General features: G+C 36.4%; 4 protein-coding genes across 8 annotated transcripts in view; 2 read left to right on the forward strand and 2 right to left on the reverse strand.

Moving 5' to 3' along the window:
• Positions 1-11,753: 11,753 nt before the first annotated feature.
• Positions 11,754-58,321, reverse strand: LOC306849204 (GRIP1-associated protein 1-like). Of its 4 annotated transcripts, XM_079384072.1 has the most exons (29): positions 58,069-58,321; positions 57,214-57,280; positions 55,946-56,007; positions 54,870-54,896; positions 54,624-54,731; positions 54,067-54,223; positions 53,822-53,958; positions 52,661-52,709; positions 52,393-52,463; positions 51,893-51,940; positions 51,784-51,815; positions 49,968-50,015; positions 48,675-48,774; positions 48,321-48,398; positions 45,629-45,721; positions 44,287-44,421; positions 43,902-43,997; positions 42,873-43,085; positions 42,679-42,792; positions 42,149-42,226; positions 41,129-41,224; positions 39,805-39,861; positions 37,120-37,219; positions 34,784-34,804; positions 33,951-34,084; positions 32,914-33,030; positions 31,635-31,728; positions 18,942-19,111; positions 11,764-13,584 (listed from the first exon to the last, which is right to left on the reverse strand). In XM_079384072.1, exons 1-29 carry the CDS (start codon positions 58,108-58,110, stop codon positions 13,504-13,506), a joined length of 2,625 nt encoding a protein of 874 aa, XP_079240198.1. In that variant the 5' UTR covers positions 58,111-58,321; the 3' UTR covers positions 11,764-13,503. The 4 variants fall into 4 exon arrangements, with proteins under 4 accessions (XP_079240201.1, XP_079240198.1, XP_079240199.1 ...); XM_079384073.1 differs by lacking the exon at positions 34,784-34,804; XM_079384074.1 differs by lacking the exon at positions 45,629-45,721 and having other exon boundaries at positions 58,069-58,315.
• Positions 58,322-58,738: 417 nt separating this feature from the next.
• Positions 58,739-64,352, reverse strand: LOC306849699 (vacuolar fusion protein MON1 homolog B-like). Its single transcript, XM_079384942.1, has 4 exons — positions 63,882-64,352; positions 62,682-62,877; positions 61,304-61,451; positions 58,739-59,848 (listed from the first exon to the last, which is right to left on the reverse strand). Exons 1-4 carry the CDS (start codon positions 63,997-63,999, stop codon positions 59,822-59,824), a joined length of 489 nt encoding a protein of 162 aa, XP_079241068.1. The 5' UTR covers positions 64,000-64,352; the 3' UTR covers positions 58,739-59,821.
• Positions 64,353-65,385: 1,033 nt separating this feature from the next.
• On the forward strand, positions 65,386-87,413 carry LOC306849226 (tyrosine-protein phosphatase non-receptor type 18-like). Of its 2 annotated transcripts, XM_079384112.1 has the most exons (17): positions 65,386-66,019; positions 68,859-68,967; positions 69,999-70,075; positions 70,234-70,329; positions 70,454-70,492; positions 70,570-70,641; positions 70,846-70,908; positions 74,584-74,726; positions 75,119-75,185; positions 75,340-75,417; positions 75,621-75,698; positions 77,103-77,194; positions 82,628-82,944; positions 84,371-84,402; positions 84,829-84,862; positions 85,749-85,838; positions 86,634-87,413. In XM_079384112.1, the coding sequence occupies exons 1-17, from the start codon at positions 65,921-65,923 to the stop codon at positions 86,705-86,707; spliced, it is 1,560 nt and encodes a 519-aa protein (XP_079240238.1). In that variant the 5' UTR covers positions 65,386-65,920; the 3' UTR covers positions 86,708-87,413. The 2 variants fall into 2 exon arrangements, with proteins under 2 accessions (XP_079240238.1, XP_079240239.1); XM_079384113.1 differs by lacking the exon at positions 68,859-68,967 and having other exon boundaries at positions 65,741-66,019.
• Positions 87,414-110,149: 22,736 nt separating this feature from the next.
• The window catches only part of LOC306848996 (plexin A3-like), a 172,712-nt gene continuing 138,682 nt past the window's right edge, over positions 110,150-144,179 (forward strand). The window contains exons 1-3 of the mRNA XM_079383806.1: positions 110,150-110,288; positions 122,193-123,476; positions 128,846-129,028. Of these exons, the coding sequence (XP_079239932.1) occupies positions 122,292-123,476; positions 128,846-129,028 (1,368 nt within the window). The 5' untranslated portion in view covers positions 110,150-110,288; positions 122,193-122,291. The remainder of the gene's footprint in view (positions 110,289-122,192; positions 123,477-128,845; positions 129,029-144,179) is intronic.

Here is a 144,179-nt window from a genome sequence, read left to right on the forward strand (position 1 = left end):
AAAGTATAAAAAAATATTTGTTTTATTAAATTAAAATGAAAGACATGAAAAAATGAATTCAAATCATATGAACTACTGCTCTCTATAGGAAAAATATTATATACACTGAAAAATGACAAAAAATTCATTATTAATAAATATATTAAACATATATAAATACAATTAATTTTAAATCTTTATTATATACACTAATATTCAAAAGTTTGGGGTTAGTAAAACATTTTGGGAAGAATTTAAATTGATCAGAAGGGACAGCAAAGACATTTACATTATTATTATTAAAATTATATTTCAAATAAATGCTGCTTAACTCTTACACTGATTAAAAAATAATAAGAAATGTTTCTTGAGCAGCAAATCATCATATTAGAGTGATTTCAGAATGATCAACATTGCTTTGCATCACAGGAATAAATTACATTGTTTAACATTTTCAAATAGAGGAAAGGTATTTTAACTTCTAATAATATTCCACAATATTATTTGTTTTTATTGTATTGCCAGTCAAATAAATGCAGCCTTGATGGGCATAATTAATAATAATAAAAAAAAAACATTTAAAACTTGTACAAACCCCAGTTTATTGAAATGAAATGCCGTTCGGAATGACATGATTTGTATTCAAGGTGAACTGTTCCTTTAAGGAAATCAAGCCCTGTTCAAGCTCAGTATTAGGTGGAGGATATTAGATCACAACTGACATTACACTCTTCATGTTACAGTGTATCTACATACAAGAACTCTAATTAACTACAAGTGCTTAATGTGTAGGAGATACCGGGGCTAGTATATTTCCACCAAATATATTTCAATCAGAAATCATATAAAATTACATAGCGCGTAATGAAAGACAACCATCATGAGGAAGATGTCAAAAACTAATGTTGAATCAAGTGACATTTTGTCACATTGGGACGTCCCGCTGTGACACGCTCTCCAGCAACAGCTTGTGACAGATCTCCACACATTTCAGCCTAACGCACACACCAGCAGATCTTAGCTGGCACAAACATGCATTCTTATTTTTTGCGCATTCAGTGTGAAAGTCAGGCTCCGTTCCACTCTGAAGTCACGTTCAACATTTCTCATCTGTTGACAAGAAATAATTGAGTTATATTTCGTTGTGACAGGCCGAGGACAAGCGAATGATTGCCTCCATTTTTCTTCATCAATCCTTTGATACCTTCTGTTTGCGTTGTATTACACATCTGCTCATGGCCAACAAGTGCTGAAGACATCAGACAAGACCTCTGTGACCTTAGGCCGGCGCCTTGAAGATGAAGTGTGTCATTTTGACCCACTATAGCAACATATTGCAAAAATAATTATTGTTGTCAGTAAATTTTTCTGAACACTTCCCTCTCTGGTTAGAAAAATAAATAAAATAAAATAAAATAATCAACATGCAATTAAAGTAAACATTTTAACTGAATCCATTTGCATTTATTAATGTAGTCCTAATGCAAATGGATTCAGTAAACTCATTTTGAAAGTGTAAATTCACTGCATGTGATGCAATATTGCACTGTAATAGATAAAAATGAAAAAAGCAACACAAATGCATTTTTTGTGACTACACTGACAATATAGCACAGACTGAACACTGTGCAATCAGAATCTCAGTTTTATATTATATAATATGTAGTTGGTCAAAGTGGTAATCAATGTAGCTAATATGCTGAAATGTCCTACTCGCAGCAGAAATCTAAAAATAATCTCTCAGTCATGAAATATTAACCCTAGAGAGGCCACATGGGTAGTGGAACAGCGCAGCATGTGTGAGGGCGAGATGGTCAGGGACATTTGAGCTCATGCAGCACAATCGTGAAAGAAGCACATCAGTCCTGCTCCACACCAGGGGAATCACATACGCTGCAGGACATTTCATTCATTCTCTGAGTTTCCTTTATGGAAACTGTTTCCAAACGGCCAGCACTACAGTACAGTTCTCTGCTGCTGCTGTTTCTCATCAAATATGGATGAAAAGGCTTTTGTGTGAAGCTCCTGTTGATCAGACAGTCGCTCCATATGTCAGTCTGCGCTTTTTAAGGCAGGTACACAGCCAGGGGTTATTTTGAAGGGCCATATCATGAAAGGTTTTGTTTCTTGTTTTTGAAATTCAAATTCACAACACAAAGCTAACCCTCCAAGAAAAGAGGGTGAAATTAAAGTTCATTTATCAACAGAGAAGTAATAATTTAAGTAGCTTAATTTTAAAAGGCAACATTAAATCAAAATAACCATATTTACTAAATAGAAATTCTTTAATGCAGAAAAAAATGAATTAAAATATGACAAACGAACGTGAATCAAAACACACACATATACATACATATATATATATATATATATATATATATATATATATATATATACACATATATACATATATATATATATATATATATATATACACACACACACACACGTGGTCAGAAATGTTGGTACCCTTAGTAAATATGATCAAAGAGGGCAGTGAAAATAAACCTGCATTATTAATCCTTCATGAAAATCTAAAATAAAATTAACAAAAATCTAACCTTTCATCGAACTAAAACAATTGAAAATGGGGGGAAATCTCATTATGAAATAAATGTTTTTCAAAATTAAATTTCTTAGAAACACATTGGACACAATTATTGGTACCCCTAGAAATTTTTATGAGTAAAATATCTCTGAAGTATATTCTCATTCATATTTACAATTTTGAGCACTCCAGGGTGATTATGAACATGAAATTATCCAGCCATGGCTTCCTGTTTCACAGAAATATAAATAGGAGGGAAAACAAAGCCCAAATTCCCTTAATCATCCATCACAGTGAGAAAAGCCAAAGAATATATTTCTGATGTGCAGCAAAAGATAATTGAGCTTCACAAATTAGTGAAGTGGCTTTAAGAAAAGAGCTATAGCAGTGAAAATTCCCATTTCCACCATCAGGGCAATAATTAAGAATTTCCAATCAACAGAAAATGTTACGAAACTGCCTGGAAGGGAACGTGTGTCTATATCGTCCTAATGCACGCTGAGAAGGAGAGTTTGAGTGGCTAAAGACTCTCCAAGGACCACAGCTGGAGAACTGCAGAAAATAGTTGAGTCTCGGGGTCAGAAAAAAAAGAAAAAAGCACCTACACCACATGTTATTTGGGAGGGTTTCAAGAAGGCCTATATTTCTGCTGGAGGTCCTGGACATCTTGTTTAGACACATGGCATTTTTGATTCTATCAAATAACAACAGATAAAAAAAATATCTAAAAGTGACTGAGGCTGTGTTCGAAATACCATACTATCATACTACTCTTACTATTTCTGCAGCATCCGGTATGTATGCTGCTCATAGTATGCACATTTGCTGTATGCATGAAATACCTGGATGACCTACTATATTTGCCAGAATCTGCTAAATATAACTCAAGTATACTGAAATCAGTACAGAAGCTGTGTTCTGAATGGCATACTATCATACAACTCCTACTATACTGCAGTATGCTGTGTGAATACTGTGAATAGTATGTGAATTTTCTGTATGCATGGAATGCCCGGATTACCTGCTACATTTGCTGAAATATGATGTATGCATCTGAAGACGCTGCGTGGGGGACTGTTTCCCAGAATGCCACGCACTCCATGTGACCTTTCATCTCCAAACGCGTGAGTGAGCTGGAGGCGGGGAATAATAATTATAAATGTTACACTTGTATATGCACGTTTATACATATACATGTAATCTACAAACTATCGCTGTGCATTTAAAAACAATATCATTTGTAGGACATAAATTGTACTTTAATCTCTACGGCACTTTTCCGATCAAGTCAAATGACGTCACCTTTATCTCTATAGCGCTTTATACATTGTTTCAAAAGATATTACATAATAATATTAATATTGCAGTAATATAATATATAAATAAATTATATATATAACTAGAATTAATATTTCAATTAAGCAAACAGCTTAATTTACATTACACTATTTACATTAACTCCGCCCACCAATGCCTGCCTGTGATAAACAGCTCTGCAGAAGACACGTGTATTTCTGTAGAATCAGTGGCGGAGAGAGTAACAGATACGAGCTGCTGTTGATACGAGTTCGATTTCGGCTTTTGTCAAACTCGTGCAACTCCTTTTCCCATCACATACCAGATCAGAAAGGCATTTATTTTCAATAAAAAATTAAGTAAATATTTGAAAAGTGGAGATTAAACACCTCATTAATAATACAGTGCGCTTAGCTGTTAGTAGGTTTTTGTCCCAATAAAGTGCCGTTCATCAAATAAAATTTATGATAATTTACACTAAAATGTTGTTGTCTAATATGTTATTGCATACTGTTTTATAATGTACTACAGTATAAATATCTGCCACCTAACTACTATTTACACACCTGTTGCTAAAGAAAATGCTGCTATTTTATTGTAAACATAATTTATCATTATTTGCACTTAGTGTAATTAGATTATATCACTTTTTCCACTTCAGATCAAAATGATTAACAATGCAGATTAATTTTCACATCCTTCTTTGATCATATTTACACTCATAATTTGAAATAAAATATTACCATTGGCATACATGAAGCTCTCCAAATCCTCTCAAAAATGTGTGAAATTGCGTCATCATCATATCAATTCCAGGTGGATAAAATCAAGTCACATCCTACATTTGTGCTTCATTGAATATCCTTTCCAGAAATACATCACATTATGGAAGTAAAACATAGTTGTGAAAGCTGACTTGAAGGGTCAGAGTGGGTGGGAAACAGTCATGTAAAACAAAATTAGGACTGTTTTTGGTGAAAAAAAAAACCTTGACTGAGATTATAAGTGGCCTTCAGGAAAAAAATAAAAAGCTACAAATGTGTAAAACGTTCTTGGCAAGCGTTATCAAAACCAGTAATATCAAGAATTACTCACAAGCTCTGAATGAGTGAAGCAGCAGTGAAGGACTGGGCTGCAATGAGAAATGAGATGCAGTTAGTTGATGGTGCATTGAAGGCCGCTATCTAAATCTTACATGGAGACGGTGTCTGCAGCAGTTTAATTATGAAAGTTTAACACCAGGCACCTCAGCATGCTTCCTTTAATTAAAAACAGATTTCAAAGGTTGTTGGAGTGTCAGTTCAATTAGCCTTAACATCTGAATTTGTCGATTTCTTTCACCAGCTGAACTCTGTTGAAACTTGAGTTCACCTTAAGACACTTTCATTCCCAGTGGAGAAAAAGGAATAATACACACCAAAAGGATGTGAGAACTTCTCTTTAGAAAAGTCCATTTTTCATTAACAGAACACACTCATTAGGTTTACTTCATATTCATAACCTTATGTTTAGGCAAAGTAATTTAATGAGTCCACAAGGGGTGTTTCGAAGACTGGGGACAACAGATGCAGTATTCCTATCACAACGCAACATCGACAAAAAACTGATGAAAAACACAATGAGTGTTTGCTTAAGGGACACTAATTTATAAATAATGTTCTTTATTTACAATACAGCACAAAAACAGACTGCGGCACTTTCCATAAACAGTGCATAAAATAGGGTCTGAAACTTTAAAAAAATATATTTTGAACAATTGGTTGAAAGAATGTGCTTAAACATTGATCATCAACTCTGGAAGGTAAAATAAAATTTAGCATGAGGTTTTATTTCCCATTCATATGATATTAGGTTTGCAACACTGTTAGCAAAAACAATCAAAATCAGTGTTAGTTTTTATTTTTATATTTGTATTTTTTTTATTCCGTTTTCATATTAGATTTTAACATTTTAGTCATTTTCTGTCAGTTTTAGATTAGATAGATAGAGAGATAGAGAGATAGAGAGATAGAGAGAGAGATAGATAGATAGATAGATAGATAGATAGATAGATAGATAGATAGATAGATAGATAGATAGATAGATAGATAGATAGATAGATAGATAGATAGATAGATAGATAGATAGATAGATAGATAGATAGATAGATAGATAGATAGATAGATAGATAGATAGATAGATAGATAGATAGATAGATAGATAGATAGATAATATGAAATAAATATGAATGAACATTAATCTGCTCTCCTGTCCGGTTTGTTTGTCGGACAAAATGGCAGATTCGCCATTATAATTGGTCAGATCGCCTGTCAATCAAACTCCAGGCAAAGGGTCAATTCTTGAAGAAGAAAAAAATGTACTGGGGCAGTGAAGTGTGCATGTCCTTTTCTTGTATTTTGGTGCAGTGCCAGCCAACTGTTCTCTTACAAGACACAAAGAAAACTGGGATCCACAGCATTTTGCAATATTTACATAACCCGTTTAACTAGCCCCCGGTTTGGCGCTCATATTCAATATTTCATGTGCCTCACCTCGAGTTAATTGGGCTGTCTTACTTCAGCCCGAGTACATTTTTTTGTGTATCTGTCAAGGATATCAACACTGAGTCCCAATGCAGGGTCACAATCCAGGGTCAGATCATCTGGGTTGTAAATACAAAAGAGCGATACGACACCTAGAACCTTTCTAGAGGACGGAGGCAATGAGATCTGTTTGCTTTCGAACTATGGCAAAATATTTTGAGAACACTGGAGTACAGTACAACTCTTTCTGGACAGATTGAATGCTCTGATCAATATCCTCAAATGCAAATATAGACACAGAAACTTGCAAGGAACGCAAAATGATTTCTGAGAGCCTCATTGTCCTTTGTTCTTTTCAATTTAGATGCTCGAAACTAAGATATTTTTGATGAATTCTGAGAGCTCTCTGACCCTCCCATAGACAGCAATGTAATTACCACGATCAAGGTCCAGAAACTTAAGTTACTTTAAAAAAGTAATTAATGACAAGTTAATAATTACATCTTCAACAGTGTTATTAGATTACTGTACAAATTACTCTCTCCAAAAAGTATTTAATTACTTTATAAATCCTATATCAACCTCGACAAGTTAATGATACAAGGATAGACATGAAACGGTTCTTTTAATTCTTTCAAATAAATAATAGATAACTACAGAAATTATTCTGGTCACACTTTAAATTAAAGTCCAATTCTCACTATTAGCTATTAACTATTAACCATGACTTTTGCCTCAATATACTCCTAATGACTGCTTATTAATACTTAGTAAAGTAGTTGTTAAGTTTAAGTATTGGGTAGGATTAAGGATTTAGAATAAGGTCTTGCAGAATAAGACATTAATATGTGGTTTTTTAAGTAATAATAAACAACCAATATCCCAGTAATATTCATGCTAATTACCAACTAGTTAAAAAAGAGAAAATTGGGCACTAATGTGTCACCAATATTCTTATTAACTCACCAAAGTATTTAAAGTGAGAAGGGTACATAAAAGCATGCATTTTAAAGGGGTCATCGGATGCAAAATTCACTTTACAAGTTGTTTGAACATACATGTATGTTGGAAGTGTGAGTACACATCCATCCTGTAATTATAAAAATCCTATTTTAAAATCCCCTTTCTCATATCAGACTGTTCTGAGAGCCCTGTCAGAATGACGTAGTTCTGCACAGGCCCCTGCCATGATAGTTGATTGACAAGACCGTCTTACCTTAGACCCGCCCTGAGTGAGCTGAGAGCTGTCTGCCTCCGATGCAGGGGAAGACAAGGTGTCTCAGATTAAGCGATCGAAGTGTTTAGTTGTTGGATGTAATAATGAATATAGCAGTCGTCATTTACTCCTGACATCTGAGCCGCTGAAGACACAGAGGATTAACGTTACTTTCATTTTGAAGGGAATGCACCGATCCCTGATCTACATAAATGCATCTATGTTTGCGTGAATCATTCGTGACCCAGCTTTATCTACAGAAGTGAGTATAAGGGTTTTTATGCATCTATGCAAATCGCCTTTCCTAATAATGTGCTAGTTAGCCAGTTTCACAGTTGAAGTTTAGTATCCTCCATAGATGTATACATACCTACATTCCTCATTATCGACTGTTTCTATGGGACGCGATACGAAAGCCATCCACCATTTTTGAAACAGTCTGCAAATCTTTGAGCGCATTGACTGTGTGCGTCTGCAACAGCAAGTTATACGCTTGTATATCTTTGAATATTCATTGATTATTAAGGTGAATGTGAGATGGCTGCCGCGTCAACGTATCTGGAGCGGTCGAATAAGAAATCTACACACATCTATGGTCTGCTCGTCACTCCACGGAAGAGAGGGGTGGAGTCAGCAGAGCTCACTAGCATTTGGACTAGATCAGCGTGCTGAAAACAGAGCTGATTTTGACAGGATAAAGAAGGTTTTTACACTACCATTCAGAAATTTTAATCAAAGTATGCTATAGACTTTTCATTAAGACCCTAAAGAATCATATCAACTTGTGTAAAATGGGCATCCGATGACCCCTTTAAGGTTAGCATCACCCTGGGGCCATTTTGGAGAGTATCCACTGAATGCTGTTCTGTGTCAGCTACAACACGCATGGCGCATTATTACATATGTGATACTCTCCAAAATGGCGCCAGAGTGACGTGGAGGAGACGAATTGTTGAATAAAGTCATTATTTTTGTTTTCTTTGCGCACAAAAAGTAATCTTGTAGATTTGTAAAATTACGGTTGAACCACTGATGTCACATGGATTATTTTACCGATGTCCTCGCTACGTTTCTGGACCTTGATCGTGGTAATTATATTGCGGTCTACGGAGGGTATATCTTAATTTGTGTTCTGAAGATGAACGGAGGTCTTGTGGGGTTTGGAAAGACATGAGGGTGAGTAATTAATAACAGAATTTTTAGTTTTGAGTGAACTATCCCTTTAAAAATCGAACTGACCCTCAGTAGAAAGAGAGATTAGGAAGAGACAAAAAGTGTTTCTTGACTGTTGGAAAACCACTTACCAAAGGCATCATGGGAGCATCGGAATGGGTGTTTTCTCCAACACCCTTGGGAGCAATTCTCTAACCTTTTCCATTTGACAACCCTTGCGTTCAATTTGTACAACTCTGATGTCAATACAAGGCTTCATGGCTAAATTACTGCAGCAATAGACACAAAAGCAGACAGCAGTGATTTCGATCTTTCTAAGGCTTTGAATTTACAGCTGCCTGACCTGCCACAGTCACAAACAATAACCAGAAGCAAAGACAGGTCAAATCTGAAAGTAGCTCCAATCAATGCAGAGTATCCCCTGTAATGGGAAAACAGTCAAAATGTAGACCGACACAAGAAGCCGGAGCTCACAGCAGTGTTTTAACGGTGACGTAGTGCTATGTTCTGAGGTGTAGGTGTGTTGACTACAAATCGATGCTTTAATCATTTCACTTCAGATGCTGAACAGCCCCTCAGCCACATTAATTCTGCAACTTTAACTAATGAACAACCATTGAAATGATTCAGTCGTACTGTTTTTTTCGTCCTGAATAATTCCTTTCTTTATTATGTATTGATTCGATATCAGTCAATCCACTAATTCCTTGTTTAGTACCCATGAGTGTTTGTTTCAGTGACCTGACTTTTATCACATTTTATGCTATTAAATAAAATAAACACTTCATAATTGAGCTGAAGAGTACCGTTTTTGGCAGAGGAAGAGCTGTACCAAATTTGCATTGATTTCGTAAGGGATTATCCAATGATAGCTGTACATTAAATTATTTTAATGCACCACATGGAAGCAAAATAACCACCCAATGTGAAGTCATTTATTTAAACAACCCAGTTAGAAAATGACTCACAGATTCACTGAAACTTATTACATCTACATTTTAGCCACATATCAAATAATATTTATATAATGCATTATAAAAGTATTCTTAATACATCAGTTTAGCACCTAATAATGTACAGCATGATAAATAACTGTAACCATAGATATAGTACATTACAGTACTAACCCTAACAAACAAATCATCAAATATTCCAATGCATTATTACTAACTATTTATTGAGAGATTTAATACATTACAATGTACATTATGAATACCTTCGTAATGCTTTATATGTAAAGGCTTTAAGTAAAGTGTTACCAAAGATGAAAAAAATTATAATAATAATCTTTTCAAATTCTGCTGTTCATTTTATTATAATAATTTGTTCTCCAGTTTAATTGCTGGTTAGTCTAAATTGATCTGTTCAAATGTAGTTTAATGCTGTCATTGACATTCAAGTCAAGTCACCTTTATTTATATAGCGCTTTTAACAATACAGATTGTGTCAAAGCATTTAACAGTATCTTATTGGAGGATAGAGTGTCAGTAATGTATAAAAATAAGATTAAACACTCAATTTTCAGTTAAGGCATTTCATTATTGAGTTCAGAGATGTCATTGTGTAGCTCAGTTTAGTTTAAATAGCATCTGTGAAATCAAATTGACGATAATCACTAGAAATTAAGTGTCCCCAACTGAGCAAGCCAGAGGCGACAGCAGCATTCAATTTACTTATTTATTTTGTGCATCAGAAAAATACTGCTTTGAAAATTATAATTTTCAATATAGGAAAAAAAAATATTTGAAAATGTTTTATATAGTGGAAGCCTGTTTACAAAAAATAAATAAAGGTAATTTTTATAGATGATAGATTTTATAGATTATACTTTTTTATCTTTAAAATTCCTATAAAAATCTATCAAATTTATAAGCGTCCATTAAATACAGTTTCATGGCAAGTGATGAATATTTATGGTCAATGCATTTACTCCATTTACTCACCATTGGCTGGTGTGGCAATGTTGTGACCCCCACGTCTGTAAATGAGAATATAATAAACTGAAACCCAATTTTAAACCCTTTCAAGTCTTCCTGGATTGTCTATTTAATGAGGCCTTTGGTCATTGTAAGGATGAAACCCAATGCAGAGCAGTGGAGCCCTTCAGCATGTAGTGTTGATTAGGGATCACACTCAATGAACTGTGACGAAGACAAAGATGACAGCAGTATTTGAACGGCTCCAATTAAATGCTGCTCAATGATTCGTGTCATTTGATTACACGGTTCTCACAGGCATCATTGATAGTGCGGTAAACACAGCTTGTGCTCAGAGGAGAGATTAACCAATCTATTAGACAAACACTCAGTGAAAAAGAGGTACTTGTGAGTATAGCCCACTCACCTGTGGAGGAACCAGCATTTATCGTTCCAAACCTATACGACTTCTGTGGAAAACAAAACTGGAAAATGTTTTCTTTGTCCATACAATGAAAGTCAATGGAGTCCAAAGTTGTTTTTGGATGCTGTTGACTGTCATTGAATAAAAGCATTGTTCTTTATATGTTTGTCTGTGTTCCACAGAAGGAAATGAGTCATATCGGTTTGGAATATGACAGCGAGTAAATAATAACAGAACTTGAACTATTCACTACATTCGTAAAAATAAAGGTTCTTTATTGGCATAGATGATTCCATTAAGATCATTTAACATCCAATGAATCTTTTGACTGCAAAAGTGGTTCTTTACATGATTATAAAAAAATGGTTCTTTTAAGAATTGCTCACTGAAATGTTCTTCTTTAGCATCACTGTGAAAACCCCCTCTTGGAACCTTTATTTTTAATCAAATGTAATGCACTACTTTTAAATAAAATCAGTAATTTCAAGAAAGGAAAAACCTTTGTGATGTATGATTTGTGGTTGCTCTAGCTCAGCAGGTACAGCATGTCATTGCAACGCCAAGGTCGTCGTTTTGATTCCCAGGGCACACCTGTGCTGATACAATAAAAAATTATACAATAAAAAAGCATCTGTCAAATACACAATTTCTAAATAAAGCATAGAAACTGACACTCAGACCCTGTTTTTCCAGACATTCTTTATTATCACTGCAAGTTATTGATGTCTGAACATGACATGAAATGCACATAAATAAATATTAGCCATAGAGATGACATTAATAATAGTATCTGCTTACATGTAGTTAGTGATTATTAAAAGATGATCTTAATTAAAGAAGAGCTTGTTGGCAGATATTACATTAGAAGACTAAAAGGCAAAAAAACAAAACAACTGAGCTTCAAGGCAAACATCCTTCATTCGTTTGAGTGCAATCATCTAAATGAATAGATATGTCAGTTTCCTCAATTGTGGAAATGAAAGAATATCGTTTTCCTACTTCTGTATGGTATAAACGAAAGGAATATGGAAAAGCATTTGATAAGGATTTCCTTAAGAAGCAAGAGGCAGGGATTTGACAGGCATTTAACGCACCATGCACGAACGTCACGCTCATAGGCCAAGAACATGGAAACGAACCATTGTCGTAATAAAGCTGAAAGCATTGCAAAGATCTGCTAATCATTATTATACATATCTAAATGAACACAGAACCGTTGAGGAATAAGGTGGACGCTGAATCCATAATCTCACCTGAAATGTTCAATCTACTAAATTCTGTCGAGCAATCGGAACGAACTAACCAAATAATTTGTCAATATTCATTGCATCTAAAATGATCAATGGAGCATCTGCCATATTTAATTTGACTTGAATGAAAAAGAGGCTAATATTTCACCAACTTGATGAGCTTTCATTTGCGTTAAATGAAATATGGCGTCTTCTCTAAGAGCTGTAGTTCGTTGGTAAACGATTGGAAAAATCAAGACACAATGGATCCAAAACATCGAGTCTGAGGACCAACGATTAAATTAACGTTGCACTCTCCAAATAAAATATTTCTGTGCATCAGAATTTAAAATATTCGCAAAAACTGAATGCATAAAAGCAGAATCATGTCACAAAACGACAGGGCGTTGACGCGCATGAAACAAACTGGTGTTACACACTAAAACAGGCGGCTAGCTTCTCAAGGGAGTCAAGCGCACGCTGTGAGAAATTGGTTCATTCCCCAACAGCGCCGTCAGTTCTGAGACAGATAGAGAGGTGTCAAATTGAGTCGTTAAGCTGCGGAGAGATTGCTGCTTAACGAGGGGAGTCCAGGGAGCTGTTTTCCTTCATGGGAACATTTTGAGAGCCCCACAAAAATGCTCCGATAATTATTTATTTATTTAATTAAAGTTTCTCGAGCAGCATACTGTAGAGATGTAGACATGATGATATTTGGATTTTCTGGCACGAATAAATATGCCCCATATACACACATTCACACACAGAGTAAGTGTCTTTAGCGAATCAAATATACAAAACAGGCAATACAACAGTGAGAGCAGTTTGAGGACGCCAACATTAGACACGCTTTCCTGAACGGGGGAATTAGTGGTAGGTAGAACGGTCCGGTTTGGACCACCGAGGCCATGCCACTGTCCCGAGCACTCAGTTCAGATGTCAAGCAGCCAGGGTTTGCTCGACGGACCCTTTTCTAACAGTACTTTCCCGTCACAGACAAACAAACATATAAAGTGTTACATTACATTCAGTAGTATGTAAATCACAGATGGACCTGATCTGTTTTGACCCTCTGTGCTCCTGGTACATCTGAGATTGCTGGAGGTCTTTGCACAAGATGGATGTAGTTTCCTCCTGGTAGCCGTGAAGAGATGAGAGAAAGCGAAGGCTACTGAATCATCGGGTGGACGGCGTCCAGTTTTATCCCGTGGCTTTGGAGTTTTCCGCAGGGGTGGCGTCTTTACTCAAACGCACGATCTCCTGAGACAAAACTTCCAGATCCTGCAAGACAAACCAAGAATTTCAACATTTTAATGAAGAGTACACTACTGAAAATATGTGGTAGGTGTTTATTTACAGTTTCTCCCTCCTGATAAGCTTTGCACATTAGTTTGAAAGCAACCCAGAATATCCCGCAGAATATGTGGGTTTTTTTTTTTTTTAAAGAAGAAAGGTACAAAGGACCCATTAGGCAGTCAGGCCTGAGTTCAGCTGCAATCTCACATGGTATTATACTCTCATTCTCTCACAAACAAACACACGCTCACACACACAACAGCAGGGGCAGCGTGTGCTCACTCTAAAGCAAAAAAGCCATCAAATATTAAGTGGGCTGTTTGTTTCTGGGCTGGTGGCCCCCAACTGCCAGTAAATATTCATGAGGTGGTTGCTCGCTGGATTAGAAAAAGACGTCCAAGTCCACAACAGTAGACGGTGACCATTTCGGTCTGTATATGGCTTCCCCATTGATAGTTTGCGCTACAAAAGTGTGTCAATATTCCCCCCAAAATGAACAGACAGACTACATAAAAAAAATTATATTAGAAATATATTAAAATATCATTATTAAAAATATATCTCAATTATATAAAGTAATATACATCTAAAATTATAGTGTATTTTGTTTAACATAAAACTTTTATTTTTAACTGAAATTATGCACACCCTTCCCAATTCTCATTACAATATTGAAAAAAATATAAAATGACCAATTTAAATGAAAAATATTTATGCATCATGGTATCATGTTGCACTGCTTTATGCAAACATAACTACTTAAATTGTACAATTTTTAAACTTTTATTGCTGTAAAAATACTGTATTTTGGCAATGACAATCTAATGATAATTAAAACTGAGAATATATTAATGGCAATTGGCGAAAAAGTTGTCAAGCAAATGTTACAACAGATTTTGTAACTGCAAAAATACTGTATTACGTATTGAGATTATTGAAATTTGTTTTTAAAAGTCTAATAAAATGAAAACTGTGGGCTGTGGTTGGGTGAATAATTGTCATGAAAATGTTACATTACAAAAAATGATTTTCTTTAGTTATTATTTATATTATATTAATATTTTTTTATACAAAATGTATTTCATATTTTATTTTAACATTATATTTTATATTTTTGGGGTGTAATGTCACTTAGATATCATGACTTTCAGCCTTTTAAAATGATCAGGCTGGTTGCATAAACTACTTAGACTAGTCTTAAAAGTCATCTAATTTGTTTTCCTTAACCTTTTAAAGTCATTTACAAAAAGGTAGATTAGCCCAATTTGAATCCGAAAAATAAGACTGATTACCTCTTGGCTAACTGCTAATTTATCAAACTAGCTCATAAGACACAGTCTTAACACAGTGGCTATGTTTATGCAACTGAACCCTGGGAACAAATGTATTTTTGTTCATTTGTTTTTGACTTGTAAAGTGGTAAACTTCAAAAAGCACTTTACAAGGTTTTGACGGTGTGATGAGCACCATGAGAGACAGAGAGACGGACATACAGAAAGAAAAACAGGAAGCTTTGTAGCATGTCTTGGACTGCTGTAGATCGAACTCGTTGGATTTTAAGCATCTCCAGATTTTTCTCATATTGTCTGCAGGAAAAACGAACGCTTAAATGCCTGTTAACGAGCTAGATGAATCACGGGCGCTCACAGCTGTAGCAGCCTGCAGGATCGCTTTCCACCACGTTTCTGTATCGGACACCATCCACAACAACACAAGCTGCAGCATTCAACACGTTTACTGTAAGTGCATGTACTCCAAAGCATGAAGATGACTAAAAATTCAATTATCATCATGATATATATATTACTAAGGCTTTTAGCTATGAAGCACCACTACAAAATAACTACATTTAGTAATGATGATAATCTAATAAAACTATTACTCTGCCAAAGTTTATAGGTGTGTGAATATTACAGCTTCAACCAAACATTAAGTTGGAACCATCCATTTTTAAGCATCAAACTGCAAACATGACCAGTGCAAAGGCTGACCAGACTAGATCCTTCATAAGCTTCTCCAAATGTTTGTGAATCGATTTAGAAAGGTTTGTGTTGCAGGAAACTTTCTGTTCTTAGTTATGGCCAAGCATTGCAGAGGGATCGTCGCTCCATCTTGGTCTTAGTTTGCATCGTTTGTCTCTGCCAAGGTTAAGGCAGGGTGTTTTTGTAACCTACAACTCCCCCTGGGCACCAACACACACACACACACACACAAGATGTACTCCGCCAACATCCAGACTGTCTCCGGACCTCACATTGGCTCAAACGCCCCCTCAGTAAGGATTTTATTCGCATTCACAAAACAGAGCACCATGCATTGGTGCATTAATAAAGAATGTAACGAATGTGAAGTGGCAGGTGTGCATATAACGTCTCTGAATGTGGCTCATCAAATCAACTGTATAATGTATTACTGTTGCGAGTCTTTTGTTTTTAACTCAAGACTTGCATAACGTGAAGCTGCTGTTTTTGCACCGATTCCAGACTTCTGGTTTGCATCCACCCAGTTCAATTTAAACAGAGAGAAATAAAATGAAGAACCTTTCATTTGTTATTTATTTAAATCACTGGATTACACAAAAATAGACTTTACTATGTGGTTATATAACCTTTAAGACATTTTTGGGTTTAGTTTCCAGCCAAAAATAAGCACATTGTGATATATACCATAAATGTATGCATTTTAGCAGATGCTTTTATCCAAAGATGGCAAAGCTGAATTTTCAGCAGATATTTCTTTAGTTTTTATTCTAACATGCTGATTATAATTATTTCTTATCATCAATGTTAATGCAAAAAATTGGTCAAAAGTGACAGTAAAGACATTTAATGTTATAAAAGATGTCTATTTCAAATAAATGCTGTTTTTTTATTTTTTATTCAAAGAATTCAGAAAAAAAGGATCTGTTTCTACAAAAATATTAAGCAGTAAAAATTCAAATGTTTCAATATTGATCATAATAAGAAGCATTATTAATGAGCAGCAATAATAAATTAGAATAATTGATCACAATGATTTCTGATGTATCGTGACACTGAAGACTGAAGTAATGATGCTGAAAATTCAGCTTTGCCACCACAGGAAAAATTTAAAATGTATTCAAAATATTTCACAATGTGACAGTTTTTACTGTATTTTTGAAATCAAATAAATGCAGCTTGGAGAGCATAAGAGACTATGGCCATGTACACACTGCAGGTTTCAGGAGTGATAACCGCATTTAAATGTGGGAGTCCCGTAAATTATCGTTCCATGTGTGTACAGAACACTCCCGCATTTAGAACCATAGCAACATTTTGGCGTCTTGTTGGAGTGAATAAAAATAAATAGAAATTTGCCATTTTTTGGATAAAGACTCTTTTTAATAGACGACGTGCTGTGTTTTGTTTATGCTCGGGAGGCTGCTTTAAAGCGTTGTCTTGCAGTGTTGCCATATCCTCATATTTACAACCGATTTTAGGCATGTTATTTGGTCTTAGCTCATAAAGCTGTGCATTTATGGAGTTAATAAAGTGGTCTGTAGTGGATATGAGATGTATGATTTTTTTGGTGTTATAAAACAAAGCATTTGGGTGTTTTTTGTGCTTGTCCTTGTTTGTTGTTGTTTTTTCCTATGAAGATCTGGCAACACTGACACTACCGCAGGGCTAATGAGCGCAACTAGCCCCATGTCAAAAATGTGTTAAGACTTCTTTCACTGTTATTTTTTTGCATCTCATATACAAACGAAGATGTTTAAATACGTCATTAACAACTAGTTGTTCAGTTCGGTTCCATACACACTGTACAGAATTGGTTGTCACTACCTGTATTTTTCGGGAGTTAATGCGGTTGTCGAATGCGGTTGTCACTCCCGTATTTTAGTCAATTATGTATGTACAGAACACGATTAAGGAGTAAAAGGTGAACTGACAACCGAATTTAGCTGCAGTGTGTACGTGGGCCTTTAATATTACAGCACATATTATAGTTTTTAATATAACTCAAACAAACCAACACATGGCTTCAATACAGGAACAAACCAGCCATTCACGATGTGCGGCTCTGGAAATATCAAGAGGGGTGTGAGAGGTTAATTGTCATTAGTCAGTCTGTGTGATGGTGTAATCCCATCAAACGCATCACCCTGCTGGCTGCCTGACGTGCACTTTCTATTTCTGCTCCTAGAAACGGTTTAGCATTAACAACCTAAAACGCCCACCCTCTGCTTGCTGATGAATAAGACCGCTCAGTGGAGTCTCAGGACCGCATGACAGCAAACCACCTACACACACACACAAACATGGGATCACACAGTCTGCCGATCACACTGTCAGAGCGACTGCAGTCACCTTTTTCTCTAGCAGGTGGAAAACTCATGGTCACTTCACCTCTGCTCACCTTGCTCTACACAGTTCAGCTCTTTATTCCCCATGAAGCATCAAATGCAAGTCTCTCTTTTTTTCCAGAATAAAACATATGCCAAGGAGCTTGGCCATTGCTTATACAAACCCACTTTAAATATGAGTATTGCAACAAAGTAATTTAAATGTGATATTTTGCTTAAACGGCATTGGCTTTTCAAAATTGCAGATACAAAGATAAAACTTTGTTCGTCTTCTTCAATAGGACAGTCACACGCCACCCGGTTTTCATCCAAAACATCTTAAATAGTGTTCCGAAGATGAACGAAGCTTTTACGGGTTTGGAACGACATGGGGGTAAGAGATTAATGACAAAATTATCATTTTGGGGTGGAGTAACCCTTTAAGTGGTTCAGGCTGACTTAATTGCAAAAAAATAAAAATTTATTTTAAAATATAAAAATGGAAAATAATTCCTAAATAATTTTATAATATTGCCATTTTTACTGTACATTTATTGATTAAATGCAGTCTTGGTGAGCATAAGAGACTATATTATTCTAGTCTTATTTTTATATATTTCAATTAAACTTTAACCTTACATTTCGAAAGAAATATAAAGGTCTATAAAACAAAAATTATTAAATAAAATAAGAAATAAAAACAAAACCAAATAACAAACAAATAATAAAATAAAATGTTTTATAACTTAATTGCAGAACATAAAGGATATAAAAAGGCGAGTGCTCTCTTGGAAGCCCTGCAATGATAAGGAAAACTTCAAAAATATATAGCGAGACAGGAGCAGATTTTTGTTTTTATTTTGTTGTAATGTTCAAATTCTGATATCTACTGAGCTTTCTTGTAGGTCTATATGCACAGATTCTATGTGGGCCTAAAATCGCCTTTCAAAAGAAGGTTTTATATCAAACCTAAACTGACCTTGATCATAAAAGCTTGTCTTTCCCACCCCAAACGGCTGGCCTTCCCTCTCTTTACCTTCTGTAGGTGCATATTCTTTGTCAGTTGCTCTTCCAGCATGTTCTGCAGCTTTTTGTTCATCTCACGCAGGTTTTCGTCTCCAGGTTTTACCAAGTCCCTCAGCACAGAACTGAAACTTCCACGTTCACCCACAGCACCATGGGCCACTGCACCTCCTCCGGATACATCTGAGAGAAAGAGAGAAGGAAAAGGTGTAATTTTAGAGACGGCAAACATTCTATCATTTCGGCCTGTGCTTTTTAACCATGTTTTCCCCAGTAATGCCTCAACATCCATGAATAAAGATGATCTCTATCAGAGGGCCATTAGTGTCTGCTGAGTGAATACAGAGTGCTTGCGTTTGGAGGAAAGCATTTCGAACGGCTCTTGCCTCGCACGCCACAACATTTACGAGCACCTCGAGTACAATCATCCGCAGGTTTGACGAAAAGCTGTGCACGTCTTAAAGCTGGCAAATAAACAACGCTGCACATTCACGAGAGCCGCCGAGAATGAATTCTAGCTTTCGGGAAATTCAAACCCCAAGTTAAAGTAGAGAGACTGACAGTAAAGGTGTAGTCAAGTTAAAGACAGCTCTGACAAGGTCTGTCGACAGGGTTCATGACAGTAACACGCAACCACGGAAGTGAACGTAAGCAGGGGACATCAGTGTGGGGTTGTAACTGGACAAGGTGGTGTGTTAAAAAAATGAAAGATGTTGCTTAATTGTTGATTAATGGAGGCGAGTGAGCGGAAGAGCTGAGGTACTGGGTTGCCTGCTTAAAGCCAGGCTACTAAGATGTTGTCAGGTTCCTGGTGAACTGTCAGATAGTTTAGTGGAGTTTTTCCTCTGAAGGAGGACAGGGATCGAGCTGGCCAGCCTCTGCGTGTCAAGGGCAAAAGCAATAAGTTCGATCGGGATGCTTCTCTCTCGACTTTCACTTCATCTGTGTGAGTGGAGACATTCAAGGTCAGCTCAGCAGCGAGTCCCTAAACGGTGCTGTCAAATAACCTCTTACACCTGTGGTCTGATGATGGAGCACATGGGAAATGTGCCACTTCCTGCGGGTGTTTAAATGCAGTTTCCAATAAAATCTCTGTGGAGGCAAATACATGTTTTATTACGTAAAAAGGACACTGGGATACAGTCAGTGTTACTAAATCTTTCTTGACTGAAATAAAAATAAAATACAAATAAAACACATTACTTCCAAAACTATCATAAAATAAAAATGTCCACATTTTTTTAATGTTTGTGGGATAGAATATTTTGTAAAGAAGTTTAACACAGCTATTTATATGATATCTGTAAACACTAACTTTCAAACAAATACTAAATGTAAATAAACTATACACATATTAAAAAACAAATATACTTTTAGAAAAAAATATTAAAAAATTGATCTTTTTCTTAAACAGCATTAACTTTTGCATTTAAATGCAATTTCCAATAAAATCTCTGTGAAGGCAAATACATGTTTTATTATGTAAAAAAATATACTGGGTCATAGTTAGTGTTAACTAATGAAAACATCTTTGTTTACTGAAATAAAAATAAAACGTATTTAACCTTAAAAAATAAATACATTACAAATTTAAAAACAAGGAAAATCGGAAAATAAAAAACAATTTATAACTCGAAAACTAACATAAAAATAAAAATGTTAAAAAATATTTTAATTTTGGGGGAATATATATTATGAAGAAATTTAACGCAGTTATTTGTATGATATCTGTTAACACAATAACTTACTAAAATTAAAACAAATGCTACAATTAAATAAACTAGAAATGTCTGAAGAAACAAATATACTTTTAGAATAAAATAATACAAATTATTTTTCTTAAACAGCATTTACTTTTCATAATAGTACAAATACCAAAATTACAAATACTAAGTAGGTACAAAAATAAATAAATAATTTTTTTAATTCTTTAATCTTAAATTTAAAATAAATAAAACAAAAATTATAAAATAAGAAAACTCAAATTTCTAAGAAAAAAGTTAAAATTGATTCTGTGTGATGTATAACAATTTTAAATGCATTTATGCTGCATAGTAAGTGGTTCGGCCAGCAATGATGCCCAAAAAAAAGGGGAACAGGAGCAGAATTTTGTTGAAGAAAAACTAAGCAAGAGTAAAAAAAAATAGCAAAAGCTAAGATAAAATCGAAAAACACTATTAAAAAAAATGTAAAAGTTTCCCTTGCTATAGCTGCCACTTTAGTAATGAAAAAGAACCAATTATATACGTTTCAGGAACAGTATTATGCATATCAAGTGGTGCACAGTAACCTGGATTTTTAAAACATTAAGTTGCTCAAGCGACTGTGACCTGTTCTCATGACAGGCCATGTCACAGTTAGCTGAGGAGCTTAATGCATTGCTACATCACAGTATATCAAGCTAAGCACTAGCAATCTCACGCCTCTTTAACCTTATTAGATTGGAGCAAGAATAGCGTATATGTGTGGCTAACAGAAGAGCCTCACACGTGTTCAATATTAGCGCAGCACACAAGCATCGCTGGTCGTGGTGAGCCGATGCCATAGCCCAGAGCCACGAAAATGAAGTAGAACATAATTGAGATGTTAACTTCTCCCCCCAGAGGCCTGTTCAACCTTCGAATGCATGGCTTTAAGCGTTGAAGTCCATGAATGACATTTGCCTCGCCCCTGAAGCCTGACAGTAAACACCACAAAGTGCAAAGCGCAGTCTTTGCTCTTTATCTGGACTATAAGATAATTAACCTCGTCAGCTTACCACACAAGCATTAGCTGAACACTATGGCCAGTGAATATTTGCAGCTTTAAAACGTCAAATGGATACAGTATTGCTGTGTTATGTAGGGTCCTATGATTTCCGTGATGTCATAAAAACAGAATTTACTGTATAACACGGAATGTCACGGAATTTGCCACACATACTAAGGCCCCATTTCCACTAGTGCGTTTACGTTTTAAAACAGCGTTTTAGAATGAAAATGATCCCCGTTTCCGCTGCGTTTCAGAAACGATCTCCGTTTACACTACACAACCAAAAACGTATGTCACGTGACCATTCATGCAGGTACAACCATAGAATTGTAAAGGTAGATCCCCTATTTTTTAGATGGCAGACGCATCTACGTGCTTGGAGCGGTCGAATGGGGAATCTATCTGTGGGTAAAACAATGTTATTGTTTACACGGTCGTCAAGGATACGCAGTGCGAATGTGGGCAGCCAAGCCATCGTTTTCAAGAGTCTCCGTTTTGGTCCGTTTACAATGAAACGCAACCCCGCTTTAGAAAACCCCAGCTTCTGATTATTCAAATTTAATGCAACCATAAAAATAGAATCCAGAAAATGAATGGAAACAGAGATTGAGAAAAATAAAACTGAATTTGAAAAAAAAAAATTATTTCATAGGGCCTTAAAAATGTAATGTAAAATGTTGTTTCAAATTTAAAGTTTGATGATTTAAATTAATTACCCGCTTTTTGATTTACATTTAATTTAACTATAAAAACAAAGTCTAGAAAAATGTCAACAGAAATGGAATTTGGAAAAAAATAAAAAGGAATTTGGGCAAAACTAAAACTGATTTAATTGGGCCCTAGTTATGGTTAATGAAAACTTATAGCTTAAACTAATTGAAAACATCTTTGAATAAAAATAATAAGTAACTAAATTTAAATAAAAATGATTATTTCTAAGAAAAACTGAAATTAACCAAGATACATATTTTCATGACTCAGAACCCAACTAATAATAATAATAATAATAATAATAATAATAATAATAAATAAAATATGGCCACAAATTAATTTTAGGGTTTAAAAATGGTAACTTATATAACTAGAGATTATTACAACTTGTGAGCATAATACAAGAAAATGCCACTGGATAGCAGCCAAATATTTTGGCATTAAATGCTTTAAATGATACCAGTTAACGCAACAACTTAACATAAACAAACTAGACAATTAGAAAACAAACAATGATAAAAAAAAATTACAAAAACTACACTACATTGAAAGACAAATTACTAAACTAAAATTAAAATTATAACTATAATATCTCTGATGCAACCATAATGTAACCATAATGGAAAGGAGATTGCATAAAGTTTGCAGTTCCATGTCACAGTACTGAACCTTTTTTTTTTGTGTCCTTTTCCAATATCTACTGCTTAGCATATCAGCCAAATAGCCCATTGCAACCAATGCATTGCTTCATTAGAATTCTATTAACATCTACAGTAGGGAAATCACAGGCTTCATCTTGTGATGTTGCAGTGTCTCTTTTCACCACGGCGTAATTCCCTCCCAGTACGAATAACTTGCGCTAAAGTTAATGCATCTGACTCTTTAGGGAACAAGACGAGTGAATCCTTCAATGGCTACATCAATGTTTGTGCTAATGACATTGCAATTTGGAAAAACGCACGCCTGTCTGTAACCAGTATTTCTTCTATATTGATCAGTGTCATCAATTCTAATTTGCTGGAGCGTAGGGGGCGAGCACTCTATGGCGACACTTTCATAAATCCACAAAGGAGATTTACAAAGAGGACTCCCTGCTCTAATGGCTGGAAAATGCAAGGCCGACGGCTTTCAAAGGTGTGGAATGGCGCCAGGCGCTCTTGCAGACGGACCAGCAGGGCATGTGAACCTAAGAAGCCAAGTCACGGAAGCAAACGAAGATGCTGGATGGAAAGTATACTAAGGGCATGCAGATGTTCCTGACTCACGACTTAGGGGATTCCTGATCACACGCTCGGCTGGACTACGTCAGAACAGTGCTGAGGTCACAGCCTGCAGAGAACGAAGTGGGACTTGACAGGGTTGTGTAACATTAGGAATTGAATCGAAAATGCCTTTTAAATTCCAATTCAGTTAATGACTATGGAATTTAATTTAGGTAGCAATCAATTTTGAATGTAGGAAAGTAGAATTAAAATGACCTGAAATTGAAAGGAAACTATGGTCAGAATTGAACAGAATTGGACGAGACAAATTTTAAATGTTACAACAATTTTAGAAAAAGCTTTAAAAGACTTGAAATGAAAGACTTGAAATTAAACCGAAGGATTAGAGATGTAACGATTCACTCAACTCACAATGCTATTGATAGTTTTCACGTGACGTCACACCCTTATAGGAACACCCACCTGGTGGGCAAAACGAAGCTTTGTTCCACTGACTGACAGTTATTTTTACGCAGTTTGCATTAAGTAGCAATGTAGTAAAATGCAGATATTAAAAGGCGAAATTCAGTAAACACCTTTTTGATGATGTATATTTTGTACAGGCAAGCAGATGAAGCCAGAATATAAACGCAATGTGCGAAGTTTCACGTTAAATGGTTTCCCTTCGAAAACCATTATAAGGAAAACACTGAACCATTAAGCAGATTAGATTAGATTTTAAAGGATAGTTCACCCAAAAATGCAAATTCTGTCATTAACTACTCACCTTCATGTTGTTCCAAACCCACAAAACTTTTTTTCATCTTCAGAACACAAATTAAGATATTTTGGATGAAATCCGAGAGCTTTCTGACACTCCATAGACAGCAACGCAACTACCACGCTCAAATTAATAGTAGTAAGCACATCATTGTAATAGTCCATGTGGCATCAGTGGTTCAACCGTAATTTTATGAAGCTACAAGAATACTTTCTGTGCACAAAGAAAACAAAAAAATGGCATTATTCAACAATTTCTTCTCTTCTGTGTCAGTCTTTGATACGTGTTCACAATTATGCAGGGTCAGAGGAAGCTCTTGGATTTCATCAAAAATATCTTAATTGGTGTTCCGAAGATGAACAACAAGGTTTGGAACAAAATGAGGGTGAGTAATTACTGACAGAATTCTACTTTTTGGGTGAACTAATTTAATTCAAATTCTAACTCACGAATTTGACAGTCAAATTTTGCACAACTCTGGTACTTAATAGTAGATGTAGAACGAAAATCACCAACGGCATGTGAGAAGAAAAAGATAACTAAACATAGTTACAGTGGATTATGACACCAACCAGAGCTTGGCCTTGAAGAACGTCCTCTTCAGGCTTTGAAGCACCAATGCAAGATAACAGCAAGCATACAATTACCATGTGAATCCGACAGAAATGCTGGCCACTACTTAGCAAGCCTCATTGGGAATCTCCTCAGGCCGGTGCAGGAGTCAGCAGTCTTGAATCAGTCAAACTGGCAGATCCTGCACAGCGGCTGCAACCTCTCAGCCATCTCTCACTGGAGACACAACGCTTAACTGAAACCTCTGCCAGGGGGAGAACAGGCAATTTAATCTCGACAACTTCCTGTTTGCAGCCATGTGTTATTTCCAGTTACAGATGTAACCCCTTCTTTCGAGGGATCTGTGTGGATATCGATGATCTGTTCTTCACATATTTGTTCTTGCAACCTCGGCAAGCAGAGTGCCCATTAGCACCCACTCCCGGTGGTGTAATTCGCTCTAAAGTGGACCAAATTTGCTTGTAGAGGGAAGAAAAATAATTCTGCTGTGACTCACATTCACTCCCATTATCTCAGTGGGTTTTGGAGCTATAGGGCACACGATAAGGATAGTTTCTTCCTTAAATGATGCAGCAGGAAGAAGCTGGAGTACACTGAGAGGTTAGCTTACTTCACGCTTCGGTAGAGGCCTAAAACAGGGTGCAAGTAGGCAGGCAGAGGGTTTCCAGACTGCAGTGGAGTCTCACCCCAGTTGACTTCTTCCAGCAGCACTTAGCCGGAGCAAAGGCTGTGCACACATGACTGCGGCATGTTGCTGAATGTCTGGTTAGTGGAGGCTGCGCAAATAAACCATCCTACAGCTGTCTTACATCACACATGTGCTGAGCGCTACAGAAAAACATTCATATTGCCTACCGCTACTTAACAGATGACATTTTCAGCATTTGTCCTAACGACTATGGGATGATCCTAGGCTTGTATTGCCAGGAGCATGTGCCCTGAAATACTGCAGAGTTGTGGGACTGATTTGTGTAATGTCACAGGCCAAACGTTTGGGAAAACTGTTGTGCCTTTTACAATCCGCAGAATCTTCTAGGCAATCCCCGCTTTGACTGAAAGAATGCTGCGGAAAGATCTGGCAAGTAAAGGGTCAACAATACCCCCAAGGTGGCATACATATGAGCCGCTTCCTGACTTGCCATTTCCTCAACAAACTGGTGATATCTGAAACGGGTACTGACTGAAACATTCGTATATATTTGCCCACTGCTGCTTAATGGTTGCAATTTTCAGGATTTGTCTTGACGAATACGGAATTATCCTGGGGTTCGTGGGACTGATGCAATGTTGCACGTCAGACATCTGGGATAACTCGTGTCTTTTACAATTCACAGCACCTTCTATACAATACCCACTTGGAAGGGAGGAATACTGCAGAAAGTTCTGGCAAGTGAAGGGTCAACAATACCCCCAAGGGGGAATATATCTGGCTTATCTGAGGTGCTTCCTGATTTGCCATTTCCTCACACTGGCGACAACAGAAACCGCTACTGACTCAAAAAGGCAACGTCTGAGATAAAATATCGCACTGTTTCATTTGTTATATCACTGGCATGAATTTACGGCGAGCCGCACTGGTGTAAGGATAAAATAAAGGGAGGGGAGAGAGGACGGAGGAGAGGAGACAAGAGGGGTGCTCAGTCTTTCTGCTGCATTATTGAGGATGAGTGTTGGGTTCGCTGAGGCATGTCAGCATTCTGAATCATTTACATCCTGCTAATGTCAGCTCTCATCTAGTGCTGCTACCCTCTGCATCCTTTCTTCATTTTTCTATGGAGTCTCCACCTCCCCATTTTTTACATCTCCCCGGGTCTATCCTCAATTATTGTAGGAGATGAAGGATCGTTTCCAATGCTATTCAGAAAGACTATCCTGGTTAGACTTGAACCAGATGGAAACGGTTAAACAGGAGAATAGCTGCCACATTAAAAATCACATTGGGCTGCGATGAATAGTATAAATGGAATATGGGCACATACATCAGATTCTTTCAGAGTTTATACTGATTTTAATACTAAAACACTGTTACCAAACAATCTTCTCAACCTTCACCTCTCTACGGATATCTGTAATGGGCAAAAAAGTGTCTTTACATGAACACGCTTGTTTTGTAAGCTCTCCCGACACCCCAAAGAAGCAGAGATCTTAAACTTTTATAGCACAATATTTACAATTAGACGGCACCAGCCTTAATGGAATCTAGTCTGCCATTAAATGTTAAATCAGTCAGGCATGAAATTAAAACAGGAAAACACACGGGGAGGGAAAGACAGGAAGACGCAACATCACCACCTCCACTCTGTTCATAGGGAAACACAAGAGGAGCCTTGCTTTAAATGAGGCAAAAAAAAAGTTTGAAATGATAATCACAGACTCTTTATGTTGTTGCAGCTTCCAGGATACAGATAAGCTGCAAGCAAATATGTATATTATGTATTTGCCATTTAGAAACAGATAGACCAGTAGCTTAATTAAGATTCTGCCCGTCTAGCTCAGAAATCTTCAAGGCTATGATGTCACAACCTCAAGCTCATTAACATACAACCCACCTTAGTATTCAGCTACTTTACTCGGGCTGCAGAAAAATGGTATGAACTACTCAGGTTATTCAATCAGATTTAATTTACATATACAAAGTCTTAAAAGGTGCAACAACAGCCCATTCAATTCAAAAGGGTCATAGAGAAGGTGGAAATCGGTCATGTGACACTGCAATACTTGACAAACATCATAATGGACTGCAGATGGATAGTCTCTCGTAGACTAATGGATAGTCTCGTGTAACCAGCATCACGTTTCGGGGTGTGGAAATGTCGCCACAATAACAGATCAGTGTGTAAAACTCTCGGACGTATTTGAAAGATTCTATGCCGCAAACTTAAAATATTTCACATACTTTTGAAAATCCAGCGTTTAGTTGATCCTGATAAACTTTCGTCATGAAAGTTGTAAACACGACGGCTTTCTTCTTTCGTGAGGGGGTTTGACGTCACGGCATCTTTGTTTCCAGGCGGAACATTAAAGAATGCGACACACACGTCTCCTGAAAATCCTGTATAATCTAACCAATCCGATGACGACTTCGAAACTCCTGAAGTGTTTCCACTTTTGTGTGCCGTATGCATCAGACGTTTAGCCAACGGTCCATGGGCGTGACGTCTGAGGCTGAGACTAGGTGGATGGTAACACTTTACATTAAGATCAGGAAATACACAATGTTCATTTATAAACTTTTTTTTTTTTTTTGGCAAATTCATGTTTGTTTATAATATGCTGGCTAATGGCAATTTATACTGAACAAACCTTTCTACAGATAAACATGCATCCCAGGACATTGTGTGTATGATTTTAACTATCTTGTATAGTGTCTCTTGCATTGTATTTTGTTTTATGCATGCTTTATGAGTGAAGTACTAGTTAATGTAACCCCACCTCCTACCAAATTAATGCTCATTTGATGACGCACACTTTGGTGTACACCACCTCCTCATAGAATGCCAGGTGTGTGTAATTTAATCAAAGTATAGACTACCAGAGCCTTTCGAACCATGCTCTCAGACAAAGGGTCATAAACCCCCCCAATATGTGTGTGTGTGTGTGTGTGTGTGTGTGTATATATATATATATTAGGGCTGCACAATTAATCGAATTTCAAATCGCGATTACGATTATGGATGCCACGATTACATAATCATTCAAAGCCGCAATTACAAAAATAAATAAACAATTAAAAATGCCCACTTGCATTATTCTGTGTGCTTAAGAGGTGTTTGCAGCGCGGGGTTTAACAAACTCAAACACACTGGATAAAAGACATTTTATCTAACTGATAGTCGTTGTCATTCTGCTGTGCATGATAGATATGTTAAACGCCAAACGTGTCAAAAGTGGAACAAAATAGCGGTACTCGTATGAACTGCGCGTCATACTGACCTTTAATCCGCTTCGCCTCAAAAGAAAACAGCACAGCGCGAGCTTAGAGCATATGCGTTTATTACAGTGACCAGTCGCGATCACGCGCTAAACAATGCTGTGAAAGTACAAATTACATCTTTAATTTAAACTAGTTTAAAGCCAATAAATCGGAGCTGTATTCCAATCAACGCTGACGCAGAAAGCAGCAACAACGATCCAGTTAGAAGACGTTTCAATCCACAAATCACCCACATTTACCATAGTTTTACTGTAGTAACACTAACGGTCACAATGGTACGGTGGCAGAAAAGTAAGATATTCATATTGAGTATTATTATATTATTAATATACTAATTATGTTATAAGAGTAATGGAATATTATAACATTATTGTGTTATCAGTTGATGTGGATTTGTAATTGACAATGTCTTTAGGCTACTGTTTTTCAATGCAAACTCCATAGAAACCATATAGTTAGGCTACTTTTTTACCATGGTAATGAGGTGCTGTACTTTTGGTTATGTATAAAAGATGAGGCTGTTACAGTTTTCACCATGGTACTGTCAAATGTACATCTGCATCCCAAATCAAGCTCCTGTTCTAATGTGCATTTCTAAGAGACAAAACTTGTAATATTACATGTTCAGTGCTGGTGCCACTGCTCTCAAATGTTAGTCTGGAGCCCTGATAATATAAATTGTACTGTAAAATGTTACTGTAATTTGAAATTTCGTCTGTTTAATTGTAAATGAAATATATAGCTTTAGTAAACATTTTTTCTTTTAGTTTTAGTATAACATTATTATACCACGCATAATTTTACCCTTTTTTTGTATAAAGAAAAAAACAAACAATGTATAGTTGGCATTTGAGGCTCAATGCTATAGCAAAGCAATAAAAGTTGAGGAAGAGTGTTTTCAGCCTTTTTTAAATATATATTTTATATAAAAATATGGCATGCAGCTTCAAACAATGGCATAAATTCCCTGCTAGCAACAAAGTCAATTTAACGATTTCGATCTTGTTACATGCTCTGAGTAGTACTGAACCTTAAAAAAAAGGGTATTTCTCTTACTCTGGAAATTAAGATTTCTTTGAATTCATAAATAATCAATACTAAGCGTTCACCAGACGACCTGGTCAATTGATTATACTTTAAATTCTGCTTTATCAAGCTAATTCTTTTAACTTATCCAAATATTATAATTAATTATAAAGAGTTATTATTAATTTATTCCCACTTAAGCTAATTTGCAACAATACAGTACAACTTGAAATGTTAAAATGTATTAGTATTAAGATGGATTAATAAAAGTATTATTCATTGTTAGCTCATGATGCATTAAGCAATATTAACTAATTGAAACGTAAGTGTCACAAATATACAAATATAAAACTTTATACAAGTCTAACTTTTACATAAATCTAAAACTTCTGTTGGTGAACTAAGGATGGGCTTCCAGTTTAAGGCTCTATGGCAGTTGAAAAGTACCAGTGCTATTTTCTCAGGAGACTGAAATGTTTTTTTACAAGATCTTTGAGAGTTTGAGTGCAGAAATCCAGTACTTTAGACCAAGCTTCTATGAGAGAATCCCTGCCAATATTATTGAGTTTGACTGTTTTCATGCACACAAGCAAACCAAGCTGTCAAAAGTTGCTCCGGGTGGTTCCAAATAAAAAAAAACGGTCATGATGTGTCAGAACAGTTTATATTCTGTTCTGAGTTTATATCAAAGTTAAGCTACTGACCAGTCCGTCACTACAGAAAATTGTACAACCATCCGTTTCAGAAAGACATGTGGCACTCAATGTTCTTGTTAAGTAACTAAAATAAAAGAATATGAAATATAATATTCGTTAACTGAAATAAAATAAAATATAAATATTACATGAAAACTGTAAACTTAAATGAGAAATGCCTTGGCAGCCAAATGAAACAAAATATGTTTGTTGAAATTAGTGTCTGTAGCAAACAAACTTTTGCTCTGCCTCGAGGGATCTTGTACTAAGATCCCTCGAAATGTACCCCAAGACTATTTATAAGATGCTTCCTCATATCTTGCCATTACATTTAGCACTGTCACATTCTACTGCCAGAACACAAATAACTATTGATTAATCATGAATACAAATGAACCCCAGTAATGATATTCTCACCAAATTATTTTATTAATCACCAAAGCAAAAACTACTGCAACTAGATAGAAAGAGACCCAATCTGTTCTTGAGGTCAGTTTATGTTCACTTAAAGTATAAACAGACAGATAACAAGGGATTGTTTCATTCCAATCCATTAAAAAGCAACATAAGAATAAAACACAGTAGTCTGCACTCATATCTCCCTTGCATTACAAAAAAAAAGTGTAATATTATTTTCAGCTGCAAAGTGCTTTTTCAAAGAATACCTAAGAACTGTAGTTGCACCAAAATAGTAGCATTATAAATAGGACCAATAAAACATTTAGCTGTGCTTTATGCAAGTATGAGAGCAGATATAAAAATAGAACAAAAAGCACTGTACAATAAAAGAGGAAAATTGGATCTCTGTATCATTCTAAAGAACCCTTCATTTTTAACAAACCTGTACTATTGAATAGTGTAGGGTCTTTATCCGTGCTGACAACCACATGCTTGATATTCCTTAGAATAAAAGCACAATCTGTATCACCTATCACCTGACCTCATCTGTAAACCTAAACATCAGGTGCTTTCAGCAAACAAGCACGCCTGAGGCTGTGAACAATGACAAAGAAGGTGAGAGAAAGCCTCTTACCTCTTCGGCTGTCCATGACGTACATCTCAATAATGGCACTCTTTTTACAGATGTCATCGGCCATTGAGGCGCAGCTGACCTCCAAGTGTTTCACCTGAACAGAGAGCACAAAGATAAGATCTGCAATAAACTGCCACACACACTTAAGTGTGATAAACCTGATACGAAAGCACACAGGTGTGGACACTGCCACTGGCAAAGTTTAGTCAATATCATGCAATATTCATTCATTTTAGTCAATTTTGCTATAAATTAATCTCACAACGATGTTAGTCTATTTAATTTGACTGAAAAGACATTATTTCAGCAACATAAATAAATTATCTTTATGATAATGTGAAAAAAAATTAAGAGTGTGTATTGAGTCTGTAAGATTTTTTAATGTTTTTGAAAGAAGTCTTTTCTGCTCATCAAGGCTGCATTTATTTGATCAAAAGTACAGTAAAGATAATATTGTGAAATATTATTTTGACTTAAAATAACAGTATTTGTATTGGAATATATTTTAAAATGTATTTTGAAACTGAATTTTCAGCACCATTACTCCAGTCTTCAATGTCACATGATGCTTCAGAAATCATTCTAATATGATAATTTGCTTCAAGAAACATTTCATATTTTGATCAAAGGTGAAAATAGCGTTGCTTAATTCGAAATTTCAAAAGAATTGCATTCACTTGAAAATTTTCTAAAAGTTCATCCTTGATTCATCCTTGATGAGTAAAAGTATTAGTTTCTTTGAAAATGTTATTTTTTGACTATTCCCAAACTTCAATGGTAGTGCATCTGACTGAAAAAAATTATTATTTACTATATAAATAGATTACATTAATAATTGAAATTTATTTAATATTATTTTAAACACACATCAAACATCAATTTAAACAAATGCATCAACTATTTAATATTTAATCTTAAGGTTACAAATTTAAACAACATTCATATGACGACATTCTGTGAGTTATGAAATAACATGTTTGAGCTTACGGTATTACGTCTCTTTGAAGCAGAAAGGGTGATGAAACTTGTCAAAGCCCTAACTACATATTTCCATTCCAATAGTTACTAACCAAGACCGATCGATTAAAATGTGAAACATCAATACCTGCATGCATATTTCATGACCAGAGACACAATTCAGCACTTACAGCCCCCTATGGAACACACAGCAGAACTGCCCGGATGAGGGTTTGGTGCAGTACTGCAAACCTGGGCTGTTCCACAAGAGTTCAACTCTTCCTAGTAACATGAGACTATAATAATGGTTAAAACGTCATACCTTCTCCTCTAGCATCCACTTCTCCTGCTGGACCTCGGCAAGTCTCTGGAAGAGCTCACTGACCTCGTCATCCGAAAGGTCAGCAGGACGCTGGGACTGAGGGCTGCTGGTGTTGGACTGTGGAAAGAGTAACAAAACGTCACTGAAACATCTCTTTTATTTATTTTTTTTTACTTAGATATGCCGAAAAAAACAGCTAATACCAACATGAATGTTTTAGCAATGGGGTTAAAAACAGCATTCACTGTACTGACAAAAACACTGTATTTACTAAACTTGTTATATGTTTCACAGAAGCCAAAAAGTCATCGGGTTGTTATTATTAACTAAAGCTATTAAAAATAATTTTGGATAATTGAAATGAAGCTGAAATAAAATAAAATACTAAGGGCCAGATTTACTATCAGCTATTCTGTCCCTCAGTGTGTTTCAGGGCATTTCAAGGAGCTTGAGACGATCCAATCAAATGAAAGTCGACTTGTCCCAGAGACGCTCACCGTCCCGTGTGTACTATTTTCGTCCCATGAGTCTCATTTTCCCCTCTGGCTTAAAGACAATGAACTTCCCTTACTGAAGGTTGATGACAATTCTCCTTAAACATATCTCAAACATGCCTGATATGCATTATGTTTCAAATCGATGGCATAAAATGGGAGTCTGTGCTTTGATAAATACTTTTGAAAGTCAACTAGAGGATTCATGACTGAAGCATCATTCATGTCTGTAGCACAAACGTTGAGGTACGAGTTGCATGATGAAGTTTAAAACTTCATAGCTTTAGCAAACGCACCTCAAAGTTTCTCTTTTTCTACACCAAACCACACTCATGTCCCTCAAGATAGTCCAGCATGTCACGACAACCATTATTTTCTCCCCCGTTTCTTCACAGGAACAGTGTATTTATGGAATTTACACTCTACAGGAGTTTATTAATAGCTTCTAGGAGGAGGAAATGCTCCTGGGAGCCGGAGAAAAAGAAGCGTCAACTGTGGCGACAGTATTTGCAAGGGTCATTGGTCCCCAGTGGGCAGCTCTACCTTATTGGTGCTGGGAGCCGAAGCCCCTTCTTTCATGATTTCTCTGTAGCTGAAGGAGGAGATGCTACTGCTGTCACCAGTTTGCTGCGTACGGCTCGGTGAACTGATCTCAGACAACACCAGCTCCTCCAGACCTGTAAATACATACATGACGCAAAAAAGAGGAATATTTTAAGAGCATAAATCACCAAGCGCTGCAGGTGCGCTAGAAAACAGCAACTTCACTCAGTAAGTTTAAGCATACTAGCTTGCTGTCAGGACGAGCCTTCATGCAAAACAGAAATACCAGCATCAATTTCTAACATGCTGGTAAGTATAAAACCATAAGAAATAAACATGCACTGAGAAGAACTGGTCACAAATGCACTAAACAGCACACACACATGAAAGGCTGGCAAGTTGCTTTTAACTATATGTTAATGAGTTATTTTGTAGCACCTAATATTAAGCATGTCTCATGTTTAGGGCAACTTGGATTGTGCTTATTTACTGCAGCATCTCACTCTACATCATGTTTCAGAAGCTTTTAAAGCATCAATGCATGTTGACATGAATGGTATTGTCTCATTTCATATCTTGTTTGAAAATACAATCAATATATCATCCAGTCCTAGTAACTAAAAAACAGCAGTTTCCAGAAACAGGTAACCGTTAATATGATCAACAACTAGTTACTGCAAGGCAATTATTAGTAGGCAGCAATATCAGTACACTGCAGTCTACAGAGAGTAAGTACATAGGTCAACAAACATGGAAACACTACTGGAGTAATCTATACTAGCACTAGGCATGCTAATATACAGGCTATTTAGCAGAACTTCATCCATTAATACCTGCACTCACGGACAGAGAATCTACAAGGTAAACAATTCACAGAAGTTAAAAGCCATCCATTTTATGTAACTTTTCATTGTATGCAATACACTAATGTTCAAAAGTTTGTGTCAGTATTGAGCAAGGACAAATTAAATTGATCAAAAGCGACAAAGACATTTATAATCTTACAAAACATTACATTTCAAATAAATGCTGATTATTTTGACTATTAAAAAAAACCCTGAAAAAAATTACAGTGAACATAAAAATATAAAGCAGCAGTTTTCAACGAGAAGAAACGTTTCTTAAGCAGCACATCAGTATACTAGAATCATATTTCATTTACAGTACAAAAGACTTTTCTTTATTTCAAATAAATGCTGTTCTTTTCTTGAAAAAAAATGCATCATGGTTTCCACAGAAAAGTGAAGTGTGAAGTGACATACTGCCAAGTATGGTGACCCATACTCGGAATTCGTGCTCTGCATTTAACCCATCCAACGTGCACACACACAGCAGTGAACACACACACACACCGTGAACACACACCCGGAGCAGTGGGCAGCCATTTATGCTGCGGCGCCCGGGGAGCAGTTGGGGGTTCTGTGCCTTGCTCAAGGGCACCTCAGTCGTGGTATTGAGGGTGGAGAGAGCGCTGGACATTCACTCCCCCCACCTACAATCCCTGCCGGCCCGAGACTCGAACCCGCAACCTTTGGATTACGAGTCCGACTCTCTAACCATTCCTTGATTTACAGATTGCATAAAACTTGAGGAAAAAAAACAATAATATGTAATAAATAACTATAATGTTATATTATTCAAAAGCAAAAAGTATGCATAAATAGTATAATTAAAAGCTGTCGATTTTACCCATTATTTGTGTGCTATATGTTTTCAGCTTAGCAGCATGCTAAATCATCCTCCATTGGAATCAACTTGTGAGTTGAGTCACTTTTGGAGTTTCCATTTCATTTAGGATGCTCCCTTTGAAGGTAGTTTATTCAGATAGTAGCATGCTCACTAGGTATTTGAACAGAGCTTTAAATGCTGCTTTTAAAAAAAGAAAATTATAAATAGAACACAAAGAACTCTAAATTGATTGGGCCAGTAAACCAAAACACATGCTGAAATCTCTTTGAGAAAGTGTGTGTGGACTTTCAGACCCTTCTGGACATTTGACAAAGATAAAGCTCCCTACTTTAAAATGTCTGATTCTAAACTTTCTGTAGAGCAACCATTAAACATTTAGTATACTTTAAATTATAAATGGCTCAAAAGAGGAGTGCCCTGGCACTGCCAACAATCTACAGAGAGCAAATGCACGTATGCATGGATCTGTAGCACATTTTTAGAGGGGCTCCATCAAATATTTACAGCACCCGCCTCTCCCTCCTTGTTGTGTGTGAGGTCCGTCCCCACAGGAGTTAAAGTTAAGGAACAAACGAATGAATACACCTAAAAAGTTTCTATTAAGTTGAGACACTGTGTATTGATTTTGAGCCAGTATTCGACCACTGGATGTTTGAGTCGCTTATGTGGTCCAAACACTAAAATGTGATTATAAACACCATGGGGCAAAGGTATTATGTCTTGGGTTCTTGTCTTGTCAAAATCACAAAGTTTCCAAGCAGTAAAACCCTTAAGTTTTTTTTAAATTCACACTTAGTAAAAAAGTTCTCAAATAAGACGTGCATTGTGAAAAGCACTATACAAATAAAACTGACTTGATATCATATAAACAGAAAAAGTCCATGAAAAATGTGTTCACAACCCATTTTACTGTATTTCAAATGTTATGTTCAATGAAGAAAAGAAATAGGACGAGTGAAAGCAATTTATCGGATTGTGAAAAGTGAGCCAAAAATCTCAATGATATGAAATAACACCACAGTAATGTGAAAGAAAAACTACATTAATGTAATCTGCCTTCTTGGAAAAACTATTTATAGCCAATGAGCCGATGCAGGAAAGTGAACTGCTCAACATCCCACAGGAACCTGATGCAAGAACAAAGCCGATGGGCTCTTTAGAATTCACTTCAGGTGGTAAGAACACGCTTTGGGTTTGTCTCATTTGTAGCGATTTGCAGTAGGGGCGGAGCCGTCTTCATCTGTTGCCTTATTAATGCACTGCGCCACATATTTACTTACCTGCTTTAAATTTTTCATTCATGCCGCCCATTTGTGATGAAACGGCGACTGCAGAGCCTATCGCAGTTTAAATCACCTGACAGGGTGGTTGACAGCTCTAAAAAGCCCTATTCCATGTACTAACAAATGCTTTATATGATGACAGAGGGGTAGGTCTCAAAATCTTAAGTGTAACATGTAAGGACGGAGAAAGTGTTCACCTGTGCGGGTCTTAGTGTTGGTTAGGATTTCCTGTAGCCGCTCCTGGAGTTTATCGGCTCTTTTTCTCTCTAGATGGAGCTGTCTCTTCAAGTCTTTCAGCTGCAGACATAACATGACAGGCATTATTTTGACGTCTGATGGACATTTAGCAGACTAGACCAGTCTATACAGCTGCCCCAAATGTTTTTGGACACTTTTAAAGGGATAGTTCACCAAAAAATTTAAATTCTGTTCCAATCTTGTATGAATTTTTCTTTATTCTGCTGAACACAAAAAACATTTTGAAGAATGCGTGTAAAAAAACAGTTGAAACCCCCAAAAAATTCTATACCATGGAAGTCAATTTGGATTGTTTGGTAACCCATATTTTTCCAAAATATCTTTTTAATGATTAACAGAAGAAAGAAACCAATACAGGTTTGGAACTGAAACTGGATGGTGAGTAAATGATGACAAATTTTAATTTTTGCATGAACTTTTTTGCATCACTGCATTTTTGCATCACTGCATTACATAGTAAAATAACAAACCAAAAAAAATAAAAAATAAAATAATAATAATAATAATAATAGGGTACGGAAAGTATTTAGACCCCCTTAAATTTTTCACTCTGTTATATTGCAGCCATTTGCTAAAATCATTTAAGTTCTTTTTTTTTTTCCTCGTTAATGTACACACAGCACCCCATATTGACAGAAAAACACAGAATTGTTGACATTTTTGCAGATTTATTAAAAAGAAAAACTGAAATATCACATGGTCCTAAGTATTCAGACCCTTTGCTGTGACACTCATATATTTAACTCAGGTGCTGTCCATTTCTTCGGATCATCCTTGAGATGGTTCTACACCTTCATTTGAGTCCAGCTGTGTTTGATTATACTGACTGGACTTGATTAGGAAAGCCACACACCTGTCTATATAAGACCTTACAGCTCACAGTGCATGTCAGAGCTAATGAGAATCATGAGGTCAAAAAAACTGCCTGAAGAGCTCAGAGACAGAATTGTGGCAAGGCACAGATCTGGCCAAGGTTACAAAAACAATTCTGCTGCACTTAAGGTTCCTAAGAGCACAGTGGCCTCCATAATCCTTAAATGGAAGACGTTTGGGACGACCAGATCCCTTCCTAGAGCTGGCCGTCCGGCCAAACTGAGCTATCTGGGGAGAAGAGCCTTGGTGAGAGAGGTAAAGAAGAACCCAAATATCACTGTGGCTGAGCTCCAGAGATGCAGTCGGGAGATGGGAGAAAGTTGTAGAATGTCAACCATCACTGCAGCCCTCCACCAGTCGGGGCTTTATGGCAGAGTGGCCCGACGGAAGCCTCTCCTCAGTGCAAGACACATGAAAGCCCGCATGGAGTTTGCTAAAAAACACCTGAAGATTCTCTGGTCTGATGAGACCAAGATATAACTTTTTGGCCTTAATTCGAAGCGGTATGTGTGGAGAAAAGCAGGCACTGCTCATCACCTGTCCAATACAGTCCCAACAGTGAAGCATGGTGGTGGCAGCATCATGCTGTGGGGGTGTTTTTCAGCTGCAGGGACAGGACAGCTGGTTGCAATCGAGGGAAAGATGAATGCGGCCAAGTACAGGGATATCCTGGACGAAAACCTTCTCCAGAGTGCTCAGGACCTCAGACTGGGCCGAAGGTTTACCTTCCAACAAGACAATGACCCTAAGCACACAGCTAAAATAACGAAGGAGTGGCTTCACAACAACTCCGTGACTGTTCTTGAATGGCCCAGCCAGAGCCCTGACTTAAACCCAATTGAGCATCTCTGGAGAGACCTAAAAATGGCTGTCCACCAACGTTTACCATCCAACCTGACAGAACTGGAGAGGATCTGCAAGGAGGAATGGCAGAGGATCCCCAAATCCAGGTGTGAAAAACTTGTTGCATCTTTCCCAAAAAGACTCATGGCTGTATTAGATCAAAAGGGTGCTTCTACTAAATACTGAGCAAAGGGTCTGAATACTTAGGACCATGTGATATTTCAGGTTTTCTTTTTTAATAAATCTGCAAAAATGTCAACAATTCTGTGTTTTTCTGTCAATATGGGGTGCTGTGTGTACATTAATGAGGAAAAAAAATTAACTTAAATGATTTTAGCAAATGGGTGCAATATAACAGAGTGAAAAATATAAGGGGGTCTGAATACTTTCCGTACCCACTGTGTGTGTGTATATATATATATATATATATATATATATATAGTATACATAGAGACAACAATTTCACAACCATTTTCCCGCAGTAGCACTACAAAATCCTTTAGTTTTTGTCGGAAGGAAAAGAGATACATTTTGTGGCCAAAATCGCTTTGAGTAAGAAGGAACTTCCCAGAGGGCCTGCATTTGTAACCTAATAAGCAGTGTGACTAAAACAATACCATAGAAAAACTATAACCAAAACTTTATTGAGCTAAAAGTGTGGACAGCTTCTGGAGCTGGAAACACACACACACACAATCAATGAACTGTCAAATGAGATTCTATTGATGAAACGGCTACAGCGTTAATGAAAGCTGATCGACCCTCATCAATGGGAGGTCTGGTTTCAGGTCTGTAGGGCAGAGAGGTGTCCTGCCCATCGCCTGGGACTATTTTAATTCACTTTCTGGGAAATGGAGAGAGGGAAAGCCCTGACTCATCTCTTTCTCCTGGCTGGATTGCCTACTTACCACTGAACTACCTTTTTTCTCCAGGATTCTCTGTCCATCCACTGTATCTTTAATCTCCTGAAATACACACACAAAGGTCATTATAGTTCATCGAATACATCTTTATTTTGAAAAATATTGTCAAATTATTTTCAAATCACTTTTCAGTTTAGTTTGAAATGTTTCATTGACTTACAGTTCAGTCTCTTTCATTTTTATATATTTTAGATAATAAAAAGAACGTCTGAAGAACTTTTCGATATTTCCTCTTTATGCTATTATTATAGTTAATATTTATCATTTAAAAACATTTAAATTAGGACTGTCAAATCAATTAATCACATCCAAATAAAGTTTGTTTAAATAATATGTGTGTGTACACTGTGTATATTTATATGTATAAATATGCGCACACATACATGTATATATTTAAGAAATATTTCTATGTATATAAACACTAACTTTATTTTGGATGCGGTTAATCGCGATTAGTTGATTAGGTTCAGTAAGATTTTTAAAATGTTTTTAAATAGTCTTATATGCTCAAGGCTGCATTTATTTGATCAAAAATACATTAAAAACAGCAACATTGCAAAATGTTATTACAATTCAAAATAACTATTTTCCATTTTAATATATTAGAAATGTAATTTATTCCAGTGATGCAAAGCTGAATTTTGCAGCATTACTCCAGTCTTCAGAAATGTTTTTAATATGCTGATTTAATACTCAAGACGCATTTCTTTTTATTGAAAATAGATGTACTGCTTAATATTTCTGTGGAAACCCGGACACATTTTTTTCGAGATTATTTGATGAATACAAAGCTCAAATAAACAGTATTTATTAGAAATAGAAATCTTTTGTAACATAAGCAATCTTTTTTAATTAATCTTTCAAAAAAAAAAATCTTACTGACCCCCAAAGAGTTGTGCAGTGTACACACAACTTTCAATCTTAGTATTAGTATACAATTACAACCATAACACAAGTAACATCAGAACAAGAGAAGTCCAAATCAACTATCCTAAAAATATTCAGATCAGACGAGGAAACACCAATTTTGCAGCTCTGAAAACTGAACATCCCCCAGGAGCTGCTAGCACCAGATGCTCACACAAAGAACAATCTCATCCTACTGTTGAGTCATGCATCGTTCTTGAGTCACATTTGAAATTACTGGTGAGCTCCAGCAATCACACCCCCATAATATTCTCCATCTGAGTCGTGCCTTATTTAGCATCTTAAAAACACATGGTTCTCATCACGGTGAAGAACAAACGCTCCAGCAGAGCCACTAGGAGACTGACAGAGCGCTACAAAAGAATACATTCTGTTCTCACACCTGTTTGATTTTGCCGATTGTGTTGTTGAGTTCTTCTCTTTCTTTCTGCATCTCCGTCACTTGCTGTTTGACTGCCTCCACCTCTGCAGCTTTAGCCTGAGAAACGGCGGGAAGATACGTTCATTCAAATGCACAGTGGATGAGTTCTGGACAGAATGAGCTGTTTTTACTGTATTTACTTCTTTAATACACAGATTAGTCAGACTTGAAAAGTAGGATGTGATATTACTGGGTTATATAATTAATGCTTATTTGTTTTCAATGCCAGCTTCCATGGCTATTTATATATATATATATATATATATATATATATATATATATATATATATATATATATATATATATATATATATATAGATAGATAGTGGACCCTTTTTTCCAACCATTCTGTGTTTTCTACAACTAAAATATATATAAAAAGTTTCAGCCTAAATAAAATTATTTCCATTGGTTATGTCAGCACAAAAGAAAATTACAAAAGAAAATAAATTCTGTTCTCTAAATCTTTCATCAAAACAACTTCCTCTGCTTCTGAAAGAACTTTTGTTTTGTGCTGACATGGTAAAAAATTATATTAAACGGTAATATCACATCTAGGTGGATAAAATCCCGTCAGGCCAGAGATGGACTGGCCATAGGACTTTATTTGTGGGTCAGGTCAGCAGAATCATAAATTAAATGCAATCAAATGCACTCCATCTACTTCACTGAAAACCAAAATAAATCGTAACTTTTGAGCACCGACAGACGATAAACACATTTCATGCATTTTATATTGTCATTTAAGCTCATTAAGTAAAATTCTATGTCAAGCAATCATCCATCAACTCAATGAGACGTGACAGAATTCTGATGTGTTTCTGAGACTTGAATATGTATGAAGACAACAAACGTGTCATATAGACAAGATCTGCTAAATATAGCTTTACAGCTCATTACTTCATCTGCTTTAGCTGACTGTACTCTGTTAAGTGCAGTCAAACACCAAATGTGTTTTTATGATCACATCCAAAAGTTTACCTCCAGCTGGAGTGTGTGCTCTTTCTGTAAGCGTTGGATCTCTTCTGCATGGTCCAGTTTGTTCTTTTCCATGGTCTCCTGCTCAAACCACAAGCAAATAACACCAATATCAAGTATAAATCACCCATCAGAGAGTGACATTTTTAAGTATTTTTAGTTAAATCTACTAAAAAAATTTCCTTCTTTTTACTAATTGACAGTTTCAAAGTCTATAACTTTCAAATTTGAAATTTGTATTTTACTTTTATATTTCAGACTTTAAAGTTACAGACTATAAAACTGTGAAATGATGACAAGCAGTGCATTTGCGTCAATGGCTCAATTTATTTTATAAGAAACTGAATTCTAACAATAAATCCTCTATAAACGCTCTTCACCATTTGGCATTGTAAAGTCTTTAACACAGTAACGACAAAAACAACACTGACATCATGTGGTCAGAATGATACTGATGTAGCCAGATGTAAACAACAAAAGACAGTTTCCATCTCTGACAGTGTTTTGCAGCGAGAGATGTAAACACACAGCACCTCTGCTTCCTTGAGCCTGCGCTCAAACCAGCCCTTCGTCCCCTCCATGGACTGAACCTGAGCTTTCAACTCCTCCACATACGGCTGAAGACCCTCCAGCTCTTTGGTACGAGCCTGAAAAAAATAATAATAATAATAATTGTGAGGAGAAATTTAGCAGATCGTTTTTTTTTTTTTTCACAAAGGGTCCTCACTCTCTCATCTCGTAGCTGTGAGCGGATCTCCTCTTCTGTGCGGTTCTTCTCCTCGTGGAGGCCGCGGAGCTCCTTCTCATAGCGGCCCCTGATGCTCAGCACTTCCTTCTCATGCTGCAAGCGCACATCGCTGAGCTCCTCTTTGTGCCGTGACTTCTCTTGCGCCATCTCAATGGCCAGTTCATCCAGCATGACCTTACGCTTATCCGCAGTCTGAAAGAACAAGGATAACGTTGAATTACTTCTGATCAGTGTGATATTTATTTTTAAATAAAATGGGGTCATTTTAAAGCAGTCATTACCAAATTTTCTTGATTTTTTCTTAACTTCAACAACTAACAGGTATTTAGACAGACAGAAATCTCAAATCTTCAAAAGAACATTAGATACAAACATGTTGTCTTTCCTAAAGCTGTGTCTGTCAAGTTGCACCCCAAAATCTTTTTTAGCCCGTTTTAGGATATTAGAATTTTTATTGTGGTGTTATTTTCAATAATTAGCAAATTTACTCCAAACTGGCATTACTGTAAGACGAAAAAACAAAAATTTTTAAACTATAAAATATTTATATATCATGGTTCTATTTTTGTGTTGAATTTGATATGGATTTTAAAAAGTGTGTTATATCTAGATAATCTACATTGCTACAGCATGTTCAAGATGGTGGAAAATGATCACTGTAAAACTGTAAAAAAACTGGTTTTGGTGCAAAAACATCACGGTAGATTCTAGAGGGAAGAAAAAAAATAAAAACTGTACAAAAGAACTCCAAAGGTGAATCTTCTGGAGCTCGTTTGTGGCTAAATCCGATTGCAGGTTTTACATTAATAAAGTCATTATGATGGTCAAAAGATCAGAGCATTAACTGATGGAAGAACGAGCAGAGTGAACTGACTCACTAAAGAAGCTTAAATGAAGATAGAGATAGTGAGTGCAGCAAACGTCAAACTACTTTCACCTGCTGCAGTGGGAATTGACTGAATTGTAAAAGGATCAGAAGGTAAAAAGAAGGACTGTTTGTGTCGTCACCTTTCTGGCCTCCTCTAACTCCAGCTGTAGCTTGTCCTTCTCCAGACTCAGTTCAGTGAGCTGCTCCAGAAGTCGACTATTGGCTCGGTTTGACTCCTGATCAGCAAGAAGTAGTCAAATTATTTTTCTGAATGCTCTGAATACAAACGCTAAAACACATATCTTACTTAACTATATTAATGAAAGGCTTTTAAAAACATTTTAATAATTTTTCATCAGAACAGACTTTCTCAATATGCGAAACAATTGACTTTTCTGCAGTGGGTAAGGAAATGTCATATTAACTAATAATATGACAACACAATGATTCTGGACAAAATACAGCATTTTATTTAGAAAAAAAGCCTTTTAACTTGGTTTTTATAGTTAACAGGTGCCAAAACACCTGTAGCTGTGAGTTGAGATCATCTTTCTGCGCCAGGAAGCTCTCCTGCTCCGTGCGTCTCTGCTGAAGCTCTGCATTTAGTGCCAGATTTTGTTCTCTCAGCAAATTCAGTTCCTGAGTCTTTACTGTTTGGATCTGTAAAAAAACACACACACAGTTTCAGATATATACCCCAAAGAACCCAGGACAACTGAATTAAGTCTTATTCAGTCTGAATTCAGCGCATAAGCGAGAAAATGCCAACAGAAGACAAAAGAAGAATTATTTAGGAACAGAAAATACTAGAGAGCAGCTGAGAAATGCCATTCAGCACAGTGCTGAATACAATATAAATCTAAATGTAATCATGAGTGCTTTCAAGCTAAATATGAACCTTCATGCATGATGCAATACACATATTTATGTATGAATGTGTGAACATACATAAAAACACGCAAACAAATAATAAGGCTAAACAAAAACACACATAGACATAAATATATTAATAATAGAAACTTTTTAAAACTGCAGCCTTAGAGTGTTCTTTGGCTTTGATCACATATTTTATAAAGAGTGTCAAATAAATTATTTATACCTATTTAAATATATTTAAACATTAATATTTAAGTATTGCTAACAAAACGATAATGGCTTCGATTCCCAAGGAGTGCATGTACTAATGTAAATATATATACCTTAAATGCACTGTAAGTCATTCTGAAACAAATAAATAAGCATAATGATTTTGGCTGGTGAGCAATAAACTAAAACAGTATTTAAATATGCAGTTTTGAATTTCAGTTTTAAGTTATCACACAGATAACAAGATTTTAAAACAAAACAAGGCAACTCTTTATTTCAAAGTGTCCTTGTTACACATGCTGCATGTACATACTATTATAATAACAACAAATTATGCATAATTACATGCAAGCAACCCTAAGCCAAACCCTAAACCTAACGATATAGTAAGTACATGCTGTTCATTAATATTACTCAGTACTTAAGTGTATAATAACACTGTAACAAGGACACCTTAAAATAAAGTGCAACCCAAAACAATGTAACTTTATGAACCTTCATGAATTCCCTTTTAGATATTGACAATTTTTCAGAGAAGAAATTCTAAGAAAATATGGCATCAAACAAATTGGTGTGAATTGAGAGTGATTAGTCCATTTCTTCAGTTTTTAGTAGTAATATAGGCAGTGGCAATAAAGTTGATAAAAGTGACATTAGTGTGTGTGTATGAACAGTTAATGGTACAAAGAGCATGTGTGTTAGACCAGACACAGTCATTGAGTGAAGGTGATGCAGGAACTGGGGGTGATGAAGGTCGTGATGCTGTATCATGTTCAGGTACCTGTTCTAGGGCTGCTAGATTTGTCCTGAGAGCATCGTTCTCACTCAGCATGCCCTCCACCTGCTCCTGACTGACCGCGCTCTGACACGCTACCTGCAGCTCCGCCCAAACACAAAACCAGCCCACATGACCCAGACAGAGACAGGGACAGGGAGAAACGGACAGAAAGAAAGACAAAAAAAGAAGAAACCAAAATGAAGGATCAAAAGAATAAACAACAAATGAAAGATTGAAATAAAAGAACAAAAGAATAAAGTACAATGAGAAGAAGAGGATATTAATCAAAAAGAAAAAAGAAAATTAATGAAATAAAAAGAATAAAATATGAAAAGTTTAAAAAATAAAACATGAAAAATAACGAATGAAAACCAATAAGGGAATGAACCAAAATATTTATATTAAAAAATAATTAAATAAATCATTGAAAAGGGAAAATTATAAACATTGGGGGGGGGGGGGGGGGGGGGGGGGCAAACAAAAAAATACAGAAGAAAATAAAATAGAAACAAAAAAGCAAGAACAACAAAAACATGACAAAAAGAACGAAAGAAAATAAAAAAAAAATGAGGAAATGAAGCAAAAAAAATCAAATTATTAAAGAAAAAAATTATAATAAAATATTCAAAATATAAACATTTCGAAGAAATACAATATGAAACATGAAAGAAAAAATACAGATAACAGAAAAAAGAATATATGTAAGGGAACATGTACAGACAAAGAAGGAGATGTGATTGATGAAGGAAGACGTGTCCAGCAGCAGCGTGGGATTATAGGGGAAGTGTTGGAGAAGAAGAAGAAGAATAAAGCCCGAGGGGGTGAATGAGAGCAAGAGATGATAAAGAAAGAACGCCCAAAACAAGTGAAAAGAAGAGAGAAGAAAACATGCCGAGTTAGAAAATCCACATCAAACAGAAGCGACCCAGTCAAGCAGTTCTGAATGGAAAAACAGAACAGGGAGGTTCTTCATCCTTATCTGCTTACTGCTCATTAGAGGCAGCTGCTTAATTAAGATTTGTGACCTCACGGAGGAAGTGAAAGACATTTGTGGTTGCAGGGCCTGCAGTAGGGCCGACAGCAGTATAAGAGCGGCCCTTCCCTCGGGGGGCCCCAGTGGAGCGCGTGTGCCCCTAAGCCACCTGCACTGAGCCCCACTAATCCTTAATTACTCAGCTGATCCTGAGCACCATCATCCATAAACGCTCAATTAAACAGGCTGCTCTCTGGGTAATTATAAACTTCACCAACTTCTCCTTAAGCACAAAGAGTTTGCTATCAGCAGAAAGACTGGTGTGTCTTCTGGTTCATATTAAAGGGATAGTTAAACCAAAAATGCATATTCAGTCACTGTTTACTCACCCTTATGTTGCTCCAAACCCATTTGACTAAGTTTATCAAACTTTCTTAAAGTGAAAAAAGGAGACTTTGAAAAATGTTGATACTTGTCTTTTCAACATAAATCAAAAGTGAAGCTCCCCAAAACTAAAAATGATAATAATTTTAAGTCTTCGGAATTCATAATCTTTTTAATTCATATTTGTTGACAATTTTGGCAAATGATGTAATGTTAACTTATTGGCATTCACGAATATTCAAATACGGTGCACTGTAGGTTTAAAGTATTTTAAAATGTAGTTTGTCTTTAAAGCAACCAACATACTAAAATAATACATATACTTTACATAATTTTTCAATTTAATGATAAATATGATTAAAACCCTTCTTAAAAATGGCCATTAATATATTTTCTGAATAATAATGTGGTCTAAAACTATTTAAAAATAGACACTCTATTAAAATGTGTTAAAATTCTTACATAATCACAGATTGGTTTAGTTTGATATTACTCCAGAAGACTTGGAATATAGTACAGAAGTCCTGTGAAGCAGTTTTCTAGTGCTCTTTTGTTATTTTTGGAGCTTAAATACATCTGTCCCCATTCACTTTCATTGTATTCAGAAAAACACCCAGGACAAACTTCTCCTGTTGAGTTTCACAAAAGAAAGAAAGGCATACAGGTTTGGAATAAAATGATGGTGAGTAAACGAGAACGGAGTTGTCCTTTCTGATTGAACTGAATAACTAGCTTTAAGACTACAAAGAGCTTTCTAAGCAAAGCTAAACAGCATTTTACAACAACACTGAAAATACTGATAACAGCTTAAAAAAAAAAAGTGTCAAATTTTCATTATTTGATTTTTTAAGTGGAACAATAAAAACGTAATTGTGCTCCACGCTGATAACAACACCCACGTGAGCCTTTTACGGTTTATTTAATTGAATCTGTAGGACCTATTATCATTAAAATCGTATTCAATTTATTGCAGATTAACTGCTTGCTTTCTTTCATTTATAAACTTGTTAGTAAACAGCAAACCAGCAGATGTGGAAATTGCCGATTAATTCTCTGGAGATGCACTAACGACCATCTGTGATGGAATAAACATTAAAAGAAATGCTAAATGAACATTTTAACCAACTATTAATCTTCTGTATTCTTCCCATTAGTGCTTTTGGCAATGGTTGGAATGGAACATTATCTGCTGTATGTACTGTATAGCTACCACACTGTATACTGTGCAGTATGCAACATTTAAACATTTCAAATGTGGTTGTATGACAACACTTCACTAATTAATTTAATGACTGGTGTCCAGAATATTTCACATTTTTAACCAATCTTGTGCTCTACCTGATCTTTGAGCGCATGGATGGCCATCTCATGCTCTTTCTGTTTACTCTGCAACTGCTCCTTCAGTTCAGTGACGTTCTGAAATCACACACAGGCAGGAAGATTCAATGCATTTTTAGTATGACAGTGATGGATGCAGCAGTGTGTCTACGGTCCATTAATCTCTGCAGATGTGCCTCAGTGCCAGAGTCTGATCCTGAAGCACTGACTACAGTCTTTAGCCCACTCCCAAGGGTTTGCAAATGTTTATCATCGTACTCCCTTAGCGGCTATCCATCAATCGCCCTGGGAGATGTGCAACAAATGGGCTTCAATATTAGGGAATTTGGCAGGGTGGACCTGAGCGGATCTCACCTGGTTGGCGGCCATTAAATCTGTCTGCAATTTCTGCACACGAAGGTTTATGGATTTGAGATCCTCCTCTTTCCTCTGTTGGATCTCATCAATTTTAGTCCTGTGGAAACAAATGCATCATATGCTATGAGGGGTTTGATGTGACTAATATGCGGTAGGGTCTATTTCCAGGCATCAAGAGATGAATACCGAAATAAAGCGGCAAATTCAGCAGATTTAAATTACGGGGGAGTGTAAATTACATCATGGGAACACATGCAATATATAGTTAGGCGGGTTCCAGAAGTTAAAATGGCATTAAAAACTTCACAGAGAAATAAGTTAAGTTTAATAAGTAAATTGTGTTTCTACAGAAACCACAAGAATTTCAGCTGCATTTTTCTTTTAATTTAATGTGCTTCAAAGAATAGGTCACCCAAAAATTAAAATGACCAAAAATACTCACCCTTAGGCCATCCCAGATGTAGATGAGTTTCTTCATCGGAACAGATTTGAAGAAATTTAGCATTATTCACTTGCTCTCCAATTGATCTTCTGCAGTGAATGGGTGCCATCAGTATCATATTTTGGTATTTTAAATTAATGGTAGTTTAAAGTTAAAACATCTTAATGATGGATTTGTTACTTACAAACTCTCAGCTTTTCGCTTCACAAGACATTAATTATGGACTAGAGTGGTGTGGATTATTCCAATGTTTTAAACAGCTGTTTGGTTCTCATTCTGACGGCACCCATTCACTGCAGAGGATCCATTGGTGATCAAGTGATGTAATGCTACATTTCTCCAAATCTGTTTTAATGAAGAAACAAACTCATCTACATCGTGTATAACCTAAGGTGTGAGGGTGAGCTGAGGTATTTTTGAGTGGACTACTCCTTTAACGGATACAAATATGTATGATCTATTCTGAGAGTGCAGAAAGAGTCGGATTTACTTTTACATTTCTTTATTTTGCAGATGCTTTATCCAAAGCAGCTCAGTTTATAATCAAGTGGATTTTTTTTTTCAACTTTCATAGGTATCATACACTCCTCAATTTAGTGCCCTTAAGTCAGAAGTACACTATCCACAGTCCTGATTCCACCAATCAGGTTTATAGGCAAGTAGTTTGTTTGCTTTGTTTTTCATTTCGAATTAAATGTTAAAAAATTGCTATTCATCTTCAGGTTCAAGCCTTATAACTCTTCATTGAGAAAATAAATGGGAAATACATTTCCAGAACCCAGGTCGCTAAAAACTCCCCGTTGAGCTTTATTACAAAATAACTGCTCTGCTGGGTTTATCTTTCTCACCTGCTATCATTGTAAAGTGCTTCCTTCTCAACTTGTAGCCGCTGGAAGCTGTAAGAGAAGCATAAAGAGACTTGAATCCTCACTGGCCCTAAAAAAAACCCATACAGCAGTGATAAATAACAGACAGCATCTCCTGATCAGGGAAAACAGGCCCGTGTTGACCAGAGCGATGTGGATCGGAGGCAGACTGTGCTGATACAGCAGTCTACAGTGAGTGCCAGCACAACAAGTTCACGTTCAGACTCATTACTCTGACACGGAGACTGTCGCTAAGCCACAGCTGAGTTACTATGGCACTTAGAATGGAACACTAAAGGGTGATGTAATCACACGGAGAGTTCTGATTGGCTGAGGGCCACAGTACAGAGTAAGAGGACTCGAGTTAAATGGAGGATTTAAAGTAATTTATCTTGTGCTTGAGGAGGTAATGTGTTCAAATGAAACATCGTCCATTAATACATCTTTAACTTTCATTTTTCCATATTTCAGCAGGTTTTGCTAGAAATCACTCCATCACTGTCTTCCTCAATTAATCACGGCAAGCTGTAGTCTTGCACAGGTTTAAAGGTGCACTCAGTTATTTCCCCTAAAGTTTTTTTTACTCCTAAAGAAATTAATATTTCTTTAAAAAACTAGGTGTAAGACTCACACGGCTTACCACAGCTTGGCTTTTGCTGTGCTCAAGTCATTAGATCATGTCAACTGTCATGTTGGCCAGCACAACATACACAGCATAAACCAAAAAAAATAAACTGAGTGCACCTTTAGGAAATTAAAAGTACCGTAAAAATAAGGTGAAAATCTTTAAATATTTTGACAACTGAAAATAGGCATGCGTGTCTCTGAAGTGATAAAGTGAATTTTGGGCCATACTATGTTAATAATAGGCATACTATAAGCAACTAGTTAACAGTGAGAATTGGTTCCTATACTAAACTGTTACCGAAAATGTTCATACTATGTTGGGTGAAAAGTCATTGCACTTCAACTGGAGAGTTCACCAATAAATGAAACGACACCCTGCTGTTGTTCTAATGCCTTATGACCTTCTTTCTTTTTCAGACCATGAAAGGATAAATGCAAAACAGTCCTGCTTGCACTTGTCCATAATGGCATAATGAACAGCAACTAGCCGCAAGCCTTAAAGAAAAATATTCAAAAGTATCATAGAATGATCCCATTCGAGTCACTTTTCCAAGTCCTCTGAAGGCTTACGATAGTGTTGACAAAATGAATCGAACTGAAATTTAAATGATTTTTTAGCAAAAGTCCTGACCTTGGCCATTGGTCTTTCTGTGCAAGACTGTGCATTCATGAGACTGTATTAATGCAGAAGTTTATTTCAGCAAGAGCCCACCAGCGCAGCATTTCAGGAAATCAAGGTTAATCAAAATGTGACACACAGCTCCTAGGAAATTATGCAGATACTTTCTTCTCTGAGGTGAATATCTCTGTTGTGTTCTGGTTGTTCTCATGAGCGCACGGTCGTGCACAGCAGACCAATGACCAAGATCAGTATTTTTGCTAAATAATAGCCTAATTTAAACCAAAAATATAATAGCCTAATCATATGCCTCAAGAACAGTTGGAAAATATGGCATAGGTCTAATGAGATCACTCTGTGATACATTTGCTTCTTTTTCTGCTTCAATCTGGTTGCTGTTCATTACCATTATATGGATGTAAGAAAGCGGGACATGTTTTTAAAGTTCTCATTTTGTGTTCTGAAAAAGAAATAAGGTCGTTAGAGTTAACTATCCCTGTAATATGAATAAGCTTGAACATATATAAAAAATAAAGCATAAAAGCAGCTTACCTCTCTTGTTTTTTCTTCAACTTATCGGACAACTAAAAAAAAAAAACATATGGCATTATCACTGGCATTTTTATCATTGAGCACAAATATTGAGACACATGACACTTACTTTGGCATTTTCTTCTTGTAGTTTTGTGATTTCTGACTGCTTGGCCATCTGAAAATGAAAATAAATACATGACAACAAGAAAAGTCTTTTGTATGGGGGTTAAAATATGAATAAACATAATAAAAAAATATACAATCTGGTCTTTGAAAAAGTGAATCAATCAGAATCAAACAAAAAGATACATTAAATAGAAATACAATATTTAATGTTTCAATTGAAAATACAAAAATGTATGATAAAATTAAAAATAGTTATTTTTAATAAGCAAATTATCTATCAACCTTACAAAACATTTCAAATATTTAAACCTGCAAAATGCCAGTTTAATCATAGATATGAAAGTATTCTCTGGAGCAAAGGGAGCATGAAGGTGTCCAAAATTAGCACCCATGGCGAGGGTAAAAAATACACACTCATCAGCAAAATGAATCCTAGCATTTTGTCCTTTTGTCTGTTTCCTGCTGTCCTGGGTATTTAGAGGGCAAAACTGATGACTTTACCTCTAGCGTCTGGAGTTGCTCCCTCAGTAAGCATTTCTCCTCCAACTCCGTTTGAAGCTTTAATGCCACCTCTGAAACCCAGCGTTAACAGATATTAATGCACACGACCCCTAAAATATGTTCAGCTGATGCTCAGTCAAAGTCAAACACATTGTGCTGCTATTTGAAGATCCAGAACACAACCTTTCCTGGTTCTACTCGGTTAACTCTTCAGTGAGTTTGATAAGGTCACAACTTTAAAAGGAAGCTGTCAGAAAGATGTACTCACCGCTCAGTTCATTATCTCGCTGTTCCGGTTTGACGCTTTCCACTTCAGCCTAGAGAACACAGCAGGAGACCAAAAAAACACAAATGAACAAAACTCTTTTTCACAAAAGATTTTAACTGCAGGTTTGGTTTCTACAAAGCAGCTCCATATATAAAACCCCAGTAAATACAGAAATTAACAGAGAAAGCACTTTATGAAAGCTGACTTTATGTATATGGAAACAAATCGACCCAATTTACACCTTTAATAAATGTTCCTGGGCTTGTTGTGAATGATTCATCTATGGTGCATTTTTAGAATGCTGTGCAAAGTTAAAATTTGTAAAAAAAAAAAAACATCTCTCAAGATGCACGGAGCCTTAAACAAGTTTTCTGCTTATTTAAGGCAAGTACATCAAACTGGGAAACAATATTAACCACTAACATCATAACCTACTTTTTTTTTTTATCATCCAATCAGGATAAAATCAAGTCCCATTCTACATTATTTCCCGCTGGATATTCTGTTTTAATTTCAAGAAACTGCACCATATTATGTTATTGGAAATGTTTTTAAAAAAAGTGACAAACTATATAAAGAATAACCGATTAGCTTTTTATTTGATTAGATCAAATTTGGTAATGCTAATGAATGGGGGTGTGGTAGTCAAAAACTAGACTCCAGTTCATTGTCCTTATATTCCATTTACTGGGCTGATCTCACAGAAAAAGCTGATGGTGGTGTCTCTGCTGTGTCTGGCCACAGTTCATCCAGCAGCTGTAACCCCTGCATTAAACATGACCTCTGAGAACTCCAGCAAACTCCTCGTGATAAAGAGTGCAGCACTGTGTAGCTGAATAATTGATTGGCCTGTTAGGATACTCTGGCTGACCAAACTAACTTATTTACTTTGAAACTGGTATTTTTAGAAAGTCGCTTAGGAATATCCAACTGTTCACCAAACTTAACACATACACCAGGAGACGCATGACAAACACACTCGACTGCAGTATAGATGGCTTCATCGATTGTTATCTGAGAGTTCTGGTTTTCCTGCACATGGTGTACTTATTATACCAGCAGAAGCTGCAGTCATTTCATTACATTGTTCTTTCACTCTGAACCTCCACTGTACGATACAGCAGTCCAACCCTGGTGAGACTGAAACCCATTATCAGTTACCTGATCAATCTGATCATTTCCTGGTGCCGAAGGGTCATCACTGTGACCGCTGGCATCTGATTGGACACCATTAGTGCCGGCCAATCCATCGATGAGTGCTGCTTTTCCATCATTAACATCTGCACATTCTTGAAGAGCTGTATAGATGCACAAAGTATACTATAATCAAGCTCACTTCTGAATTCTTAGACTAAATTGTTTGTGAGGAAAAATAGATAAGGACTGTATGTATAAGCTTCTCTCACCTTTTAATTTCTTCTGCAGGGCGGAGTTTTCAGCCTGTAGACGCAGGAGTTCAGCATCCACTGGACCAGAGGCAGAGCTGGGGGCGGGTACTTCCAGAAATTGACCCTCCCTCAGTCTCCGATTCTCTAATTCTAACTGCTCGATCTGGGAACATAACTAAAACATAGGGCAAAACATCAGAAAACAGAAAAATTATGTAAAAACTGTTCAAAGGAAAAGAAGAGCACATTAAATTGCTAAAGCGACATAAAATAATTTTTTTATATAATGTTTCTATTTCAAATAAACTAAATATTAAAAACAACATTTTAAAATATTCAAATGATTTCTCAAAGAATGAATGATGCAAAAGAAAGGAATAATGGCTGATGAAAATTGAGCTTTGCCATTACAAGAATAAATCACATTTTAAAATATATTCAAATAGAAAACAGATAAAATTGTAATAATAATTTGTAATGATTAATAATAATAATGTCCTAAATAATGATAAAGCGACTGGGCTCACATGCTCATGGTCATGACAGGGGTTATATATTGTGTGTGTGCTCAGCACCTTGGACAGCTCTTGCATGAGGGTGCTGTTCTGTAGTCTGAAGTCATCTTCCTGACTGTGTAACTTGCCCTGAAGCATTTTATTCTCACTGAGCAAGGCATCTACCTCCTGAAAGTGAGTGAATAATACAGCATGGTTACCAGACAGAGATTTCCCCATACCACTCAGGATATCATATCATTATCTTTGTATTCAAAGCAATTAATGTTAGAATAAAACAAACACCAATATAAGAAGAAATCTCACCTGTGCTTTCTTGCTCTTGTTCAAAGCCTGAGGATGAAAATGAAAAAGAAAGCATTATCTAAACTAAATTGTTAACTAAAATAGAATCAAGCCTAAAATACCACCAACATATTTTGTTTCTTCATCAGAACAGATTTGGAATAGTTTAGCATCATATCACTTGCTCACAAATTAGTCCTCTGCAGTGAATGGGTGCCGTCAAATGAGAATCCAAGCATCTGATAAAAACATCACAATAATCCACAAGTAATCCATACAACTCCAGTCCACTTCCTCCAGCAAAAATGTCCATCCCCTATTGTCCTCTCACATCAAAATCCACTGACGTATGAGTTTAGAAATGTTTTGGACTGGTTTTGCTTGTAAACTATGCTTGATTGGTGCATATTTCTCTCCTGATTCAGACATTTTCACAAGAGAAAGCAATATTATGGATAGAGGATTCGTATATTAGTTTTAAGTTACTAACTTCTTATAAACACACACACAGCTTTAGACTTCTTGAGACATTAATTTAATTGATGGACTGGGTTTGTGTGGATTATTGTGATGTTTTTATCAGCTGTTTGGACTCATTCTGATGGCACCCATGCACTGCAGAGGATCCACTGATGAGTAAGTGATGTAATGATAAATCTCTCCAAATTTGTTCAGAAGAGCAAACAAGCTCATCTACATCTTAGATGGCACATTACAATTTTCAGCAAATGTAAATTTTTGGTTGAACTATTCCTTTAAAGATGAACTGTGCAAAACTAGTATGACCAAACAGAACTACTTTTAGCAAACTGTTTCACAGTGCCAATTCATACAGACTTCTAAGTGGTTTGGTAATGCTGAGTCACAGACGCAATGTATTACATTTTCTTACAACATGACCAGTGCAAGACTAGTGACTTTGTGTTACAATGCATGCAAGCTGTAAAATATGAACAGACCAGAACAGTCAATTACTCCCAGCCCATTAAAACAGAAGGCAAGAAAACAGCACACAAAGCAAATTCACAAGGCCAGCAGTAAAACTTGACCTCTATCTCATCGCAATGACCTGCTGAAAAACCAAAGAAAGCCACTACCTTCTGCGCTTTCACATAGTCTTTCTCCAGGTTCGAGGTCTTCTGACGGACACTGTTGAGCTCTGTATCACAGAATAAATGAAGTTACAAAATAACTAAAAACCCAACGCTAAACTCACTTTATGCAATGATATACAAATATGTGCATTTATGCCTTTTGACAAACAGCTGCACAAGCCGAAACTGCTAATGCATTTTGTTAATAATTAGCAGGACTATTTAAAATAACACAAGTCAACATAATAGCCTGTTTTCTCAGAAAGTTCACTGATAAACAGGGTAGGGATTGCCAAGTCATTCAGAAGGTCTTAAGATGCGGAGTTGGTTAATATAACATCTACCTTTACTGACCGATAAGGAGATAAAGACTTTGCAGTTCTTGTTTTGTTTTTGCATTTCACAACTGTCAAAGTTCATTCCATAACTCTGGAATTCTGATGTATTATTATTCCGTAATTCCACTTAGTATATGGATACCGCACATAAAATGAATCAGGGACAAAATATTAATAAATAATCAAATTTCAATAAAAAAAAGTCTGAAAATGAAACATCATCTTAAAATGTCTGAATTCATATCTAAAGAAAACCCTTTGGCCTAAAATATTTACTTAGTAGAATTTGCTCAAGTTGATATGTGAATAATTGAACAACACATTTGCATGTTTATGGTTCACTGATCACATGCATTTAAATAAATGTTTTTTTATATATATATTAATAATACAACAAACTTCGTTTTAAAATAATTTATTCATTTTAATTTTACACTCTACAGGATTGAGGTTTATACGCAAAACATGAACTCACTGATGCATTTTAAGCTTCTGTCAACACTAAGTTCAATATTTGTAAGTTCATACAGTTTGACTTAACGCCCAATGATGTTTGAACTAGACCAAGTTCTGAGTTACACAAAACTGGTGCAACCGGCCCCAGGCCCTCAGACAACTGACAGAATTAGAACATCTATCTTTATATATATTCCCCCAATACGCATTCAATTATGAAATATATCAGTACATTTCGTTGTGCTCTCAGTTACCGATAGGAGAGTTACTCTCACAACTTTTTGACAGAATTAAATCTACAGAATTCAACAGATTATATATCCAAAATAAGCAGAGAAAATGTAAGGTTCAATGGAATAGGTGCGATAAGACATCTGATTTTTAATAACAACAAATTACAGTCAGCCGTGTTAATGACACAAACAGTTGGCCAGTGTTTTGAATAAGTAAAGGTTTAGGTTTACATTCTCCACTCACCTGCTGTATTTTTCCGCAGCTCATCAGAGAGTTGGTAGTTCTGTGTTCTCAGCTCCAAGAGCTGAGCCTGTTGAAACACATTAAAGATCAATTAATATAGCAAAACATACTATTTGAGGTAACAAGGTATTTAATATACATATTACTGATTACTGTAAACAAGAAATAATGACCACCTAGACAACAAATCATCACAGTCTCTTTTTCTATTATGAATCATGTTATGTTTACAATGTATTAAGAGTTTATTTACGTAATGGAACCTTAATTAAAGAGTTATTTAAGTATTACTTGTTTAAAAAATGTAATTAAAGAGTCTGGTTGCTAAGAAACTGAATAACGTTATATGCTTCTGGAGTTGTAAACAAGGTGATGCTGAAGCAAAACAACAGCGATATGATATTTAATAGCCTAACATTCACACGAAACACGTCTAAAGAACTACAAACTCTTTTATTTTGTAGAAAAGCAATAATATCAGCTGTTTGGTGTGCTAACGGTGCTAACGGTTAGTAATTACAAGTTAGCGTGCTAACAGGCTAAACACATCTTTATTATATGTCACAAACTCAACATATAGCGACAATATTCCAGGTCATTTTATTAGCGTAACTATTACATACATTAATAAAAAAAACGTCGTAATTGTCCATTAAAATAATTTTTCGGCCTTATAACAATTAGCTTGCAGGCTAACGGATACAGCTAACAGAGTCCCAATCCGCTCAGATGGACATTAACTCCCGTTTGCACATATTCTCAAACGAAAATACTTCTAAACAAGTTAACGATCTCGTATGTGCATTATAGGTTGTATCCGAAGTCAAATCCAAGCACAAATAAAGAGATTTGTACCTGCATACGGTGGAACTCCTCTTCTGACAGTGCTTGCGCCATCTTCACCACAGCAAAACACTGCTGGACAGAATACAAACTCTCTCTATCTGCTACTACTCTGTTTTCTGTCAGCCTTGTATTAGCAAATTAACTGTCATTCTGATAAGATGAAGAAGGTTAAAGCTGCAGCTTGCGGATGTCGCCCATCTAAACGCTTTGGCTTGCTGACAGAAACCCCACCATGTGTGATGTTTGCACCTGTCCTGTAGATGGCGCACTAACACAATATATCCACTACTGTAGTTGTTGTGACACATGACATGGGCTGTGGCTCAAAAACCTAGTGAGCTGACTACCTAGATGGCATCTATGCTCATTTGTCAAAAATGAGTTCGAGCATTCACGTAGATGTGTGAATTTCATGCTCTTTTGTCACCACAGACAATCTACAGTGACAAACCATTCATATCACATGTATATGTATGTATTAAAAGCAATAGCATTTTCTCTAGTGTTCTAATGTGACCTAGTTATCTTATTTAAAAAATATCTCAAATCCCAAACAACGTCTTAACATTTTGTGTGACAAATTAACATTTTCATGGTTGTGATTGAAAAGGAAGTGGAAACGCATAAATGACTGCTTACTGTTGTAGGAACAGATAAAATGACCACATGGTAATCTGATAAGGTTTATAAATCAATGAACTTTACTGTATCTGCAGAATAAACATCAGTAACATCAGCGTGTCACATGAGTTAGCCATTTTTACCAGTCAATAATTCTGTAATTTGATTTAAAATGGCATAAAAATTCATGCTGTTTGTGAACATATTTTTTTCAAGTAGGCCTAGTTGTTAAATATCTTAGCAAAACAAGCAACATATTAAAAAGTAATAATAACTTTGTTTTATATTTCTATTTCAAATAAATGCTTTACACACACACACAAAAACAAGAATATTTAAGCAGCACACATTTTTTCAATATTGATAAGAAATGTTTCGCGAGCTGCAAATCAGCATATTAGAATAATTTCTGAAGGATCATGTGACATTGAAGACTGGAGTAATGATGCTGAAAATTCAGCTTTGATGTCACAGAGCTAAATTATAGATTAAAATATAAATAAGAATAATTATATTCAAATAAATGCAGCCTTGGTGAGCATAAGAAACTTCTTTCAAAAACATAAACTTTTTTTTTTTTTTAATCTTACTGCTGCCAAACTAGTATGTGAGATTATTTAATTTTGTACTAATTTAAAACAAAAGCCTGACATTACAAATTATGCTATCAGCAGAACAATGCATACAAAGTTGAACAGAAAAATGAAAATGAATTCATTTAGTTAACACGCCACCTATGAACCCACAATCAAACCGTACATACAGTATATTCAATGCAGCCACATTTCCCATTTCATAACCCACTGAATTTAACATAAAACATGGAAGTAAAACAGCAACTTGTGTGTTGGTCGGTATGTTCCCCAAGGCTACAAGAGAGAAAGAAGTCCAGTGTCTGATGTATCCGGTCTGTCTGATCTCCCCCTGTCTGTGGAGCTCCTGGCTGCGGGGCAGTGGAGTATTTTGGGAGGTGACAGATAAAGAGAAGCCCCTCTTCCTTTTTGATCCATCGCAGCAGTTTAGTGAGTTCACTGATGGCAAAATTTGGTAATTCTGTATGGTGTCTGAACGTTGGCATCCTCTGAGGTCCTCTGAGGGGTTGGTATTATCTCTTCTCAGGTGTTCGGTCATCTCAGATCATTTAAGGGTTGGATCCAGACTGAAGCTTCTGTAATTCATGGCATAAACAGAGAAACAAATAGAGACATAATTAGCGTAGCTGCTGTTCCATCTAAGCAAAAATGATTTGTTCAACCCAAGAATAATAATAATGTACATTTGATCAGATATAACTGCAGTACAAGATTATAAGATGCATTGTGTGAATGCTTGGCTAAAGAGATGTGTCTTTAATCTAGATTTAAACAGAGAGAGTGTGTCTGAACCCCGAACGTTATCAGGAAGGCTATTCCAGAGTTTGGGAGCCAAATGTAAAAAAGCTCTACCTCCTTTAGTGGACTTTGCTATCCTAGGTACTACCAAAAGTCCAGAGTTTTGCGACCTTAGGGAGCGGGTTGGATTGTAGCGTGGTAGAAGACAAGTTAGGTACGCAGGAGCTTAACCATTTAGGGCCTTATAGGCAAGTAATAATATTTTGTAAATGATACGGAGCTTAATAGGTAGCCAGTGCAGAGATTGTAAAATTGGGGTAATATGATCATATTTTCTTGACCTGGTAAGAACTCTAGCCGCTGTATTTTGGACTATCTGTAGCTTGTTTATTGAAGATGCAGGACAACCAGCTAGCAGTGCATTACAATAGTCCAATCTAGAGGTCATGAATGCATGAACTAGCTTTTCTGCATCAGAAACAGGTAGCATGTTTCGAAGCTTGGCAATGTTTCTAAGATGGAAGAATGCTGTTTTTGTAACATGGGAAATATGATTTTCAAAGGACAAGTTGCTGTCTAATATAACACCCAGATTTTTTACTTTAGAGGACGTAACAGTGCATCCGTCTAGTTGCAAATTGTAATCCAAGAGATTCTGTGTAATGTTTTTTGGTCCAATAAGTAATATCTCTGTCTTATCTGAATTTAATAGGAGGAAATTATTGGTCATCCAATCTTTTACATTTTTTACACAATCTATTATCTTAGATAGTTTAGAAGTTTCATCTGGTCTTGTTGAGATATATAGTTGAGTATCATCAGCATAACAATGAAAACTAATCCCGTATTTTCTAATAATATTACCAAGAGGCAACATGTATATTGAAAATAGCAGAGGACCTAGGACAGATCCTTGTGGTACTCCATACTTTACTGGTGATAATTGAGATGACTCTCCATTTAAATGAACAAAGTGGTAGCGATCGGACAGGTAGGATCTAAACCATCTTAAAGCCTGCCCTTGAATACCAATATAGTTTTGTAATCGAGCTATGAGTATGTCTTGTGTTTTGTGGAAACCATCATGCATGTTTTGCAGGATCCTGTGATTTATTTGTCTAAAAAATAAATAAAAATAAAAATACAATTAATAAAATTCACTTGTCATTTTTTATTTATTTATTCTATTTTTTTTTCTTGTTAAACAATGATCAGTTCTATTTCTTGTTGAACATTTTAAACCCAGAACATCCTGATCTATTGAAGTTGTCTTGATTCTTCTGAAAACATACCCACGCCAGCAGAGTTTCTTTGCCTGCAGAATGGTAGATGAGTTTAAGTGGTCGTGACATACTGTGGATACGATTATGCATGTTGCGATACAGACCCAGCAGGCCTATCCTCTCTTCCTGGCTTCTGGATGCCACCTCCATCTCTGGGCTGAGTGAAGTAATATTAAAATAAAGGTATCATATACCATGCTTACAGTGTGTATCGTTGATTACAATTCACTAAGACGTGTGACCTGGTCATACCAACTAAATTATTGTGTCTTTTGAAAACATACATAGACTGTCAATGCAAACCAGATGATGAAAAAAAAATTGTTTCAGTCAATTTGAGATAGACACAGTTAAAACCACATACTGTTTCCACACATCAAGTTGTCTTTGATGCATCTAATCATTCAGTTGGCCTTATTTGCTTACATTTTTGCATAAAAGGCACCTTGCAACGGTGTCCGCTCAGGGTCTGAAACATTTCAGCCATGTGATTAGCCAAAACAAGTGCTTACTGTTGCAGAATTCATGGCAAAGTGGTCTAATCTTTCACAGAATGTGGAAATCCTGGCTTATAGGCCATCATTTATCAGGATTTGTGAGCCATCTGGTGTTTCTGATGGCAAAAAGAACCACTGATTCAGACAAATGAGTCAAAACGATAATGACTTGTCCGTTTGCTTGTGGTTTAATGCTTTTTAGTGACGCATTTCGGATTGAAGTCAACCAACATTAAACAGCATTCACAACTCATTTTACTGTAAAACAATTTTCTTTCTTTTTTTGGAGTTGTAAATAAAACTAAATTATCAGTCTTTCTACTTCAACATTCCACATTTAACTTGCATTTCTTTGTAACTAATAGTGAAATGTACTAGTAATTTCTGAGTGAAAATGGCTTCTATACTATTTTTTGTATGCATACCATAATTCCAAGAGAAACCGAATATTCATTGAGGAAGAAATTTAGGACAGGACTTCACTGGATGGTGAAAAGTGGGTGTTTTACATACAAGAAGAGTCAGATCTAAATACTTCCTGCTTTTGTGAAGACTGTTTGACCAGGAATCTATTCTTATTTGTTATTATTGCCATAGCCTTTAATTAATTAATGTTAACTGGCATCCAAATAAGTTTAGAATTAATTATAATTAAACTACTTTATTCAATTTTGCTATTTTTAACATTATATTTCCTATCCATGAGGCCTAGACAATGTCAACTGAAGAGGAAAGTTCAACCATTTTCATGAAAGTCAATGAAGACAAAAAAATTTGGACTTTGGATGATGAATTGCGCACAATAAGACCTTGGTAATGCAATAAGAAAGTAAAAAGGGTCTATTTTTATTTCATGTTGACATTTTAATGATGCTTCATAAGCTACTCACCATGTGAACTGTGGCAGCTGGTGATGGTGGTCTAGCACTTTTGAGGGCTTGTAAAGGAAGTGTTTAAGATTAGCTACACCGATATCGCTAACGTAGTATAACTGAGTGTTTGCCACCCACTGCAAGGCATTCTGGGATGCGAAAGCTTCCTCAATTTTCCTTTTGCACTCTGCTATGGCATAAAACGCTTCTTTATCTGTAGACAGAAGAACAAGGCATACAGTACATTCTGGAGGGTCTAGATACGCCACCACATAAGCATAAAAGTAGCAGTCGTTATTGAACAGAGGCAGGCAGATGGGCGTCCATATCTCTCCAGCCTGAAAAGCAGAGGAGGCCCTGATCAGGTTGAAGAGGAGATGAAGGTCACTGGGTTTTAGTCTAGCATCCTCCAAGACTGTCTTCTCTTGAACGACGGAGACAAAAACGTTGCTACCATATTTTAACCGGTAAAATTCTGGCAACCACTACTGCTTTTTTTTTTTTTTACCGTAAATTTTACAGATTTGTTTTTTTTACAGTGTACGGTCACTGAAGGCTAACTCATCCTCATTGTCATCCTCATTGTCATTTTATAGATAGATGTTACTATCTATAAAAAATCCCATTGGGGAAATACATTACTTCAATTCCACTGTGGTGCAGCGTTGCCATATGGCAACATACCTATTTTTCCATAGTGGTACAGTGTTGCCATGTGGCAACATTGAACTTTTCTCAATTTACAGTAAAATTTTGTTAGACAATGTTGATTTGTGAATAAAAACATGTAATTTACTAACCAAAGATGATGCAAAAAAAATCCCCCTTGAGAAGAGATGTTCAGAAATTAGGTTAACAGAGCAATTTCTGGAGCACTTCAACAGATGCCCTGCATGTGAGGGTGATAGTGGGAAAAAGTGTTTTGGATGAACATTCAAATGTTATTTTACTTAAACATCATTGACTATTGCAATATATTGTATTTTATTCAGAATAACAAGGAAATAGATAGAAATTCATTTTTGCCATATGGAAACTTCGTACCAGAGGGTTAAATATCTTATATAATTTATATAAGATTAAATGAAATATTTGATGTTGTCCATGAAAGAAGGATAATGCACATTTCAAAGTCAACTTGTTTACACAGTAAATTTACCACTACACCTTTATTTATTAAACAGATTAAAAAACCTAGATGAAGATGGTGCATCTCACCTGAAAAAATAGACTGAATCATGTTGCCTCCAGCCTGGATGAAGGACACCAGTGCCGTCATGACACCCATGGTGGAGGAGCGGGCCTCCTCATTGCCATAGCGTGAGCACAAACACATGCTTCCTGTGTTGCCTCCAACTCTCTGACATTATATCTTCATTCCTATAATCCAGACCTGGGACATCCTCAGCGGAACCTGCCTTTTTCTGTCCATTGAGGTTTGCTTGGGCCAAACTAAATGGAAACTTACCAGTCTCCTCTATTAAGGTGTCCTCAGGTTGAAACTCCCAGCTTCCTCTATTGTTGCTCCTGTGCATGATGTCGGTTTCTCATGTTTCTCCCTCAAAGCAAGAATCTTCTGGACTTGGTGTTTTTTTATTTACTTTTAAGGGTGCAAACACTTGTTCAATTGATGTCACACAATGGATCTCTGTGGCTCTCCATTACTCAGTCTGGATTCTCAGAGGTATCACATGATGCCTGGGGATCAGAGAGCGGTTAAAACTGTGTAATAGGATCAACATGATGCGTCATTTCTCGCTAAAATAATTATTTCTAACTGATCTGTGGCAGTGCTGACTTAGAGGAGGTTAAAGTGGGACATGAAACTGACTGAATGCTAAAGCACTGTCAAAATGAGGAAGCAATCTAAAAATAAAAAGATGCCACCCAGGGTTTATAATTAGGAATATTTGGAGAGAGTTACAGATCAGTTGATTTAACCATCACACCTGCCTACATTTGTTGATCATATATGTATTAGCTGCAAATTGTGCTCATTTAAATGTCACTACTGCTAGAAACTGCAAGAATGATTTGTGATCATAATGATTTGCACTCATACTCAGAATTTGTGCTCTGCATTTAACCCAACCAAGTGTACACACAGTAGTGAACATACACCCAGAGCAGTGGGCAGCCAATGCTGCGGCGCCCGGGGAGCAGTTGGGGGTTCGGTGCCTTGCTCAAGGGTCTCACCTCAGTCGTGGTATTGAGGGTGGAGAGAGTGTTGGTTATTCACTCCTCCACCTACAATCCCTGCCGGACCTGAGACTCGAACCCACCACCTAACATGGCATCACAGCACAGCACATAGCATCTTAACTCCAACAGACATGCATGCATATCAAAAAATTCCATAGTCAAAATATAGGCCTACCTTTTCCCAAAAAAATATCATTACTGCTGTGACTGGTTCTTTTGCAGAAGTGTAATACATTCAAACTGTTAAAAATATTTTCATTTCATAATTTATGAGTGACTGACATTGGTGGTTAATATTCGATTTAAAATTCAATTAACATTCAATTATTAATACCATAAGCGTTTTTTGGAAGAAACTGTGGTTGAAATACTGCATTGCAAGCTGTTTTGGGTTTGTTTCTGTTTATGTGGAGATACAACACAAAGACAGAAAGCGGATCAGTGCAGTTAAGTGCACCGCTTTCACCATGTAGAAAGTTCCTGCTTAGTAGCTACTTACAAGTTAGGAAATAATAATTGTGATATTTGGTGCGTTCAAGTGGTTGTGGTCGCTGGACATATTCCTCTTTCTATTTCACTTTACGATGAAGACAGGGATGATTTAGCACTAATGCAATATAATGAAGCACAAACGCTGTGCATTGTGACTGTAGTCGATGATTTATCTGTTTGTAGCGTTCTTATGCCGCCACGTACGTAGGCTGATGGGAATTGTAGTTTATGTTCTAAGACTAGCCTCATAAATCAGTTTCGCTAAACGAGAGCGTGGGAGTGTCTCCCTAACGCTACAGGTGAGGTTCTGACAGCGGATTGGCTGGAATGATAAAGTGGGCGTGGTGACGGCTGATGATTGACACACCGCCGGACGTGAAGGTGCCCAAAGAAAACATCATCAGCGGGAGAAACTTCCCTGTCAGTTTTGCTGCCTGGATAACTGTGCTAAGACGGAAACGGAGCAGTTCCGCTGTCAAACGATCGTATATTACTAGTTAAGATTGTACAAGGAGTCGAGTATCAAAAAACTGACGGAGTAAGATGCTGGAGAGAGTGATTATATGGTGATGGAAGCGCACCTGTTGAGGCTCGTGGAGCGGGTCCGCTCTCTGTCCGACAATGACAGCAGTGGAGACCAGCTCATCTCCACAGAGTTTAACGTAAGTCCTACACTTTTACACGACCTTTTATATTTATATCTATATATTATTTATCAGGTAATTATATATAAGTTCAAATAAGATGACACACAATACTATAGTATCACCATGCTTTTGGATACAATGCCAAACCTTAATGAAAAACCAGACTTGTCAAAATGTCATTTCTAACTTCCTTCTCTTTGTGAAACGTTTGCTTGTGAAGTGATTTGTGCTATCTTTCTTGGTACTGTGGTAATACCATGTTTTTGGACTCTACTTTGATGTTATTTGATCTCTTACAGAAAATAATGTGCTGATACCATACTTTAGTATATAAATAGCCTAGATCTTACTCTCATGTACTGCTAAAAATGCCATGGTTTTACATGGTGCATGTCAAAAACATAGTATTACCTTGGTAATTTTGGGTACTTCTTTGTAAGTGAAGTTCCTTGGAGTTCCTTTTTAATGAATTCCTTTTAAATTCCAGATATGTGACCCTGGACCACAAAATCAGTCATAAGGGTCAATTTTTAGAAACTGAGATCTTTCCATTGATGTATGGTTTGTTAGAATAGAACAATATTTGGCCGAGATACAACTATTTCAACATTTCGAATGTGAGGGTGCAAAAAAATTAAAATATTGAGAAAATCGCCTTTAAAGTTGTCCAAATGAAGTCCTTAGCAATGCATATGACTAATCAAAAATGAAGTTTTGATATATTTACAGTAGGAAATTTACAAAATGTCTTCATGGAACATGATCTGTAATTAATATCCTAATGATTTTTGGCATAAAAGAAAAATCTATAATTTTGACCCATACAATGTACTGTTGGCTATTGCTACAAATATACCCCAGCGACTTAAGACTGGTTTTGTGGGCCAGGGTCATATATGTGAATATGGGTGTCATTCAGTTCCACAACCCCCATGTCATGGCATTGCAATGGTTTTAGACGTGGTACCATGGTAATGCCATGTGTTTTCATAATTATAGTGTTCTTTGAAGTACATTGGACTATGGTATATGATTATGGTAATACAAGTTCCATAGAATTACCTTCTTATACAGTGTACCATGGTACAATGACAGTACTTTTTTGTGTATATGAAAATAAATGGTCAATATATTAAAGGACATTTCCTAAATGTGCATATCTTTATCTTATTGTCACTAATTTTATGACTGAGAAGAGTTTTACCATAATGTTAATAACTTTTAGCAAACTGCTAATTTGCATGAGTCTTTGCAAATGAGTTGATTACTGCAGGCTATAGATTACACAACATCACACGACGTTTGCGTGAGCTACAGTAAACAGAGGTGAAAGATCTCACTGCTGATTCCATTCAAGCCTCTGCTTTTCTGACACTTAAACCAGCAAACGGTCTCATTCTGAGAACGTTTGAAATCTCTCTCAAAATGATGAACAAGTGTTCTTCCAGTGATGTTAGACTGCACAAGTTATGTGGTCTTTAATAATGTTCTCAAAACAATAGCACAAAAAGTTAATGGACGTTCTTGTTTCACAACGTTCAGAGATCCTTCAAAAGTAACATCTCCTTCATTAACCCCTTGCATAACAAAGAAATAAATTGTTTTTAAAACATAAAAAATGGGATGTTTTCAACTTTTTTTTTTTATCAACCTCAACCAGTTGAACAATACAAAGATAGTCAAGAAACTGCTCTTTTAATTCTTTTAAATAAATAATATAAAATTGCATAAATTATTCTCGAACTGACTAAAGTATTTAAAGGGACATGGTTACATTAAAAACATATTTTAATATGAGGTGTTGAATTTTGATGTTAAATCTACTATTGTTTTATATAGAATTGTTCTGTAGTATATACAATATTGAAAGCATCAGATTTAACTGTAATTAAAGAACAACAACAAATATTCCATTACTTTCTCAAGGGAAAAGTAATTAAATTACAGTAATGAATTACTTAATACACGCAACACTGATCAGAAATAATGTATTCATAACTTAATGGAACTTTTTTAACACATTTTGGAAACAACTGGAGGGATGTGAGAACCAGAGCATCATATATATACAGTCAGACCAATATTTTACAGAAGTATTTGTTGCTTTTTGATTCATTTGGCTACATTAGGAAAAGTAAGTGGGCATTTGTAACCAGCACAATCTACAGTTCCTGATTTAGTTTCTCAGTTATTAACTACAGGCAGCATTCACAGACAGAAGCTGAAAAAACACTTGAAACTGTAGTGCTTGTGGTGAAAGGGGTAGATGCTGGGTTGTAATGCTCTGTGGCTTCACTGGCGGATACGTAACTGAGAGCATCGCTTTGAAAATAGCCCATGTGTTCTGATCTCTTCTGCTTTTAGAGAATGGAAGTAAAACAGAGAGCAGGTTTAGTCATGAAAATGTACCTGTCTCCGTTTACAGATATTTATAACCAGTATGTTTGTCTGAGAATAATTGAAGGCTTTCCTGTTACACAAACAGTATAGCATGATACAAGCAACAGTCATAGGTTGGATTCCCATTAACGAGTCAAAAGTATACCTTGAATGCAATGCAAATTGCTTTGCATAAAAAAAAGCCTAATTGTAATGTAGTAAAAATGTTATACTAGAGGAGGTGTAGTCTTTATTGAGATTTGATCTTAAATGTTTTATAAACCACATCCTCCCTCAAATAACAAATACCCTTTTCATTGCTTTTATGAGATATTCATTGTGTAGCAATGCAAAAAAGCATTAGGACACCACCTTGTGGTCAGATGCAGCAGTTCACCAACATGCCTCTAAAATGAGAGGGATCTGTTTTTTTGTTTTTTACTTTGTTTTTTATCTTTTTTCTTTCCTTTTTCAGCTGATACGACAGAAAAGTGCATCACTGAAAGAGGATTATGGCTTGACCACTGCAGTAGGAGAAATCAAAGAAAATGCGAAGAAAAACCGCTACAGGGATATTCTGCCCTGTGCGTAGGCTTATCAGTAAAGCTTTCTTTATTCTGTTATTAAGGCTGTCTCTAGGTGTAGCAGTTTCTGGAATTGAGTTCAATGCAATTCACTCTATACAACAGTTTTAAGAGAGATGTGCTAAGCAATAACATGACCATGGCCTTTATTGTTCTGCCAAAATTTTTGGTAATATTTACAATTCAGTGCAATTCAGACAGTCCTGCAGTGAGACACATATTTTATATGAAAAAAGGTATTTAATATAGTTAATAGGTTCTATTAATATGTAGTCAAAAAAGCAGCATGTATAATTTTACAATGAATACATTAAAAAAAAGATAATTGTTTTTCTGACCCAGTTTTTTTTTTTTTTACTTACTGAACAAAACCTGTAACATGACACCGTGACAAAACATTAAAAAGATATATAAATAAGGCCTTTATTTTCACTGGTCCCTCCACAAACTATTACATTTTATTTTCTAGTAGCATTTTTTATGTGTCAAAAAGGAATATGTATTGTGTTCACAAACTTAACTTATTTAACAAATTGTATTATGTTTAAAGAAATAATAACTAGAAACTATACAGCTCCGTGACAGATACAAATTCATATCTTTTGTGGAAAAACAATGGTATATGGTGCTTCGTGTATTATTTGCAACCCATTCTTACTGATGCTTTTAAGTCTGACACTTTTTGTGTTAGTATTGCACACTTTGATTTCAGGATTTTCAAATCTGACGGTAAGCTCAGATCTTATTTGAAATATTTGTGACTCACAGTTTCTCTCAGTATGATACAGAATAGGGCACTGAAGTTATTTTACATGATTCTCTGTCACATCATTTTCAATTTACTGTCACATCTGCCATGCCTCCTATAGTCACAGTACTATGTTTTGTTTAGTATTGCAATGCCAGTAACATGTCATTAGATTTCATAATTGAGCCTCTACAATGTGTTGCCTGATAAATGAGTTACTCGCACTGATGAGAGGAAAAATATGCAAATCCCTTGGTATTTTTCTGCTTTTTATGTATTCCAGATGATCAGACCAGAGTCTGTCTAGCTCCAACCACATCTGAATATGACTCTGATTATATTAATGCCAGCTTCATCAAGGTACTGCAGTGTTTTAACTTCTTTTGTGTGTGACAGGCAAGATAATATGTGACCAAATAAATCTTAGAACTTTAAGAATAAAAGGTGTAGTGGTGAAGTTTTTTCCAAATATTTTAAAAAGCATATTAGATGTCTAAAATAATAATATTTCTCACCAGGGAGCTGCTAAGAACAGGATGTATATCGCCACCCAGGGCCCTTTGAGCAGTACGGTGGTTGATTTCTGGCGTATGATTTGGCAACACAATGTTAAGGTGAGCTGCTTAGACTAATTTATTTTTTTCTATAACTATGCATAATCTCTTTGTTAAATGATCTCTTATATTTTCACTTTAGAAACTTGAATCAATTTAGTTTTTGTCTGTTCTTTTTTGATAGGTCATAATCATGGCTTGTAGAGAGATTGAGTTGGGAAAGGTAATCTTTATATTTAATTTATTGTTCTTTGTCATTTTCTTGGCATTTACTGTTGTAACAAATTCTCTGTTCTTTAGAAAAAATGTGAAGTCTACTGGGAATTGAGAAAAGATCACGCATCTATTTTTGGTCCCTTTACTGTCTCAACTGTAAGTGTTTTCTGTGCTCCTCAACAATGAACATTGTTCGTAAATTCAGCAGTTCAGGTTATAAATGTTACGCAACAGTTCCTTTTGATGTTATCTTCACGCCTCATGAAATTTTTTTCAGCGGTTTGATGCAAAGAGTAGTCTGTGCAGCTGCAAGGCCCCACAAGGGGAAGTTCTCCTGATTACTGTCATTTTTTTCTTTAGTTTGAGGAGTCACGACCAAATGTGGAAGCCATTGTTCGGACGTTGGTGGTAAAATATTGTGATGTAAGTGCTGTCTCTAGTGTGTCATCAGTAGAATATGATATAGACCTGACATAATGACATTTGTTCTGGGGAAAAAACACACACACAAGCAAAAATATAATAAATATTGATTTCTTATGCTCACCAAGGGTGCATTTATTGGATTAAAAGGCAGCAATATTGTGAAATCATTAATGGCAAAGCTGAATTTTCAGCATCATTACTCCAGTCTTCAGTGTCGCATGATCCTTCAGAAATCATTCTAATATGCTGATTTGCTGCTCAAGAATCATTGCTTATCAAATTTGGAAATAGTTGTGATGCTTAATATTGCGTTAAAACAGTGATACATTTAGACAGGATAGAATTCAATGTTGAATATAGTTAAAAAGAACATCATTTATTTAAATTTTTTTGTAACAAAGTATCCTTGCAGAATACAGTGCGGCTCACTAATTTTGGCACCCTTGGTAAATATGAGCAAAGGTGGCTGTGTAAATAAATCTGCATCATTTATCTTTTTGATCTTTCATTAAAAAAATCCACAAAATTCTAAACTTTCATTGAAGTAAAACAATTGAAATTGGGGGGAAACTCACATTATGAAATAAATGTTTATCTCCAAAACATGTTGGCTACCATTATTGGCACCCCTAGAAATTCTTATGAGAAAAATATCTCTGAAGTATACAGTATTGCTATTCATATTTACATTTGTTAGCACACCAGGGTGATTATGAACATGAAATTGTCCAGCCGTGACTTCTTGTTCTGCAGGATTATAAATATGAGGAACACAAAGACCAAATTCCCTTAATCGTCCATCACAAGGAGTAAAACCTAAGAATATAGTTCTGATGTGCAGAACAAGATTGTTCAGCTTCACAAAATAGAAAGTGGCTGCAAGAAAATCCCCATTTCCACCATCGGGGCAATGTAGCAATTTATAAGCTCAAAAATGAATTGTATATAAATAATTGCAAATAATTATGATTAATTACAATTATTTATATCGGCTGACAGTAATAACTGTCACAGAATTAAATTGCCAGCAACTAATCTGTTCGTCCAGCGAACATTCCATGTAAGTTCATATCAACTCAAAGGATATTTTCTTGGCCACAGAAAATACTTTCCTAAGTATTAATGCATTAGAGCATGTAGTAAGGATCAAAAATCTTAAAGGGACATTAATATGCAAGGCAGAATCAGAAACTCATGTAATTGGTGCACACAACTTTTATTAACTAAACACTAACGCAAACTAGTCTAACAAACAAATAAACAATCACTCATACATGGGGAAAGGGCAAATGAGAGTTGATGGATGAAACCATCAGGAAAACCAGAAAATGCAGTTATGGAAAGAGTCATTTAACCACCTGAATAAAACAATCAGTGCCATTTATAATGGGGTCTATAGCTTATACTAAACCTCTGTTTCGTTTAGTTAAATGTACGATACTTGCATTGCCTTTTGGTCGTTGAATGAGTGTCCGGATGCAGTCTCGGATGAAAGTCTTAATGGTTTCAAGGTTTTGGACTCCCGAGTTCTTCCGGGATGAAGAGGGATGAATTCCAAAGATGTTCTGAGGTAGAAATGCGCTTCCCAGGTAGAAAGTGAAAAAGAGCTAAGAAAGAGATCTGCTGAGGTCCGAGGAGCTTTGGTTGAATGGAAAGTCAAGGCTGCAAGGCCTGGGACAAAACGTAAGGGTCCAGAAGAGTTCTAGCTCACATCCTCCTCACCCTCTTAGGATCTAACAGAACCGCAGACTGCAGGGGCGTCACTGAAGTGAGATCTTTATCTGCTATAGAGCTATATATGTAAGTCGCTTTGGATAAAAGCGTCTGCCAAATGTAAATAGAGGTCACACCTCTGGGGAGTCAAAGAGCCTGTGGTGACTTGAACTTTTGGAGGGAAAGTTTACGATTCTTTGTCTCCTAATTTGCATATGAGCTGGATTGGAAGTTGATATACAAACTATTAACGATTCTTAGAACACTTATATTTTACATAGGTATCGACATATAATATACACTCTCAATTAGATCATCCGAAGACAAATTGATAGAGACCAAACATGAAATACCTGAGGTAATATTAACTAGTGTTCTATCATAAGCATGCATAAAACAGGATACAATACACAAAAACATATACAAGAACAGTAATAATATACACAATGACCTGAAGATATGTGTGTTCATTCAAAGAAAGGTTTTACTATGATTTAATTAGAGAAGAGTCCATTTTTATGGCATAATGTCTCTTTCCTAAGGGGAAATGAAGTGAGTTGCTCTGCCCGCATTCATTTGAGCAATAAAACAAGTGTTATCAGATGGGTTGCCATGGAACCAGAGGCCTGTTCTGCCTTTCTTAGGTGTTAGAGGCATTTCGGGAGAAGGGTCCACAGACCCTCATAGTTGGCCCTTTGGGTTAGGTGAGGGAGCATAAGAGATTATTTGTTAAATATAACAAATAGTTGTGTGTCTGATTGGTCCAAATGTAACAGCAATAATTAAGAGGTTGCAATCAACTAAAGATGTTACAAATGTTTATGCAGCATACCCACCAGATGAGTTTAGTACAAACAGGGATAAAAAGTACCCCATGTACACGTTTAAATCTACTGCTGGATCTTTAATGTTTTGGGCCTATTTTTCTGCCAGAGGTCCTGAACAAGATGCACAGCATCATGGGTTCTTTCAAATACCAACAGATAAAAAATCTAACCCTGACTGCCTCTGTTAGAAATCTTGTAATGGACCATGTTTGGATCTTCATCCAAACATGGATGTTCAAAACAAACATCAAAATCAACACAAAAACGTGTCACTGAGCACAAAATGAAGCCTCTGCCATATCCATCCCAGTCCTCTGACCTGAACCCTGTAATGAGTGGGGTGAACTGAAGAGAAGCAGCACCAACACGGAGCTGTGAATCTGAAGGATCTGAAGTTATTCTGGATGAAGGAATTTAGGAGAAAACTCAGAGCTGTTATCTTGGGAAAAGGACGTTGCAATAATTGGATGCCAATAACCATGGCTAACGTGAACTAGAGAAAAACATTTAAATGGGAATTTCCTCCTACTTTCCATTGATTTACTTCAATGAAAGGTTAGAATTTTGTACATTTTCTGAATGAAAGATCAAAAGGATAAACAATGCAGATTTATTTTCACAGCCACCTTTGCTCATATTTACCAAGGGTGCCAATATTAGTGAGCAGCACTGTAAAAGTATTAATTTCTGCAAAACAAAATAATTTGTGTGTGTGTATATTTACATTTACAATTAGTATATGTATGTAAGAATATATATTTGTGTGTGTGTATATATATATATATATATATATATATATATATATATATATATATATATGACAAACAAAACCCCTATATATATATATATATATATATATATATATATACCGTTCTATGTATTTGGGGTGAACATTCCTTTAAGAGTGTTTCTATTTGTGTTTTTAAGGAAAATTTGTCAAACCACAAAATTGCAGTGTACTTCATTTTGAGTGTCTTGTAAAACACTGTTTATCTGTCACGGTTCCAAACAAGGAACCACCCTTACTATCTCAGTGTGTGACGTTTCCCATTTTAGCTCATTTCAAGCATTGTAATTTGGTGAAGAAACCGTAATCCATCGAGAGGTCAACAGTCGCCATCTTTCCACACAGGAAACTCGTAAAGTGTCTCATTTCCAGTATACTGCCTGGCCAGACCACGGAATTCCAGACATGCCGGATGGGATTCTGGGTATGATGGAGTTGGCTCGCCAAAAACAGGGCAACCAGACGGACCCTATAGTGATCCACTGCAGGTCTGTATCACACGCACAGCCGTCTCTGTGTTTTTCTGTGCCTCTGACAAATGACCCATCTGCCCATGAAAATTCATCAGGTCGAGTCGGTTCGTGTTGTTAGGGTGTAGCAGGAGCCGGCCTGTGTTCCTCTGGTTCCATGCATTTTAATGGCACCATTTAAATGAAGCGAGACATGTTAAATATTCAGCACCTGATGTGGCGCTGGAAAAGCCAGTTAACTTCCAGACTTCAGCACAGATTCACTCATTACCCTCTCTTTATATACATGAGAGAGGCTCTGTCCGACAATATGGCCCATAATTCCCCCCGTGACCCTCTGAACTGAGACTCGGGAGGGAACGCGGATCATATCATGATATGGAAATGTGACAGCTTCTCTCTCTTTACAGTGCCGGCTGCGGTAGAACGGGAGTCATCTGTGCTGTTGATTATGTCAATGATCTACTGCTGACAGAGGTATTAAGCAACACAAAATGATCTGCACAGCGCTTGAGAGTGAAGCATGTCATTTTTAAAGTTAAATTAGGCAACAAAAGGTGTCATATATATATATATACTAATGTAACACACACACAGTGAACATGTGAAACATGTTTTCTTTTATTCTCAGCAAATACAGGAGGATTTTAATATCTTTGATCTGGTGTTAGAGCTCAGAAGACAGAGACCTTCGGCTGTGCAGACCAAGGTAACATAAGAACATGATTTTTTGCATGGCACATACAATGGAAATTATCTACAGAATGGATTCTTGAACAATTATTGAGCCCTCTTCTCTTTAAAGTATGTTTTTATCACATGGGTATAGGCCTATTTAACCCTGTCTGTCATATTTCTCAACACCATGTGAATTCCTGATGTTAAGTGCTTTGTTTTTGTGAATCTCCTCAGGAGCAGTATGCATTTGTCTTTCATACGGTTGCTCAGATGTTTCAGAAGGTCTTGGAGATGAAAAACAAGAATACAGAGGTAAGGCATAAACAACTGTTCAAAGGTTTGAGGTCAGTAAGGTTTTTTTTATAAAAAGAAAAAAAAAAAACACTTTTATTCAGCAAGGATGCATTAGATTGTGACATTAAATGCTGTTCTTTTGAACTGTCTATTCATTAACGAATCCTGAAAAAATGTATCATGGTTTCCACAAAAAATATTAAGCAACTATTTTCAACACTATTAATAATAGAACATGTTTCTTGATCAGTTAATCAGCATATTAGAATGATTTCTGAAGGATCATGTGACACTGAAGACTGGAGTAATGATGCTGAAAATTCAGCTTTGCATCACAGAAATAAATGGAATTTTAAAATATGTTCAAATAGAAAATTAATATTTTAAATTGTAATAATATTTCACAATATTGTAGTTTTTACTGTACTGTATGTTTGATTAAATAATGAAACTTTGCTGTGCATAAGAGGCTTTAAAAAATCTTACAGACCCCCAAATTTCTGAATAATGGTTATTATATTAAACTTAAAGGGTTATTTCACCCCCAAAAAATTGCAATTGTCATCATTTGCTTACTCTCATGTCAGTCCAAGCCTGTATCGTTTTCTGAACACAAAAAGAGATATTTGTTTGTTTTCCATACAGAAGTGATGCTGTCAAGCTCCATCTAAAGCCATCAGATTTTAATGAGGAACACACTGGCTATTCATTGATAAACTTCTTCTCAGCCATAGTGCTGAAATTTGCAATCAAATACATTCAAAGACATTCAAATACAGTGCTTGAGTGATGTGCTCATAATGAGCTATCATAGGCGTGAAATGTAGGCCATGACTCATTGAACTATTTTCTAATGGTGCCTATAGATGCTGTTTTTGCCCTTGTAGGGCCTTGACAGCTTCTGCTTCTCTCACTTTCATCGTACGCAGTAGTCACTAGGAATGTTTACAAAATGTCTAATAGCAGAATGATGACAATTTTGGGTTAAACAGCTATTACCAAATGTTCTTGTGTTGGATGACGTTCTAGTGTTCCTGTGCATGTTGGTACATTGAATGGTGTTTAGATGGTGGATGTCCTTTGTGTCAAAAGAGCTATTTCCATTTGTTGACATCTTAGGGAGAAACAGTATCTATATCTATATTTTCCTCTAGGAGTGTTTTGTTTAAAATACATTCACCCTACCTCTACATCTCGTTTTTACATCACATCATGTTTTACTTCCTCAAAACTTTGAGCCGTGAGCTTTAAAAAAAAGCAGTTTAGCAGGAAACACACATGCTGTGTGCTTCCCCTATGCAAATGTTCAGGTACCCTTCAGCAGTTGAACTCAAACGCTTTGTGTAGCCGCTCTTCCACACTGTGTACGTATTTCACAATTTGTTTGTGGTTTTTTTCTGTTTTTTATATTGGAAACTCAAGACTTCAGCCTCTCTGTATATCAATGCGGTTCTCCCGAAGACTTCACTGAAATCAGGATCATTAGGGAGCATCGGCGTACCTCCTAAAACACGGTAAGACCACAACTACCCTCATTTCCACATTTCTAACCCCATTTGTGGATGTCTGTGATTAAAACCAGCGGTGGCAACACAGCCAGAGGCCAGTTTGAGATTGACAACTGCGCAAACCTTCTAACTATGCCACTGTGCGTCACGCAGTTGGACTCACCCAAGATGCTCGCAAGCTGTTATTGTCGGTTCTGTCTCGCACACCACAGGGAGCGATTTGAACTTTTCTCATCTAACACACAACTAGAGTTAATGTGAGTTGATCTCATGAGTCATCAACGTATAGCTGGATATGTATTTCTCTGCTCAGGCACTTGTTCACTTGACATTTCTGCTTTGCATACAGATGACTATGACTTGTAATGATGATTGATCTAAAGATGTGAATATTTTACACGAACGCGGTTTCCGCTAATGCTCAGATTATACAGAGCAAACAAGCAATTTAATCATTTGTAAGTCACCGTGTTCTGCCGTTGCAGTTCCCCTTGGGTCAGTAGCATTTTTCATAAGAAACATTGAATGCAAATGTGACCGACAGTCATTAGACATTGCTGTAGATGTGGTCCCACAATACACCAATGTAGTCAAGCCGCCCAGAGTGAAATGTGGAAGATAAACTTTCTATTTTCTGTGAATGAGCTAGTCTTACGTCACAGTATAATCTAATACAAACGACTTTGGCTTATAAACTAGCAATGTAATTGACATGTTAGTGATCTCATGTTTCTGAGATACTCATTTTTGTACTATGCACCAATGCAGATAATAATATGAATTATTTTATGTCAAGATTCTTGTCTTTTCTGTGGGTGCTTGTTTGCACACAACTCTCTGCTGTGTTGCTTGGATGGTTTCTCACTGGTCCAAGTAAAAACAAAATAAAATAAAAAATGTCTTGGGTGCATCCCTTAGTAAAAAATGTATATATTTAAAATACATTTCAAACTATTGTTCGAATCTATTAACATATTTACTGACATATTGCTTAAGACTTGCTGATATAAAAGTTAATATTTAAACTTTATATGGAATACTACTTTTTAATATTAAGCCTAAAATGTGTTTAAATTTCACTATTGATGAGGATTTTATAATTTTTGAATAATATTGGTCTTTAAATGCAAGATATTTAAAGTGTACCTGATTGTGGTGAGTGGGGCGGGGCCGAGAGCCGTGGGAACGGAGCGAGGCCGGTGGAGTTAATGATAATGAGCGACACCTGCGACACTCACCGGTCTCGAGTCCCACGGAGGAGCTCCGGAAGGATAAAAGGAGGAGTGACGACAGTGGAAGACGAGAGAGGACCAGGCCTGGATATTATTTTGTGTTTTGTGTGCGGCAGTCGTCCGTGAGGGGCTGCCGCTTTACTTTTACGTTTGTTTATTTTGTTATTAAATCGTTAAATGTTTGCCGGTTCCCGCCTCCTCCTTCCCGACCCACGAACTGCGTTACATTGGTGCCGAAACCCGGGAGGAAGGAGGGACACGCTGTCAGAGAGCCCTCGCTGCTGAGGGGGATCGCGGTGCTGAGGAGATCGGGCAGCAGGGAGTAGCGGGGACGGCCGCTGGCTGCCCGAGGCGACGGTGGTGCTGGAGCGATGGAACATCAGGTGGGACGGAAGACTCGCGGCCGTGCTCCTGGGTCGAGGAGGGGGGCTGCCGTCCGAGAGGGAGCGGAGGAGTCGGCGCCATTCGCCGAGTGGCCGTAGCCTGCTGCCATCCGCCATGATGGGGAGGAGCAGGGAATGGGGGACTCGCTGCCGGCTGCCCTCGACCGGAGGAGCCATCGCCGTCCGCCAGGAGGCCGAGCGTCGAGCCGTCCACCAAAGAGGTCCAGTACCATCGCATGGCACCGCGAGTGAGAGCCTCTCAGCTGGTTGAGGACCAACCAGCAGTGTGTCCGGGAACCGGACCGAATTTTTTTTTTCCTCTCTCCCCTCTCTCGTCTCTGTCACTCCTCATCCTTCCGTCTCCTTTTCTCTCGCCTCGTCTGTCCGTACCCCCAGGTACGCCGCGGCCGCCCTGACGGGTCCCCCCCAGGAAGGGGGGGGGGGGGGGGGTAGTAGAGCGCAGTCTCGAGGGTACCCCCCGGCCTGCGAGGGGCGATGGGGGTATGTGGTGAGTGGGGCGGGGCCGAGAGCCGTGGGAACGGAGCGAGGCCGGTGGAGTTAATGATAATGAGCGACACCTGCGACACTCACCGGTCTCGAGTCCCACGGAGGAGCTCCGGAAGGATAAAAGGAGGAGTGACGACAGTGGAAGACGAGAGAGGACCAGGCCTGGATATTATTTTGTGTTTTGTGTGCGGCAGTCGTCCGTGAGGGGCTGCCGCTGTACTTTTACGTTTGTTTATTTTGATTATTAAATCCTTGAATGTTTGCCGGTTCCCGCCTCCTTCTTCCCGACCTACGAACTGCGTTACACTGATATATACTTGAAAAAGTTCCACATTAGCACATTCAAATTTATCTTTAGTTGGACTTCAGCACTACTTCCACACAATTAAAGTGCAATACGTACAAAATTAGTTGTTCTAATTTAGCAGATAGACCAGTTTAGTATACTAAAAGTACAACCTGAATTCTGGAAATGTTGGGACGTTTTTTAAATTTGAATAAAATGAAAACTAAAATACTTTCAAATCACATGAGCCAAAATTTTATTCACAATAGAGCATTGAGAACATAACAAATGTTTAAACGGAGAAATTTGACACTTGTATCCACTAAATGAGCTCATTTAAAATTTGATGCCTGCTACAGGTCTCAAAAAAAGTTGGCATGGGGGCTACAAAGGGCTGAAAAAACAAGAAATTTTGAAAAGATTCAGCTGGGAGAACATCTAGCAACTAATTAAGTTAATTGACATCAGGTCTGTAACATGATTAGCTATAAAATGGATGTCTTAGAGAGGCAAAGTCTCTCAGAGGTAAAGATGGGCAGAGGCTCTCCAATCTGTGAAAGAGTCAATATTATTTGTATAGCGCTTTTAAAAATGCAAATTGTGTCAAAGCAGCTTTACATCGGCTTGATATAAAGCTGGGTGGCTTTATATCAGCTATCAGGGGAAATAGTTTGTCGAAACGGTGTCATTCTCCTCTGGCCAGACAAAATCAGCAATTTAAATCTAGGCTAAAGCAGAATCAGATTGTGCAAAGGACTCATCTGGTTCCTGTGGTCTTGTCCTGATGGCCGTCTAGGAGACAGGGTCTTCACTGGGGATCAGTCTCTGGGGCTCATCTAGGTGTCCTGGCTGTAGAGGTCATCTCTATAGGTGCTGATCCACCATCTGATCTGGATACAGTCTGGATCTGGGTGGCTACAGTGACCTCAGAATAATAAAGAAACAGACTAATATTAATGTAGATGACAATCTTCTTACAATGTAACAAGTACATCGGGTGTTATGGGAAGTGTTTCCGGTTCCGGTTGACCTTACTAATGCAGCCTAACAATCCTTTAACGCATTTGAATTATAGAAATGCGATAGTGTATTATGTGTAAGCCAGGTTAAAGAGATGGGTCTTTAATCTAGATTTAAACAGACAGAGTGTGTCTGCTTCCCGAACAGTGTTAGGTAGATTGTTCCAGAGTTTGGGCGCTAAATAGGAAAACGATCTCCCGCCGGCAGTTGATTTTGATATTCTAGGTATTATCAAATGACCAGAGTTTTGAGATCACAGTGGACGTGAAGGACTATAATGCGATAAGAGCTCACTCAAATACTGAGGTACCAAACCATTCAGGGCCTTATAGGTAATTAGCAAGATCTTAAAATGTATACGATGTTTAATAGGGAGCCAGTGCAGTGTTGACAGAACCGGGCTAATGTGGTCATGCTTACTGGTTCTAGTAAGAACTCTAGCTGCTGCAAGAGTGCATAAAAAGATTGTGGAATACTTTAAAAACAACGTTCCTCAACGTCAAATTGCAAAGGCTTTGCAAATCTCATCATCTACAGTGCATAACATCATCAAAAGATTCAGAGAAACTGGAGAAATCTGTGTGCATAAGGGACAAGGCCGAACACCTTTGTTGGATGCCCGTGGTCTTCGGGCCCTCAGACGACACTGCATCACTCATTGGCATGATTCTGTCATTGACATTACTAAATGGGCTCAGGAATGCTTCCAGAAACCACTGTCGGTAAACGCAAAACACCGTGCCATCTGCAGATGCCAACTAAAGCTCTATCATGCAAAAAGGAAGCCATATGTGAACATGGTCTAGAAGCGTCGTCGTGTCTTGTGGGTCAAGGCTCATTTAAAATGGACTGTTTCAAAGTGGAAAAGTGTTCTATGGTCAGACGAGTCCAAATTTGACATTCTTGTTGGAAATCACGGACGCCGTGTCCTCTGGGCTAAAAAGGAGGGAGACCTTCCAGCGTGTTATCAGCGTTCAGTTCAAAAGCCAGCATCTCTGATGATATGGGGGTGCATAAGTGCATACGGTATGGGCAGCTTGCATGTTTTGGAAGGCACTATGAATGCTGAAAGGTATATAAAGGTTTTAGAGCAACATATGCTCCCCTCCAGACGACATCTATTTCAGGGCAGGCCTTGTGTATTTAAGCAGGGCAATGCAAAACCACATACTGCAGCAATTACAACAGCATAGCTTCATAGTAGAAGAGTCTGGGTGCTGAATTGGCCTGCCTGCAGTCCAGATCATTCACCTATAGAGGTGAGGTATAACAGTTGGTGCATCATTAAACGAAAAATACGACCACAAACTCTTCAGCAGCTGGAAACCTATATCAGGCAAGAATGGGACCAAATTCCAACACCAAAACTCCAGAAACTCATAACCTCGATGCCCAGACATCTTCAAAATGTTTTGAAAAGAAGAGGAGATGCTACACCATGGTAAACATGCCCCCGTCCCAACTAATTTGAGACCTTTAGCAGGCATCAAATTTGAAAAGAGCTCATTTTGTGCATGTAATTGTAAAATTTCTCAGTTTAAACATTTGTTATATTATCTATGTTCTATTGTGAATAAAATAATGGCTCATGTGATTTGAAATTCTTTTAGTCTTCATTTTATTCAAATTTAAAAAACGTCCCAGCATTTCCGCAATTCGGGTTGTACATTGCAGGTTTTTTTTATTAAGTACATAAATATGTAAATGTATGTGTAGTATTACTAGTACTTAACACGAAATGTATGTATTTCAGATACATTTTAGTATATTTATTTTTCACTAGGGTACTTTAATGTTTTTTTTGCCCATTTTATTGTTTTATTTTAGTTTACTTTATGCTGCTATATATTATGTAAAAATTAATCAATATAATTAATGATGTATATTGATTTAAAATTATTTTTAAAAATAGATTTTATGCTGGATAAAATAATTAGCTAAAATATACCATCGTATACATTAAAAAATGAATTTATTCCTAACTTATGTATTTGTCTGTCTTTGACTTCAGAAATCTGCCTCTCAAGTCCAGGCTTTCTCATCCTCTACCTCAGATCAGGATGAATGACACATACGCAGTCGTCACCAAGTCCAAACTACAGCCTCCTGCTTCTGCCCCTCATTCCATCACTGTCCATCACTATGACAATGCTGATTTAGAGAAAAGCAAGAACAATGCTGTCTATGGTACAGTCAAACCTAAAAACAGGCCCATGTCAGTCCTGCCCTCTCCGACCTCACCAGGTTACGACAGATCAACGACAGCCAATCAGAGAGGAGGACTGCCACCCAAAAAGACAGATCATGAGGGTTATGAGCTATTGCCAGGTAAAGGACATTTTTATTGGCTCTTATTTTTTAAAATTCTTTTTTTTTAAATGGGGGATGATACAACAAGTTAAAAGTTCAGTAGCCAGGAAATAACCACTTAGCAACCACCCTGATCCAGTGTTGGTGTAATATTATTAATTTATTATTGTAGTATTTAATATTTTGAATTAGCATATTTCTATGTTTATTTTAATTTCAGTTTAAGTTTTAGTAATTTTTGTACATTTAAAAAAAAAATTAGCTTTCATTTATTTTTGAATGTTCAACATTTTCAAATAATTTTTTGTATTTTTGGTACTTATTTGATTTCAGCTAGGCACCAAAGCAACATTTCTAATTTTCCAAGTTTTTTTGTATTTATTTTTTTATGTAAGGTGTTTAAACTATTATTTAATTTGTGTCACTTAAATTAGCAGAAATATTTTTTAAATAGTTTTAGCTTTAGTTAACATTAACAACAACACTGCCCTGTGGTCGGATGCATAAAATGCTTACACTAGTCTTAAAAGTTAGTCCTCTCATTTTTTCCTCTGGAAAAATAAACTTTTTTTAAAAGTCAGTTACATAAAAAACATAGATTGGTCTAATTTGAACCTATAAATAAGTCTGAATACCTCTTGGCTAGCTGAAGCCGTTAGGCTAAAGTCTGCTGAACTGAATTAAAAATAAAAGCAGACAAAAAATACAAACTCATGACTTCAGCTGCGCACTAAAAGGAAGATTGTTTTAGTCAGGGGGAACTTGTTTTATGAGAGTTAAGTTCTGGAAACTTCTGCTTGCTGCTTTCACTGTCCTCTCGTGACTCTGTTCTGTTCACGTTCTTCTCTTTCATGTGATCAGCAGGGTATTCAGAGCCCGCGTCTGCTGTTTATCTGTTAAAAGTCAGTTATTTGAAGCTTGTATTAAAATTCTCTTTTTGTTTTATCCTCTTTTGAACTTTAAAAGTGTCGGCAGAGTCCTAACAGGTGAAGTGTGTCATTTTTCTAATGCCACTGGGGTGCCACCAAACAGAAATAGTCAGCATACAGTGCATACTGAATAGTAAGCTAGATTTCCTGTTCGAACAAAGCCAGTGTTTTCAAGCTAGTATCATAAACTTTCCTCCATCTGCTATTGGTCAACCAACAGATAGTCCTGCCTCCATATTCACGCCATTTATTGAGGTAAAGTGTTAGATGTTTTATACAGCCCCACAATGTACACATCAGCTACATACCAATGAGTGGCTTAATATATGCATTTTAATATTTAAATAAGAAATAAGATAAGAAAAATATTTTTTTTGTAATTTTCCATACTTCGATGTAACTGGAACAATATTATACATACAATATAAAATATTAAAAAATAATTAATAATTTTTAATTTTAATTTTTAATGATTAATAATTTTTAATAATTATGTTTATTTATTTTTTTCTCAGGGGAGTTGAGGTCCATGAATAGAGATTCGCAGGTAAATGTTCTCTTGGTATTAATATGTTTGCAGCCATTTTTGCTTAGCAGATGGGTTTGGTTTTCATGTTAGCATATTAGTTGTTAAATGAAAGTGCTAAGTACATATTAATCTTATCTGATGCATTTATATGCAGTTATTGGCCTGCCATATTACTTTCTTGTTTGTTTCACATTCACGTTCATCCTCTTCCTGTGATATGAAGCTTCTAGCTGAGATCACACCCACAAGTTAACAAGCTTTAGCACACACTTACACTTCTTAGTACATTTAGTAAAAATAACCTGACAGATTAAATATTTCCAGTGAATATGATGCTAATGTGTATTTGACTGACGATCACGGTCTTTTTAACCCTGATGATGACAGATTAAGATCTGCAAAGAATATCATTAAGGCTAATTAAATGAAATGTGTTTTCCTCAGCCACGCAGCTCTCTGTCACGATCCCCAAGTGCAAGTAAGTGCGCCGTTATGTGTTTTATTTACTATGATCTGCTAAAAGATTTTTCTGTGTGAATTTACACATTATTTATCAATGTTATCTATTTTTAGTCAAATAAAAAAATTTGTTTAAATTATTCATTCCCCAAAAGATAAATTATTAAATGCTTATGCTAAATGGAGGGGGTTAACATAAAAAAAAAAATCCTTATTTTTCTATAATTAGGACACATGATTTATGAACTATTAACTGGGAGTTTACATGGACAATTTGTACTTTTAAAAATGTACTGGTCACACCACAGGCATTTTAAAATGTTCTAGTGAAGAAAAAAAGAATTTCAAAGCTCAATTCATTAACAAATTATATTTTGTTATTATAAGCCATTTTATTATTATATTTATGTTTCTCTGCATTTTCATGCCTACAATGCATTATTTTTAATGTGCCGGGTCATTTTAATATTTTAAATGCAAGACAAGCTCCATAAATAATATGAAAGTCTAATCTACAGTTATGTATATAATTGTGCTAAAAACAAAAAAAAAACTATCATGCATACAACAGTTAACAGAAATCTCACCTCGACTCCTAAGGTTGAAGTCATCTATGAAATCATAGGTTTATGTCAATTTTAACCCATAGTGCTGATGATGAATGACTTTATATTATGTCCATAACCCACCTATGATTGCACTCAAATACAGTCAATAAATAAAAGAGTGTGTTGTTAGTGATGTAGGAGTCGCTTCAGTTCCCCGGAGGCTCCTTATCGACCAAATGAGTGTGAAACACTATCTAGCAGTAAACAGGAAGAAGTGTTAGATTCAGCGCTGGTTTCACTCTCAAACTCTGAGTTTGGTTTTTAAGTTGTTAAACGCTGTTAAACATGTTTTCGCAGCTGAGAGCCAATCTTCTACAGATGATGATTATGAATATGTGTCTAGTGTTGTCAAGGACACCAGCAGCCCATTTGCCCCGGGAGGCCTGGGTGAGTAACGCCATATGCACACTAAATCTTGATTCTGTACACAACAAGAGTACTGAGCTGATAAACATTTTGGTTTGGATGGGTTTTTGATGGACAAAACTGCATGCTAATACATTTTCAAGTTTGTCTAAATGTTGAACGGCTGCCTAAATCAATCTTACATTGCACATGTGAATTGCTAACTTGACATTTAGTAAATTTAAAAAAAATAAACTGCTTCCTTACAAGAGATAAACTGATCTAGCTGAGCTTTTCAGATGACACACTTACAACCACAAAATAGTGGCATCAGTGTGGTTTCTAGGCCTCAACAGTGCCCATATCCAGCAAAGGCAAACATCACTTCTACTATTGCTCATATTTAGGGTTAGAGGTTTAAACAGACCTCTAATCTTCAGTATTCAAGCATTTGTTTATGTCTTTTCAAACCTGTATGGCTTTCTTTGTTCTGTGGAACAACAGTTATACGTCATTTATTAGTCCAAATATCTAAATCAGACAGAAGAAAGAAAGTCTTGAAGCATGTGAGGATGAGTGAAGAGTGTGTATTTTTGAATAAAGTAACAACCTGGTGGCAACACACAAAAAACACTCAGAACATCATTGCAATCACACAGAAATGCATTAGCAGCCAGGTTCTGAAGAATGCAATATCCTTCTTGTAAAAAATGTTACAAAAAAAGGCAGATGTATGCAATCCTGATCCATATTAATTTTCACTTTGACCTGTGCTCTGTTATCTTGTGTTTCTCAATGCACCTGGTGATTTTAAACACTCTCTGTGCTTGTCTTCAGGTTTCAACTGTCGCATTAAGAAACCCAAAGGCCCTCGAGACCCACCGGCTGAATGGAGTCGTGCAGAAAGATGAAACTGAAGCAGGTTTTAGGTTTTATAAAAAGTGAACTCAACCTAGTGCAGCCTGTTTCAGTAGATGCACAGCTATTTTTACACTGGCTAATAAGCATTATTTATTTCCTATACTGGTAGTTTTGTTTGTATTACTGTTTTAAATAATGAGGAAATGTATGACTTATGTACAGTAGCGTATTTTATGAGTGGCAAAATAGAAATTGCAAATAATAATGCAAATTTTTAGTGCACGCTGATGCAAGAATGTGATTTTAAAGGGGTCATTTAATGTTTTTGTAATTATTTTAGTCACATTTTTATATGCCAGTTTCACCTAATAGATGTTTACAATGTAAATGTGAGTTGTGATCCGTTCTAATGTATTCATCTGACACCAGTAAGTTGCTGTATAATTTGTTGTTTTGAACTTTTTGATGTTTTCATACTACATTAAAACATTTTATTTCAAACCATCAGGGAAAATGGGATTTCTCATGACACCACCCCCTTTAACTTAAAATCTGTGTGGTTGTTGTGATATGACGTGTCTGTCAATAGAGGGCAGTGTTGAGGTATGGGTTATCGTCATGTTGCTCCTCAGAAAGACAGATCACTCAGGTCATAAAAATAAAGTCATTTACAGACAACATAACATGTGTATAATTATTGATGCTGTATCTCATCTATAAATTTGGCTTTTTGTTATTTAGCCATATGAACATCTTATAACATGTGTTTGTGTGCTGCTTAAGCGTTCAGTTCTTACTAGCCTACTATCTGTTCAATCCTAGCGCTCATTCCGGTGATAAAACCGTAAAACTTGCCCTCAAAACTCCAGTGCGATTTTATTTCCCTCATGAAAATCAATGGAATCTTAAGTTGTGCTTAAAGCAGGGAGCCCGTTTTGCCAGATGCTCGGCCTGTTGGCAGCGTTCCTGGATGCGTGTTTTTGATGATGAATCATTCTTGCAGGATGGTTACAGCAATATCTTGCAGAAATGCTGTGAGATGCTCTCTGCTGCTCTTTACACCATATCACACATGCATCGCCTGATTAAGACTGACTGCTTTAATGTGGATGAGGCATAAAGACTTGAAGACACATGATGATAGAAGGTCTGATTACTTCTTATAAAACAGACAGTTCTGGTCCTGGATGCTGATTGGTCAATATAGCATACCAGCTGTGCTAAAATACATATTATAGGTTGAATTTGAATGGAATTTGTAACAACCCTGAAGGGTGTGATGGGAAACAGATGCTACTTAGTCTTTTTTGTTAATTTTTTCAACAACAATTATGAATATAAGCATGACTTTTGAGTTCAATATATCAACTTAGTATATATCATAACATTTTGAATAGTAATCATATATTAATAAAATAGTAATAATGTTTCTTTTTTGTTTATATATATATAGTTTATTTACATATCTTTTCACACGTGTGTGAATATATAATAAAAATGAAAATCACTATGTACAAAATATGGAGAAATCAATTAAATTATTGTGAACTACTTAATAGGCCTTTGATCATTGCTGTGATTGTACAAGAGCTGTCCAAAACAAAAACAATATGATTATTATATCAAAAAAATCCCTGTAGATGTGTTTTTAGCCTGAGGGAGTTTTTCTCTGAAGGTGTTGCAGTCAACAGAGACTCCATTTTTAGTCATGCAGTGAATATTTAGACTCCAGCCTTGCTCCAACTCTCTCTCTCTCTTTGTGTGTGTGTGTGTGTGTGTGTGTGTGAGAGAGAGATGAGAAAGAGCCTGATAGAGAAGTCTGAGGACACACAGACGGACGGAAAATCATAGGGAAAAAAATAACAATGAAACAGCAACAGACAGAGAGGAGAGACTGTTTGCTGGTGTTCTGCTAATGGCTGCTCTGTTAGCAGTAAAGCCTGTAGGGTAAGTGTGTGTGTGTGTGTGTGTGTGTGTGTGTGTGTGTGTGTGGGTGTGTGTGTGTGTGTGTGTGTGTGTGTGTTGGTCTCCTCTGAGCTCCTCTGGCTGGGTAATCCCATTCAGCACATGCTAATGTGAAGCCAGATTCTAATGACCTTCTGCCATGGCTTTTCAACCCAGGCCTGGAGCAATCTCACAGCAACATCTCATAGATGCTCTCTCCAAGAACGCCCCCACAGTAGTGCACAAGCATCCCAATGAGCAAACCATCTTACCATAAAATCTCTCTTATCCACACCATCGCTGCAGAGTGGCTCAGACGTTATGGTTTGAGTGATTATTGTAATTTTACAGTACAATCACAGTTTCTGGCAGCATCCCAATTTGCATAGTATCGGTTCTAAATAGTATACAACAGTCGTGCCAGCAGAGCTTGTTTGAATTTGAATCTAGTGTTAAAGATTAGGAGTAGTGCGTACTTGTAGTTACAACTTTTTAAGGTCTAATTATGTTGAAGTTTGGGGTCTGCAAGAGTTTTTTTTTTTTTTATAGAAGTCTCCTATTTATTTGATCAAAAATATAGTAAAAAAAAAGAAAAATATTGTGAAATATTAGCAGATAAAATGTTCTATTTGAATATATTTTAAAATATAATTTATTTCTTTGATGTGTATATATATTTTTTCATGAATAGTTAGTTCTAGAGAACATAATTTTACATTTTATTATATTTAAAAAAAATTAAATATTTGATTATATAGGCATATGCATTTATCAAATAGTGTTCTTTGATTATAAATGCAATTATTTGAATAAATTTATTATATAGCCTAAAATTATTTATTTAGAAGTTACTTTTATCCAGAGTGACTGACTTTTGTCCAAGAATAAATAAATGTTTATATATACTGTAGTATGCAACAATGTGTGTTTTAATGTTTATTCCAGTGCAACAATTTGTTATTTTATCTAGTAGAGGTCATAAATATGTAGATTTTTGCCCTTTTTACTCTGGATGTATACACCTTTGCTGACATTATGGTGGTTTAATCAATATCTTGTATGTCCACTTACATTCTTATAATGAGCTGATTTTTGAAAGTTTTCTGTTTGTTGCCCATTTAAATGTACTTAAACCCCCTGTCCTTTAATTCATTTAACTGTTAATTCTTGTAATTTTACCCTACTGTCACAGTCCATGTCGAAGCTTAGCGCATCCAGAACAGTTGGTGCATTTACCAGCTCCCATGAAGGCAAGTCAGTTAACACTCTGTGAGGTTCTTTCATTGTTGTTTCAAGATGGCTTCACTGTCATCTGTTGGATTATTAATCAGAGCGTGACTGTAGAAAGCGCTCAGTGTCCTCCAGTCTCTTCATGACCTCGGGATCATAAGCATCTCTTTCAGCGAGTGTCCACAGTGAGAAAACGGTCAGTTCTGAGGAAAGACAAAGAGTGAAGCCGTGGCGGTCCTCAGGCTGGTTTGGATCCAGCAGACAAGGGAGGCCTGTGTTCACTAGAGCACATGGATATTGATCTGCTCCCTGCCGTCTCACCGCCCATCTGTTTGGGTGAAGACTGCGATACCTCCATACTACAACTCCCGCCTGCCGTCTCCATGGAGACTAATCCATTTATCCCACTGAATTACAGTATCGGACAACTTTTTTCTGCTTGGTGGCCTTTTTGTGATTATCAATCTGGTTTTTAACTTTGACTTTTATTGATTAGTCCATGGTCACATACATTTAAAAATGCTTTTATCAAAAGTGACTTCAAGAGAGGAGCAGTACAAGAGTATTTATATATATGTGCGTGTGTGTGTTTTAATGAAAACCCATGCATTTATGGTGAAATAAATAGCATTTTATTTTGTTCATTTCGTTAGCTACAGTATGAAATGAAAATGACATGAATTACAATATATGCATTAACGGGCTAGACTGAAGCAGTAGCAGGCGTCGCTGCACTTGCATAGCAAAGCTTCCATATATGCATGCATATTCTGTAACCGCCTTTACTTCACCACAGCAATGAGAATCATGTTTCCTATTATATGCCCCCTTCAATAAATATTGATAAATGGAGTTGAGCAAGTCTCATTGAACCTCTCCATAATGCTATATAAGCTTAAATCTGCTCTGTACAGTGCACATGTGTCCATTCGCTGCATTCCTGGTGACTGCGCTCGCCGAGGTACTGGAGGGTTTGGGGAGAGGGAGGGAAACGGGTCAACCGCGGGCTTTTTGATGACTTCTTTTGGACTCAGATTAGAGAGCGCCGCTTCAGGGGGGTGCATTTTTCCAAAAGTTGGAGGGCCAAGACTGAAAGAGAGAGAGGAGCAGAACCGAAGCGAGGGAGAGAGGGAGACAGAGATGAAGGGTGCAAGTTTGGAGAGGAGATGACATTTTTGCTGTAAGACAGGCAGAGAGGAGGTTGGGGCTGGTTTTGATTAAGAACCTTGCAGGATTTAAGGCCCAGTAGTTCGGCTCTGACGCATGGAAGCGAAAGTTCAATAACTGTAATGAAACCCAGATAATGAATGGACTCGCAGGCATCTGTCATAAAGCTCCAGCGCTGCAAAGCTACACATGACAATCTCATCGCTCAACATACATGCACCGGCTGGCTTTTTAAGATTCCTGATGTATTACAGAACTAAAAATAAGGCTTTACCGCAGCGCAGGAGAATCCCGTGCAGGCACTTCCTGTTTAATTATGACTGCCTTTGTCTTAATTGCCTTGTCGGATTTCTCTGACATCATTTGCTTTTGTGTCTGACTCACTCAAATTTCCGCTCGCTCGGGTCAGAATATTTCTTCATTTACCACAGGTCGGGATGTGTTTTACTGTCAACATATTCATTAGTGTTCATATCCTTTTGTAGTGTTCGGTGCACGAAACTGCTCTAGAATGAATCAGCCATCTAATTTGATGCTGCAAATGGACTGCAGAACACTCACTCATATCATTCATGAATGCTTATAGTGCATAAAAATACTAAGTACATATCTTGTCACTAGAAACAGTAGCTTCTGTAACTTCTGCCTGTTTACATTTCCCTTCATTAGGTCGGAACATCTGGCTGAACACACTTCTGTAATATCTCCATTGTTTCTCCTAGTTGGCAATGAGATAGACTGAGGAAATTGAGACACTTTCTGTGTCATGATTGTTCTCCTGCCTGCAAGCGCTAGTATCTCCATGTGCCTCCCTTAGATATTAAAATAGAAATATGCTTTTAAATATTTAAAGTATATAAATAAATTTGTGAAATTTTTATATGCACCTTTTTATATAAAATACAATTTAATCTTTATTTTTATATTTCATAATAAATGTAATCAAGGTCAAATTAATTAATTAATTCTTCATTATTTATTGTAATTTTTTATTATTATTATTTGGTCATATGATATTGCTTAAATATAATTATATATATATGTATATATATATATATATACTTATTTTTATATTTGTCTTAATATTTTATAATCAATTAAATATATACATTTAATTTATGCAAAGTAATTCATTAATTTTGATTTAATAAGAAATGATTTATTGTATTTATTATCAAATACAATTTTCTGTCCATGTGATATTGCTTAAATATAGTCTTTTACACATATTTTACATATATAAAATAAATGATTTTTAAAAAATGACATGTCATTTTTATAATATTAAATAAATATTAAAAAATTAAGTTGATAAATAATATTTATCAAGATATTGACATACAAGATATTGTAAATAATATTACAAAAATTAAGTATTTATAATTAGATTAAATTACATTTTAAAATACTCGTAATCAGAGTACAGTTATTTTTATTGGTTACATGATTACATGTTATTCACACAATAGCAATAAATTATTCATAATTGATTGATTTTCCCTAATTAAAGTCTTTGGAAGACTTTCGTATTTCACGCACATTAAAATGCTCAAATTCACATCATTTCTTATTTGCATGTAATGTAGACATTCACAAACTTTTCTGTCATCTGAACCTCTTTCACCTAATGTATTTACTTGAAATGAGATTTTAAAATAAATATTTTAATAATTAAATATCATATTTGTATGTTCACAGTTCACATTGGTTAATGGTCAAATGACATGCAGGTACATAAAGAATATTTCATTTTCAGTAAGTGTTTCATTTTGACTGATGTTATTTTAAAATGAATGATGTTATGATTTTATTTTAAAATGAATTTTAATTATCAGCCTCATTAAACCCCAGTTTTGGAAACATTGACGTAATGAGTTAGGTCACAAGTAATCTAAAAGTAACCTAAAAGTAGTCTGATTATATTATAAATTGTAATATTATGGATTGTCTAATGTAAAGGATTACATTACTAACTACAATTTTTGCAATGTAATTTGTCATGAAATCAGTAACAGACTACACTTTGTAAGCAATCTAACCAGCTCTGTATACACACACACACACACAAAATAAAATCTTTATCTAATTTTTTAATACATGCAAAATAAACAATTTTGTAATTTCCTGTCCATGTGATATTGCTTAAATATAGTTGTGCATGTCAATATTTGTCTTAATCATGTCTATATTTATTTCTCCCAAGGAATTTGAAGAGAACCGAGTGAGACAAAATACTTAAAAGAGACATAATTGAGAACTCCCCTAAGTGTCCTTAGGTAAGAAAGCCCAACCTTTGAGTAATAGCCTTTTCCTCTGGGAAGCGTTCTGCATGTTCAGTTTGTTTTTCTAATGCATGTTAATGGAAATCTGTGCTAGGAATAGTTTATTAAAGTGTCATATTTTCAACATGTTTAAAATGAAATGCATCTCTCACGCAGTTTCCTCATGCAGGGCTGAAGTGTGTGTCTGCTCGGAGCGAGAGTTACGCTTCTATGAGGGGCTGTAGGGAGAGTATTCAGACCCGTGGTTAACTACAGATTATACTCCCCCAGGGACCGTGAGCTGCATACTGCACAACCAACCTACCCGTCTGTCTCTCTCTCACAGAGGGAGGGCGGCCGGTGGTGAGCGCGGCGTGGCGTGGGCTGAGCTCTGGGTGTTGGCTGCATGGGTGGAAGAGATACCACAGGCATGATAGTGTGTGTGTGTGTGTGTTTCTGGGAACAGCAGCTGGTGTTGATGCTGAGATCTCTAAACTCATTCACTTCTTGTCTCACTGTTCGGGGCCCGTGGGAAAGAGGTGTGATGTATACTGGCAACACACTCGACAAAATCACACACCATCAATATCGTTACCCCCCCGTGTTCGAGCACGAAATGAGCTGAAAGGTGATGTCATGTTAAAACGCTGTCACCTATCACAATTAGGGATGCACTGATGTGTCAGCTGATAAACACCATTGTCTGATAAGGGAAATGATCTGCGCTATCGGCCATCGGCCGATTGTTTAAAGAGGCTGTATGTAATTTTTTGACTGTGATAAAGTCCAAAGTATATTTCGTTTTTTCCACGTACACGAGGGACTGCATACAGCGCGTATAGTATGTGCATACTCAGGGGCGTACTCTGGTTCCCCCCACCACCACGCAATTGCGAACGAACCAAGGTGGCCCCGCTCCCTACCTCGCACCGGGCCCCGCGTCAGCTAAGGATGGCCCTGCGTGTACTGTGCGTACACCACTGATTTATGTAACTGTGTCCGATTTTTGTAACATTCTATCAAATGGAATATACTTTGAAATGTGCGTTCCTTGTCGGAATGTGTGTTTTTGTTTTGGTTTGTGTGATTGCACCCACTGCCAGTTTACCCAATAGGATTTCGACACTCGGGTGCCAGTTGATGGAAAGCTAAGCATACTGGAGCCATGGAGGCTTTCAAGTGAACTGTCAGAGTCGCAGATTCTGTCTGACCTAAAAATCCTCCATCCATCTAAAAAAAACTCTGTGATCGAAGGCATGTTAACACATGGGAAAATCAACTTATCAACTCGTCACTTTCCATTGTTAGTTGCGCTCGTTCCTGTTGCTTGCCATCAACCTGGCAACCCACGACTGACGTGGAGTGGGTAGAACAAAGAACAATGACAAAATACCTGAGATCGCAACAACAACAGACAGCCACGTTGATAAGCATTTGTATGAGGGGGTTATGAGATATCCACAACTTTATTTTAAAAGAGTACAAAGATATTTTTATCTGTCATAACTTCTATTGAAAAATAGCACAGACACTGGATAAAGATGAAACTTTTTAGAGCGCATGTTAATTGCCTACGTTCGCACATGCTATCAAATGAAGTATACTTTGAAAGGCTGCGCATACTCTAGCGTACAAAAAATTAAGTATTCTTTTGGCTTAAAGATGCAATAGGTGGTTGTCTTCAGAAACATTTTTTGTTATGCTGGTTGAAAGTATCTTCACTTCCTGATAGCAATAATTAAGTTAAAGGGATAGTTCACCAAAACAAAAAAAAATTCTGTCATCATTTACTCACCCTCAAGTAGTTCCAAATTAATTTCTTTGTTCTGCAGAACACAAAGGAAGATATTTTGAAGAAAGTTTGTAACCAAGCTGTTTTGGGGCATCATTGACTTCCATAGTAGGAAAAAAAAAATACTATGGAAGTCAATGATGCCCCAGAACTGCCACATTCTTCAGAATATCTTCCTTTGTGTTCAGCAGAACAAAGACATTCATACAGGGTTGGAACTACTTGAGGGTGAGTAAATGATGACAGAATTTTTATTTTTGGGTGAACTATCCCTTTAAATGGTCTAAATGTACTTATATGTATTTATATTCTGTGGGAGGCATAGGACCAAGAAATATTCCTCCAATCAAAACTTTTTTCAATTTTTATTGACTTTCCTGCCTGCCTGTTAGCATATGTATTTGCTCTGCACACCCGGTTCGTGCAGGCAGGAAATGTCATCATCATATGAGATTTTGGTGTGAGTGATTCCACCCACTGCCAGTTTACCCAATAGGTTTTCAACACTCTGGGTTACTCAGTGTACTTTAGAGATCACAGATTTAACTCTAACTAAAAAGCCTTGGAATCCACAGAAAAAACTCTTTGACCAGAAACATTAAAACATGGATAAATCAACTCATCAACTTGCAGTGTAAGGCTTGTCAACTTCCATTGTTAGTTGTGATTGGTCCTGTTGTGTTGGGTCCTCTCTAGTATTTTGAATTTGGACTTCAGAACCCATTTCAACCACTAGCTGTCAATATTACATACTGCACCAGAAAAACAAGCTATTTGCAGAAGTCATTATGAATAACCGGCTATTAGTATCGGCTGAGAAATTTAGTATGGTGCATCCCTTATCATGATTACTCAGGATATGCTTACTCAGTATGGAAAACATTTGCCATCCTGACACAGCAGCACTGAATCGACCAATGGCGTGAGTTTGGGACGGGGCTAAATATGGAAGAATTGGTTTTGAAATCGCTAAAGCTGCAAAAATGACTTCATCTTTAAGTTTGGAACAGAATGTAAATGCAACAAGTATTTAGTAGAGATCCAAAGTTACAATTTTCTGAAAGAAATGTGAGTGAAAGGAAAAGTCGCTGCCACAATAATGTGTCTTGTTTTCTAGGTAAAATATCTAACCATCTTTTTAAGCAGAGTAAATTGACCTGATAAGCAAAACTGTGTGAAGTGATAAAGTTTGTCTTCAGAAAATCTGTCTTGCATTGGCAGATGTTTCACTTTTATGATAAGAATCTTCCAGTGCCACATAAGAAAATAAACTTAATGTAAGGTATGTTCACTGAAAACAAGCCTTAATATATCATTCAGTGTTGCTTGTGAGGTAAATGCATCTTGATTTAAGAAAATTTCAGTGTTTTACCTGAAAACAAGACTTCATATCATGTATTATATCCTGGTCTCTAGACAGCTCAGCTTTCTCCTTCAATGTGAATGTTTGTCTCCTGATTTTCATCCTCTAAGCATAAATTGTAAATATGATCGCTTAGAAAATTAATAGCACATCTCTTCTCAATAAGCAGCATTATTTGAGGTTTCATTCATGTCTGTAGCACAAACAATGTGTTTATATGACTAATTATGAGCGGCGGTAATAGTAATGCTTGCTTAAGCGAATAAAAAGCTTTCAGTTGTCTTAGGCCTTGAAGCAATCCTTCAGTCAGCTCCAGCAGCAGCTTGTTTGAATCCAGACTGGAGGGAAGGGATGCCAGGCCCTGGCACTGCCAGCTCTCACTCTCTCTGATACAGATGTCCACGTCTCCAAGGACAGGCATCTGTACTCATCCACACTGATAAACGTGCAAACCATTTGCGTATTCCATGTTCACACTCACACAGTCTCCTGGTTATGTGACAACGTGTGACTGGAACTGGCTGATCTGGAGGAAAGAACAGTTGAGTTTAAAACAAGAGCAAATGCAGTTTCTTAGAGCCGTGACATTCTTTGAAAATGATTTTACATGGAAGCGATACAAATTTTCTATAAAAGTGCGTGTGTGTGTAAGCAAAACTGTGTTGATATTATATAATTGTGTGGTACATTTTGTTGCTATATATACATATACGCACACACACACTAACATGAATGTGTGTACCTACCATATTTTGGGGACAAATTTGTACGCAAAAGTGAGGTAAACCTGACAAAATCTCCAAACAAACTCCATTTGGGGACTTCCGCATTTGTAAAACTGATTTAAAAATAAACTAAAAGATTTTTGAAATCGTAAAAATGCAGAAAGTTAAGAAAATACGGTTTATACAGTATAAAAACCATTACGCCCATGGAATGTCCCCATTTAGATAGATAAGTAAACGTGTGTGTGTGTGTGTGTGTGTGTGTGTGTGTGTGTGCATGTTTATGTGGTTTATGAGGACACAAATTTGTATAATGACATGGGTATGACAGAGGTATTACAATATGAAGGTGGTTTATGAGGACACTGCCTATGTCCCCGTAATTCAAAAGGCTTAAAAAACATACTAAATGGTGTTTTTTTGAAAATCTAAAAATGCACAAAGTCTCCTGTGAGGGCTAAGTTTAGGTGTAGGGTTGGTGTAGGGCAATAGCACACACAGTTTGTTCAGTATATAGACCATTACGCCTATGGAGAGTCCCATAAACCACAAAAACCAACGTGTGTGTGTGTGTATAAGCAAAACTGTGTTGACACATTATATAACTGTGTAGTGCATTTTGTTTCTATACACACAAACATGAATGTATACAGGTACATCTCAAAAAATTTGAATATCGTGAAAAACTTCATTTTTTTGTAACTTATTTGAAAGTGAAACATATATATTTTACATTCATAACATGTAAAGTAAGACATTTCAAAAGTTATTTTGTTTTCATTTTAATGATTAGAGCTTACAGCTCATGAAATCCAGTATCTCAATATATTAGAATATTCATATTTGAGTTTCATTAAACGACCATCTCTACAGTATAAATTCCGGGTATCTCTTGTTCTTTGAAACCACGATAATGGGGAAGACTGCTGACTTGGCAATGATCCAGAAGACAATCATTGACACCCTCCACAAAGAGGGTAGGTCACAGAGGGTCATTACTGAAAGGTGTGGCTGTTCAAGGAGTGCTGTATCAAAGCATATTAAATGCAAAGTTGACTGGAACGAAGAAATTGGGTAGGAAAATGTGCACAAGAAACAGGGATAACCGCAAGCTTGAGAATACTGTCAAGCAAAGCTGATTCAAACACTTCGAACTGAAGCTGGAGTCAGTGGATCAAGAGTCACCACGCTCAGACGTCTTCAGGAAAAGGGCTACCAAGCCACTTCTGAAACAGAAACAACGTCAGAAGCGTCTTACCTGGGCTGTGGAGAAAAAGAACTGGACTGCTGCTCAGTGGTCCAAAGTCCTCTTTTCAGATAAATTTAAATTTTGCATTTCATTTGTAAATCAATGTCTGGAGTCTGGAGGAAGACTGGAGAGGCACTGAATCCAAGCTGCTTGAAGTCCAGTGTGAAGTTTCCAAAGTCAGTGATGATTTGGGGTGCCGTGATGTCTGCTGGTGTTGGTCCACTGTGTTTTATCAAGTCCAGAGTCAATGCAGCCGTCTACCAGGAGATTTTGGAGCACTTTATGCTTCCATCTGCTGACAAGCTTTATGGAGATGCTGATTTGCTTTTCCAGCAGGACTTTAGCACCTGCCAAGTGGTTTGCTGACCATCATATAACTCTGCTTGATTGGCCAGCCAATATGCCTGACCTGAACCCAATATGGAATCTATGCAATGTTTTCAAGAGAAAGATGAGAAACAGTCGATCTATATAAATGCATCATTCATTCATAGTGCCTCAGCAGAGCCACAGACTGATCGATTCCATGCCACACCGCACTGATGCTGGAGTTTGTGCTAAAGGAGCCCCGACCAAGTACTGAGTGCATAAATGAACATACTTTAAAGAACTTGAACTTTTCTGTTTTGCAAATCCTTTTTTTTGATTGATCTTAGGAAATATTCTAATAATTTGAGATACTGGATTTTGACTTTCATGAGCTTTAAGCTCCAATCATAAAAATTAAAACAAAAAAACTTTTGAAATGTCTTACTTTACATGTAATGAATCTAAAATATATATGAAAGTTTCACTTTTTGAAATAAGTTACAAAAAAATGCAGTTTTTCACAATATTCCATTTTTTTGTACCTGTCCATACTGTACATATTTATGTATTAATTATATTAATTATAATAAATTCAAGTAATAATAGATAGATAGATAGATAGATAGATAGATAGATAGATAGATAGATAGATAGATAGATAGATAGATAGATAGATAGATAGATAGATAGATAGATAGATAGATAGATAGATAGATAGATAGATAGATAGATAGATTGGTTGAGCCTAGGATAATTGAAAAAGCTTTATTTGTGAGACTGTAAGTTGTGATCAGCTCTTGTATGTGTCTGGTCTTCTTTGGCTGTGAGTGTTGGAATCGATAGCTGGAGTGTGTTCTGCTGACACCGTGTACACTGTGCAGCGCGTTCCACTGGTTTTCGCTGTGCTGCACTTCCCAGTATTTATTTGGCACTCTCGCTGTTGCACATACACCACCTGTGACATTGTTAGATTTAGTGATGGTGGCTGACGTATCATTTCTCTCCGTGTCACATGGGCTGATTTCCCATACTCCCCCACGACGGCCCTCTTAACTGTGTGATTATTCATTTTCACTCTGTTGAATATAGACTTCCACGTCGTTGCTAGGTGACAGGTAATATTCAGCATGTGTTTTAATTAACAAGGGCACAGGAAAGCCCACATAAAACAGTTGTTCCAATTCTGTGACAAGAAGGATATTATGTCTCTGCTTTCAGCAGATATCTGTCTCATAACAGGTGGGCAAGTTATAGAAAAGCAGACGTGTGATGTGAGCTGAATTCAAGGAGCGCGGCGGTGTTCTAGTTTACAGGTGAAATCACTCACAAATGCACTTTTTTGTGTCAAAATTGACTCGGCAGCAAATATGGAAGCAGTTCTCTTCCAGGTGAGTTTCCAGATTCTTTTCTCTAACAAAAAAAGTACTGTGGTTGTGTAGAATGTAATGTTATGATGCTTTTATAAATGAGTGTTTGATAGGACATTTCAAACTCTATCTAAAACATTTTTCTCATTTGTCTACAATTATTATGTCCGCAGGTTTTATGAGCTCATGTTAAGTCCACATGAAATAATTGTTCTTTTAAAAAAATCATTTGTCACACTGCAGGCTATTTGAGTGAACCACAAAAAAAGCAAAAAGGTGATTATAATGGTGAAAAGAAAGCACCAAAATACACTCTTTCTTGAGTTTTAATCTTTGAAAATATATAAAAAAAAGGAATTGATTTAATCTATTTATTTCATTGAATTAATAATAACTGATAATGAAAAAAAAAATTTTTTTGTGGGAATTCACTCAGAAATTGCTAGCAAACATTTAACATTAACATTTTTTACAAAGAAACACATTGAATTAAAAATAATAATAATTAAATAAATATTTAAAAATTATTTTGTTTGACACATTAAGCTTCCAATACTGTTGGAATACATTTTGCAAGCAAATTTTTTATACATTTTACGTTAATCTATTTTAGTTTTTCCATTTGAAATCTCATGTTTAAGTCAATCTGTTACTTGCTGTTTCTTTGCAATTGTTTGTGAAATTTACTAGTAATTTCTAAATCAAAATAGTTTCTTGTGTCCACTGAAAAAAAAATTATGTAGGATTTGTTTTGAAACATTGCGAGTACATTTCACAAGTAATTACAAAGAAATAACATTGAATTAAACATGTTTAGTGAGAAATTGTGTGCTCCAATATTTATTTAGATGTTTTAATACATAAATTAAAATATAAAATTAAACCTGTGTTATTTAAATAACACTCATATGGGCTTTAAAGGATATTGACATCATAGTAGTGGTGAAAAAACATATTATCATATTAGTACTTTGTCCCAAATCCATGGTAATGTGTGGTGTATGAATAATGTGTTAAATACCCAATGATCATGATCACCATTGAAACATGGATTTGAGATTTTCTCTCGCCAATATTCTGTTGAATACTGAGCTCCAGTAATTCCCACAGGACTACCCCACTGACAACAATGCTGTGCAACCTGCTGTTGGGGTACTGTACAAAAAGAATTGTTGCTTGGCAACTGTTTGAGCTCCACTTTGAAGTTTTACAAATGTTTTCCACAGGATGGCAAAAAGCCATGAAATGCCACATGAAAACTACAGCATAATAAAACAGCAAAAACACGCCGTCCAACAAAACGTCTGACTGCATCTGGCTTTATTATCTTAACTAAACCAAAACCATAAAAACACATTTACTAGTTACTTGAAATAAAATAAACATTTACTGAAATAAAATAAATAGCTTTATTTCAGCTGTTTGCAAAGGCAACTTAACTTTAAGTACTACTAAAATCCCTAAAACTAATAAATAAAAATGAATAAATAACTTTGCATACACACACACAGGCATATGTGGTTAATGTGTGTGTGTGTGTGTGTGTGTGTGCACCTGGTATTCATCACGTCCTGGGGACCAAATGTCCCCACAAGGATAGTAATACCAGTAAATCTTAATCTTGTGGGGACATTTTTTGGTCCCCATGAGGAAACAAGCTTATAAATCATACAGCATAAAGTTTTTTGAAAATCTAAAAATGCAGCATGTTTCCTGTGAGGGCTAAGTTTAGGTGTAGGGTTGGTGTAGGGCAATAGCACACACAGATTGTACAGTATAAAAACCATTACGCCTATGGGATGTCCCCATAAAACATGGAAACCCAACATGTGTGTGTGTGTGTGTGTGTCTAAGTATGCATAGTTTTTTATTCCTTTTTATTTATTGTTGTATGTTTATGTTATACATATAGACAGTAAAAAATAAAAAGTAAAATAACAAACACTACAAAATTACTAAAACTTTTTTTCACTTTATTTTCATTTAGTTTCACTTGAAGTACTAAAGTAACTAAAACGAATAAAAATATATATAGACATTAAAAATAATACTAATAAAAATAACAAAAGCGCAAAACAAAATTACTAAAATAATTTTCTTTCAGCTAGTTCCAAAGGCAATATTTATTTTTATTTATGTTATGTTTTATTTTCACGTGAAGTACTTGAATAACTAAAACTACAAAATAAAAGTAATAAAAAAATGCATGAAAACCACATTAAAAAAAAACTAAAGCTTACAAAAATTACCAAAAAAACAGGGAAAAATTGAAAATTTAAGTAAAAGCAGGAAATATAAATATAAAATCTAATTCAAAAATATAATAGTGTGTTAATGATTTTAAAATAACACTGCTGCATACCTTAAACTTTATTATCACGTTAACAAACCCTAGACTCTTAAATATTCTATTTAAATGCATAACTTGCCATATTTGTACTAAAAATCACACGTATTTTTAAGGAGAAGTGTGTTGTTATTTTTATAAGTGATCAGATGGATGATTTTCATGTGGTAGATGATAAATTATGAACAATTTCATATGGAAGTTGACTGTTTTGACCAGTTCGCAACCACTTAGAACACATTAGCAACCTTCTAACGACAGCACCCAAGCATTTTGTACAGACAAACACTGTTCATTTTTCTGTCAGTCAATGTAAAAATCTAATTTCCACAGTAAAAGTCTCTCTTTAATTATCTGTGGCAGGTTGTCTTCTGTTTACACATATGGCACAAGGAAATAACTTTCAAGTGCGCTAGATGAAAAGAGTGAAATAAACTGCTTTACGGCGACAGGGGCAAATGAAGGACTACTGCTGGCGCTTTAATAAGATCCCTCATCAGAATCCAGCCAGTTCCTTCCCGGCCTCTCGGGGAGGGGGGCCTTCTGTGGTTTGGACCCTCCAAAGTGCACACGTAATTTGACTAACAGCTGCAATGGCTTATAGAGGCCAGATGTGCAGTGTAAGAGAGGGGAGAAAAGCCGCGAACGGAGCGGTTCGGGGTGAAAAGCAGGCCCTGTCAGGGGCCCGAGTGCCCAGCAGTAAAATGAGAGAGAGCTATTGTCATGCATGCTGCTCGCTTTTTATGGTGACTTCTGCAAATTACAAGGATGTAGGCATCAATTTTCACATGGGGCTTCACCGCGGACGGGTGTGTGTTCCAAAAACTTCATGCCACTTGCTTTATGAGCTCCAGCGAAACTTTCTGCCATGAGTCTGCTTAAGTGGTAAATGTGGAAAGCACTTAAACAAGAGTATCTTTTAAAGAGAGGGAGTATAATAAAAGTAGAAGCGGATGGTGTTTAAACATGAAATCTGTATTTGAACCAAAAATAAACCACCTAAAAATGGACTAAATGTGTATTATTATAGCAGTTAGACTATATATACAGTCAGAGTAGAAGACCTATTATCTTAATTCAACTTGAACTGGTATTTGCAATCCATTTTAGTCGGGCATTTTATATATTTTCTAGAGAGACAGAGAGAGAGATTTTTTTTTTTACACTTTATATAGTATCGAGATATTATTTTATATAGGTTTTATTTATTTTAATACCAAAAAGTATTTTTATTTTCTATTTAATTTAAGTAAAGTTTTAGTAATTGTATTAATGTATTGTGTTTTCTACTTTTATTGGTTATTATATATTTTACATTTTTATTTCTTTTTTTTACATTTTTAGTTCGAAATATTTTGGCACATCGAGCTAAATGAGAACATTGCTTTGGTAAGTAAAATAAGTTTTGAATTTTTTAAATATTTAATATCAAATTAAATTTAATATTAATATTAATATATTTGTAATATTTAATATTTTTATGTTTAGTATTAGCTGTCAAGTAACAGCAGTGTTTAAGTAGTTTCTTATTTTTATTTTTAAGTTAACTATAATATTAATAACCCTGTATTCGATGCAGACAAAATACAGTACAAGACTTGATTTTAGTTGAATGCAGCCTAAAGCAAAGCCTAACTAGCTAGTTGGTTAATAGTTAACATTATCCAAGCAATGTCAGTTGAAATAAAAGTCATTCCAGAGAAAGAGCTAGTCGTCACGTGCAGGAGAACATGAGACTAACCTTGTTCGTTAGGTTTCATATTTATTTTTAAATGCATTTAGTCTTGTAAGAAATAATAGAAGTGCTTTGATCAATATATGAGCTTCAGATTTGTGCTTTTAAATGCTTGATTGCTTGGACCTGTTTACTTTTTCTTACAATTTCTTATTGAGAAAACTGTGCGTAGAGACTATAGTAATTGACATTATGCCTTATGGAACTGAACCTGCAACATTCATTTAAGAGATAAAAGAAAGAAAGTGTTGCATCTCTCTCTCTCTCTCTCTCTCTCTCTCTCGCATCGCTGATTCAACTTCATTTGTGATCTATGTCTAAATTTATGTTACCATGGCAATCACAAGAGACTGCCTGTGTTTCAGCTATATGGTTTTCATGTTTCTACCAGACAGATTGTAAAATAACCTGCAGGTTTTCTGTTGACAGAGCTCCTCCAACCACCAGGGGGCAGAGAGGGGAACAAGAGGTTAAAGATCATGCGGCAGGGCTGTTGCTGCACAAATGCAAAAATATTATTTGCATTTATACATATAAATTATGCACTTTTGTTGATTTTTTAATCTTAAGGTGTCTAAACAAATAGACAGACAGGCATGTACCATGATAATTACAGTTTTCAGTTACTTTTCATTTATATTCACCATCACAAAAGTTGTTCTGTCAAAAAGTATTAAGATCTTCATTTTTAATTGTGTTTGAACAAAAAAAGAAAGAAAAAAAAGTCTGTAGTGCTCACCAAGACTACATTTATTTGAACAGTAAAGAAAAAGAAAATCGTTATATTGTGAAATATTATTATAATTTAAAATAAGTGTTTTCTATTTGAATATATTTTAAAATGTGATTTATTTCTGTGATGCAAAGCTGGATTTTGAGCATCATTACTCCAGTCTTCAGTGTCACATATGGTCCTTCAGAAATCATTCTAATATGTATATTTGGTGATCAATTCATCACAAGAATTAGCCAAACTTGGTTCTAATGTTAAAGAAATAAAGAGCATCATAGTCATAGTGGCGTCCAAGATGTTTTCAGCGCTGAAAATAGCTCACATTAATTAAAACTTCAAAACAAGAACATAAAACACAACAGTAATTGGTGCTAAACATTAGGAATCCTTCTCAAGGTTAATAAAGTTTAGGCCCATAAACAGACTAATACTGTACATGTGGCATCATCTCATGAATATGCTTTACTACGACCTTCAGATGAGACGCCACATGACCTCTGCAAAACATTTTACTGGCAAAATCAAATAACTCGAGAGTCGTAATAAATCATGATTCACTGGGACTGCATGACATGATAAAAAGGAGCAGATATCGCATTTGATGAAAAGGTTGTTTTATTCCCCCTGATAGCACATGGTGTAGCATGAAATGACAGGTTATTGCTTAAATTATATTTTTCGGCTGAGCTAAGCAGTCTTCTTTAAGATTACTAACTAGTTGCATTAACTAAAGAGAGCATCATTAAAAGGTGTTTAAGTGTAAAAATGCATTTGTTTGATGTGGTCGCTTTGATTATTTGATTTGATCGCTTTGGATAAAAGTGTCGGCTAAGTGCATAAATGATGTTCAGTATAGTTCTAAACACTAGGTGCTAAATCAGTGTTAAATGCAAATAATAAAATATAATCATATGTAGCCAGGATGGCAAAATAAACAGGGTTATTTAAAGGAATGGTTCACCTAAAAATTAATCCACTCACCCTCAGGCCATCCAAGATGTAGATGAGTTTGTTTCTTCCTCTTGGAAACAGATTAGGAGGAATGTAGCATTACATCACACACAACTGGATCCTCTGCAGTGAATGGGTGCCGTCAGAATGAGAGTCTAAACAGCTGATAAAAACATCACAATAATCCACAAGTGATCTACATTACTCCATAATCCATTATAACACTTTCTCCAGTGAAAAAGTCTCCTGTTCTCCAAAATCCATTCATGTATTTTGGACTGTTCTTGTAAACAGTACTTTATCTGTGCATTTTTCTCACCTGATTCAGATTAGATTATTTTTTCACTGGAGAAAGCAATATCCTTAAAGCAATGGCTTGAAAAACAAGCAGCTTTTTACTTCACAAGATGTTAATTGATGGACTGGATTGGACTCGCATTCTGACGGCACCCATTCACTGCAGAGGATCCATTGGTGAGCAAGTGATTCAATGCTACATTTCTCCAAATCTGTTCTGGTGAAGAAACAAACCCATCTACATATTGAATGGCCAGAGAGTGAGTCATTTTTCGGCAAAATGAATTTTTTGGTATTTCTTTAACCTCATAAAGGGAGGAATATGCTTTTTTGTAGTTGTATCACAAGCTTTGTGTCAACTCAAACTTTGCAGTGTTTTGTTTGTCATTTGTTAGTTGCAAGTCAAATTAAGCCAATGCCAACATAAACAGATTGCGTGACATGTTCTCAAACTTGAAAACTGTAACATTAATACACTTCAGAGTTTGATTTCAGTGGGTACTTTTGTATGACAAACACTAAGCAAAACCAGTCACAACTGAAGATGATTGAACTTGGGAACCTGAATCACATAATTTTACATTTCAGAGATTGATTTTAAGCATATTTTATTACTTTTTTTGTATGACAGACACTTCTTTTTTGTTAGCAAAACTAGTCACAACTGAAGGTGACTGAACATGGGAACTTAAATCACAAGATTAATACATTTCAGAGTTTGATTGTAAGCACATCTTGTGTACTTTTCCATGAAAACCAGTCGTAACTCAACATGATTGAACTTTGGAATCTGAATCACATCAGTGACGCTCTTAGTAGATAAAAACTTGTTTATAAAACTGATTTCACAATGAAACCAACGGTCCTCCGTACAAACGCACCCATGCAATATCGTCCTTTAGGAATGAGCATTGAATTTCCAGTTTTTTGGGATGTGACAGTGTTTAGCTCTGATGAGGTTTATGTTTGCAAGGACAAACCACACTCTTTCATCAGCCCCGGAAGTTTCCTCCCACATTTTCCTGCATTTTCCAACCCGTCTTGTTGGCCCGCTGCATGTGCACAGCGGCACCGAGCAGCACCATCCTCCAAAACCCCGATGTGGTTGAAGAACCAACGACTACGGCTGCTGGGCTCAAGTGGCTTCAATTACAGATGCTCACAATTACAGAGGAAAAGAACAGGGTTGGTCAGAACGTGCCAAGCACAAACACTGCCTGGATCACAGGGGGAGAGCAGGGAAGTCAAACGTTACCATCCCACCCAACCGCTCTCGGGTTATTTTGGGATCTCGGTAGTTTCAGCATTTAGATACTAACTGGATTTTTAGTCGCTGTACTTATTGGTGAGTATTAGGGGCAGTCGTGGCCTAATGGATAGAGAGTTGGGCTTGTAACCCAAAGGTCGTGGGTTCGAGTCTCAGGTCCGGCAGGGATTGTAGGTGGGGGGAGTGAATGTCCAGCCCTCTCTCAATACCACGAGCAAGACACCGAACCCCCAACTGCTCCCCGGGCGCTGCAGCATAAATGACTGCCCACTGCTCCGGGTGTGTGTTCACGGTGTGTGTGTGTTCACTGCTGTGTGTATGCACTTTGGATGGGTTAAATGCAGAGCACAAATTCCGAGTATGGGTCACCATACTTGGCCACATGTCACTGTCACTGGATTAGAACTTCGTCTTCGCATCTGAGATTTGAAACTTATTTTTCTGGGAACTGCTTGAAATTTCCCCCTCTGGAGTCAGAGGTTGTAAAACGCATATTAGTGAAGTCATTCTGAAGACTATTAGCTCTTACAATTGAAATGCCATAGGCATGGATGAGGCGATCACATCCCAAAATGAGGCGATTTTTGGTGTTTGTTTACCGTGGAGTGTCATTTTCCCTAAACAGCCATTTACTGGGCCACATGTCTTGAATAACTGAATTGCATGGCTTTTTGTTCACAGATTACATCAAACTTCATTAAAAGCAAACAGCGAAGGACAGATCTCCTGCCTGCGCAAGCAAGTCAAAAAATAACACTCAGAACCACTGCTGAAAAAAACAATAGAACCCTGCCCAAAACACAATAGAAAATGTAATGGATTTAATGGTTATAATGGGAATTGTATTGGTTTTAATGGAAACTATAATGGTGTCTACTGGTATATAATGGATTCTATTGGTGGGATGTTAAATCCTATTGGAAAAATGCCCAAAACACACTACAAAAAGGAATTTTGTAATGGTTTTACTGGAAAAAGCTAATGGTTTATAATGGTATTTTAATGGAAACCATTGGAATTTCTGTGATGGTTTCTATTGGGCTTCTATTGTTGTTTTTTTTAGCAGGGATAAGACACCCAGAATGCATTTGCTTATAGTGAATCTATTCTGACCTCTGCCACGTGACCTCTATGAAACATTTTACTTGCAGAATCAAAGAGTTGTAGAAGATCAAAGAGCAAATCTGACGCTTGAACACTTTTGACCTGGTTAGGAGCTCCCAGAAGAATGTTTTAATGCTCAGATGATGCTTTATTATAGCTCAGGAGGCTTGTTGGAGATCTCTGTTACGCTTCATTGAGGTATCAGCTTTTGTCTCAGAAGCTCTTGAAACATTTTCACATTGAAACAACACATTTTCGCACAGCTCAGATCATTTGGCTTCAGGATCATATCGTTCATTGTTGAACTTTTGATCGCAGACTGGCAAATCTAAGCACAGTTTGAGACACTGTTAAGCTCTTTTGAAACTCTGGAGGACACTTGTGAGATTACAGAGGTCTTTTTCGCATAAGAAACAACTGAGATGCAGAAGACTTGAGCAGAAGTCTCAATTTGCTCTCTGTTTAATCTTGCTGCTGTCAGAAGAAACAATTCAAATATTAAATAACTATTTTAAGTTGTTATTATGTTAATTAAAAACTAAACATATTTTTTATATATTTAAAAATATACAAAATATCTGAAACATATTTAAATAAATATATTTTCTGCCAATATAGTTTGCCCATTTGTTTTGTATATTTTTGAAAAAATTTGTTGAAAATAATAATAATAATAATAGTAATATATATATATATATATATATATATATATATATATACACACGCACACATACGAAGTTAAAACGAAATATATTTTTAATTTCAAAAATGCATTTGACTGAACTCAACTGCTTACAACATATATTTAGCATATATTTAAAATATATTTGGGCCAGAAAAAATTCCATATGGGTACAAAAATAAAATATATTGCTACATGTAATGCGACATTAAAAAGAGGGACCTTTTCATTCTAGATTGAATTCGATTAGTTAAAATTTTGCATATGCTGGTAAGTGTGACATTAATCAATAGTTTTGATTCGTTTTCCCATAAGAGAATTAATATGCATAAAAATATTTGGCAAACTTTTGGTAGAACGCTAGCATATAGATGACTCTAAAACTAACAAACATAGATTCAAAACCACAAAAGTCCAAATTTGATTTCATAAGAACAGAACTGGGAAGTGAAATGAATCTTTTCAGGGTGGTATCTTCTTTTTTGGGTGATATATTCATATTTGTTGACTGGAAGATGAAATGATTAGTTTGTATTTATTAGCCAAAGATGCAACCAATTTCTCATCTCCCAGAATCATGACCTTAATTGTTGTAATCCAGACATATCCGTCTGTTTTTACAGTCTACTCAACATCTGGGTTGCTAGAGAATCCTAGATGAAGGGCGGGATGATGCCATTCATTATGACAGGGATGATTGACAACAACACTGTAAAAACATTTACGCGATTCTTAAATTATGATCAGACATTCCTCTCTTTCTTCAGATTAAATTAAAATAAAATGCAATCTTTCTGTGACTCAGTTATTCTAAATCCCTTCAAAACACATACGATTTACATACGAGTCTAGCCTCTCCCCTACCGTCCGAATGGTACGCTCCATTTTAAAGCGATAGCTGCGACTCCACGCTTCTGAAGTAAAGCGCGACGCTTTCTTGAGGTACGGACTGGAGAATACCATGCCATCGACGCGTTGAGCGCATTTACGGCTTCATACGGGCGTTTGCACTAGAAAATAAAGCTATATCTCCGAATCCGCCTGCGATACGCACAGAGAGGCTCTACAAAACCCAACTGTGGATGTAACTGTTGCACTTTGAACACAGGTACGAGTGATACACAAACATTCGCGCGAACGATTCATTCTGATGCATGGCTTTATTGTAGCGAAATCGTGAATGCATGATCCGGAGATGTAACGCGTGCTTCTTTTACCACAAAAAACAACGCGATCTCTTAAATGAGAGGATAGATGGTTAAACTACTGTGTGGAAATGATCCTGATGGATGTGGTCAATAAAGCCAGCAAGAACAAAGGAGGCATTTAAAGCAGTGTTTAGCTAAAAGAGGTAAAAAAAAAATCCGTGCATTTGTGTTGTGCATTAAGAAATGCATTGAAATGACTTGACTGTTTTTTTTAGTAGCTAATACACAATGAATAATTATTCCAGTCTTGTCTGTTGGTGGTTGTGCATGGATCTAACACATGCATATTGACATTTCAGATGGAAAGTTGCTTTGGATAAACAGTACAGACCACAATCAGGGGTCGTAATTAAAGAAAAAAAGCTTTGTTTTAGTTAATTAACCGGCAGAATGAATAGATACTAGGCAAAAGGTGATATCGTGCACTCAATCTGTTTGGCTGTCACATCTGTAACAGTCACATGACTAAAATATTGTTTTCCTCTAGGCAAATGACCCAAATGGTGTTCCTCCCATTAAAGCCTAAACTAAAATCAAATGTATTGCTTAAATTTGCCCATTGATTTCGTTTATTTCCTTGCATGGCTAATTGATGGGTTGGGATCCCCGCTATAAGATGCAATTGATGGGTTTGTACCAAATCTGATCATTCAAATCCTTGGGTGCCACTTTGATCCATGTCTGGGTGGAGAGGAGAGGGGCTGTGGCTGTCAGCAGTAGCCGGATCAGGGATGCTCTCACCCGGGCTGAGATTAGCACGAGCTCCGCTGGAGGATCCTCGGTGCTGTGGAGGAGGGAACCGAGCAAAACGCGTAACCGACACATAACCGAAAACAATCTCTATATCGGAACATATGCTTTGGGGAAATAATATTTGCTCTGCATGTGGAAATGAAAATAATATAAGCGCGTGATCTAAAGCTATATATTAAAATAATACATATGATTTGTATGGAGTTTAAGTTGTAACATTATAAATAATAATAATATCAATATTATTATCCATTTTTATTTTATTAAATATTATTATAAAATTTTATAAATGTATTTGTACATTTAATTTAGATTTTATATACAGGCTATATATATATATATATATATATATTTGTGTATGTATACATACTGTCTAGCTAACTATTCGTCTATCTGTTCATCTCTCTCTCTCTCTCTCTCTCTCTCTCTCTCTCTATATATATATATATACAGTATTTTTTAATAGATGGATATATGTATAATCACTCAATGTTTATGTATTTCCAGTAGTTTTGCATTTTCTTTTGTAATGTGATTTATTTGGAGACTGAACAATAATAGAGATTCCATATAGATTCGATGTGTTTTGCTCGATTGGCTTCTATGTGAAATTAAATTTTCTTTAGGATAGATGAAACTGCAGTGTAGCGAACCTAAATGGATTGATTTGGGCTGGAAATACCTCCATAAATAAATTCAATCAGTGCATTAACTGACAAATTGGCCACTGATGTAAAAATAGAAAGTTGTTTGTAAGCGGAGAGACAACTGTCTGCTGTTATGGCTCTACTACATAGAACCGATAAGCATCACAAGTTACCTGGCGTTTCTGGTCACGTACATGTGTAGATGAATTATAGGCCACATGTTTCACCCCCAGGACTGAAACAAACGCCCAATGAATTCAAAGCAAGGCTGCTCAATGTGTTTCAGCCATAAGTATAGTGTTTTTTTTTTCTTGCTGCATTATTAGATGATGTTGCATTGATGAGATCAGTGCTGGTTTATGAATAACCCGTCCTCGTCAATGGAAGCACAGTTCTGCTGACCTTGTGCCGGCTGTGATCATCTCTATATCAACGCAGCCGCCGTCGCCCTCTGCCCTCTTTCATCAGGGCACATGCTATTTAGTTGTCTGTTTGATTACCGCCGGCCGAGCACCTGAGGATAAATCTCAACTGTAAATTTGCTCTCTGATTCGCTCGCCTCAGAGCAAGGCTACTGTCCTGCGTACTCCGGCCTTGTGATGTCAGCAAGCGGCTCTGTATATCCTTGAGTGTGAAATAAAACGGCAGCGTTGTGCTTTCGTCCTGTGAGTAAGCCGTGAGTACAACTGCCATGTGGAGACACGGCTGGTGCTAATCACTGAACAATAGCTCAAACTCTCTCGCTCTCTCTCTCTCTCTCTCTCTCTCTCTCTCTCTCTCTCTCTCTCTCTCTCTCTGCCTCCTGCCTTCGCAATGGTTTATGCTGGTGGATTTGTCTTGTTATATTGGATTAAGGTTTAATGTTTAGTTCGAAATACTAAAGATGGCGTAAACGTCTTGTTGTTTGATTAGTAGTGTGTGGAGGTCTTATGAGCTTGTGGTGATCACAGTAATAACTAAATTATCATGGTGAGTTTAATATGAGGATTCAGATGCCACTGTTTGTAGTGTTGCTGTGATTTAAGTAGGAATTTACTTCTAAATATTAATAATTTATCTCTGATTCAATTTATATTCCTATTGTTTTGTGTTGGGTGACTGGTCACTGATTCAGATTTTGCTATTGTAAAAATGATATAGGCCTAGTCAAACGTCATGGAAACATGTTTTTCTATTACTTGAACTCATCAAAAAGCAATTTCAACTCCATTTTTTTAAGTTATATGAGATTCAAAAGTCAATAAAATAAAATAAATCACAAATTTAAGCCAGCAACTGAAGTTAAGTTTTTCAATTTAATTAGATAGAAAGTGCCTAGTCAGACTAGACGTCATATTTAATATTTTGTGAATGAAAACAAGGCTGACACTTGTCGTTTAAATGGGTTTTAATGTTGTGTACCTGAATTGACACTTCAGCTGACAAATATTAAAAAACGTCTTTAACATTTGTGTTAAATTATTAGATGTCAAAGACTATTAAACAGATTGCACATTTATCCATCGCAATCTCTTTTTTTCCATTCAAAATGTAATATTTCCTACCCTTAATAATATCTGTAACTTTTTATATTTATGATTTGCTCCTGGCAGATTTGCTCCTGGCAGACTATTAAAAAGTCAAATGAGTGACATGAGTTATATTTAGGGACCATAATATCGTAGAAATTTGAGGTTGGCCTCTTTTGACTTTGGTTAATAAGTTAGTAAATCTAGTTCTAGTTCAGGGCTCGCAAAATTTCTAAATCCCTGGTAGCCCTTCGGGCAGGTACTCTTCAGATTCTGGTAGCCCGAAAATTAATTTAACTAGCTCAAATTAAATAAAGACCATAAATGTCAATCAAAAACATTTTCAATACACAAATATCAAGGAAAGAGTTTTATTTGACTATTTACAAGGTATCTGCAGAATTCTTAAAAATCTATTTAAGGCAATTTGAAAAATTATTTCTTATACCATTTAATGTATTTAAAACTGTCTAAGGCCTTAAAAACGCTTTAATTTAGTTGTATCAAATTTAAGGACCCGCCTCTAATTTTTTTTTTTTCTCTATTGGGCGGACATTCGGGCATTCTTTATACCAGACCTGTACAGCGCACACAAATAAAGTGTGTAACTTTTAAATTTAATGTGCTATTTATATTTGATTTGACCCTTGATGTAACCAAATGATGTACATTTTAGGTTACCTGAGAAAACATTTTTACTGCAGTTCAAAAGTTTGGATCATTAAAGTTTTTTAAAGAAGTTTCTTATGCTCATCAAGGCTGTATCTATTTGATAAAAAATACTGAATATTATTTCACAAAATAATATTGTGAAATATTATTGCAATTTAAAATAAATGTTTTCTATTTTAATATACTTTAAAATGTAATTAATTCCTGTGAAGCAAAGTGTCACGTGATTCTTTAGAAATCATTCTAATATGCTGATTTTTAATCAATGTTGGAAACATTTGTACTGCTTTTTTATTTTATTTTTTTATGCTGTATTTTTTTGGGACCTGTGATATTAAAAAAAAAAAAAAAAAAGTGAAAAAGAACAGTGTTTAGCCAAAATAGAGATTTTGTGTTACAATATAAATATTAAAACGTTTGATACTTTTAAAAAGTTTAAAGAAAGTTAAATACAATTTATTCAGCAAGAATGTGTTAAATGGATAAAATTGATACTTAAGACTTCTATTGTTAGAAAATATTTCTATTTTGAATAAATGCTGTTCTTTTAAACTTTTTATTAATCAAAGAATCAAAGAAAAAAGTAACACGGGTTCCAACAAAATATGAAGCAGCACAACAGTTTCAACATTGATAATAAATCAGCATATTACAATGATTTCTGAAGGATCATGGGACACTGAAGGCTGGAGGAATGATGCTGAAAATCCAGCTTTAATCACAGAAATAAATGCTATTTTAAAGTATAGGTATTAAAATAGGAAACCATTATTAGAAATTGCAATATCACAGTTTTTTCTGTATTTTTGAAATGAATACAGCCTTGATGAGCAAGAGACTATAATATATTTAATATTTAATACAATTATAATATAGCCCTAACATAATATATTATCAAAACAAACTATTTAAACTAATAGAATAGAATACAAACTTAAGCAAAACTTAAGCTGAGATCTGTAAGTTAAATATATAAAAAAAGTGAGCATATGAATTCTTCTATAGCTGTCTAAACATCATTATGAAGTACAGTTTGTACAATACTCTTGTGTGTGACTGTACATGTTTCAGAGTTTTGTTACCCATCCTCCGTTATTTCCAGCACTTAATCAAGCCACTCTTCTTTAATACATGAGGACGTTTTATTTCACGTCATTGCGTTTGCGTTGTCTCTCGTGTTGAGCGCACTTCAACCATTGAAGTATTGAGTTTCTACAGCGACTCATTTGGTGCACATCGTTCTCTTTCTATGAAACCTGTAAACCGTGACATCAGCTCTATAGCGATTTGCCCGATCATTGCTATTCTTTCACTTTTACTGGATTCCCAACTAATTTTTGTGTGCGCGAGGCACATTATTACACCGCGTGGGAGCCCTGTATTTAAGGTAGCCCGTCGGGCAGGGCAGTGATATATTTTGGTAGCCCGACTGGAAAACACAATAGCCCCGGGACGTCGGGCTAGCGATTTTGCGAGCCCTGTAGTTACTTTTGACTGTAGTTACTTACCCTGTAGTTACTTTTGCACTTTTATCATATCATTAGTGCTACTATAAAATGTTTTAGTGATTATTGGAATAGTTTCTGTGTAATAATTTCTGTGAGCAATTTCTGAGTGAAATTTATTTCTACATCAAATTTATTTCAGTGTGTGTTTGCTATGTTTTGTTTCCACATAGACAATCATTTCATGAGTGAAAGAGAGAACATAAACACAATTTTTGACCCCGGCCTCCAACAGGATGAGAAACTAAAACCACAAAAAGAGGAAATAATCGGACACGTGGAGGTTCCTCAGCCACCTTCTGTGACCCGGAGAGCTCATAATGCTCAGGGTTGTGACCCTCCGAAGAAAAGTGCACTATATATGTGAAGCTGAATTATTTTGGGGATTGAATGTATGGAGGTTCTGGCCCTTTGTTGACTCAATATTGTGGGCAGTCGAGGACAGAGCCACGGCAGCGTCTTGCCAACAGATACAGCATATGATATTGGCCTCGAGCTCTCTCAGTTATATCAAATGACTTGGGGTTTTATTTTACTTTGCTCTTTTTTCATTTGATACAATATTTTTGTAGAGAGAAAAAGGCATGGGAAGAATGTTTGAACAGTTCGCATTAGTATAAAGCCATTTCCGACAATGGTTTTGTTTTATATTTGGGTTGTCAATCAATTAAAACCCCTAATTGAGCTAATTACACGATAAGCCAGTTAATTTGTCAAATGAAATCACAATTAATCACATATATCAATATTTGCTGAGAAAAGTCCTTCTGAAGATCATTGAAAGACATTGCTACTTTGGCAGATGAAAGCATTGAACAGACAAGGTCAAAGTGGATTTAGAAATCAATATATTGATTATTTCTATAGCATTGCACATTAATCTATCAGAGATTGATTAATGTTTGTAATTAAGTCTGAGTTGGATTTAGGAGATTTAGTCACTTCTATGCTGTTTTTAATTGGTCTGCATGTGTCAGATTTTAGTGTCATGCATCATGAGTGCTTTTTGCCATAGTTGTTAATATTTTAGCGTTATTTAAATATATAATTTAATATGAAATTATTATCATTTTAGAAAATCTTATATAATATCTTATTTTATTATATGTTGCTATATTACATAAAACTATTAAATCTAATATTTATTTTATATAAATAAATATGTATTTAATAATAACAGTTTATGTAATAATAATGATTATTTTTATTAAACTTAAATTACTTATTGTTTAATTTTTCAGCTTTACAGATCATACAGTTGTATACATTTGCATTTTACCATTTGTGCTCGGGGTGTTATTTTACATAGAAAATGGAGACGGAAGAATAACGGATTTATATTTATGCATTTCTGATTCAGCAAACACCCCTGATTACCACAGGCACGATGATTGAAGCGGATGAGGCAGCAGCATTATGAAGTTTATTTGAGGTGTTTATGCTTCTCTGTCGGCCTGATGGGTCTCAGTGTGGGTTCATCCATGTGTGATATCATGTGTCCAATCCTCTGAAAAGAACAATTTATTTATTTTTTTTCTTTCCATCGTCTTCGTTCTAATCAAGAGCTGTTGACCCTCATTACAGGAGTGGAGGATGCTGTTGTGAGTCCTTGATTAGATGGACTAGTGATCTATTTCTCTCTCTCTCTCTCTCTCTCTCTCTCTCTCTCTCTCGCTGTAATAATGTTCAGTAAATGTACCATTTTTTCCAATACATGTTTTCATGGTTGCTATTGTAATATCTATCTATCTATTAGGGCTGGGTAAAAAATATAGATTCTCCGATTTTAATCGATCTTCAGTTTAACGCAACGATATCGATTCGGGAAATCCCCGAATCGATTCTTAATGCGCGTGCTTCATGTAAGAGGATATGAATATTCACCTCTCGTCCTGAAGGTGTCACCATCTTTCGAATTGCTCCACTAAAAAAAACAACTGTGTGCACCCTATTATTAATGTAGATGTGTATTTCAGTAATAAACTTAAGTAGGAGAGTTTCAGTTACCAGCATTTATATGAAAATATGGATCCCATGTCTGCAAAACTAACATTTTAAATGAAATATTGATAGCTAATCGATATCGAATCGAATCGAAACCATAAAAATAAGAATCGAATCGCAGAATTGGTCACAATACCCAGCCCTACTATCTATCTATCTATCTATCTATCTATCTATCTATCTATCTATCTATCTATCTATCTATCTATCTATCTATCTATCTATCTATCTATCTATCTATCTATCTATCTATCTATCTATCTATCTATCTATCTATCTATCTATCTATCTATCTATCTATCTATCTCATCTTCTCTGTGTGTGTGTATTGTCTGTCAAATAGTAGAGCATGGCGCTAGCAACGTCAAGGTCATGGGTTCGATTCCCAGGGAAAGCAAGAGCTGATAAAATGTAAAAACTGTAACTTGAAAGTCGCTTTGGATAAAAGCGTCTGCTAAATGTAAATATAAGATCGAAATAAATGATTGAATGATAGAAATTAATATTTTTAAAAGTGACGTGACATACGGCCAAGTATGGTGACCCGGAATTTGTGCTCTGCAATTAACCCATCCAAAGTGCACACAAACAGCAGTGGGCAGCCATTTATGCTGCGGCGCCCGGGGAGCAGTTGGGGGTTCGGTGCCTTGCTCATGGGCACCTCAGTCATGGTATTGAGGGTGGAGAGCGCTGGACATTCACTCCCCCCACCTACAATCCCTGCCGGCTGGGGACTCAAACCCACAACCTTTGGATTACGAGTCCGACTCTCTAACCATTAGACCACGACTATCCTTTTATTTAGCAAGGATGCTTTAAATTGCTCAAAAGTGATGATATAGACATTTCTAATGTTGCAAAGATTTCTATTTCAGATAAGTGCTGTTCTTCTGAACTTTCTATTCATCAAAGACACATGAAAAAATTCTACTCATAATAATAAATGTTTTTTTTAACAGCAAATCCGAAAATTAGAATGATTTCTGAAGGATTATGTGTTAAATTAAGATGGCAGTGTTAAATTTTTTACCTATTATTATTGCTTTTTTTGTTTAAAAAAGATCCTTGTTTTGTTTAGATCCTTGTATCACTATATTTTCTATCCATTGGTAATTTTTTAAGTTGTTTTGACAGAGACTGTGATTTCCATGGTAAATATTTGTATGGGTAATTACCTGCCTGTGTCATTTAAAATCATTTAGCGAATGTGTCAAAGCGCAGCAAACCGGCTTTAGAACTTGTCTTGTTTCACTTTTTCCCTGTGAAGGGAAATAATGAATCTTTTCTGTGTTATTGATATTTCACGGCACTTGCTTCACCCCGACTGTAGCGTGTCAGGTGATTGTGTGATTCTCTCTCTTTCCTGAACCGCTTACCACGAGCTCTCGTATCGCACAAAGCCGTCCTCTCTGCCCGAGTTTTAACCATGCCGTTGGACTCGAGGGCTCAATCTGAAACCGTCCATTATTTTTCCAGCAAGTGACCAAACTGACTGATGTGTTAAATCACCAGTGATGAAGAGGGGCAGCAGTGAGCTAAAATTAGTGTTGAAAAACAAGGCTAATAGATGAGTCCATTTCACCTGGGTGCTTTAAAATAACACGCGCTGGCATGTGAAGCTGGTGGTTTTATGGGCTCAGCGCTGCTCGTCTCATCAGGATTCCACCCGGCTTCTTGTTTACAGTTGAGGATGAGCAGAAAGGTCACAGGGGGGCGTTTGTCAGAAATATAGACGCGCATGAAAAATTGCAGACCGCCCAAACCGTCTGTCACATTCTCAAATAAATATTTGTTTTGGGTCGGTGCAGATTTGCCAACTCCGCCAGCTCCTAGACACTTAAGAATGCTGATGGACGCTAATGCTTTCCTCAACTTGCATGTGTTTGCTTTATCTCTGCTCTGTTTTGATGGGAAGTTTAGTGCGAATGATTTAATTTCGATATTTATTTAGCGTTTTCAGAGCTCCATGGCCACCCGTCGTGTGTTTACCATTATGAAAACAGCCAGAAACACTGTAAAGACTGTCAAATCAGCCTAATTTGCTATTAACAAGTACAGTAATGCTTAGATCTGAGCAGACACCCCCTGACGCTTATGTGACTATCTCTCTCTGTCTGTCTTTTCTTGGTTAAACATTCTGCTTAGGCATTCAGCTTTTTCACTGGGACCAGCCGGCTTCTACAGTGCTAATGAAATTACTGTTCAATAGCTTCTCCTGCAAATCAGGGAATGTATTACAAAACGCCATTATAATACAATGAGCAAGGATTTCGGATTTTAGGAACCTGAAGTCTGCAGTGATTTTTTCCAGCATTGTTCGCAACGTTAAATTACAGGAATCTGTCAGAGGTGCACTTTTTTTTTTTTTTTAACCATGCGGGTTTCAGTTGAACTGTTGTAAATACTTCATTTGCTATTTAAATTTGTGGAGATTGTGATTTTAAAACCTGTTTTTCATTAACTGAACATGTCAAAGTATTGATACAAATATCTAAAGTAGCTCTACAGTATAATGAGAATTGAATATTGGGATGTATTATTGAATAAAAATGTGGCAGTAGCTTGAGCACATGTTATCCAGAGACAAATTGAAGCAAGACTTTTTAGTCCTACCATATGCAGAAAAACTGTAGTGCTTAGGTTGTGGTTGAAGTGAAGCCTTATTCCGCCTGTGTGTGCTTAATGTGGCCCTTCCCGACCCTTCCCTTCTCTATGGAAAGGGAGAAAGGCAGAAAGAAAGGGAGACAGACAACAGAAGCCATGCAGACCTCTTTCATTCCTGCTGTTCTGCCCAGTGGGGGGAAGCAGTGATTGAACAAACGGCCGATGTGTTTGATCTGCAAACCGCTTGTGTTAAATTTTCCAAGAGCGAATGAAATGGTGCTATAACCTCTCGCTGCGTTTTTTGTGTTCTTACTGTCTTCTCTCTGTGATCTTACGTCTTGCTCAGGTTTAAAAATTGAGAAAGGTTCTTATTCAATACTAACTCCTTTTTTATTTTAAATAAAAGCGAATGATTTTCATGGCATTCGGTTAACGGCTCTGGACGGAGTGTGTGAGATTCATAAATTTGTGCAGTCTGTAAAACCGTTTATATATTTAGATTTTTTATATATTAAACATGCATTTTAACATTTTATTAAGTAATTGTATACAATTTATTTCTTCTTTACCATTATTTGGGTTTCCATAATCAAGGAAAACCTGGTTATATCAGGAAATTTTAATATTCCATTTTCCAGGCCTAGAAAAGCCATAGAGTTTCGAAAATGAATATAAGTTGTATGTAGTTGTTATTTTGCAGAAAACTGACTTTCAAGCCAGTCTGATTGTAACCACAAAATTTGATTCTGTTCAATTCATTGGTTAAACATGTTCCCAGAATGATACTTTAGTGATTTAATTGATCTCACTTTGAATCAATTTTATATATTCTTATTTAGTAATCAGAATTATTTGGAAAGGTCATGGAAATGTATATGTCACAAAGTGTGGGAACCCTGCATTATTGTTTTGAAATGTAAAATAATCGTCATTTGACAACATTTGTCTCTATTGACCATCCTTTTCTTCGCCAAATCACAAAGAATTGTTAAACATACAGAATCACTTGAATCAGAATCTTTAAATTCCTTACGATTCCCATCCCTGTTCTTGCTGTCTGGTTAAGGGCTGCTTCCTAATTAACAAATGCGCTTGGGATTAGTGCTTGCAATGACCATAAAGGTTTATTAGCAATCCATTGAGTGAAAGGAGTGGGAGTGACAAGGCTTGGCACCAACAGAAGCCACTCGATCGATACATACCCCCAAAATCCCCTCACCCAGCTGTCACGCACTGGCTCACAGTCCACTCTGAGTCACTAATGCCTCCAAATGGAGAGCAGGCAGGGATGGATTGAGTCTCAGGCAGAAGTGCTGAAATTCTGATTGTTGGGTTTTAAGATCGGTTATTTATCAGTTACACAGAAGTTTATTCTACAAGAACTCAAAGCTTAATTTCAGGTAAGAGTCTGCAAGAGCGCCTCTTGTGCATGTCTGCAAGACAGATAAATACGTGCAACAGATAGCTATTGACATTTACGCACCAACAATGCTGATTTGATGTTCAGAAACTTGGCCTTACTAATCACGGTGAAGTAGTACGGAGGAAGTTGGATGCGTTTTATGGCAGACAAGGTATACATTTTATCAAGTTTATCAAGTTGATGCATTTCACTGGGAATCGAATACAAGATCTTGGTGCTAATGACGCCAATTGTTTGAGCTTCAGGGATTCTCAGTAAAATGTGGGAAAATCTGCCAGACGTGTTCGTGGCTTTATATGGCTCTAGCCGTGTTGCATATCCTTCCAAAGAATCTCAATTTTACAAACACATAGTTTTGCTTCTAAATGCATTGTTATTAGTATGATCAAAACTTGTGTTGCTTATAGGTATTGCAGCTTTAGAAAGAGGTTGTTATTGAAGGATTGTACTCTATTACATACTGGCAAGAAACAGGCTGTTTGATTATAAGGGTCAGAGTGTGGGTCAGAAAACTAAATTATGACTGTTTTTCTGTGCAAAAAGTATTGCCTTGGGGGAGAAAATGAAATTGTAAAGTATGATGACCCCTTTAATGCAATTAATCTTTTAAAGATAAGACATTGCTTTGCTTTCATAATCCATTTTCAAACGAGCTAATGTTTTTTCTTCTTTCCCTCTTTCATTGTAGACATGAACCACTAAGACAGCAAAAGAAGAAAAAGCCTGGAATACGCTTGAGGGAAGAGCTTTGTCTCATTCCCCCCTCCACATTAGAAGGTTTGGAATCATGAGGTCCTTGTGGCTGCTGGTATTTTCCGTCTCTGTTTTGACCGGGACCAACATGGCGTTTCCCATGACTCCTACTGAACCCCCTGAAGTCTCCGGGAGCTTCAGGGTTAAAGACACGAGCCTCACGCACCTCACCGTGCACCGCAAGACTGGCGAGGTGTTCGTTGGCGCGATAAACCGAGTCTACAAGCTCTCCGCTAATCTGACCGAAATGCGCTCGCACCAGACGGGTCCCGTGGAGGACAACGCCAAGTGCTACCCGCCCCCCAGCGTACGACCATGCACACAGAAACTGGAATCCATAGACAACGTCAACAAATTGCTTCTGGTTGATTACGCTGGCAACCGTCTGGTGGCTTGTGGAAGCATCTGGCAGGGCGTGTGCCAGTTCCTGCGGCTGGAAGATCTCTTCAAGCTTGGTGAACCGCATCACCGTAAAGAACACTACCTCTCGGGAGCCAAAGAGCCAGATGGGATGGCTGGAGTTGTGGTGGGTGATGACGATGGAGACTTGAAGAAGAAAAAGAAAGGTGACAGCCGCCTCTTCATCGGCGCCGCCATCGATGGCAAATCCGAGTATTTCCCAACCCTATCCAGCCGTAAACTGGTGGCAGATGAGGAGAAAATGGAAATGTTCAGCTTGGTTTACCAAGATGAGTTTGTGTCCTCTCAAATCAAGATACCTTCAGACACACTGTCTCAATATCCCGCATTCGACATATACTACGTTTACGGGTTCTCCAGCCGCACGTACATCTATTTCCTCACTTTGCAACTGGATACCCAGCTCACCCAGGTGGATGCGACGGGCGAAAAGTTCTTTACCTCAAAAATCGTCCGCATGTGCTCCAATGACACTGAGTTCTATTCCTATGTCGAGTTCCCACTTGGGTGCACCAAGGATGGTGTGGAATACCAACTTGTCCAAGCCGCCTACAAACACCGTCCTGGGAAGATTCTGGCCCAGTCTCTCGGCCTCTCTGAGGACGAGGATGTCCTGTTTGTGATCTTCTCCCAGGGTCAGAAGAACAGGGCTAACCCACCAAGAGAAACAGTGCTGTGCCTCTTCACGTTGCACCAGATCAACCTGGCCATGCGAGAGAGGATCAAGTCGTGTTATCGTGGGGAAGGAAAGCTGTCTCTGCCATGGTTGCTCAACAAGGAACTGCCTTGTATTAATACGGTGAGTCTTTGAATACATTTTTGCTCTGAATCTGTTTTATTGCAAGTATTTGTGATCACAATTTTGCCAAGTAGGGAGCTTTCCTTGACCTACCAATCACATTTTTGGGGTAGGTTCAGGGTTACACTTAGGGTTGGGTTGAGGTTGGCATTAATAGGCATGTTCTTATTCTTATCAATTTATTATTTCTTTCTGGCTTTTGGGATTAAGGTTAGGGGTATATAGGACTATATTTGCTTGACAGGAATGTTGTTTCAGCATCAAGAAATTCCTGGATTCCAGGTTCTTGGATCAACATTGTTTTATCAACCTTCTTATGGAACAGTCACGCTCTTTTCAGATAGTCATTGGGAAAGCTCCAATGCACAATTCATCAGCACCTACAACGCTCAATATGTATATTTTTAATTAATTTATTTGTATCTGTCTATGTTGGATTTTTTATAGTTTCAGCCCATTTAATTTTTTTTATTACCTTATATCAGGGGGTGTCCAAACTGGATCCTGGAAGACCACTGTCCTGCAGTTTAGCTCCAACTTGACTCAAAAAACTTGTCTGAAAGTTTCTAGCATGCCTAAGAGCTTGATTAGCTGATTCAGGTGTGTTTAATTGGGGTTGGAGCTAAACTCTGCAGGACAGTGGCCCTTCAGGATCCAGTTTGGACACCCTTGCCTTATATCTAGCACTAATTTAAATGAATGGCAATAGATTATGGCAAATATTTAATCATTTGAGTGCACCATTTCTTGACATGCACTTCTCTTTTAAGAATGCATGTCACTATCTAATTTAAACTGTCTGCTTAAAGAATATTTTTTGCATTTACTATAATTATCGTGATTCGTGATAGAGTAATACATTTTCTTTCCTCTGAAAAAAATTATTTTCTTTTTTTCCCCCCACATAGTATAGATTCACAAAAGTGGCCAAATTAAAATAATGTTTGGCTTATTGATATTGCCAGAATTGTAACATTGGTGCATCTCTTCACCCTAACTATGAGCTTAAATGTCCTAAATCCAAGTCCTAAAATCAGAGGGAAATAATATTTTTGGTAACATTTTAGTATAGGGAATAATTCTGACTATTAACTGGTTGCTTATTAGCATGCATATTACTAGTATATTGGCTGTTTATTGGTACGTATAAAGCACATATTTTACATCCCCAATTCTACACCCCAATACCTAAACTAAAACATAACAACTACCTTATTAACTATTAATAATCAGTAATTAGAAATTAGAGGCAACAGTCATAGTTAATAGTGAGAACTGGACCTTAAAATAAAGTGTGACCATATTTTTTAAAGTCCTTAAACTAATCTTATTGACTGATTGCAATGTTATTCCAATGTTGATCCAGGAACATGTCTTCCTTGTTTAAATAATGTTGTTAAAACATGTATTCGTGTCACAGTAGGTACCCAAGGGTTTCCGTGCTCACATAATAATAGACCTTCGGTCTGTTGTCTGGTTTTTTTTTTTTTTTTTCATTGTTGCTTCTGAAAAACTAATTTGTGGATGCTATACATGATTCCCATTGACCTAATTGTGACATGTTGCAGACTTTTCAGGAATGCCTGTGTTGGGGAAACTGTCTAACATGATTACACATCTTAATCTGATGTAATGTATCTTTGATGAAAAATCTATTCAAACCAGACAGGGTGGGAAGCAATAGCTTATTATGTGCGAGATGAAGAAGGTGATGGCTAGACATCAAAATCAATACGCCTCTGACATTTTAAACCAGTCAAGTGTACCACACACGGCCTGCCTCTGAAAACCCTTTGATGCTCTATTTATGAATCTTTAATATTTGTCTCCTCTAATTAGGTGACAAATCACACTTATGATTCGATGTTATTTAGCCGTAGGCTTGTTCTGCAATTCTCAAATCCTTTAAATAGTGTTTACCTAAACTCTGTCCGAAGGATAGGTATCAATTTCTTTGGGGTTAAACATCCTGTAATTTTGAAGCTAATTAGCAAACAGTAGAGATGGCGCCAAAAAGTACCATGGTAAAAAACACGTATTTAAAATTGGCAATTAGGGATGCATCAAGACATGCACTTTTGATTGATTATGGAATTTATAGACTATTATTACTTATATTAATATTCAGTGTGTTACAAAGGTCAATGCAGATTCCATGAACATTCTTACAAGAAATGCTGAGCATGCATGACCAAGTAAAAAAGGGCATTTAAGAAAGTTTATGCTGTCAAATTTGGGGTTTTGTGCCATTATTCATGTTCATGTGTGCTTATTTGAGCAAAGCAAGTTAATGGTTGATATTTTATTTGCTAAATTATGATATGTAATGCTTATGCACTGCAAATATTCAAAGAAATTATTTCAAATCAACTGGAAAAGACTTGCACTTGCACATAACATACACAGGTTCACCCAATCTCATGTTAATCTTGAGTACCTTTAGAGTAGTACTGCATCCTTCATATCTCCAAAAAGTCTTGTTTTATCATATTTTTAAAAGAAAGAAACAGCTTTACAATTATCTCCGAAAAAAGCCCAGCTTCTGGAGGCGCGCCGTGGGCGGAACTAAAGAGTGACGAGCACTTGAGCGCCGATCGCCAACAAAACATAGACATTTGATGCCATTTCACTTACCGTCTGCAGTTCTGAATCATAACTGGGATCTTTTATAGCTGGGACCGCTCCATATTTCAGTATCAAACGATGTGCAAATCCAGCGTCGAACTGGGCCTTGTTTCTAAAACGTTTGTCAACACACTTTTCAAACTCCGTTGCTGCCCCGAAAAACAAACGGCATCCACTGTTCACGTAATGCTGGGTTCTTTTGGGAATCGTCGATGCGCGCACAGGTGCGTTCTTCCGGGAGAAATGCCCATATAAGGAGTTCCACCCTCGTTTACATCAGCAAGAGCCATGATTGAAAAAAAACTTTCAGTAACTTATACGAATCTGGAAGGAAGGTTTTTGGCACGGAAATACTCTCATACTTCCAAATCGTTTTTTTGAAACTGTGTACATGCTTAGCATGAGAATCCAACTCTTTAACAGTGTAAATAACTCTGAATGCACGAAACAGCACCCCCTTTAATTCATAAGCCATTTATAAGTAGCTAGTTGTTAACACGTTTGTTTTCTGCATAAACATGACAGATTTAATGTGTATTAGTTCAGTAATTGTTGTAAGTATGCAGTTGTATCATGCATATTCAGCAAAAGTTTTTATTTCTAGGTACTGAAGCCAAAAATTTGGTTTTGAACCAACCCTAGCGTACATATTGAATCATTTTGCTGCATGTTGTTTGATATGTTAGTTGTCTGGTAGTTATTTAGTGACTGTGCTTGTAAACTCTCCTCACGCTACAGTAGCAATGTTTTCCCCCTCGAAAACATTATCAAACCGGCTGAGTTTGTTTTTCCCTCTTACTTGCCTGGAGGACAACCAGACGAGAGGGCAATTTGCGTCCGCGGCTGTAATTGCGCCGGGAACAATAGCACAACACCTCACGGCCCGGCTAGAGCAGATGGGGCGAAGATGGCGAGTGCTGATGACCTCGTTCCTTTGGGGGGAGTGGCTGTGGTTGTTTTTATGAGCAACAACAGGGTTCCCCATGACTGATGCAAATCTGCTCCTGATTTCAGTGCCACGGCTGCCGGGGTATTATTAGCTCTTTCTCATGCATGGCAACGGCCCTCCGCCTTATAATGAGAGCGTGCGTGTCTGTTATTCGTTTAATACATTTACCCTTCATATGTGCGCACAAAAACAACACCAACATCACCCTCTCAATCATCATTCAACGGCACGCTCTCAAGACGCCCAACGTCTCGAAGAATTTGGGCTGAAGGTGCCAAAAGATTCAGCTGTTGCACCTTCATGTTCGTCATTACCGCCGTGAAAAGTCTTGCTGTTGGAGCTGATGTTATTCATCTGCAGACTAAGCTGACCTCTCGTTGCACTTTACTGAGGCTTTTTTATGTGGCGTTGGATGCCGAGGTCCAGAGGAAGCGAGATTAAATAGCTTTGTGTTTTCTGTCGAGCTCCGAGAACCTGGTAATGAGTCAATAGTTCACCTCCGGGATGAACCGGGGGACTAGGTTTGGTGCTCGATGACATCATCACGTCAGATGTTAGTTAACGCGATTGATTTTTGAATAACTCTTCTGACATTTCCTCAAGGAGAAATGACATACAGCGATTTTCTTGTCGTTTTTCCTCCTTTGTGTCAGTGGACAGCCATTAAAAGCGGCTGAAATAATGCTTTTCCGAGCCGCGCAGAGGGTAAATGGTGCTTCTTTCGGGAGAGAGCACATGTGAAGTGATAAAGCACTGACAGTGAGGTAGATTGCAGGATGATGTCATGTCTCACCGGTCGGTGTGCGCCGGCCCCTGGTCTGATCCCCATGGGCTCACTTTCGCAGTCTCTGTTTGGGTGGCTCTTCTCTGTCTGATCTATTAGCTGGCACTTCCTGTCTGAGATGCTGTGATTTGACGACAGCTGGAGAAAGCTGTTGTTGGGTCTTCAGGGTATTTGTTTGCTTGTGTGGATGTCTTTTTATTTTTGTCATATGTAAATACATTTAAGTGTATAAACAGAAATCTGGCCCACAAATTACTTTTTACTTTTTGTATTTTGATTGAACTTTAATGTCCCAAAGAGCTACTAAATGGCATAACATGGGACTACTCAGCATTTGTTGTTAAGGGTCCTTAAAGCACCATAATTAATTATTTTATATTAATGAGTCAGGCGGACATTTCTTATTTTATTTTATGTTATTTACTAACTTTTTTTGCTAACCCCATCATGTAGTCATTTTTACTGAATCTTAAATTGAATTTTTTTGTATTAATTTAAAAATGGTTTTATTTCGTGTTTTTTGAAAGACACGTGGACTTAGTTTTTTGTTTTGCTTTATTTTTTATTTATTTAATTTTTTATTTTATTTTAAAATCATTCTATCAATTTTAGTTGTTTTAACTGAATCTTTAATATTTTGTATTTATTTGGTATTAATTTTATGCCTTTTTAAGTTTTTTTTAAAACTTAATTATTTGTTTTGGTTTTGCTTTGATAGGTTTTTTCTTTTCTTTTTTAAATCACTGCAACAGATTCACTAACATTATCATGATTATTATATATATATATAGATATAGATTTTTTGTATGAATCTGAAATATCATGTATTCATCTCAATTTATCATTAGTTGAATTACTAATTGTTTTATTTATTTTTGTTTTATTTCAATCCCAATTTCAATGTAGGATTTTGGACCTGTCTTTACACATGACTAATACCTAAAACATGAACAAATTTTTTTTATGAATATTAACTAATTACGCTTCATTGTTTCTCATTTCGTCCCGTAGCCCAAGCAGATTGGTGATGATTTCTGTGGCCTGGTTCTGAACCAGCCTCTCGGAGGACTGAGGGTCATTGAGGGCATTCCTCTGTTTGACGACCGCGCTGACGGTATGGCGTCCGTGGCCGCGTACACTTACGGAGGTCATTCAGTGGTGTTCGTGGGGACTCGCAGTGGCCACCTCAAGAAGGTAAGAACTAACCATTCTGTGTCTTCCACCGCTGACTGTTACAGAGATATTGGGTTTTTGGTTTCTTCTTGACGTTGCTTGATTGAGAAAGGGAAATGTAGAAAATGTGGATAAGTGTGTTTGGTAATATTTGTAGTTGACAAGCTAGGCAATATCACATTCATAATCGCAGATGAATCGCCTTTGATTATGAATGTGATATTGCCTAGCTTGTCAGTGAACTACGGCTCTGTGTAGTAAATGCCGCTCCATCTGAAAGCAGGTGATGGCGATTTACTTCTAATCAAGAAACCTGCTTTACTGACTAGATGTGCATGATAATCGAATTCGATTAATTGCACAGCCCTATTTAAAGTGCATTGATGGACTAATCCATTATAATTTTCTTCCAATCCATCTTTGATTCATGTTGTACTTCGTCAGGTCAAAGTCAACAGCGTGTGCTACAGTGTTACTTCTGTAGTGTGACGTATTTCAGAGTGAAAAAGGATATTCAGTGAGAACTTGAGACTTGCTTTCATCCATAGAGAATTGATTGATTTGTGATTTCTATTATAGATGGTTGGACTTGAACAAGTAAGAGGAACTGGTGACATCAGCTTTTTTTTACATTTTGATGATTGCAAAGGCAAACTTTTGTTGTCATTGTAGTTAAAAATAATGTACAAGAACAAGAAAGTGCATTATAGGGGCAATTTGGATTTCATGTTGATGTAAAAACTAGGAATTTGTCACAATTCACAATTTTTAACTCGATTTAGACATTTATTTTATGTGTACATTAGTTCAAAAGATTGTGGTTGGTAAATTTTTTTTGTTTTTAATGTCTCTTATGCTCGCCAAAGCAGCATTTATTTGATCAGATACAGTGAAAACAGTAATATTGTGAAATATTACAATTGAAAAGAGCAATTTTCTATTTTAATATATTTTGAAATGTAACTTATTCCTGTGATGCAAAGCTAAATTTTCATCATCCACTCTCTGATTTGCCACTCAAGAAACATTTAACACATTTACGCACACAAAAAAATATATGAAATAGGTTTAATAAATAGATTTGGTATTTTGGTTTAAAGTTTTGATCTAATTAGCATGCTGAGAGTGAGCCCTACACATTCAGACTGACGTCTTTGACTCCTGTGTCGTCTCTCACAGTTTTTTTAGAGCGTCCCGCCATGCGCGTTATGTTTTTTAGTCAGCGTGTTAAGTTAAAAATACATTTTTAACACTCATCTCTAGACCCCTGCGTTCTGTTACAGTCTGTTGCGCTCCTCGGGGCTGTTTTTGAACCCAGTGTTTCTGATGGGAGCCAGATGAACCTGAACTTAGCCTAAATATATTATCTTGAGTTAATCCATTAATCTGGATCTCAAAAGAACGGCGTTTTGCACATAGACTGCAACTCAAAAAAGCACCTTTCCCCTTCATTCCAACACGTACACAAACCACCAACAAAGCCATAATAAAAGCACCACCTTGTGACTCAGTCATCCAGACCGGAGCAGGCAACAGCTGGGGATGTTTAAAGAATAATATGCCCACTGGTGAGTTTATGATGGTTCTCCACAGAAGTTACTACGTTTTTTCCCCCTCAAACAACAGCTTGACTCGTTCATAGCTAGCATTTCGGCCCATATATGCACACGCTGAATCTCGAGGGAGCCAAAGCGAGAGGGTGGAGTCGTTTTTTCGGCCGGTCGTAAATAGTTCAAGCTGTGTATGAAGAGAGAGAGCGAAACCCAGTTGGCATTAAAGTTTAACATTACTCAGCAGCCACCCGGCCTGAGACGTGCCCTATATTAGGTCATCGCGAGGAACTTTTATTCGCGATGGCTTTAAGTTACAGTTCATTGAGAAAATTAAAGGAATTAGATGAGATGTGAGGCTGATGAAATCGCTCTGAGAAGCTGACTTGGCTCTTTCTCAGCAGACATCATAATTAAAATGAGGTAGATGGGGAGGAAAATATGCTACGGCTTTGTGTGTGTTCGCCCGTTCCAGCGCCCAGCTGGAGAATATAAATGCGATCGCATCCATTCTCCTATCGGAATGAGGGAGCAGGGGTCAGTCCTGTGGGAGCCGTCCTGTTTGGGATTATTTACGGGAGTTCATGTCTAAACATGTCCTGATATACCTCTGGATCGCTGCAGATCAGACTGTTTGGAAACAGGGATACATCCGGAGATTGAATTCGAGTTCTTGGCTGATGGTCGTGCGATTGTCCGTGGTTAATAAACAGAATACGCCGCTTGTGGTTGTGCTGATAATAAGCAGCTCTGTTTGTTGATGGAGATTATATGATGTTACAGAAACGCTCCCTCATCCATATGGCCTTCATATTGACTGAAAATCACAATAAACAGAGATGTGGGGAAATCGTAATGTTTGTATTTTCTCGCAAACATTCTGTCAGGATGAAATGGTAAATGGCTTGTGTACGAATCTGGTCGGTGTTAGGCAGAGACTTGCTTTGAGGCTGGTAGTTATGATTTCATATATATTCTGTTTGTTCCTGGGTAAACAGGAGATGTGGAGGAAGTGTGGATGGCTTTAGCTCATATTCCAAGGAAAACTGAATTTTCCAGTCTAGAATTAGATTGGATTACTGTTTGTATGTCTTCTATGTGTTTTTAATCAAACAATGAATCATTAGGAACCGTTCTTATTTAACTTACTACTGAACAAGTTAAATGTTTAACCCTGACCAAGTTAAAATGTAGAGCAAAAACTTGATATATTAGCCAAAACTGGCACCCAAAAAAGATAAAAATGTACTTCTGTTAATTAGTAATATATTCAAATATTATTTATATTATATATATATTCTGGATTTTAGAATAGTAACTTCAGTAACTTGTGTAAAAACTATTAGCTAGTGCACTACCATTCAAAAGATTTCATAAAATTTCATAACTCTCTTATGCTCACCAAGGCTGCAATTTCACAGTAATATTGTAAAATATTATTACAATTTAAAACAACTTTTATCTATCGTAATATATTTTAAAATGTAATTTATTCCTGTGATGCGAAGCTGAATTTTCAGCATCATTAATCCAGTGTCACATGATCCTTCAGAAATCAATTTTTTTCTAGTATTAAATATTAATTTGTAATTATTATCAATGCTAATGTGGTTATTTATTTTTATGGAAACCTTGATACATCCATTTCAGGATTTTTTTTAGAAATAGAACCTTTAAAAGAACAGCACTAATTTGAAATAGATAAATATCTTCACTGAACACGTTTTTCTAGTTTTCTCACAAGCTGTGTGTTAAAAAAAAACATGCTACCAGTGATTCACGACCAAGTGACTTTTATGTACAGGTTCTTTATCGCAATCATTGAAGAAATTCACAAGGATGTGTGTATATTGCTTTTTTGTGTGTATGAGCGAAATGATAAATTTCAATGATTTTTTGCTTATCCACTCCTACTAAACATACTAGTTACTAAAACAGCTCTGTGTTTGAACATGCTAGCTTGGCACAAGAAAGAAAAGTGGTTTTTTTTCTGACGTTTCTAGTCTTTCATTGGCATATGAATAGATGATTACATATAACTCATTTAGCCACAGAAAGCATCCTTTATGTCTCTGTAAACGGTCTCCGAAAGGCCTGTTGTGGTGATTGTGTTCAGTGGTTTTGAGAGTGTTGGTCTACCTGCTATAATGTGGTGTAGAGAATACAGGAGAAGGCTGGGTAATTGCTCCATATCTCCCCTTGCAATGGCTTGTTTGTTTTGGCAGGAGAAAAGAGACAGCAAGCCGCTTTTCTCAAGCTGTACGGAAATCACCCATGAGTCTTTAGTGCTTCCTGTCCCTAGTTGGCTGCAAGTCGAGTCAGTCGTTTTGACTCCTGGAGTCAAAATATTGGAGAGTTTTGTTACAGTCTAGTTTCTCTGAATCATCCCACCTAATATAAGTACCTATATACAGTCTTTTTAGCATAGCTTTAATTGGCTGTTACATTTGCTTATGCTTAGTAATGCTAAACTTTGTCTCTTAAAGGGCACCACGCTTTTTGTGCTACAGACATGAATGATAGCTCAAATTGTGTGTGCTATACAGTTATGTTTATACATTCTAAGCATTCAAACCTATGTTTTTCACCTGATGGGCAATTAACTAAACTAATGCCAAGTTCACACTGCACGATTTCGCCGACATGTTTTGATAAATCACCGACAAATGACCAAAATCGGTGCTCGTTCACACGAGTGACAATCAATACATATCATGTAATTTACCAGTAATATTTGATAATTAAAAAAAGAGTCCCTGATACACATTTAGTTTAATTTCTTTGTCCTAAAATCTTTAGGTTTAGGGGCATGCTTGCATATTTGCTATTTATTTATTTACCATATAAAATAGTTACTGTAACATCCCTTTTTTGTCAGATACTTCAAATTTATTCATTTTTGCAACATTTATAAATTAAAGGGTGTATACATATATGTATGTATCAATCTATCCATCTATTAGTAATATTTATCCATAAAAAACATGACACTTATTTAGGGGCATTTCTTTGTCTTAAAAAAAATTAAATTTTAGGGGCATACATGCTTTTATTTATTTATTCATTCATTATAACCATATAAAATATATACTGTATCATCCATTTTAATGTCAAATACCTCAGATTTATGCAGGGGAATTTTTTTGCTTTTGTACTTTTTTCCCCCCAGCATTTTTTAATTTAAGAGGTATGTATTTATTTATTTATTTAATCATAAACTATATAATATTGCATCCATTTTATGTAAAATATTGAAATATAATCACTTTATTAATACAAATTCTCACATTGTTGCTATTACCAGTGATATTTAATAATTAAAAAACAAGAATTCATGCAAAGGTCTTTTTTTGCCCCAACATTTATAATTCGATAGGCATTTTCTGTGGTATTTTTGCCTTAATTTCTAACCCTAATTATAACTGTCTAGCCCCATGACAGCAAGTGTTCCACACAAGCAATCATGTTTTCTCCTTATAATGTAAAGATCTAGTTTTACATCCCATTTGTGCAAAACACTGCGCAGCATTTGTGCCTGTGGCTTCGACTGCAGTAATCCATGTCTGGTCTATCAGGAATTCTCTCCCTCCTGTTGTACTTTTATAAGCGAGCATTTAAACCACCGTTTCTGGCCAGCCGAGATATTTAGCAGCAAGTGCAAAGGCAAATGAAAATAAATACAGCCAGCTATTTTCCCCTGCACCTGTGCTGTTCACATGCCGGTCACAGAGCCGCGGGGCTGCCGGAGGTTTCTGCAGTCTCAACCTTAGCAGAAACAGCCAGTAGATAATCTGACCGCTGGGAAATAAACCCAAGGTTGTCAGAGAATTTTTTTTTTATGGAACACCTTTGCCGAGCCGGCAGTGTGAGTGAACCGTGTGCATGTATATCATTGTGTTAGGTGCACAAATGGATGCACGTGTCTGCCATTAAATCCTTAATCGGGTGCTTTTATGTTGGTATATTGTCTATTTAACGGCTAAAAGGATCTCAAGGTAGATGTAGTATATCACCAAAATGGCCCATCCTGCGCTGACCTCTCATTCTCCCAACCTTGTGTTTCCTGTATTCACAAAAAGAGGAAGTCATTGGCTGTGTTCGGAATGCAGTACTAACTCTGTATATACTCAATACTGCCTACTGTTTATTAAAAACAGTAAGTGAAAACAGAAGGTGTTATTTTACTGTAAACATTTCAAACTCTTGTATGCCACATGAGCCGAGTTTCCATCCATGCATTTTTTCTAGCAAATTAATTTTCAGGAATTTTTAACACATGCACCAAATTTCATAAAAACTGGGTAAGAAAACATGCAAATAAACTTGATGAAAACACATTTCTTCCTAGAAAATGCATGTTAAAAGTAACAACTCTAGTCACATGACTTAATAATTCACTCAGATCATTGGCTGGTATTTATTTACTATTAAGTTTTCAGAGCATTTTGTTTCTAAACCGCATGCACTTATTTGATTTAAATTAGATTTTTATTAGATTTATTTACAATTGTTTTGTTATCTTAAACGTGTGAAATGGAAGCAGAATTTAAATGTTCTTTATTCATAATTGAAGTATTGTGGATTTCTTGCTTAAAATCCATTTGAAAAATGAATGGGAACAGCTAGAGTTGTCGAGTTAATTCTTCATGTTGCATGTTTAATTCAGTGAGTCAAGTTATCATCATGGAAGTAGAAACATTTTTTTTATAATGTCGTGTATTAAAGTTTATTGGCAGTCTGAATCCAGAAGATTGCAACTGTTATTACTTCTGCGATACAGAGCGATCCCTGCTAATCAAAAGAGCGTTTCCCAACCAGTTTGCACTATGTTACGCTGTTAACGTAGTAACTGAAAGTACAAAGAAACATGATCAACTGCACCAATTTTTGCATCACTACTATAATGTGATTTGTAATTTTAAAGACATTACTTTGGAAATCATAGAAAATCTACCCTTTTCCTCAATCAGGCGCTGATTGTTTTGTTAGGAAAGCGGATGGAATTCTGCTTGGTTAGGATCTTACACGACACAAGGGTTGTTCATCACACTTGAAATGGAAAGTCAGGTCAAGCGCATTGCATTGTGGGATACAGTATTTTCTGCAGTGCACATTTTTGCAAATGTAGCAGGTCATTCTGGTATGCCATGTGTACAGAAACATCCCATGTGCATGCGTATAGTGGTATGCTAGTATACTATTGCAAATGCAATTTTGAAATGAAGAAACTGATCCTATTACACATGCCGCCTGTGATCCGGTGTGATCATGTTTATGTTTTATAAAGATAAATACGCCAGGGTGAAAATTCTCATTCTGCACCCAGTCTTAGACGTATGATACATGATTGAATCCAGCAGATTAGTGTCCCTGTCGCAGTGTTCAAATTGATTAATGCCTTTTAAAAAGCGTCAAATCCCCGTGCTTCACCGCAACCGTGTGCCCCGGCTCACACAATAACGGCGCTTCTCTTATGAGCACCATCAACTGAGTCACTCTAATCCTCATAATCATGCATGAGCTGCAAGTATTTTAATTTCTTCATCATCACCTGCCTTTTTTCTGCTCTGCTTTTATATTTCGCCATGTTAGCATCTTTGTCTTGAGCGGATGAAGGCTTCAGAATGCAGCCCGAATGGAACGCGTCTGAAAGGTCAAAACTGACCACTCCATCAGCCATTTTGTGCCTCATTTTCACTCGGTTCAAATCCAACTGCGATTGGGCTGGAAATTAGAGCTAATTTAGCGGCGTAAATCAGCAGAAGAGCGCAGCGCGGGTGTGGAAATGGCCGGGAGGCTGATTTACGAGCGGCTCGGCCCTCAGCCACGTTTGATCATGGCGAAATCTGTTTGCCGTAAATCCGCTGTCACGGAACGAGGCAGGGAGGGATGCGTTGTATCTCGGGCCGGGCTGTACCACGCGAGCGTCGACCTGCGATGCATTACAAGCGCTTGATAACAAAGCCCCGTGCCATTAAGAATGAAGCCAGGAGAGTGTTGGAGTTAGAGTCTTGCTCAACTCCTTTAATTAGACGACCGTTTTCTACCTGGGTAACAGATGTGTTGCTCACCTCTGTGGAGCGGCGACAGACAGAAGCCGTTAGATGATTTCTCGATGCCGCTGAGCGCTCGTGTTGACGTGTTTGGACCATCTGAGCACTTGCTAAATTTACTGATATTAAATTTTTGATTCAGCTTTTTAGGCCATCTTAAGTCTGTTCACTTGCATTTAGCAGATCATCAATTACTAAAAACCTTTCTTAAGATCTGATGTAGGACGCTGTCATTTCTGAAGACCTACTATAGGATGGATAGTTTGGCTTGTTGCAAAAATGGTAGATTTGTGCACACTTGCCATTTTTTGGTAACTGTAAAAAGCCTGTTTTGTAGGAGAATTAATGTGATTTATTATTTAACAATAAATGCATTTATTTATTGAAAACGTGTTTTATTTTAGTATTGGTTATATACTACTAAAGTATTAATATTTTAAATAGCTTTATTTTATATTTTCAGTTTCCATTTAAATTTTAGTTTTTAGTAATTTTATGTTTTGTTATTTCTATTCATATTTCTATTTGGATTTCATAAAAAAAAAATATTTCAGTTAATATTTGTATTGTTTTTATTAGTAATTTTAGTTAGTTCCAAGAAAATAGTTTTACGTTTAAGTGTGTTTTACATCTGATATTTATATTTTATTTTATTTCTACTTTACTTCATGCGTAGTTAGATAGTTTTAGTTAACAATAGCTTTGCTAAATATGTAATATATATATAAAATTTTATTTTATATGAAATAAAAATAAAATGGTTTATATTAGCAATAAGTCACTTGAGGCCCTGCATTAGTCATTTGTTTTTTAAATTACATTTAAGGTATATATGTAATTTCAAAAAGCAATTTTAAATGTAATTTAAAATCGCTTTGGATAAAAGCGTCAGCTAAATGAATAAATGTAAATGTAAGGTAATTTTAAAAAGCGCTTAATTTATTTACTATAGTAATATCACTATAACATAGCGTCCCATTGCTTATTTATTTTAATATCTGAAGCTTTAAATGTTCTCAATTGATTTTACTGTACAAAGGTGTTTTGCACCTAATCCATTTGTTCTTTTTTCTATTTTTTGGTGCAGATTTTTTCGAATTAATGATCGTGTTAAGCTTTAAACTGTGTTTAGATGGAGTCTTTTGATTTCAAGTCTTTTACCTGGCTAAAAATGTCATTGAAATGCCACTGGATTTATTAGAAAGCACTGTTTAATTTTGACATTTTGTCTGATTCAGCCCTAAAGTCGCATAAACGTCAGGCTCTGTTGGCCCGGTTCAGCTGTGTGGATTGTGCTTTATCTGAGTCAGTGTTTCACTGTAATTGTGTCTGGTATTATAATACTGTACTGCATCACATCCAAGCATGAGGTAAACCTTCACTTTTAGACTTACTAACATTGGCTGCTTTTGATCTCAGTGTGATTTAGGACGGGATTCTGGTTCGGTGTATGTAATGGAAACTTAAGTCAATAAACGTGGGTCACAGTGCCACAGCCTATAAATACAAATTTAGACTTTCATAAAAGAGCTAACGGGTCAATTTTCCTGCTGTATCCACATGAAACACTTCCTGCGAGCTGTCAGTGAAGACATTTGCATTTATGTGTTTCTGACTACAGTGATTTCACAATAGCACTACTATACCATACTATACAACTTGCTGGGTTGTTCTTGGTGTACAGTACATTGTCATATTCCCATCTTTTATGTCTTAATATATTGGATAGGATATGAAATTATTAGTTATTGTTTATAATAATAATAATAATACAATTTTAAAATTATGTGAAATAATTTATCACAATTATATTATAGTTATATTATATTTAGTGCTGTCAAACGATTAATTGCGATTTATGACATCCAAAATAAAAGTTTTTGTTTACATTTATATATGTATGTGTCCTGTGTATATTTATTATGTATATATAAAACACACACATACAGTATATATTTTGAAAATATTTACATTTATATATTCCTATTCCTATATTTTATATTATATAAAAATATATTTAATATATATATAAAAAAATTCTTATATATATGGGTTTGCATTTATATATACATAATAAATATACACATTATGTAAACAAAAACGTTTATTGTGGATGCGATTGATCATCACTGATAGCAATAATTATATTACTACTACTACTAATAATAATAATAAAGTACTAAAATTACTAAAACTAAACTGAAAAATAAATAAATAACAAATTAAGATAAATTGATTAATATTAAATGTTTGTAAATGTGAATACAAATGGCAAAAAGCATAAAATTGCTAAAAACTAACTAAAATGGAAAAGAAAACTGAAAATATAAAACAAATACAAATTTTAACAAATACTATAATAGTAGATAAATAATACAAAAATTACACTGCTTTTTGAATAAGTAACTGCATTCATTTTTTGAATATTTAAAGAATATTAGCAGTTTAATTTTTTTTTATTTTTATATTATTTTGATTGATAAATTTATCAGGTTCTGGGTCCTCAATGTCAATTTCCTTCCTGTTAGTATTTGGTAAAAACCCTTTAACTTAATTCTCTAGTAATGACATCATTGTCCTGAAGATGACATCATCAGGTGCTTTAGAGCAGGAATGAGCGAGTGCCGCTGCGTTCAGCATCATTTGGCCCGGTGTATATCCACACATTGGCAGTAATCACTTTACCTCAGCGCCCGGCTGTCGCAGGTACAAGCTAATGAACAGCAGTGCTTATATGTGTAGTATTGTAGGATTAGGCCGGCCGGGGCCACCTGCCGCGCGGACACGGCCCTTATCTCGCGCCTCGTGTCATAATTTAATGGGAGGCTTGATAATTTCATTAAAGGTCAAGACAGACGCATCTCATAAATGGAAGCGGGTGTTTAGGAGGGCAGCTCTTAAGCACCTGTCTGGGGCCGTGTGCCGTAAAGGCCCTGGGCAAGTGCCCGACTTACTGTGATTCAGGAACTGTGTTGACTACAAATGGGCAGAATGAACAAAATCTTATTTCACGCTGTGAGTCATTTTGTATCACGCTAACAGTGTGTGTCACTATGCTGGAAATTCAATTCAAAATTGGTTTAGATATTAAATAACCCTGTGGCAATGCCTGCTATGGGTAAACCAGTAAATGCGTTACAAAGGTATTTGATTTATTTTTTCTTTTTTCTTTGAACTAGATATACACAAACCAAAGAGCTGTTAACCAGTGAACAAGTTGTGTGAGTAAATCTGGAAATAGGAAACCACTTCAGTTAAAATGTAGTAAACACTGTGAAATATTCTTAAAATTAAAATATCTGTTTTTATTTGAATATATTTTACAATGTAATTTATTCTTGCGACGCAAAGCTGAATTTTCAGCATCATTACTCCAGTCTTCAGGATCACATAATCATTCAGAAATCATTCTAATATGCATATTTGCTGCTCAAGAAACATTCCTCCTTCTTTTTCTTCTTATTCTTAATGTTGAACAGTTGTGCTGCTTCATTTTTCTGTGGATACAACCATGATGCTTTTTTTCAGAATTAAATTTTTGGTGAAAAGAAAGTTTTCAAATAAAAGAATAAACATAAAAACTTTTTTAAATAAATATGATTATTTCTTTTATTTTATTTTTTAAATTCATTGTTATTTTTTTAATTAGTTTTAAACATATGAGCAGTAGTGAATAAATATTATTATACAGTATAATAATTATATAAACATATTGTGTAAAATAATAAGATATTGTGCTTTAGCTTTTGGGCCATTTGCATGATAAAATGAGGTAAAATTGTGTCCCTAAACTCATCCCCTTTAAAGCACTGTGCTTGTGTTGCATCTTTTTGAGATGCAGCGTCAAGTACATAAATATCATTGTGTTCTGTATGTCTTATGTTAGCGTCCTTTAGGACTTCTTTAGGAAATAGGACTTCCTATTTAGGACACCAATTACTCAGACAGCCATCATTCCCCCAACCCTAGTGTAGACGTGCCTCACTTGTCGCTCACTACCATAGAGGAAGCTCCCATTGGAATTCTAGAGAACATTTTTCCGCCTAGACACAAAATAAAGTGACGTGTTTCAGTCTGTCTGCTAGCAGCTCCACACTTTTTAACATTCAGTTCCCATTCGGTCATCTCTCAATTTCCGCCCGGCCTCACCTCCATGCCGCCGCTAACCTTGAAGCTGCGTGCTTAAAATGAGCCTACACGCAACCTCCGTGCCATTTATTGCACAGCCGCTGCCCAGGAGGAAACGACCCTTCCGTCTGAGTACAGATGCATTAAAACGACTAATAAACCCCGTAGCGTGTGGCCGTATAGATTTAAATCCATATTTGGTGGCGAAAGGACTCTGATATTGGACGCTAATGCTATTTTGTTAAGTGCGGATGGGATATACTCCCTTTGCTTATGAATTCACGGTAGACTTCACGCTATAAGGTTACATCAAGAGTGGCTGTTGTGGTTTTGGCCAGACCCAGAGCAAATGCCTCTTCCAAACAAGCCTAGTTTGCAGACGGCTGAATGCTCTGTCTGTCCTGCTAAAGAGATAAGTGGAAAGGAGTCTCTGAAAAGTCCCCGTACAAATAGTCGTCTTGTCACATGATTAGAGATGAGTTATTTAATAAAGGATTTCACAAAGGAGAGCTGTGTGGATGACCTGTGTGGTACGATCACACACACTGCTCTTATTCTCTCCGTCGCTAGCTCCATTCACTTCCCATCTGTTTCTGTGGAGGAAGCGGCCACAACACGCTGATAACTGCTGAGATACTGGAGCAAATGTTCAGGGCTGGATAAAGAACGCTTTAAAAACAGTTGCTGGATGCGTTTCTTTTGTTTTTTAATGATGTGCTGTCTTAGAGGAACAGAAGTTGCAGGTTGTTGTGTTTTTGTTTACACCGGTTGAGCGTCCATCTGCTGGTTGGTGGTGTTTGGCTTCACAGATGTTCTTTGTTGTCCTGTTGTTGTTGCGCAGGATTTTTTTTAAGTCCTAAGAATAAATTCTAGTTCTTTTTAGAAGGGGTCATGGAAGACCTGGAAATATGAGGAATTTTAGTTTTAAACCGTAGTATTTGTAAAGGTTACAAATGAATTATTTCTAATAACAATATTAAGGGGGTTGAAGCACATTGTGTAGAAATTATTTGATTTTGCTATGTATTTTTTGTTTTGCACCTGTATTAGTTAATTAACATTTATTACTTTTTTGAAAATAAATTAATATATCATATAAATAACTTAGTTTTTTTATCAATTAATTTTATTTTATATATATATATATTAATGTAATATCAGATATTTTAATATTATACAATAATAATAGTAATATATCATAATAAAATATTATTTATTATATATTTGAATTTGAGTTCAATGAGTAATATTTCTGCATTATTTATTGTTTTATCATTTAATTTTATTTTGTTTGTATATCCTTATATTATATTTAGTGCTTTACATATATTATATCACGATTAATCGCATCCAAAATAAAATTTTAAAAGTATTTGTTTACAGAATATATGTGTAGAGACGCACATACAGATTATATTTAGAAAATATTTACATGCATTTAGATGTATATATTTATATTCATATAATTTGTTATATATAAATATATGTAATATATAAACATAACATATTTATATATGTGTGTGTGTGTATTTATATATACATAAGACATATACACAGTACACACACATATATTCTGTAAACAAGAACTTTTATTTTGGAATGCGATTAATCGTTTGACAGCACTAATTATATTATATTGTATTATATATAATATATAATTTTTAAATGTTATATTTGTATATTAAACATTTGTTTTTAATTGCTACATTTCTTTTATAAATAATTATTTTGTGTTAAATATATATAAAATAAATATAAAAGAAATGTAGCAATTAAAAACAAATATGTTTCGTGTTAAATATGTACTTTGTTACTAAATTAGTTTTATAAACTTCTATTTTTGTTTTACACAGTTCTTTGTGAAATAGGTTTTTGTGCCCTCTCTAAAACCATTCTTAAAAAGATTTATCCAGTTATCCAAAATGATGGAAAATCATTGGTCAAAAGGTTTGGGAGCTGTTTATATACAGTCAGCCGTTTTACATTTAGCAGTTCTCCGTGTGTCTCGTGTCAGGACGACAGCAGTTTGGCCTTTCCGGCATTCCGCATGTGCAGGTTCGAAATCCGGGTTGTTTATGCTTTTCCCTTTCCTTCTGTGTTGATAGAAGCTTCTCTGCCTGTCTGGCATGCCAATAATGGAAAGTAATCCGCTGTGAGTATTTAGATATGGATATGGTTTGTCCAATGTAATTAGCTTTGGCCAACTCAGGGGATCAAATCTGAGGCCGTAAAATAACTGGAAGAGACAGATGGCGGAAGGACGCGTCACTCCGCTCTGCCCTCGTTCAACAGCAGCTTCATCCAATTCCGTCTTGGATGACCACAGCAGAACCTTTATTTGAACAGCAAACAGGAAAACGCTTCGATGTAAATATGCTTTAGCGAGCCCAGAGAAAACAATTCGCTAAATATCCCGCTGACGAAAAAACAAAGCGAGTCGCCGTGTCGCATTTCACGTCGATTCCGACCGAGGCTCTTTTCCTTTCAGAGGTGCAGATATGAATATCGTAAATGGGTTTGCTGGAAATATTTAATTCTGTATTCTTTGTATCAAATTTTCAGCTTCCAAATGCATTGGTCACAGCGGCAGCCAGACTCTGCAGCTTTTCTGAGGTAAAAAAGGACTCCGGATTCCACATCCTGAATTTCCAGTGCTAAATATTACCCTCAGTTTTAACCGAGAGCGCGAGATGGGGTTCAAAAAAGGCGAGAGAAAGAATCCGCGACGTGAACTAAGCTAAACGTTTGGCCGGGATGTGTTTGCTCTCGGGGGAAAGCGCTTCTCCTCTATTTTGTTGGGCTGGGGAGAAGCGCTCCGGCCTGATGTTTGATGTCAGGGCTGAAGAACTGTGGGACTCGTATCTGAGGAGCGCAGCGGTGGGAGGGAGCGAGCGAAAGGGGATTTTTTCGCACTGCGTGTCAGAGCCAGGCACCTGAAACTAGGTCATTTCTCCAGGAAGAGGCAGGAGTGAGAAGAGAGAGAGATTGAGATGGAGGGAGGCGCTGGAAGCTCTGTAGCGGCTGCTAAAGTTACACTGGATCACTGCAACTGACAGCTTTAATTGATCTTTCACAACAGATGATGTGCAGACAGGAGCGATATAAATATTTTTGTGTTCTGTGTCATTCACTTGACTTTTTTATGGATGCTGGCCGCGCACACAAGTTGACATAACGTTGTCTAATAATAAAATGTTATTGTGAACAGCAGTGCGAGTTATTTTATTTAAAAGTTTGGTAACTTTATTTTAAATACCAGTTTTCACTATTAACTAGTAGCTTATTAGGATGCATATTACTAAGATGATGGCTGTTTACTAGTCTTTTTAAAGCACATATTAATGCTTTATTCTGCCAATTCTAGACCCCTTAACCCGACCCAATACCTAAACTACCTTACTAATTATTAATAAGCGGCAAATTAGGAGTTTGAGTGTAATA

The sequence above is a fragment of the Barbus barbus genome (assembly GCF_936440315.1).
Source record: "Barbus barbus genome assembly, chromosome: 29".
NCBI classification, from domain to species: Eukaryota; Metazoa; Chordata; class Actinopteri; order Cypriniformes; family Cyprinidae; genus Barbus; species Barbus barbus.

Excerpts from the sequence above, each read along its gene's own strand:
- LOC306849204 (XM_079384072.1), bottom strand. The coding sequence starts at position 58,110 with ATGGCGCAAGCACTGTCAGAAGAGGAGTTCCACCGTATGCAG. Across the intron at positions 45,722-48,320 it reads TCCATGCGCTCAAAGATCAG|GTAGCGTGTCAGAGCGCGGT; the intron begins GTAGAGCACAAG and ends GCGGAGCTGCAG. Across the intron at positions 39,862-41,128 it reads CAATCGGCAAAATCAAACAG|GAGATTAAAGATACAGTGGA; the intron begins GTGTGAGAACAG and ends TGTGTATTTCAG.
- LOC306849699 (XM_079384942.1), bottom strand. The coding sequence starts at position 63,999 with ATGTGTTTGTGCTCACGCTATGGCAATGAGGAGGCCCGCTCCTCCACC. Across the intron at positions 61,452-62,681 it reads CAGCTGCCACAGTTCACATG|CCCAGAGATGGAGGTGGCAT; the intron begins GTGAGTAGCTTA and ends TACTTCACTCAG. Across the intron at positions 59,849-61,303 it reads AAGAAACTCTGCTGGCGTGG|AAGCTTCAGTCTGGATCCAA; the intron begins GTATGTTTTCAG and ends CATGAATTACAG.
- LOC306849226 (XM_079384112.1), top strand. The coding sequence starts at position 65,921 with ATGGTGATGGAAGCGCACCTGTTGAGGCTCGTGGAGCGGGTCCGCTCT. Across the intron at positions 70,076-70,233 it reads TTAATGCCAGCTTCATCAAG|GGAGCTGCTAAGAACAGGAT; the intron begins GTACTGCAGTGT and ends ATTTCTCACCAG. Across the intron at positions 74,727-75,118 it reads CCTATAGTGATCCACTGCAG|TGCCGGCTGCGGTAGAACGG; the intron begins GTCTGTATCACA and ends CTCTCTTTACAG.